We start from the raw sequence: 144,179 nt of genomic DNA, 5'->3' as shown, positions 1-144,179 counted from the left end.
AAATCAACATCTAAGTACTAAGTATTTTTACAAATTGTTATGGCTGTATTGTTTTAAAAACGCAATAATGTTGGTGGTCCATCAGATATTGGGTGAATAACAAAAACATGAACACCACACAAGTGTTAACCTCAGGTAGGTGTGCAATCCATTGTACTTCAGGGCACACCTTTTGGCCACAGCAAGCTACTGTTTGTCCACTGTTCCCAAATGTTTTTAGCTACAAAGTGAAGAAGCTGACAGGATATTACCGATGACTGCTTTTTGTGGAGCTTTGATAAGTTAAAATTAATTCAACTATCTATCGCATACTGACTGTCATTGTGTGAAAGGGGAGAAACAAAAAAAGTCCAATTTTTGAGCGGAGGGAAGGGAATGTACAGTTTTGTGTAAGGATGTACCATTTACTGAATACATTTATCAACTAACTAGAGAGAGATGTGTGTATATATAATACCTCAAATAGTGATATGTTTTGTGGCCTCATGTTCATATAATCTAGAGAGCCGTATGTTAAAATATCATATTCCTCTTACTGGTTTTAAACACTTAGCCTAACCATGGGAGGCTACGGAAATTATTGAAAGCTGGTGGTACGGGACACAATGAGATTTAAAAGAGGACCGTGAAGGAATTGGGGAGATGATCATACTCAGAAAAATGTTGGTTTAAATACTTTGATTCCTTGTATGTACATAAATCCATCATTTTAGCTGTGAGTGACCTGACCTGCAGATCGTAGGTAGGATTAAGCCCTACATGTCTGGGGGGGAAGAGCAGCCCATTGGCCCTGGAGAAACATCCATTCGCCACCCCTTTGGAATTACCCCACGGATTCTCCCCAAACCCGCACGGATTCAGACACATCTGAGAGGGGATTATTATGGGACCTGAGAACAAGGTCAAAGACTTATGGAAGAACACAGAGTAAGTTAAGTTTAACTTCCACTTTATCCCTGAGCCTCTGGAATACTTGGGAGATAGTTGAGGCCGACTCTGGTGAAAGCTCCCCCGCCGGCACGCAAGGGTTTACTTTTGATGTTAAATCCTTGAAAGCTGTTTCTTTAGCTGGGGATTAGTGCATGGAGAGCTAGGCTTACCATGCTCCAGCTAATAAAGATGACACATCTAACACAGGTGCTCTTACATACAGCCGTCTGGGAACAGTGCTTACAAAGTTCCACTAATTACGAACAACTCACTTAGCTTCAGTTGGTAGAAGAATAGGCAGACATTTGTACTTTTCTACAAATTATGTGGTAATATAATGTTGAAAAGTCCTGAGCCTTTGTATTTGTTTTGTATTATTGGGACTATACTTTTTTTTTAGCATTGAGTATGCACACACACACACACACACACACACACACACACACACACACACACACACACACACACACACACACACACACACACACACACACAATACATGCACACAAACTGATATGCTTACAAATACATCAGCCAAGCTCTCACCACATTCAGACAATACTGTGTACTCAGTTTCCCAGGCTCGGGTCCCCTCACCCTATCCCGAGAGAGTGACAGTTATGAAGTGTGTCCATTACGCTCCATAAACGTCCATTACAGTTACTGATTAGTCTCCACGCCTGCGCTCGCTCGGGGGACTGTTGTAGCTAATGATTCTATGGCAGCATGCATACAAAACTGACACCACGATTCATCTGCACGGCCAAATCCCAAAGGTTAATAGGTAATTCAAGAGAACACTCGCCCCTCTGAATGTCTGAAATGATTCCCTCCCCTCTCTGATTCCACTGAATGAATAGCTTAAGGAATAAACTGTTCAAGCTAGTCACTACACCCTTCCAACCATAGAGAACAATAAATATGTATTTTTTTATTACTTATTGGCAGACGCCCTCGCCAAAATGTAATACCAGTATATTTCACTTTGGATACCACATATTTGTGAACAATGCGATCATTATCAGCGCAATAAGTGATATTTCAACCGAAGACAATTCCAACCAACCTCGCTGGTTAACTTTCTTAGACTTTTATCCAATAACACAGTCACATAAATTCTTTAGTACAAGAACACTGCTTTGAGCTCATTGGTCAAATGGAGGGTAAGTGGTTCAAATGGGGAGAACCCTCAACGATCTCGGGACACCCTATCCCCTCTCCCAAAACAATAGCTGAAGACCTCAGGCCAGCAGAGTAATCAATTTCCTGCTGAAGCATACTCGATGTTAACAAACGGAGCAACAGACATAGCTTACGGTAACAGCAGTGAGCCAACTGTACACAACTGAGGATGTACCATTTCATAAAAAAAGAGCGTTCATATCAGTCTGAGCCTTTACAGGTGGATAACGGTATGGTCATCATGACTATGGAGAAGGTTGTCACCCAGTCACACCCAGTGGGAAATAAAGGAACAGTGAGGTTAGGCCAGTCTACTTACATGTCACATCAGTGTTACGTCATAGGGCAACAGGGAGTAACAGGGATTGCCTGCCATACCTAGATTACATCATGGTGATGGTGGTTGTACCTCCTCGGATATAATAGGTTAATACAGCAGAGTGTGGCTGTCATGGTGATTGGTGGTTGTAAATCATCAGATGTAATAGATTAATACAGCAGATTGTGGTTGTCATGGTGATTGGTGGTTGTAAATCATCAGATGTAATAGATTAATACAGCAGAGTGTGGTTGTCATGGTGATTGGTGGTTGTAAATCATCAGATGTAATAGATTAATACAGCAGATTGTGGTTGTCATGGTGATTGGTGGTTGTAAATCATCAGATGTAATAGATTAATACAGCAGAGTGTGGCTGTCATGGTGATTGGTGGTTGTAAATCATCAGATGTAATAGATTAATACAGCAGATTGTGGTTGTCATGGTGATGGTGGTTGTAAATCATCAGATGTAATAGATTAATACAGCAGATTGTGGTTGTCATGGTGATTGGTGGTTGTATATCATCAGATGTAATAGATTAATACAGCAGATGGTGGTTGTCATGGTGATGGTGGTTGTAAATCATCAGATGTAATTGATTAATACAGCAGATTGTGGTTGTCATGGTGATTGGTGGTTGTAAATCATCAGATGTAATAGATTAATACAGCAGATTGTGGTTGTCATGGTGATTGGTGGTTGTAAATCATCAGATGTAATAGATTAATACAGCAAATTGTGGTTGTCATGGTGATGGTGGTTGTAAATCATCAGATGTAATAGATTAATACAGCAGATTGTGGTTGTCATGGTGATGGTGGTTGTAAATCATCAGATGTAATAGATTAATACAGCAGATTGTGGTTGTCATGGTGATTGGTGGTTGTAAATCATCAGATGTAATAGATTAATACAGCAGATTGTGGTTGTCATGGTGATTGGTGGTTGTAAATCATCAGATGTAATAGATTAATACAGCAGATTGTGGTTGTCATGGTGATGGTGGTTGTAAATCATCAGATGTAATAGATTAATACAGCAGATTGTGTTTGTCATGGTGATGATGGTTGTAAATCATCAGATGTAATAGATTAATACAGCAGATTGTGGTTGTCATGGTGATTGGTGGTTTTAAATCATCAGATGTAATAGATTAATACAGCAGATTGTGGTTGTCATGGTGATTGGTGGTTGTATATCATCAGATGTAATATATTAATACAGCAGATTGTGGTTGTCATTGTGATTGGTGGTTGTAAATCATCAGATGTAATACATTAATACAGCAGATTGTGGTTGTCAGCACCAGAGATTAAAATCACCACATCACTATTGCAAAATCCTTTAGAGTATTGGATATGATACACAGCAGCTGATTTATCGTACAGGAGCTAAATACCAAAACACGATCTAACAAAGTGCTGTATGTAAGCTTGGCGGGGGTTTTGAATTCCTCCACTTGAAGAATTTTACAAATGTTTAGAGGATGTACTTGTGGTGTTCTGCCTCAGACTGAGAGCAATCCAACTGCAAGTGCTTGTCGATAAGACATGTATTCAGGAAATTTGAAGTTAAGGTTACAGTTGTTTTGGTCAACAGGTAGGCCTATTTACTGAGAAATGTGGTCCCCAAAACATGAGTACCAACCATACCAGCACAAGTGTTGGCTCAGGGGAAAGTGGACTGGGAAATAAAAAAATATCCTATGGGTTCAATTCATTAAAAGCTGACTTGAGACAGAAGCCGTTGGAATCTACTATTAAACAGTACACAGTCTTGACATAGCATTTTAGTAGTCTTCTTTTGATTATTCTATTTTTAAGAGAATAACTCTAAATTGCAATGTATTGCATCACATCATGAGACTGGGTTTCGAAAAAACAAAAAACAAGGCAGTGTGTTGGGTTACGTGGCGATGTCATCAGACATAGAAACAGGGCTGCTAGGGAAGGGAGCCGAGAGGCAATACGCCATAGGGATGAACTGATCTTGTGTTACTGAGACATGTCATCAGCAGACAGGCGGTAGGGATCCACTAACCAGGTTCTGTCTCGCTGCTGGGGGTCTGTGTGTGCCTCTGGCGCCACCGTAGCTGATACAACAGTTCCAATCTGTACCAACAAAACAGCCTTAATGAGAGCCTCACACACACAAGGTCGGTCATAACGAGACAACCAGAAAATACAACCTCTGAGATGAGCTGTTGCGGGAGGGGTGTGGAGGTGTAGTCATGCTGTGTGTGTGTGTCTGTGTGTCTGTGTGTGTTGAGGGGGGGCGCACATGGACACATGTGCATGAGGCAGAGAGGAGGGAAAACATTGTACAGTAGTATTCTGTGAACCACAAACAAAGCTGTTTGATTATGCCTTTGTTCAGAGAGAGGACATGAGTTTGGCATTTCAGCACACAATCTACCTTTGCACTATAGAAAAGGAGGATGGATTTTCTACATGACAAATGTCTGATTGTCTTTTGCAATGTGTGTTAATAATCAAATGAAATTGTATTTGTCACATGCGTTGAATACAACAGGTGTAGGAGACCTTACAGTGAAATGCTTACTTGCAAGCCCTAACCAACAATGCTATTTAACAAAAAAAATACCTACAGGAAAAAATAAGAATAAGAAATAAAAGTAACAAATAATTAAAGAGCAGCAGTAAAATAACAATAGCGAGGCTATATACAGGGGATACCGGTCTAGAGTCGATGTGCGGGGGCACTGGTTAGACGAGGTAATATGAACATCTAGGTAGAGTTATTAAAGTGACTATGCATAGATAATAACAGAGAGTAGCAGCAGTGTAAACGAGGGGGGGGCAATGCAAATAGTCTGGGTAGTCATTTGATTAGATGTTCAGGAGTCTCATTGCTTGGGGGTAGAAGCTGTTTAGAAGCCTTTTGGACCTAGACTTGGCGCTCCAGTACTGCTTGCCATGCAGTAGCAGAGAGAACAGTCTATGACTAGGGTGGCTCGAGTCTTTGACAATTTTCAGGGCCTTCCTCTGACACCGTCTGGTACAGAGGTCCTGGATGGCTGGAAGCTTGGCCCCAGTGATGTACTGGGCCGTACGCACTACCATCTGTAGTGCCTTGCGGTCGGAGGCTGAGCTGTCGCCATACCAGGCAGTGATGCAACCAGTCTGGATGCTCACGAAGGTGCAGAACCTTTTGAGGATCTGAGGACCCATGCCAAATCTTTTCAGTCTCCTGAGGGGGAACAAGTTTTGTCATGACCTCTTCACGACTGTCTTGGTTTGTTTGACCATGTTAGTTTGTTGGTGATGTGGACACCAAGGAACTTGAAGTTCGCATCCTGCTCCACTGCAGCCCCGTCGATGAGAATGGGGGCGTGCTCGGTCCTCCTTTTCCTGTAGTTCACAATCATCTCCTTTGTCTTGATCTCGTTGAGGGAGAGGCTGTTGTCCTTGCACCACACGACCAGGTCTCTGACCTCCTCCCTATAGGCTGTCTCATCTTTGTCAGTGATCAGCCCCACCACTGATGTGTCATCGGCAAACTTAATGATGGTGTTGGAGTCATACCTGGCCGTACAGTCATGAGTGAACAGGGAGTACAGGAGGAGACTTAGCACAACACCGTGAGGGGCCCCCGTGTTGAGGATCAACGTGGCGGATGTGTTGTTACCTACCCTTACCACCTGGAGGTGGCCCGTCAGAATGTCCAGGATCCAGTTGCAGAGGGAGGTGTTTAGTCCCAGGGTCCTTAGCTTAGTGATGAGCTTCGAAGGAACTATGTTGTTGAACGCTGAGCTGTAGTCAATGAATAGCATTCTCACATAGGTGCTCCTTTTGTCCAGGTGGGAATGGCAGTGTGGAGTGCAAGAGAGATTGCATAATCTGTGGATCTGTTGGTGCGGTAGGCAAATTGGAGGGGTTCTAGGGTTTCTGGGATGATGGTGTTGATGTGAGCCATGAACAGCCTTTCAAAGCACTTCATGGCTACAGAGTGAGTGCTACGGGTCGGTAGTCATTTAGGCAGGTTACCTTATTTTTCTTGGGAAAAGGGACTATGGGGGTCTGCTTGAAACATATTGGTATTACAGACCCAAAGAGGGAGAGGTTGAACATGTCAGTGAAGACACTTGCCAGTTGGTCAGCGCATTCTCGCAGTACACGTCCTGGTAATCCATCTGGCCCTGCGGCCTTGTGAATGTTGACCTGTTAAAGGTCTTACTCACATCAACTGCGGAGAGTGTGATCACACAGTCGTCCAGAACCGCTGATGCTCTCATGCATGTTTCAGTGTTACTTGCCTCGAAGCGAGCATAGAAGTTATTTTGCTCATTTAGTAGGCTTGTGTCACTGGGCAGCTCTCGGCTGTGCTTCCCTTTGTAGTCTGTAATAGTTTGCAAGCCCAACCGCATCCGACGAGCGTCGGAGCCGGTGTAGTAAGATTCTATCTTAGTCCTGTATTGACGCTTTGCCTGTTTGATGGTTCGTCGGAGGGCATAGCAAGATTTCTTATAAGCTTCCTGGTTAGAGTCCCACTCCTTGAAAGCGGCAGCTCTACCCTTTAGCTCATTGCGGATGTTGCCTGTAATTCATGGCTTCTGGTTGGGGTATGTACGTACAGTCACTGTGGGGAAAACATCATCAATGCACTTATTGATGAAGCCACTGACTGATGTGGTGTACTCCTCAATGCCATCGGAAGAATCCCGGAACATATTCCAGTCTGTGCTAGCAAAGCAGTCCTGCAGCTTAGCACCTGCTTCATCTGACCACTTTTTTATTGACCAAGTCACTGGTGCTTCCTGCTTTAATTTTTGCTTGTAAGCAGGAATCAGGAGGATAGAATTATGGTCAGATTTGCCAAATAGAGGGCGAGGGAGAGCTTTGTACGTATCTCTGTGTGTGGAGTAAAGATGGTCTAGAGTTTTTTTTCCCTCCGGTTGCACATTTAACATGCGGATGGAAATTTGGTCAAACGGATTTAAGTTTCCCTACATTAAATTCCCAGGCCACTAGGAGCGCCGCCTCTAGATGAGCATTTTCCTGTTTGCTTATGGCAGTATACAGCTCATTGAGTGCGGTCTTAGTGCCAGCATCGGTGTGTGTTGGTATGTAGACAGATACAAAAAATACAGATGAAAACTCTAGGTAGATGGTATGGTCTACATCTTATCATGAGATACTCTACCTCAGGCGAGCAAAACCTTGAGACTTCTTTAGATATTGTGCACCAGCTTTTGTTTACAAATATACATAGACTGCCACCCCTTGTCTTAACAGAGGCCGCTGTTCTAACCTGCCGATACAGTGTAAAACCCGCCAGCTTATGTTGTTCATGTCGTCGTTCAGCCACGACTCGGTGAAACATAAGATATTACAGTTTTTAATGTCCCGTTGGTAGTTTAATCTTGCTCTTCAGTCATCGATTTTATTTTCCAATGATTGCATGTTTGCCAATAGAATGGAGGGCAGTGGGGGTTTATTCACTCACCTATGAATTCTCAAAAGGCAGGTCAACCTCTGCCCCTTTTTCTCCGTCTTCTCTTTACGCAAATGACGGGGATTTGGGCCTGTTCCCGGGAAAGCCGTATATCCCTCACGTCGGACTCGTCAGACTTGTTAAAGGAAAAAGCTTCTACCAGTTCATGGTGAGTAATTGCTGTTCTGATGTCCAGAAGTCATTTTCGGTCATAAGAGACGGTAGCAGCAACATTATGTGCAAAATAATTAAAAACAAACTACAAACAACGCAAAAAAAAACAGTTGGTTAGGAGCATGTAAAACATCAGCCATCCTCTCCGGTGTCATTCTACAAAGGGCTATTTCATACAAAAGTGCTTTGTCGATTTCTTTAAAATGTACAATTCAACAATTTGAAGGGAATTCAAGAGTTTGTGTTTATGCTTCATTTTACAGTTTGCTACAACTTTCTGATATTGATACAGATCATTACATTGTAAAATGTTAACTACATCATAGTTACCTAATAATGGCTAATGTGTTTATTTGTTTCTGCTCTCTCAAACCTAGTGTGCGGGACATTCTGGGAATGTGTGCGTGTGCATTCAACTAGAGGAATGAGAAGGGTTTCATATATTTCTGCATATTAGTATTTATGTGTATATAGGTGTATGCATGTGATTGGAAACCTTATATAATTACATTTTTTGGACTGACTCAGGGTCTCCGGTTGCCATTTAATTAGCTTATAAATCAATAGCAGCGTGTAGTGAACTCCTGTTGGAGTGCTTCCACACAAAGTGAGTAAGACTTATTTATTACGGAAGAACCTGGTCTTGAACTGTTGAGATAACTAGCACTGCATCAATTGTCGGTTCATTGTCGAATCCTTCAAAAGTGGGAGACATAAAATGCCACCAGGCTCCCACAAGGCTTCCTGAAAACATCTAAATGTATTTTATGCCAAATAACTGGTAAGTTACTGTGCAAAGTCATTTCAGAAACTTTGTGATTCAGTTGTTACTTAAGAAATTTAATTTGCACTTGTATTTTAACTCGACAATTTATTTTCTGGGATGACACATTTGTCATGATTATGGAGCTGCTGTCTCTTAGAGGTGGTAATGGTGTGGCCAGAATTAACAGATTGTATCACACACTTCATTTAAGATATTCATTATCTCAATACTAAAATACAGTTAGACAAATAAATGCTAAGTAATGTCTATGTCAGGGTTATAAACATATATTCTATGAAATGGCATAATAGCATCACTGGTATTTCACGAGCTGAATCCCTATTGACAGTAATCCAAAAGTTATCTAAGGTATTCTTCATATAAAGACATGAACAATATAGTTGCCATTCCACCTAAATGAACAGATTGACACCAAAGGCGGCTGGTGGTACCTAAATTGGGTAGGTCAAGCTCTTGGTAATGGCTGGAACGGGATCAATGAAATGGTATCAAACCCATCAAACAGATGTTTTCCATGTGTTTGATACCACTCCATTTACACCATTCCAGACGTTATTGTGAGCCGTCCTCAACTCAGCCTCCTGTGCTTGACATTATGATTCCTCTGACAGCTAGTATTGTGCTCAGAAAGAGTCACAGTTTACCTTTTAGAACTATTCTGAATGAAAACTGTTGGAGCATAATGCCATAGTGCCCTCTATTGACAACCTGAGGTAAAATGTCATTACGGTTCCAGGAAGCTAAGCATCAGTATGTTATCAAATTTAGCATGAATTCAACATTCTCATGGCCTCAATATCCATTACTTCAGTCACCAGCCTCATTTATTCAGTCACCACCCTCATCAATTGGTCTAAAACCATCTAACTCAATCCTCACAATGTCTCCCTCCTGACCACCCCCATTAATTTCCTGATCACCCGCTCACACACCACCTTAAACTGGGCCATGACAAGTCAGTCAACCTCTCTCAACTTTTCTGATGTTCCTTGCCTCATGGGGCTCAACAGTCCTCCACCCCTCCTCTCACCACTCATTGTCCGTGTCTGAATACCCATACTAACATACTACATTCTTAAACTGCCTAATATGTACTCATCGTTGCATACTATTTAGCACATACTGTTTTAGAAAATGTAGCATCCCACGGCCGCAAGGCAGTAGCAGCTCCTTACTGGCTGAGTAGGTGGGGCGGGGTTCAGTGATGATGGATTTTTCCAAATTCAACAGACATGCATCGCATTAACCAAACAGATAATAGCTCACATCCAATTTGATTCATTTCTGTAAACTCAGAATAGAATAGGAATGGAGTAATAAGCCTACGCAGGATGGTTATAGGCAGAATAACTAATTGGACCTATACTGGAGCCCATATAGTCCACCTATCCTATTTAAAAAGGAAGGAAGAAACAGAATTTTGGTTCTATTTCAACATATTTGTTAGTAAAACCAAAGTGCTGTAACATACAGTACCAGTCAAAAGTTTGGACACACCTACTCATTCAGGGGTTTTTCTTTATTTGTACTATTTTCTACATTGTAGAATAATAGTGAAGACATCAAAACTATGAAATAACACATACTGTATGTGACCGACCGCCTTGATTCTGTCTTATGTAGCAACATTTTTATTATGTTTTTTTTACAGTGGATAAAAGCAGAGACAGAGCTACAAAATGGGATATCATACACTACATTTGAGGAACAATGGGAAAGTAATTATGCTTTGAAAGTTGATAAACTTGTAACCTCCCTTTTGAGAAAATGACCTTGGAATGTTTTGCTACCTACTGGAGAGCTCTTTTTTATCTACACCCATTAATAAGCATTGTTGACACCCTCTTAAGCTTTAGCCCCCACCCAAACTCTGACCATTTTACTCGCACTAGCAGAGCTGGTTAGGCTGTTTTCATGTTATCCAGAGCGTTGGTGACTGTAACTGTGCTGCTGCCAACAATTTAATAGCATTGCCATATTCAACGGGTGTTGAGCGTTCCTAAATTCATCAGTTATTCTGCGCTCTGGCACACTCAGACGAGAATGCTCTGAAATTGGAGTAGATGCCCAGACTTAATTTACGAATGCACCCGAAATGGTTACATGCATAGTGGAGACTTTTGTTAAGGCTAGCTAGCTAGTTAAACAATGAACCATAATCCAAATTCATGACGTTACTACCCTGCAGGTAGCTAACAAACCAGGTTCAATACTAGCTAGCTAACATTAGGCTATAACTAGCCAAGCAAATGACTGAGATACAAATAATAAGATCATACATGTAACGTTAGCTAGCGAGACAGCCAGCCAACATCAGCTAGCTAACAGTACACTTTAACTTGAAAGGGAACCACTTTCTGTCAAAATTAGAAACATGTAATATCTGAAAATGTAGCTTGCTAGACAATCTTACCTGTGTACATCATATATGGATGCATCCCCTGTCACGGACGCCATGGTTGCCCTAAGTTTGAAAATGTAATCCGGAGACAGGTGTTTTCTCCATCTCTTTAGCTATCATACTTGAATTACACTGATTTCAAAACTCGGTCCTCCAGAAAGTGGAGAGCAACACTTGTGCAGTTTACTACGCGATACATTTTTTAAAAAGCCGGGTTAGACAGGACACATACTGACCAGCTCAAATAGACAGAAGCGGGATTTATGGCAGACCAATGCAAACTCATCTCTCGGCATGTCCAGCCCACTCATTATGTCAGCCAATCATGGCTAGCGGGAAGGTTTCTTTCTTTTTCTGTGGCTAAACAAACTAGGCTCAAAATGTTACCTTTTTTTCGTATTTACACATCGCATATAAGTTTATTATTAAGGCACATGAAAATTCATATGCTCGAGAAGGCATTTCTGTAAAAAAAAACGCATTTTGATAAAAAAAAAAGTTTAAATGGCTCTCCTGTGAAGTAGTGACCGGCGACAAACGGCTAGTTTCCTGAAACGGTTCACACATGGAGGTGTGTTGGGTCATTGTCCTGTTGAAAAACAAATGATAGTTCCACTAAGCGCAAGCCAAATGGGATGGCGTACCGCTGCAGAATGTTGTGGTAGCCATGCTGGTTAAGTGTGCCTTGAATTCTAAATAAATCACTGACAGTGTCACCAGCAAAGCACCCCAACACCATCACACCTCCTCCTCTATGCTTCACGGTGGGAACCACACATGCAGAGATTATCCGTTTACCTACTCTGTGTCTCACAAAGACATGGTGGTTGGAACCAAAAATCTCAAATTTGGACTCATCACACCAAAGGACAGATTTCCACCAGTTGAATGTCCATTGCTCGTGTTTCTTGGCCCAAGCAAGTCTCTTCTTCTTATTGGTGTCTTTTAGAATTGGTTTCTTTGCAGCAATCGACCATGAAAGCCTGATTCATGTAGTCTCCTCTAAACAGTTGATGTTAAGATGTGTCTGTTACTTGAACTATGTGAAGCATTTATTTGGGCTGCAATTTCTGAGGCTGGTAACTCTAATGAACTTATCCTCTGCAGCAGATGTAACTCTGGTTCTTCCTTTCCTGTGGCGGTCCTCATGAGAGCCAGTTTTGTCATAGCACTTGATGGTTTTTGCAACTGCACTTGAATAAACTTTAAAAGTTCTTGAAATGTTCTGCCTTAAAGAAATGATGGACTGTCGTTTCTCTTTGCTTATTTGAGCTGTTCTTGCCATAATATGGACTTGGTCTTTTACCAATCAAGGCTATCTTCTGTGTACCACCCCTACCTTGTCACAACACATCTGATTGGCTCAAATGCATAAATTAAGAAGGAAAACAATTCCACAAATAAACTTCGAAGAAGGCACACCTGTTAATTGAAACACATTCCAGGTGACTACCTCATGAAGCTGGTTGTCATCAAGCTGTCATCAAAGCAAAGGGTGGCTACTTTGAAGATTCTCAAATATAAAATATATTTTGATTTGTTTAACTTTTTTGCTTACTACATGATTCCCTATGCGTTGTTTTGATGTGTTGTGATGTCTTCACTATTATTATACAATGTAAAAGGAGTCAAAATAAAGGAAAATCCTTGAATGAGTAGGTGTGTCCAAACTTTTGACTGGTACTGTATATACAGTTGAAGTCGGAAGTTTACATACACTTAGGTTGGAGTCATTAAAACTTGTTTTTCAACCACTCCACAAATTTCTTGTTAACAAACTATAGTTTCGGCAAGTCGGTTAGGACATCTACTTTGTGCATGACACAAGTAATTTTTCCAACAATTGTTTACAGACAGATTATTTGACTTATAATTCACTGTATCACAATTCCAGTGGCTCAGAAGTTTACATACACTAAGTTGACTGTGCCTTTTAACAGCTTGGAACATTCCAGAAAATGATGTCATGGATTTAGAAGCTTCTGATAGGCTAATTGACATCATTTGAGTCAATTGGAGGTGTACCTGTGGATGTATTTCGAGGCCTACCTTCAAACTCAGTGCGTCTTTGCTTGACATTATGGGAACATCAAAAGAAATCAGCCAAGACCTCAGAAGAAAAATTGTAGACCTCCACACGTCTGGTTCATCCTTGGGAGAAATTTCCAAACGCCTGAAGATACCACGTTCATCTGTACAAACAATAGTATGCAAGTATAAACACCATGGGACGATGCAGCCATCATACCGCTCAGGAAGGAGATACGTTCTGTCTCCTAGAGATGAACATACTTTGGTGCAAAAAGTGCAAATCAATCCCAGAACAACAGCAAAGGACCTTGTGAAGATGCTGGAGGAAACAGGTATAAAAGTATCTATATCCACAGTAAAACGAGTCCTATATCAACATAACCTGAAAGACCGCTCAGCAAGAAAGAAGCCACTCCTCCAAAACCGCCATAAAAAGCCAGACTATGGTTTGCAACTGCACATGGGGACAAAGATTGTACTTTTTGGAGAAATGTCCTCTGGTCTGACAAAAATAGAAATGTTTGGCCATAATGACCATCGTTTTATTTGGAGGAAAAAGGGGGAGGCTTGCAAGCCGAAGAACACCATCCCAACCGTGAAGCACAGGGGTGGCAGCATCATATTGTGGGGGTGCTTTTCTCCAGGAGGGACTGGTGCACTTCACAAAATAGATGGCATCATGAGGATGGAAAATTATGTGGATATATTGAAGCAACATCTCAAAACATCAATCAGGAAGTTAAAGCTTGGTCGCAAATGGGTCTTCCAAATGGACAATGACCCCAAGCATACTTTCAAAGTTGTGGCAAAATGGCTTAAGGACAACAAAGTCAAGGTATTGGAGTGGCCATCACAAAGCCCTGACCTCAATCCTATAGAAAATGTTTGAGCAGAACTGAAAAATCGTGTGCGAGCAAGGAAGCCTACAAACCTGACTCAGTTACACCAGCTCTGTCAGGAGGAATGGGCTAAAATTCACCCAACTTATTGTGGGAAGCTTGTGGAAGGCTACCCATAACGTTTGACACAAATTAAACAATTTAAAGGCAATGCTACCAAATACTAATTGAGTGTATGTAAACTTCTGATCAACTGGGAATGTGATGAAAGAAATAAAAGCTGAAATAAATCATTCTCTCTACTATTATTCTGACATTTCACATTCTTAAAATAAAGTGGTGATCCTAACTGACCCAAGACAGGGAATTTTTACTAGGATTAAATGTCAGAAATTGTGAAAAACTGAGTTTAAATGTATTTGGCTAAGGTGTATGTAAACTTCCGACTTCGATTGTACATTAAATCAGATAACCTAGTACACACATCAAAACTTTTCAAATGTTCAAATCAAAAGGCTATTGCACAGAACAACATGGACAGTCAGGTGCAATTCAGAACCAACCAACATAATAAACCAAAGCACTGATCATTTAGAACTATATCAGAATGACTGCTAAGGCTTGATCCATAAATTAAATAGGTAGCCTAGCCTACAAATCTGAAACAATCCACATGTTCAAATCAAAAGGCCTGATTAACATGACATCAATAACGCAGCCACATTCCGAGTCCCCGGTGCCAACACATTCAGAAATCAAAAGATGGTTTAATATTTAATTTAAAAGCTCTGAAAATGACTTATTTTTCAAAGATGAAGCCTACAATGCAATACTCATGATCGTTTTAAGGAGAACAAAAAACTTTTTGCCTACATTTAAACACCACTGCAGAAGCCTCGCTATATGGCATCTTCCCAATTAATTAAGTAGCATAGTTTTGTTGTTTGGCTAGTTGAAGAGAACTAGGACCTAAACTCTTCCAATGCATTGTGGAAAAGTGTGCATCTAATTCTACTACATGATGAGCCGAAATGAGTATATCATCTTGGCATTTAAACCTACTAGATTATTTGTAATTCACATACTATATTTTCGCATACTGATAATGCATCATGCGCGATTGGGTTGTTTCAGTAGCTCATCCTCGTATATAACTGATCAACTGTTGGCAAAGCCGAAAATAGTATGACATCCCAGCACTTAAAGTATACTCGATTTTCGAAACTTTGCTTACTATTTAACTTTTTTTTTTCACATACTCAAACGGCCCACTATTTAGGACACAAGTATGGGTATTTGGACACGGACCAAAGGTTTCCTGCTACCCACATTTCACTTGGCAACTCATCCATTGGTTGTCTCACGTGGCAATCATTACCTGATCCTGGGTGCTCCATAAGGCTGATCCTATATCGTCAAACCAACCCCCACAGACTGCTGTGTATAAGTACTGCATAAGTACTGTATAGTGTAGCCGTATAAACGCTATCACATAATCCCCTCTCTAAGAGCCCAGTTTCCCACTGGCAGATCTGAAAATTCCCTCTATAGGTGTCCAGTGTAATGCCTAGAAATTCCACAGCCCTTGAATAGCTTCATAGGATCTTATTTATAAACCCCCTCATTTGGTAAATCAATGTTCAATTAAATTGCATGGCATAATGAGTATGATGGTCCTGTTTAAAGCCACCTACTGAGTAGGAAAGAGGAGTGAGAAAGAAAGCCTGATTGAAAGAGCAATACAAGGAAGAATCAAGGAGAAAGATGTAGCCTTTAAAAATACACCAGACTGGCACAAAGCAGCTTTTAAAGACATAGAAATATGTTCTGACTAAAAAGGATAGCCTCGAACCCTCAAACATAATGACGGTCCAGACTCATGAAAGCAGGAGCAGTGTCGTTGCAGACGATTGGATCTACCCACTCCCACAGTTATAAAGTCAGCCACAAAGTCAACAAACACCCCCAGTCAAATTTGAAGTGTGGTTTTCACCATGCAAAAATACGAATGAATAGATTGCAACAACATAGCCATAAAATGTTTTATTATTTTTAAAGGTCTAAAAGCTATTTAAAAATGTCACAATTATCTTGTCAAATACATGGATTCTATTGTGTAAAACCTTGAAAATGTTTCTTATTAATAAACATGGGTGATGATTCACCAGTGGTAGAAATATGGTAGAAATATAAAACATTATAAAAAGATAGCTTGCTGTAGGTTGGATGGGGAATGATATGAGTTCCTACACTCCCAGTCGATATTCACATCATAAGAAGGAATTCCCCTGGACCACGCCCATCACAACCTACAGTTTGCAATGTTCCCATGTAAGAAAATAGAGCCTGTTAGGAGAGCTCTGTGGCTTCAGGCTATTTGGCATTGGAGAGTGGGAAAATGTGGGGACCCGGTGTCCAAGTACACATAGCTATCCCACTGGGCAAAAACTGGTTTAATTTTCACGGCCGGATGAAAAACGTACCCAAATTAAACTGCCTGCTACTCGGGCCCAGGAGGTAGGATATGCATATTACTCGTAGATTTGGATAGAAAACACTCTGAAAAACTGGGCAGTTTCTAGAACTGTTTGAATGATGTCTGTGAGTATAAAATAACTCATATGGCAGGCAAAAACCTGAGAAAAATCCAACCAGGAAGTGGGAAATCTGAGGGTTGTAGTTTTTCAAACCATTGTCTATTCAATTTGTAGTGTTAAAGTCGTCATGTTGCACTTCCTAAGGTTTCCACTAAATGTCAACAGTCTTTAGAACCTTGTTTGAGGATTCTATGGTGAATTTGAAGGGAATAACAGCCCAAGGAAGTAGGTGTCCCATTATAAGGCATGGGTTCAGTCACGCGCAGAGACTTGGGAGCGAGCTGAGTTCATATTCATACCTAAAGAGAACGGATAGGTCCGGTTGGAATTTTTATTGAAGATATATGTTAAAAACAACCTAAAGATTGATTTTATACATCGTTTGACATGTTTCTACAAACTGTAGTATAACTTTTTTGACTTTTCATCTGGACTAAGTAAGCACGCGCGTTGTGGATTTGGATAGTGAACCTAACGCGTGAACAAAATGGATGTATTTGGACATAAAGATAAACTTTATCGAACATTTATTGTGGAGCTGGGATTCCTGGGAGTGCATTCTGATGAAGATAATCAAAGGTGAGTGAATATCTATAATGTCATTTCTTAGTTTTATTGACTCCAAGATGGCGGGATTCTGTTTGCTTGTTGTTGGTGTCTTCTGGGCTGTACTCAGATTATTGCAAATTGTGCTTTCGCCGTGAACCTTTTTTGAAATCTGACAAAGCGGTTGCATTTAGGAGAAGTGTATTTATAATTCTGTGCATAACACTTGTATATTGATCAAAGTTTATGATGAGTATTTCTGTAATATGTGTGCTCATTGTGCTCATTCACCGAAGGGTTTGGAGGGAAAACATTTCTGAGCATTACGCGCCAATGTAAAATGGGGTTTTTGGATGTAAATATGAACTTTATCGAGCAAAACATACATGTATTGTGTAACATGAAGTCCTATGAGTGCCATCTGATGAAGATCATCAAAGGTTAGTGCTTAATTTTAGCTGTATTTCTGGTTTTTGTGACGTCTCTACTTGCTAGGAAAATGGCTGCGTGGCTTTTTCTTGTTTAGGTGGTGTCCTAACATAATCTAATGTTTTGCTTTCACCGTAAAGCCTTTTTGAAATCGGACAATGTGGTTAGATTAAGGAGAATCTTATCATTAAAATGGTGTATAATACTTGTATGTGTGAGAAATCTTAATTATGAGATTTTTGCTGTTTTGAATTTGGCGCTCTGCTATTTCACTGGCTGTTGTCAAATCGATCCCGCTAACGGGATCCGTCTGTTAAGGGGTCACTAAGAGGTTTTAATCATCATTGTTTCCATGTCATTTCCACACAAAAATGTATTAATTTATATGTGATGACATTGAATCAGCATGGAAAACTGCTTGGATTTACAAAAAGTCCTCAACGTAAGGGAATTTAGTATTTTTTTAACACAACTTTTACGATTGAATTGTTTAATTAGGCCTAATTTGTTATGTAGCTTGTCAGACCGTGTAATGATTGCTGCAGCCATTCATTCACCGATGCCATCCATTGATATGATTGACAGTTCTTTGATAGCCTAAAGCAGGGCTGATTTTGAATGCCAGAGCATGTCAATGGGCGAGTGTGGAGCTAGGAACAGAGCATCAATTGAGAAGATTTAAAAAAATATCTGGTACTGCTCAGCCGAAAGCTCTGGGCATGCTCTGCCTAGAATTTTTTGTTTCCTTTATCACTGTTCTTTTAATTAGGCATATTTGTTTGTAATTATTTAGCTTACCCCACCCACAGCAGCCAGAAGCAAATTAACATTTGCTTTGTTAATTCTCAGCAATTTGATAAAATCTGATTTGGTACACCCTGTACAATTCAAAGAAAGATACTTGTCCTCGTGTACAATTGATGCCACTTTCAGTTTATTTGTTAAGCTTTCGGTCTAGCAGACCTCCATTAGAACATACAGCCAACGTACAGCCTGCACTGCCAGTTTTCAATCTAAAATAAATCGCTTAGACCGCACTTACCAGTAGGAATAGGTATCTCCCATGCTCTGACAGACAACTAGGCTAGAGCTGCCTCTTTCAAGCAGCGGGACACTAATCCGCACAATTATAAGAAATCCCGAACACCCTCCGACTAACCATCAAACAGGCAAAGGGTCAATACAGAACTAAGATCGAATCCTACTACACTGGCTCTGACACTTGTCGGGTGTGGCAGGGCTTGCAAACTACAGAGATTCTGGAGCAGTGGAAACGCGTTCTCTGGAGTGATGAATCACGCTTAACCATCTGGCAGCCCGACGGACAATTCTGGGTTTGGCGGATGCCTGGAGAACGCTACCTGCCCGAATGCATAGTGCCAACTGTAAAGTTGGTGGAGGAGGAATAATGGTCTGTTTCTCATGGTTCGGGCTAGGCCACTTGGTTCGGGCTAGGCCACTTAGTTCCAGTGAAGGGAAATCTTAACGCTACAGCATACGAGGATATTCTAGACAATTCTGTGCTTCCAACTTTGTGGCAACAGTTTGGAGAAGGCCCTTTCCTGTTTCAGCATGACAATGCCCCCAGGCACAAAGCGAGGTCAATACAGAATCTTTTTTGGGAGATCGGTTTGAATGAACTTGACTGGCCTGCACACAGCCCTGACCTCAACCCCATCGAACACCTTTGGATGAATTGAAACTCTGACTGCGAGCCAGGCCTAATCCCACCACATCAATGTCCGACCTCACTAATGCTCGTGGCTGAATGGAAGGAAGTCCCTGCAGCAATGTTCCAACATCTAGTGGAAAGCTTTCTCAGAAGAGTGGAGGCTGTTATAGCAGCAAAGAGGGGACCAACTCTATTTTAATGACCATGATTTGGGAATGAGATGTTCGACGAGCAGTTGTCCACATACTTTTGTAATGTCGTGTATCATACGAAATGGATGATGGCGATCTACAAATTAATACACACCATACGAAAAGTAACATATCATACTACTTGGAGTGTCCCGGATTTCTGTTTACATCTACCCCTGAGTCCAGGTTGGCAGAGCATGCATGCCCAGAGCCTGTGACTGAGCAGTGGCATTCAAAATCAGCCCTGCTTTAGCCTATCAAAGTACTGTCAATGAATAATCATATCAATGGATGGAATCAGTGAATGAATGGCTGCAGTAATCATTACACGGTCTGATAAGCTACATAACAAATTCAGCCTCATTAGACAAAATAACAATTAAGTCATTCAAAACAGATAATAAGTTGTTCAAATGGCTTAGTATCTCGTTTGAATGACTTAGTATCTCATTACTAAGTCCTTCGAACGAGATACTAAGTCGTTCAAATGAGATAGAATTATGTCGTTTGAAAGACACTAAGATTCTAATTTAAAAAAAAAAATGTGCCTTGGTCTTCAGGGCTTCCATATAAATCCAATGACAAGGTGACATTTCATGTTGAATTCACGTTAGTTGACAACTCAACCAAATGTAAATCAAAACTAGATGTTGAACTGATGTCTGTTCCCAGTGCGATGTGTTTGGAAAACATTTAATCACAGGCAATACATTTACTTTGTTTAGTATAGTCCGTTAGTAACTCCACTCAGTGCTTGTAACTACGACTCACTAGTAGAGTTTGTTTGTGTTGTTGGTAATGGATAGCTTAATGATCTGGTCGATAGCTAGCTAGCACTCACTCTCTCACGTGGATAGCACTGTCATCTAAAGGGGCATGAGGGAAGCCCTACAATATTATGTTTTTCTAAAGTAGCGAGAACGCTCAGGAGAAGGCAATGTTGAAAAGTAATCTTTAGACATGTTATACTTTTCTTAAATGTAGTTTTGTAAATGACTAAAATAAGCAGACAAAAAAATTGCATTTGAAAAATGTTAATTTTTTTTCTGTGAGCCAATGGAGTAACCAAGTGTTGTTTTCCCGCAAGGCAGGCTGGGCTGCGAAGTTCTATCTAATATCTACAAGGAGTATAGGTTCCAGAACTACTGGGTTTTACTTAAAGAAAATGAATTCGCATTAACAGTGAAATAATTCTAGACATGGCTTTAAAGAACATGAGGTTGGAGAGCGACTTGGTAACAAACTTCTAACCTCAACTTTCTTAGCCATTGTCATGTTTTTTAAGTTCTTTTCATGAAATTCCAAACCAAGGTCAACTTTCCAACTTTCACTATTACCTCTGTAAAATGAGTGTTGATGAAGGAGCTAAGAGTTCATCCTGCTCCTCTGTTTCTCTAGAAGGTGGCTAGATGAGTTCCTTTATTGCTGGTTTAATATTAAACTATTCATTTGCCGTAATAATGTACTCCTCATTGTAGTCATTCTTATTGAGGAATGGGATAGTTAAAACAAATTACTGGTGCATTAGTAATATCTAAGCTTGAATTATTAATTGCACACCGTCCTGCCGAGGGTTTTTATGAGAGTTGCTAGACAGAAAAGTAATAGCACTTTTGACTCAGTGAGATATGTCAGAACAGTGTCTGGTTGGTCTGGGAGCATGTTAATGTGAACTATGATAGCATCGAAGGCAACATCCAGCAAGCATCAAACCCGCTGACCTCTGATGTTGCAAGCACCACGCTCCAACCAACTGAGCCATCAGAACCAGGGTGTGAGTGTGTGCCTGTCTACACTATTCTGAGTGTTTGTGGGAATGTACAATGCCTGTATCAGGGCCACAATGGGCATAGATGCATTGATTTCACAGAGATCTCTTTCTCTCTCTGAAAAAGGAGCAAATACCCTGAATAAGAGCAAGGGAGATGAGTGGCAAAGTGAGTGGAATTGAGCTAGCCATGTAACTGGCTTTCACACGGTCATCTCTGTAATAGAGCCCAATCATGATAAGTGCTTTGGATTGATTCAACGTTCCCCCCTCCAACCCCCCATCCCAACTCATCTGATTTGCCCCTCTAGGTCAATGGTCTAGGTGAGCCTATTATCAGCTTGGTTTTTACTGATACCCATCATTCAGGCTGTATACAGGTTGAATCTATCGTCCATGGTGTATAGATAAATGTGTTTGCGCTATGCCTGTTTGCATGTGTGTGTGTGTGTGTGTGTGTAAGAGAGAGAGTGAAATAGAGAGAGAAGAGAGAGAGAAAGAATACCACTATGACTAGAAGATAGCTACTGGCTTTACACAGACTGAGAAACAGATGTAGATAAAGTTAAGGTATGAGGAAAAGGTGTTTCTCCTCTCCACATTCTGTACATTTCATTGGGTTCAGTTATGAGGTAATAATAACAGCGAACACCCCATTCTCTCTCTCCCTCTCTCGCTCTCTCCTTCAATCTCTCTCGGAGTCTGACATTTAAGCTCTAACAGTGATTTATGAGTTGTTCCCAACTGTCTCTGATATTTGGTATTTAAAACTTGAAATCCTACAAACGACATTCTTAGCATTCTCCGAGAGCGTTATCTGAAAAGAGGCTGGTAAGAGGAGCCTTAATCATAATCTCTTATGAGTGTCACCAGCGCCCATAGACAACCCACCATATGTCACTCCAAGATAAATCACAGTTTCAATTCTGAGCCTCTACCAAACGACAGTAGCCTATATTTCATTCATCCTCCTAAGAACACTGAGAGGGGGCTATTTCTGTGCACTCAGAATGAGGAAGTTGGAATGCGGTTGGATATCTTGTCAAATCCACGATTTCTCCCAATAATATGTAAATCAGTTCATCTCGTGTGAAATATTGTTCCATTGTCTGCTGGCTTAGATTTTTGAGAAGCATCTGCCAAATATGGCAGTTACTTGTGAATTGTTATGTTTTATTAAAGATTTAAAAAACTGATACTTTCACCACTACTATCTGTTGAAGGTTTGTAGATGCTGTTTTTCTGTCTTTGCTTACTGCAATTTGAAAAAGTTAATCCAAAACAATGAGTTTATTTTGCACTAATCTACCAATGCAAGACCTCCCAGATGTATTGCTGAAAGACAAGGCAGATACTGACCTCTAGTGGTGTGATGGCTATACAGCCTACTTCTCGAGTGAGGTTGTGATGCAGATTTTTATTACAAGGACAGAGACACCTGCATTTACCACTAAAAAGGACAACAAACTGCATAGACCTTATACCAGTGTAACTACCAGTTGAATACCTAGCAATACTTTACATTGCCTTACCAATAGAAATATAATTAATTTCTATGGGGTTACCGTAAGTTCATTTAGGTATCTGTAAAGCGTTTTTGCTCTCTTTTTTTGTTTCACTGGACAAATACCACAGTGGTAAGTACAGTCTAATTGTCTGTTCTACTTTGTACAAGGTAATTACCTTGGTTATTCACTTATAGTTATCCTTTGAATAACAGTGGTTTGTATTTTTCCCGTGTGGGAATTGTGCACCTGCGACTTCCCCACGGGGACAATGTGATATGAAGAACACATTCAGAGCCAATTCAGAGCCAGAGCAGATAGCAGCTTCATATTTCTCACAGACATGCACACCTGAACTCAGCTGGCCTTTTCTAGTAACATTCTCATGGTCAGATGTCTTCAGTTTTACCCTTGAGAGAAAAAAATACAATACATGTTTAACTGGAGCATGAAGAGGGTGAAAGGTATTACTAGCCATTCCAAGCTAATTGCTCTGTAGTAGACCTCGAGATGAGGGCTGTTGTCGTGTGGCTGGTGTTGGTGATCTCTCTATGTGGAGCACAGGGACAGATAAAGGTCAATGAAGATGAGACTAAAATAAATGAAGCTGGTGCCACTGCTGAGAAACAGACAACCAACCAAGCTGACATCTGGACTGAGCTGAGAGAGATGAGAGCAGTAGTGAAGAAACTAGGGGCCGTGTCGATGGAGCACAAAATGGAGTTGACAACCGCTAGGTCACAAGTGACGGACATGGAGGCTAGACTGAGAGCTAGGAAGAGTTAGGTGCAGTCAGAAGAGCATGATGGTAGAGCAGGCAGTGAGGCTGAGCGTCACCCACTCTGAGCTGGGCAATGAAGGCCAAGTTTGAGACAGGCGGGAGAGTGCTACAGGAGCACACCAACAGTATGGTTAAGTTAGAAATGAAACTGAGCATTGCACAGATGCAACTGCAAACTGAGAAGAAGTACATTGAGGACCTCAGGAATGACAACTCAGGCATTATTTTTATTATTATCTTTATCACTGTTGTAATTGTGGCTATCATCATCATTATCCATCATCATCTGTTGTTTGATCTACCATGTTCATGTCCAGTGTATTTTAGAGAAACACCATTCCATTCATAAATTGACTGAATTGTATCATTTAGTTCAGGGTACCAAAAATAAGTAAAAAAATAAGAAGGGAATATTTTACATTTTAGTCATTTAGCAGACGCTCTAATCCAGAGCGATTTACAGTAGTGAATGCATACATTTCATTTCATGCATTTATTTATAAAAATAGAAAAAAATTGTACTGGCCCCCCGTGGGAATCAAACCCACAACCCTGCCGTTGCATACATCATGCTGGCGTTGCAAACACCATGCTCTACCAACTGAGCCACAGGGAAGGCTGAATATTTTGAAATGCAATTGTTTTGTCGTACAATTTCAACCTTGGAAGCAAAGGTAACAGCCAATGGGAGACAGGTGAATGAAATGAGGAAGGTGACTGAAAGTAATGTAAGAGAATAGAGAAGAATACATTGCAGCAAAGAGTACAAGGTTACCTCCCAAACTGAATCAATAATTATATTTTTAGCCAACTTGGCTGAACTGAGGCACTTGCAGGGCAGACTGAAGGTCAGTGAGACTGCGGTGGAGGAGGTGAAGAAGGAGAACAGAGGTAATCAACTATGTTTAAAGACATGAACTGATGGGGAGATTATATCATCGTTACCTGTATAAAGAGCACACCATTTTTGACAGTGATTTCAGCTCATAGAGTGGTACTGGAGTCACTTAATGCTAGGTCCAACAGCACTGAGACCCAGGTGGGAGAACAGGGGGTGGATTTGACTGAGCTGAAAGCTGAGGTGGAGGAGCTGAAGAGAGACAGTGAAGGTATGTTGTTCATAATAACCAACATTCATTAAATTGTACATAGAGGTTGATTAAAGGTGAGGATGTTGTGGTCTGAAAAAATTATAATATTGTCACACTCTGACCTAAGAGAGCTGTTTTTTCTCTGTTTAGGTAGGTCAGGGTGTGATAGGGGGTGGGCATTCTATGTTGGTATTTCTATGTTTTGGCCGGGTATGGTTTCCAATCAGAGGCAGCTGTCTATCGTTGTCTCTGATTGGAAGCCATACTTAGGCAGCCTTTTTCCACCTGGTTTGTGTGGGTAGTTATTTTCTGTTTAGTCTCTGTACCTGACAGAACTGTGATCTGATCGTTTCCGTTTGTTATTTTGTCTTTAGTGTTTTTGAGTTAATAAATACCATAATGAGCACTCAACACGTTGCGCTTTGGTCCCCTCTCTACGGCAGCCGTTACAAATATCATGGGGCCACATTTATTAAACTGCCTCAAAGCTATCCAATTTCTGTTTCTACTCACTGTGGCTGCTTTCTAAAGCTCAATCAGATTATCTGGAGGCCCTGACCATGAGGTCAAATGCCACCGAGACTCAACTGGAGGAACAGAAGATGAAGATGGTGAAGCTGACAATTGAAGTACTCAATCAGAGCGCGCAACAGAACATTGTACTGTCTACACTCGGTTTGTTGTTTATATTAAAAATATATAATTACATTTTAATCAGAACTAAAGTTTTGTTGCTAAAGATTCCACTACGCGGTTAGCCTTTACGGCTGGGACTGCAAGTTTGTGTTCCATTTTTTTGCGTGGATTCCGTGAGTGCTAGCTGGCTGTACTACAGACACCTGTCGTCATCGTGGGAAAGACTCATTGTTACGTTTTCGTAAAACAACTGGTTGCAGTAAAGAGCCAACCTGGATACTAAGGAGATCCAGACGGAAATCGACAAGTACCAACAGCTTTACGCTATAGAGGAACAACATACTCCATCATGGAAAGATCTGACTACCTCACAAAAGAACTTTAACCTGACAAAAAAAGAGAAAAACAGATTAATCTACAGACACGGGCGATTTACTTACAAGCTGTTGATTTTGGCGTCAAACTGGTGGCTGTTGTGAAAAAAGTCAATAATTGGACGAATTGCAGAAGTAATAGAAAATAACACCATTGTTGATTTAGATATTTTTTTCATGAATTAGGCTATTTTCTCTTGAACAATATGGTATATCAACTAGAAACTCAAGGACAATATGAACACAGATACCAAAACAATTATTACTGGTGTATGATAAAACAATGTAACAGTTATTCAAGTATAAATTACCAAAGAGACGATAGATTGCCATAGATTTTCTGTTAATTACCAAAATTACTGAATATTCCAGTAACTTTGGCAAATGACCAGTAGCTTCGCAAACCTGATCTTGAGCCTCCACACATATGAGCTTCAGAAACACTGAACTTTCAGTTACAGCACATGAACATATAGTACAGTAACCCACATTGTTGGATTAAGGATGGTGGTTATGTCTCCTCTGATACAGGTAAATTCACTGCACCAGTGAGAGGAGCCTACTACAGATTCACTGTTGCCAGGTATGACAGTAAATATGGCAGGGGAGCAGCTCTTTTTAAGAATAAAGATCTGATCATGTATGTTTTTGACCAAGAGAGGGCCACAGACCATGACCATTTCTCCAGTGGGGTCACACTACAGCTGGAGAAAGGGGCCACAGTCTACTTACGCATGGTTAGCAACATCTATGAAGTCTATGATGATACTCATAACCATAACTCGTTCAGTGGCTTCCTGCTCTTCGCCATGTCAGAACTGAGTGTATTTGTATGAGGAGAACAGCTGAAACTTTTTGGAATGTCAAATAAATAAATATTGTTTGATCAAACATTGCTTGTGTTTAGTTACATTTCTGAGTAGGACATATAGATTTGCATTGACACGGTTATAGTCGTGCTGTTTGGCACAACTATAGAATGCATTGGTTGAAGCGCAATGTTAAATTCAAATCTCCCCACCATCGTATTCAAGCCAATATGACACCAATGTCGATTAAAATTTGCTAATCAACATGATTGGAGGTACACAACACATACAGTTGAAGTCAGAAGTTTACGTACACTTAGGTTGGAGTCATTAAAACTCTTTTCAACCACTCCACAAATTTCTTGTTAACAAACTATAGTTTTGGCAAGTCGGTTAGGACATCTACTTTGTGCATGACACAAGTCATTTTTCCAACAATTGTTTACAGACAATTGTTACAGATTATTTAACTTAGAATTCACTGTATCACAATTCCAGTGGGTCAGAAGTTTACATACACTAAGTTGACTGTGCCTTTAAACAGGTTGGAAAATTCCCGTAAATTATGTCATGGCTTTAGAAGCTTCTGATAGGCGAATTGACATCATTTGAGTTAATTGGAGGTGTACCTGTGGATGCATTTCAAAGCCTACCTTCAAACTCAGTGCCTATTTGATTGACATCATGGGAAAATCAAAAGAAATCAGCCAAGACCTCAGAAAAAAGAATTGTAGACCTCCACAAGTCTGGTTCATCCTTGATAGCAATTTCCAAATGCCTGAAGGTGCCACGTTCATCTGTACAAACAATAGTACGCAAGTATAAAGACCGTGGGACCACGCAGCTGTCATACCGTCAAAACTGTTCGCTGCTCTGGCACCCCAATGGTGGAACAAGCTCCCTCACGACGCCAGGACAGCGGAGTCAATCACCACCTTCCGGAGACACCTGAAACCCCACCTCTTTAAGGAATACCTGGGATAGGATAAAGTAATCCTTCTACCCCCCCCCCCCCCCCCTTAAAAGATTTAGATGCACTATTGTAAAGTGGTTCTTCCACTGGATATTATAAGGTGAATGCACCAATTTGTAAGTCGCTCTGGATAAGAGCGTCTGCTAAATGACTTAAATGTAAATGTAAATACCGCTCAGGAAGGAGATGCGTTCTGTCTCCTAGAGATGAATGTACTTTGGTGAAAAAAATCAATCCCAGAACAACAGCAAAGGACTTTGTGAAGATGCTGGAGGAAACAGGTACAAAAGTATCTATATCCAAAGTAAAACGAGTCTTATATCGACAACCTGAAAGGCCACTCAGAAAGGAAGAAGCCACTGCTCCAAAACCGCCATAAAAAGCCAGACTATGGTTTGCAACTACATATGGGGACAAAGATCGTACTTTTTGGAGAAATGTCCTCTGGTCTGATGAAACAAAAATAGAACTGTTTGGCCATAATGACCATCGTTATGTTTGGAGGAAAAAGGGGGAGGCTTGCAAGCCGAAGAACACCATCCCAACCGTGAAGCACGAGGGTGGCAGCATCATGTGGTGGGGGGGGGGGGAGGTTTGTGTAGGCAGGTTACTTTGTATTCAAACTAGTCCTCTTCAGGGGGATAATAGACTTTACAGTGTCCTGCTATTAAAATATAAATGCAACTTCTATCAATTTACAGTTCATATAAGGAATTTAACCAATTGAAATAAATAAATTAGGCCCTAATCTATGGATTTCACATGACTGGGCAGGGGTGCAGCCATGGGTGGGCCTGGGAGGGCATAGGCTAACCCACTGGGGAGCCAGGCCCAACCAATCAGAATAAGATTTTCCCCACAAAGGGGCTTTATTACAGACAGAAATACTCCTCCGTTTCATACAGCTGTCCAGGTGGCTAGTCTCAGATGATCCCGCAGGTGAAAAAGCCGAATGTGGAGCTTTTTTGAGTATTGGAACATTTCTGATCTTTTATTTCAGCTCATGAAACATGGGACTTTACATCTTGAGTTTATATTTTTGTTCACCATATATATATATCTGCCCCACCTGCCCTGAATGATGGGTCGCCACTGCATATACTGCATTGACCTGTTTTTTTTTGCACTGACTCTATGCACACACACTGGACTCATTTCTTTCTCGGCTTTAGACCAATGCCTACTTCTCACTTAAAATGTCGTTTTTTGTTTTTAATTATACTAAGTGCCTGAAATCAGTTGCCTGGATATAGCACAAAATGTTGACAAATAATCCATGAAACTGGCACAGAGGTTTTTCTAATACTATAGGAACTAGCTAACCAACTACTAGCTAGTACCAACCTAGCTACAGTCATTGGTACAAACATTGAATGTAGTTAATGAGGACAAAACCACATTTGGTTTATATCATTTAAGACATTTAGAGTGCTCTGCAAATGTAACTATTACAGATATATTGGCAACCACAAACTTAGATTGGATCAATTTAATCTGTATAGTGAAACTTTACTGAATGCAAAAACAGGCTTCTTACCACTCAAAATTACACTCGCCTGATTTCCCGCCATTATCTTTTTTCCTCCACAAGCCGGGCTCTAAATCAAGTATGGTAATATTTTTACATTTTTTATTATTGCTCAAAACACCAGTATACATACAGGAAGTCTACAAACAAACAGGAATAACATATATTCTATATGCTATTCTAGGGGGTACAACAAACTACAGTTTATACAAAGGCCTTAATAATCCACACGTATGGACTGTTTTTACAGCTTTCTAATTCAAAGAATGTAGAATGATCTTAACTCCTTACAAAAAACAAGTTAGAGAGTTTTTTATTAGTCAATTTACATTTATGAATATGACATTTTTCCATTACCACAATTACATTTGAGGTAAAAATGAGTTTCTTTAAACAGAGCAGTACATTCTTCCATAAGAAATGAAAGAAAATAAAGAATATTATAAAGTATAAATGCACAAATATCTTGCCATGATCTCTTTACATGTAGACAAAATAAATAAATGCAAATGTAACGTCTGCTTCCAACTCACACCCTCAAACACGTAGGTCCCCTGAATGCAGCTCACTTTCCAGGCCACTTTCCAGCTCACACTCTCAAATACCTAGATCCCCTGAACGCAGCTCCCTCTCCAGATCGAAATCACCTGAATTCTAATCACCTGTTCACACACCTGCATGTCATTATCACACACTATTTAGTTCAGTTCTTTGCACCCAATCACTGTGAGGTATTGTTGGACTGCGCGATCGACCTCCTCCTGGGGCACCGCCAAGGGTCGGATCTACCCCTTGTCCATCCCAGAGAATGAGGCTATGGACACATTTATAGAAGATGCTCTCAACATGGAATTCATACGTCCATCCATATCTCCAGCTGTATCCAGTTTCTTTTTTGTAAAATAAAAAGGATGGTAGTCTCCATCCCTGCATAGATTACCGACCCCTCAATGACCTTACCATCAAGAATCACTTCACTCTTCCTCTGATTCTGGCCACACTAGAATAAGTTGGACAGGCTACCATCTACTCCAAACTGGACCTACGCAGTGCTTACAACCTGGTCCGTATCCGAAGTGGGGATGAGTGGAAGACAGTGTTCATCACCACTAGGGGTCACTATGAATAACCTGGTGGTGCCATACAGTCTCACCAACGCTCCTACAGTCCTTCATGAATGAATGGGGGGGGGGGGGGGGGGGGGTACTGTAACGTCTGCTTCCAACTCCCTCTCAAACACCTAGATCCCCTGACTGCAGCTCACTCTCCAGATCCCCATCACCTGAATGCCAATCACCTTTTCACACACCTGTATGTCATTATCACACACTATTTAGTTCAGTTCTTTGCACCCCATCACTGAAGTATTGTTTGTTTTGTGACACGTCTTTCGGAGCTCTGTTTTTTTCCCGTGATTTACTCCTCCCGTGTAAGTTTTTGCCTGCCTCACTAATCACGCCTTTTGCCTATTCCCTGCCTGTACTTTCCCTGCCTGTACTTTAGCCTATTTGATTTCCTGATATATACCTATTGCCTGATCTCCTGGACTATGTTTTCCCTGCCTTTACTGTTGCCCTTTTGGACCCCCTGTGTATGACCATCCTTCTGCCTGGACCCAGCTACCTGCCTCCTCCTGTGGTCCTTTGCAATAAACACATGCTGCACCCTGTGCTTGAAACCAGCTCTCTGTCTCCCATCGTGTTCATTACAGCAAAACTGTTTCTGGATGCTCATCACAAAAGGTACACTTAATGTTAGTCTTTTTTTTGTTTCTTCAGGTAATGATTCACAGGGTAATACTTATGGATCATTCTGAGACCTCTGACCTCTCAAGAAGGTGAGGTCTGGTTACATCTATAAACCGCATGAGAGTTTCAGATGAAATAGCATCAGACTATGGTGAACTTTCTAGGTGTAACAGAGATTGTAAAGTGATTAAAACAATTTTAATAATAACATTGAGTAACAACCCTTCTGCATTTAATAAGTTGACTTACCAGTAGGATATGATTATCAAACCAGTTGTTAAAAACTAAAATTTGTTTCTGTACAAAATGTCCTTAATGACCACGCTAAGATCCCTTGTCTATGAAAAGCAGATACCTTTGTAAGAATCTCAATGTTATAGTTATAAAATTGAAGCCACCAAAATGGATGAAAAGTATGGTAATGTACTATGATCATTTGAAAGAGTTTTGTTTGAGAATAAACCCAAGCATATCATCCCCTATCTGGGTTAAGTAAAATGATAATCAGGCAAGACCTAAATATAATTTCTCTATTTGTGAAAAACTTCTATTTCATCATAACAATATATGGCATTGAGATGGACTGGGAGGGAGTATAAAATATTTTTTCTATGAGGAGTTCAGAGAATGTCCAGTAGAGAGCAGCAAACAGAGTACAGCCTCATCAGAGGAACATCAAGACTGCTTTCATTTTACATTTTCCATATGCTCTTATCCAGAGCAATTAGTGTTAAGTGCCTTGCTCAAGGGCACATTGAAAGATTTGTCACCTAGTCGGCTAAGGGTTTTGAACCAGCAACCTTTCAGTTACTGGCCCAACACTCTTAACTGAGGATCAAAAAAGAAACTAGGCATCAAGAAAGTAATAGTGAAGCGAATGCAAATATGCTCAATGTCCATATAATTCCCATTTATCTCTAAGAACAGAGAACATCATGTCAGTGTGGTTTTAGTGAGGTGAGATTTTGTTCTACAGAAACATTGCCCCATTTCTTGCTGGTTGGCATTTATTGTCTTGAATCTTTCCCTGGAGACAGAACTGCAGAGTGGTTACTAGCTGTCACTGCCATAAAATCAGATTTAAAACCTTAACCAGACTTCTAACCCTAATGCCTAACCTTAAATTACGCACATTTATGTTTTCATACATTTTTACGATATAGCCATTTTTTTGCTTTACAGCTGGCCCACAGAGGAAATCACTCAGTTATGCCTCCAGAGCAAGATTCATGACAAATGTCAACCTTTCCCTTTTCCAGGCCTATGATAAGCAGTGAGGAGCTGTAGGCTACCTGGTACTCTTCCAGTTGTCTGCAGGGCTTAGAGCCACAGAGCGCAGCATCCACAGGGTCATCAATATGGAACCCTGCGGCTATGGAACCCTGACCTGTTCACCGGACGTGCTACCTGTCCCAGACCTGCTGTTTTCAACTCTCTAGAGACAGCAGGAGCGGTAGAGATACTCTCAATGATTGGCTATGAAAAGCCAACTGACATTTACTCTTGAGGTGCTGACTTGTTGCACCCTCGACAACTACTGTGATTATTATTATTTGACCATGCTGGTCATTTATGAACATTTGAACATCTTGGCCATGTTCTGTTATAATCTCCACCCGGCACAGCCAGAAGAGGACTGGCCACCCCTCATAGCCTGGTTCCTCTCTAGGTTTCTTCCTAGGTTTTGGCCTTTCTAGGGAGTTTTTCCTAGCCACTGTGCTTCTACACCTGCATTGCTTGCTGTTTGGGGTTTTAGGCTGGGTTTCTGTACAGCACTTTGAGATATCAGCTGATGTAAGAAGGGCTATATAAATACATTTGATTTGATTCAATACTCGCTTCTCATCTGGAAGTTGGAAACTAGCTACAGATATAATCAAAGGTTTTTGGTTACAGGAAAGGTATCGTTTGGCTGAACACAGAATTTTTTTAACCAACCTTGACGATACTATCTTTGTTCTTTATTCGCCCAAACATGTATCAAACAATATCTGTGTCCAGTTGCAGGTGATTAATTTGAATTTAGAAAATGCTCCTTTATTTAAAAATATATTTGTTTTGCTCTATGAAGTAATCCAACAGTGTGGTTATATCACATTACCTGGTGTACAATCTGTAGCTACAGGAGCCTGGGGCACAGAAGACGTTCAAATCAATTGCATCATAACATTGGCTTTTTGTCAGTCAAGGTCACATTCAGAAGGGGGATGAGGGCTAAGTTCAGTAGGGAAATACTGTGGAATGTTGCAGATAAAAATAGAACTGGTGTGATTCCTTATTTTGTAAGTCAGAGGATGTGTTTGTTCGACATACTATATTTCCCCATCTACTTTCCACAACGTTTGGCCTTGCCGAACGCATCCAAAGTTTTACATACACTCATCTGCCTCCCATAACACAGAAAGCAACAGAGGTTTGCTGACCACAACCAGTAGTTTGGCCTGTTGTTCTGGACCCATGGCTCCTGGAGTGGTCTCCACTGCACTCTTTAAGAGGCCTCGGAGCTCAGAACCAAACGCCTCAATATGTCGCCGTACTCCCGTCACAATGCCTGAAAGAACTGTATGCAAAATAAGGTCACCACTACTGTCTGTCAATAATTGCAGATTAACTTCATGATATATTCAAATGCATTTTTAAAACCGAACAAACAAAGTATCATGGATGACTCTCTACTACATGATCTGTATTGTTACACTGATAACATTGCAGTAGTGCATTCAGAAGAAGAGCCTGCTGATCATTTTCACTTTACCTGAGGTAGCAGATTTTCCAGAATTACAGCAGGTAAAAGGAGATACTTTAACACAACTCATCATGATGGATTACTCCAAGTTGTTCTGTTTAACATCACATTCACTTCATATACTGATTTACCAAGTTAATACTTGTCTATACGTTATAAACGGCAAGTTAATACTTGGTAAATCAATCCCATCCCCACCCTGACCTTACACACCTTAATTAGGCACAGGCAGTAGAGCTGACACAACATTGGCAGTACAGTACAGCGTTTCTCAACCATTTCAGGACCAGTGACTGGCGAGACATGGTCCTCTTTTTTTCTTTTTTTTTTAAAACCAGCTCATGTTTAAAGCAAATACAATATGTAAAACACTGGAAATACAACTCACTACTTTAACTGTTCCTCTGCTATAGCCATTTTGTTTGCATCTCTGCATCTTCTCTGCTGTCACTCTGTGCTTTTTCTTGTTCTCTGTCTAACTGTCTGCTTAAGCCTTATACGTTATAAACGTCAAGCTAACGACTTAGGCTATATTGCAAATTAGTGCCAGTCATACGTGTTCCCCTGAATCAACACCTACCCTAAGTGTTCATTATTGTTACAGGGCTCCAGACTAACATTTTCTCCTGGTGTCACTGGTGCCACTAACTTTTACAATCATCTTCTAAAGTATTTTATGGTGCTTTATTAAGAAGCATGATTAACAGACTGAGGTATTCAATAAAAAAAGTTGTTTCATCTAATGCATCCAAGCAGGAATGCATGATTCAAGATATTTTCATGTAAAACCTAAAGTACTGCATTCTTATACTTGAGTAAAAGTAAAGATGCCTTAATAGAAAATGACTCAAGTGAAAGTCACCCAGTAAAACACTACCTGAGTAAAAGTCTAAAAGCATTTGGTTTTAAATATACTTAAGTATGAAAAAGTAAATGTAGTTGCTAAAATATACTTAAGTATTAAAATATAATAAAATAAAATCCTTTATATTAGGCAAACCAGACTGCACAATGTTCTTGTTTTTATTTTATTTATGGATAGCCAGGGTCACACTCCAACACTCAGACTTAATTTACAAACTGTGTTTAGTGACTAGGTAAGACCTTACACTAGGTAAGACCTGGGCGGAGCATCCCCTGTATTTTGGTTAGTGCGCCAGGTGGTGCTGGGTAGGTAGTTAAGTTAGAGGGGGCTTTGACATTTACTTTCTTCGGTTCCTTTCAGCCCCTTTTCCCTAAATTTACCATGTGAAGGAATAAATTCCTTGTAAACGGTAAATTCTCTGCCTTTGTCATCCTTACTTGCACCTACAGTCCCATACCCCTTTCACTCCACCTACAGTCCCATACCCCTTTCACTCCACGGGGAGTTGAGTTGTAGCAGGGTGTTGCATTTCCTCTTCCTCTTCCTAAGTCACTAGTTCCAGTACAAAATAAGATTAATTACAACATTTTCATTGATTGTAAACAGTTCTATATTAATTTCTGTTTTAGTCACCTTGAAGAAAATGTGTCCCTCTAAGAGTGATGGATGATGTCACAGCTAGCACAAGCTATTTGTTTCCTCATGAAGGTGTCAATATTTTCATCAATGTGCAGCATTTTTTTGCACTCGTTTTTATGCTAGCTAGCGAGCTAAGGATCTACTGTTTGCCACAATTTGCATGTCAGCTGACTAGCTAGCTAAGTTGTAGTCACTGTTATAGCAGATGAGAAATGTTTATCGTGTTATTGCTAAACATACTGTATGTGCCTTATTAAAGGCAAGTCAACACAGTTTTCATGATTTCTGGTAGATCATCGAAATAAATCAATCACATGTTTTTGGAGTTTATCAGTTTATACCTAATCAAATTCCTAAAGGAAATGAAAGTTGAAAGTTCCATTTATATTCCTAAAACATAAGTTTAAAATGATGCTGCCACTGCTTCCTGTTGACAATAACTTTTAATAAATAGCCCAATGTCAAAACACTGTTTTGAAGTGTCCAAATCAATAAACAGTGTGACATATTGAAAAAATAAAATGAACTACCTACACATACAGCTGAAGTCGGAAGTGTTCATACACTTGGGTTGGAGTCATTAACTTGTGATTCAACCACTCCACACATTTGTTGTTAACAAGCTAAAGTTTTGGCAAGTTGGTTAGGACATCTACTTTGTGCATGACACAAGTCGTTTCCAGACAGATTATTTCACTTATAATTCACTGTATCACAATTCCAGTGGGTCAAAAGTTTACATATACAAAGTTGACTGTGCCTTTAAACAGCTTAGAAAATTCCAGAAAATGATGTCATGGCTTTAGAAGCTTCTGATAGGCTAATTGACATAATTTGAGTCAACTGGAGGTGTACCTGTGGATGTATTTCAAGGCCTACCTTCAAACTCACTGCCTCTTTGCTTGACATCTTGGGAAAATCTAAAGAAATCAGCCAAGACCTCAGAAAATAAATTGTAGACCTCCACAAGTCTGGTTCATCCTTGGGAGCAATTTCCAAACGCACAGAGGTGGCAGCATCATGTTGTGGGGGTGCTTTGCTGCAGGAGGGACTGGTGCACTTCACAAAATAGATGGCTTCATGAGGGAGGAAAATTATGTGGATATATTGAAGCAACATCTCAAGACATCAGTCAGGAAGTTGAAGCTTGGTTGCAAATGGGTCTTCCAAATGGACAATGACGCCAAGAATACTTGCAAAATGGCTTAAGGACAACAAAGTCAAGGTATTGGCGTGGCCATCACAACGCCCTGACCTCAATCCCATAGAAAATGTGTGGGCAGAACTGAAAAAGCGTGTGCTAGCAAGGAGGCCCACAAACCTGACTCAGTTACACCAGCTCTGTCAGGAGGAATAGGCCATAATTCACCCAACCTATTGTGGGGAGCTTGTGGAAGGCTACCTGAAATGTTTGACCCAAGTTAAACAATTTAAAGGCAATGCTACCAAATACTAATTGAGTGTATGTAAACTTCTGACGCACTGGGAATGTGATGAAAGAAATAAAAGCTCTAACAAATCATTCTCTCTACTATTATTCTGACATTTCACATTCTTAATGGTGATCCTAACTGACCTAAGACAGGGAATTTTTACCTGGATTATGTCAGGAATTGTGAAACTGAGTTTAAATGTATTTGGCTAAGGTGTATGTAAACTTCAACTGTATGTAAAAACATTATGCTGGATTTCAAGCAGATGCCTCAGGAGCAGCTGAACATCAGTTTGATCATGACAACATGCCTCCCACAGCTTTACAAGTATTCCCTGTGTCACGGCTGTAGAAAGGATCGGACCAAAGTGCAGCGTGTGTTTCGTTCCACATATTTATTTAATCCGTGAAAACTATGCAATACATCAAAAAACTGAAATCTACAAAATAACAAACCGTGACGCAAAGGACAAAAAAACACTAATCAAAAATAATCACCCACAAAAACAGGTGGGACAAACATCAACTTAAATATGACCTCCAATTAGAGAAGACGACCCGCTGCCTCTAATTGGAGATCATACCAAACAAAACCAACATAGAAATACAAAACATAGACAAACACCCCCTGTCACGCCCTGACCTACTCTACCATAGAAAATAACCACTTACTATGGTCAGGACGTGACACCCTGATATTACTGTATGTTTCTTTGGATTGGCAATTTCATCATGACCACCTCTCCCATCTGCTGATCACCAGTTCACTTAGCTACAGATTGGTTAAATCACATATCTGGTGTAACAAAGATGTTTGGTATCCATCCGGGAGTTACAAGATAGGTACTGTTTGGCACAGAGAATTTTCGACCAACCTTAGCGATGCTGTCTTTGTCCTTGATTCGAGGAAACGGGATTCTCATGAAATGTCCATGTCCAGTTTTAATGGGTCAGTTTGAATATAGAAAATGCTCCTTAATTAAAATGTTTTTTCCTCATAAGGTAATCCAACAATATGTGTGCCGCCAACATACCCATTTCAAGTCTTCTCACTCATTGATCGAGACAGGTCTCTGTCATCGTGACATGCAGCACTTTGGGGTGGACACCGACCTGTCTTGATCAATGAGAGAAGACTTGGATTTAGAAAATATACAAGATGTCGGCAGAAATCTTTGGGTAAATCACATCATCTGGTGTAACAATCTGTAGATAAAGTTCTCTGCACTTGTGTGTCTCTACACCTGAGACACACTGAACTACACTGTTCATGCTATTTTTCTATATAGCATTCTTGTTGAATACCCAGTTCTCTTGAGTTAGCATTAAATAGTGTACACTCCCCTGTATTTTAGAATTTGACAAATAAACAAACATTCTTTGGTTATGTGAATGTCTATCATCTGTTTGATGCTACAGAGCCCAGAACAACTGAAATATATTCTGTGAATCTATAAGGGCAGACAAATTTCAAAGATTGATATTTATTTTATGGTGGTCCTAAATCAGGGTTCTCCAACCCTGTTCCTGGAGAGCTACCATCCACTAGGTTTTCACCCTATTCTAGCACACCTGATTCAAATAATTAGCTGGTTGATAAACTGAACCAGGTTAGTTACAACTGGGGTTGGAGCAAAACCTACAGGAGGGTAACTCCAGGAACAGGGTTGGAGACCTCTGTTCTACCACAGGAGGTTGGTGGCACCATAATTGGGGAGGACGGGCTGGTAGTAATGGCTGGATCGGAATAAATGGAATGGTATCAAATACATAAAACACGTGGTTTACATGTGTTTGATGCCATTCCATTAACTCAGTTCATTCTCCTGAGTGGTGGCGCGGTCTAAGGCACTGCATCTCACTGAAATAGGCGTCACTATAGTACTTGGTTCGAATCCAGGCTGTATCACATCCGGGCGTGATTGGGAGTCCCATAGGGCGGTGCACAATTGGCCCAGTGTCGCCGGAGTAGGCTGTCATTGTAAATAAGAATTTGTTCTTAACTGACTTGCCTTGTTAAAGAGAGGCTAAATTTAAAAAATATATGTTTTTACAAATACAATATTATGAGCCGTCCTCCCCTCAGCAGCCTCCTGTGTGTTCTGCATGGTCTTATGCTGAGCCACACTGGCTGAGTTTACACAGTCAGCCCAATTCTGATATTTTTTCCACTAATTGGTCTTAATCACATATCTTTTTCAGAACTGATCTAGCATCAGTAAATTGGCAGCAAGATTGCTAGCCAGCTGAGACTGGCTGAGAACCAACCATAGGTGATTTATACACATTCATCATTGCTACCAACACACAAACAGAGTTAACCATATCGACAATTCCATTTTTAGTAAGAGAGTGATTTCCAGACAAGAGTGGAATAGATGGCAACCAAATTGAGATACCATATAAGAGTAAAATTAGCAAGCTTACGTTAGCTAACATCAGTTAAAGATAGAACGAACAAACAAACGTTTACTCTGCTGAAGGTAGCTACCAGTCTAGCAGTGACTACCATGGCATAAGCTAAATTTATTAGCCGTGTGTACATTTAAATGTGTAATTTAGCAGACGCTCTTATCCAGAGCAACTTACAGTAGTGAGTGGATACATTTGAGTACTTTTTCCTCGTGGGTATCAAACCCACAACCCTGGCGTTGCAAGCGCCATGCTCTACCAACTGACCCACATGGGATGCCAAAAGATAGCTACATGATTTAGCTGATGGCTAGTTCAATACAGCACTGTAACCTTAACTAGCTAACTTACCCAGCTAGGCTAGCAAGCTAGCAAACGTTAGGTTACCTCTAATGGAGAATCTTCCGTTTTGTGAAGGATATATATATTTTTTTATCTGTGGTATCGCATTACTTCTCAGCTGTCGTCGAAATGGATTCCCCATCAGTTCAGCCTGAAAATCCCTCTGATCATCTTTGGTCACCACATAATTCTTGTTAGCTGCAAACCATGACTGATGGCTGTCTTCAACAAATTCTCTTCTTAACAGTGATATACAAATTGTTCTCAGATTCCCTGTGGCCTAGGAATCGTTAGTTTAAACAGTGCATACACGTTTGGCCCTGCTCTATTGAGATATGAGTGATTAACAAAATAGTGTTGCATTTACCTTTCTGCGTTGCCGACCAACTTGAAACAAAATGCAACAATCCAAACGCAGCTTGCTGTCTTCTACAAGTTTTCCTCTAACCAGTGATATACATATTATTCCCAGATTCCATGTTTTTTTTTAGTAAGGTCAGTTTGAACAGGACGTGTCCGACTCTCCCATTCTATGGATTTCAACGTGATATCAATATGAGTGATCGACAAATAAGTGTTGCGTTTCTCTTTCCGTTTTGGTGACCCCAAATCAAAATGCATCACTCAAATGTAGCTGGTTGTCTTCAGAAACCTTCCAGGCATTGCTGGCTATCAATGATCCCGGTCAACAATTCTCCCAGCTCATCTGTCTCTGGTCTTATCAGTCTTGAAATTTTATGTTTTTCCACAGAACCTTAGAAAGACAATATATATTCTAATCGATGGGGCTGTAGTGGAGCAGATTGAGAGCTTCAAGTTCCTTGGTGTCCACGCCAACAACAAACTAACATGGTCCAAACACACCAAGACAATCGTGAAGAGAGCATAACAATGCCTTTTCCCCACAGGAGACTGAAAAGATTTGGCATGGGTCCTCAGATCCTCAAAGTTCTACAACTGAACCATCAAGAGCATCCTTACTGGTTGCATCACCGCCTGGTATGGCAACTGCACGGCATCTGACCGCAAGGCACTACAGAGGGTAATGCATACGGCCCAGTACATCACTGTGGCCAAGTTTCCTGCCATCCAGGACCTCTATACCAGGCGATGTCAGAGGAAGGCCCTAAAAATTGCTAAGGACTCCAGCCACCCTAGTCATCGACTGTTCTCTCTGCTACCGCACGCCAAGCGGTACCGGTGCACCACGTCTAGATCAAAAAGGCTTCTTAACAGCTTCTACCCCCAAGCCATGAGACTCCTAAACAGTTAATCAAATGGCTACCCAGACTATTTGCATCCTCCCCACCCCCCATTTTTACGCTGCTGCTACTCTCTGTTTGTTATTCATGCATAGTCACTTTCCATTACCTACATTGACATATTATCCCAATTACCTCAGATAACCGGTGCCCCCGCACATTGACTCTGTACTGCAACCCCCTGTATATAGCCTAGTTACTGTTATTTTATTGTTGCTCCTTAATTTTTTTGTTATATATAGCAATGGATCCTCGTAACATTATTTAAAATGTACTCATTCCAATTACAGGGCCAACAGAGAGTCCTGTTTTGTTCTTTTTAGGATACCTCCACAAGTCAGCAGTGGGTAATTTGCGTGCCTGCTGCCTTAATCCTTGGGAATGGTAGCTGTTTCCTAGGCTCCCATTCCGGGATCAAACCCTGAATCCCCATTACCAGTGTTAGGCACAGAAAGCACCATCAAAAGTAGATAGGACATACATTCGAATGAGACATCACCGCCAAGAAGGGCGTGGGACGGCTCGAGGTTATCTAGAGTCAAAACAAGTGTCCGGGGGAAATATCTACACCACATGGGTTTTGGGCCTGATAAATGCACAGATACCCAAAGGTTAACTCATTGGCATGTATTAACTCTAGAATTGCCACAGTTATCCAAGTAACATTGGAGCGATCAAGGAACCATAACTGATGAGCCATTCGCAGTTTCACTGTACGGGTAATGTGTACTTTGACTTCAAAACATATTTTAGTGGTCACAAACACATGTTTAGCAGATGTTATTGCGGGTGTAGCGAAATGCCTGTGCTTCTAGTACAGACAGTGCAGCAATATCTAACAAGTAATATCTAACAATTTCACAACATATACCCAATAAACACAAATCTAAGGAATGGAATTAAGCATATATAAATATATGGACGCGCAATGTCAGAGCGACAAAGACTAAAATACAGTAGAATAGTATAGAATACAGTATATACATATCAGTAATGCAAGATATGTAAACATTATTAAAGTGTCTAGTGTTCCATTTATTAAAGTGTCCAATGATTTCAAGTCTGTGTATATAGGCAGCAGCCTTTCTGTGCAAGTGATGGCTATTTAACAGTCTGATTGCCTTGAGATAGAAGCTGTTTTTCAGTCTCAGCTTTGATGCACCTGTACTGACCTCGCCTTCTGGATGATAGCTGGGTGAACAGGCAGTGGCTCGGGTGGTTGTTGTCCTTGATGATCTTTTTGACCTTCCTGTGACATGGGGTGCTGTAGGTGTCCTAGATGGCAGGTAGTTTGCCGCCCGGTGACGCGTTGGGCAGACCGCACCACCCTCTGGAGAGCCCTGCGGTTGTGGGTGGTGCAGTTGCCGTACCAGGCAGTGATACAGCCCGACAGGATGCTCTCAGTTGTGCATGGCTTAATCTTTGAGACAAGCATATGCTACTACGAGGCTTAACCAGTTATCCCCAACAACATTACATTTAACTTGGGCGCACAGCGAGGCGCAGGAGCACAGTCCTTTCATTTTATTTCATCACAACATGTTTTTATTGCTTGTTATACTTCAATTGTACTTTATGTTCACGATTTTCATTTTTAATGTCACATATGGTGTCGCAACAAAGGACTAAAAAACAGACTCCTTTTATGTTTAGACCATGTGCTCCAGCAATGTCTTTTGTACTTCCTCATTGCAAGAGGACCATCCCCTGTGCAATGGTGCCCGAATGCATACCCGTTTTTTAATCACAGTATCGTGTCACACCAAGTAGACATTGGTTTTGGTGACAAAATGTAATCAATGACAACTATTTGGAAATATCATGCATTGACATGGAGACTTTTATTTCTTGAAATAGACTTGTGTTATGATTAAAAGAGGAAGAGAGCGATACCAGCCCCCCGCAGGTGCCGTGCTAGAGTGGGCATCCAGCCAGGGAGAAGTATGCCTGCGCAATACATCTGGCCACCAGTGCGTCTCCTGGGCCCAGGCTACCCTGCGCCTGCTCTACGCACGGCAGCCATCTTGCCTCAGCACAGCCCAGTTCGCCCTGTGCCAGTACTCCGCCCGTGCCGGGCTACAGAAAAAAATCCAGCCAGGACAGGTTGTGCAGGATGTGCGCTCCAGACCTCCAGTGCGTAGTCAAGGCCCCGTGTATCCAGTTCCTGCTCCTCGCACTAGCTCTGTGGTGCACGTCCCTAGTCTGGCACCTCCAAAGCCAGCACAACGCACCAGGCCTTTAGTGCACCTGCCCAGTCCAGTACGTCCTGTTCCTGCTCCTCGCACTAGCCCTGTGGTGCGTGTCACTAGTCTGGCACCTCCAAAGCCAGTCCCACGCATCAGGCCTTCAGTGCGCAGTCCCCGTCTAGAGCTTCCGGTGACAGTTCCCAGTCCGGCGCAGCCAGAGTCGGCCCGCCAGTCCGGCGCAGCCAGAGTCGGCCCGCCAGTCCGGCGCAGCCAGAGTCGGCCCGCCAGTCCGGCGCAGCCAGAGTCGGCCCCTCAGCCCAGAGCCTTCAGCGGTGGGCTACAGCCCTGAGCCTTCAGCAGGGGTGGACAGGTTAGAGTGGGGATTAAGCCTGGAGCCAGAGCCACCTCCGTGGGGGGAGGTTTGGGAAGGGGGGGGGGGTGTAGCACAGGAACCATCGGTGATGGTGGCCACCCTCCCTTCCCTCCCTTTATTTCGGGGTTATTGTTTTGTTAGTTTTTTGTTTCAGGTGCATCCGGGGTCTGCACCTTTGGGGGGGGGGGGGGGTACTGTCACGTCCTGACCAGTAAAAGGGGTTATTTGTTATTGTAGTTTGGTCAGGGCGTGGCAGGGGGTGTTTTGTGTGTTTCGGGTTTTTGGTTTATGTTCTATGTTTTCTGTTTCTATGTGGGTTTTCTAGTTTTTCTATTTCTATGTTAGTTTTGGGAACGACCTCCAATTAGAAGCAGCTGGTTGTCGTTGCTTCTAATTGGAGGCCATATTTAAGTGGGTTTATTTTCTCTTGTGTTTGTGGGTGGTTGTTCCATGTATAGTCTATGTACCTTACAGGACTGTTTTTCGTCATTCTTTTGTTCAGTGTTCATTTCTTTAATAAATCAAGAAGATGATTCACATCCCCGCTGCAGTTTGGTCCGATCATTACGACGCATATGACATATAGATTCAAAGAAATCGTTAGGCGCTGACAATCTGGATCCATATTTACTCAAGTGTGCGGCACCTATTATTGCTGGTGTAGTGACGCATATTTTTAATCAAACATTTGTCGTAGGAAAGATTCCTAAATCTTGGAAAACAGCTTTTGTTTTACCACTCCTCAAGGGAGGTGATGGTAGTGAATTGGATAATTATCGGCCCATCTCTAAGCTCTCCTGTTTGGCAAAAATTCTAGATTCACTGATGAATAGGCAACTACAATCTTTTTTAACTGTTAACAATATTCTTTCTAGTAATCAATCTGGCTTTAGACCTAAACACAGTACTATTACGGCCACTGTACGTGTTGTAAATTATATTACTAATGCCCTACATAATAGAAAGTACTGTGCCGCCTTGTTCATAGATTTATCTTAATCTCTTAAAGGTCACTCAACAGACCTCCTACCCTGACCTAATCCTCTTCCTTATTATCTACCTCTTCACCTCGTTGCCAACATCGGCCTCATAGTACTGATCTCCATGGAGAGGAGCCTGCATCATCTCATGTACATCCTTTTCTGAAACGTGTCTCTTAATAACATAGTCGGGGCTAGAGCGATGATACCTCGTCTGTTAGGGGACATTTTGACCGCAGCTTCTGAGCGATAAATCACTTACATAGTGTGTCATTCAGGCTTTCTGTGCTCATGTTTACGCTACGACATCACACACCGTTCTCATGATCATGGCCTTTGACATGTATGTGGCCATCTGCAAACCCCTGCCGTACACTACCATCATAAAAATGGTAATCAGGTTGTCTGTGTCTGCCTGGGGGGTGGCCATAGTCTTAGTGGGGATTCTGCTAGGCATCACCATCCGCATATCACGCTGTAGGTCTAACATATTTAACACGTACTGCGACAGCGCCTCCTTATTCAAGCCCTCCTGCGAGAGTGTGTTTATAAATAACCTATGTCTTAACATTTACTGTTATGCTGTTTGTCTCATCGATAGGCAGCATCAGTCTCACCTATCTGAAGATTGCCATTGTTTGTCTGAGTAGAAGAAACAGCAAGGCCCTGACAACCTGTTGCACACGCTTACTGGTCTACCATATTGTGCTGGGATGTGGGTTTACCATTACCATCCTCCATCGCTTCCTAGCCTATGCAGACCTGCGCAAACTGAATAGTGTGCTGGGTAGTGTGGTCCCTACCTGTGTCAACCACATAATATATGGTTTACAGACTAAAGAGATTAAACAGAGGATATTTAGTGTTCACAGAGCCAAGGTAGCCGCAGGATTTTGTGTTAAATCTGATGGTAAAATAAATAATCTATAATATAATGAGAACTGCAGTGTATGTGTGTGGCGTTCATAAAACAAGGGTGGAGTTTCTTCTCAACCACCACCTGAGGGATCTGTAAGGGTTCTGTTGAATTGGACCCTAACATTAGTTGAGAGCCATTATTTCATTGACGGTAAGCATATTCAAAGCATGTTGTAACAATTAAAACATACAGCTGCCCCGGTTTGGGTTAGTACTGATGGAAAAAAATCCTAAATCCTGCAAATCTACTGTAAAATACATAACTAGGAAGAACACTACTGTATGTTTTCAAACTGACATTTATTTTAGGTGGTGAAAAGTTTTGGGGGGGTGTTCCATGAATCATTTATAGATTTAATTTCCACATGCAAACCATCATAGAATATTTTGTTGTGCAAAGTTTTATTTTAATTTGTGACGCCTACAGAGAAGGCAGAGGCACAAAACCCAAATCTGTTGGTACACTTTATTTGACAGTGTGTTATTTCCCTGATATTTAGAAATAATATTGCGAGATTGTACCGTAATTTCCGGACTATTAAGCTCACCTGAATATAAGCCGCACCCACAGATTTTTTTAAAAAGTATTATTTTGAACGTAAATAAGCCGCACATGTCTATTAGCCGCAGGTGCCTACCGGTACATTGAAACAAATTAACTTTACACAGGCTTTAACGAAACACGGCTTGTAACAAAAATAAATAGGCTTTAACGAAACGCGGCTTGTAACAAAAATAAATAGGCTTTAACGAAGCACGGCTTGTAACAAAAATAAATAGGCTTTAACGAAACACGGCTTGTAACAAAAAATACAAAATTAGCAGTAAACAGTAGCCTACCAACGATCCAATATCGGATGAAGCAATTCTGAGGCTATTCAACTCCGACACCGCAGGAGATGGTTTCAGTGCACAGGAGAAGGGCTCAGCGGGGGATTTGCCTCCGGATGAAAGTGACGAGAGCGACAATGTGCACTGAAACCATCTCCTGCGGTGTCGGAGTTGAATAGCCTCAGAATTGCTTCATCCGATATTGGATCGTTTTCATTGTCGCTCTCGTCACTTTCATCCGGAGGCAAATCCCCCGCTGTGCCCTCTTCAACACGCAGCAGTCCAGCCTTTTGAAACCCGTTGATGATAGTGGATTTTTTGACAATGCTCCACGCTGTCTGGACCCACTGACAGACTTGACCATAAGTTGCTCTTCGCATGCGGCCCGTTTTAGTGAAGGATTTCTCCCCGCTTGTCATCCAAGCCTCCCGCTGAACACGGAGCGCCACCTTAAATGCACGATTTACACTGATGTCGAGTGGCTGCAAATACTTTGTTGTGCCCCAAGGAATCAGGGTGACAAAATGACTACCGTAATCAGAATGATGAAGTTTGAGAGCGCTCGATTTAATCTAAACAGTAAACAAAAATAGTTGTTTGACCTTAACCCGTTCGGCAATTTCATTGGTCTAATGAAAGCTTCATGCCGCCAAAAAACTGAGCACGTCACAGAATGTGTTTTTTTTTTGTTGATGTGAATGCGGGAAAAATCCATATATTAGCCGCGTCATTGTTTAAGCCGCGACGTTCAAAGCCTGGGAAAAAAGTTGCGGCTTATAGTCCGGAAATTACGGTACTTACACAATAATCACCTAACAATTACTGTTGTTTCTTTGGTATTGATTAAAAACAAGTATAATCACATACCATTTAGTACTGCATCTGGTAGTTTGTACAATGCGATTGAACAGGACTGTATAGTTATTTCATTTTGTGGTTCTTATCAATAAACTTAAAACTATTAAATCAGATTTATACAGTTGTGCAACCTACACCATGAACCAAATGGCAAACACAAATATTGTTCGGTTTCGTTTATAAGTGCATGATAATGAAACATTGAGCTATTCTGCCTTACAAACAATAATTGGAAACAGTGAATTGGCATTATTTTGTAATCTCTGAGAGAGAGAGCTGTAAGAAATGGACACAACCGTCAGGTGGGCGGCACAGGTGCTAAACGCCTTCAGTCGCTGTGCAGCGCCCATTTTAGCTATCTTCACACCGATGAGGATGTAGGAAGTGAGGATGAGCACACCCGTGGTGAGCAGTGCTACGAGGGCAGAAGACAGTGACACGATGCTGTCCACCTGAGTGTCCCCACACACCAGCAGCAACACTGAGGACGGGTCGCACCAGCAGTGGCGCACCACGTTGGGTCCACAGCATGAACGCTGCAATGCCCTGCTAGTGTTTGGGAAGGTGCAGATGGCGCCGAAGGTCCACGCCCCAATGATGAGTAGCAGGCAGACGGGGCGGGTCATCACAGCGGCATAGCAGAGAAGATTACAGATTGCCACATAGCGGTCGTAGGCCATAGCGGTCAGCAGGGCGCGGCCGGTAACAGACATGTGGATGAAACAGTACATCTGGAGGAGCAGCCGGGGACGGGCACAGTCTTGATCTCAGTCAGGAAGCCTGACAACATGTTGGGGATGGTGACCGTTGTGTAAATCATGTCCACGATGGACAGGTTGTGGAGGAAGAAGTACATGGGGGAGCCCAGCTTCGGGTCGGTCCGGACCTTTAGGACGAGATAAAGAAAGCGGTTAGACAGTGATGTCATAGATATGCCCAGCGGAGAGTTTTTCCTGACAACATGTCTTGACCAGGGGAAACTCTGGGCCCAAGCCATAAATCTCAAGAGTTCAAGACTCCTGACTCCTGAGGAGTATAGTGTAGTCTACGGGCCCTTAGAGCAAATTCTAAGTGAGAGGACCTGAACGAAAGCTTTTGATTACTTACACTAACTACAACTCATGGTCTCTCTTATAACATAATCTCTATCTAATGTTATTGTGATCTGGTTCTGGCTGTGCGTGTACAATGTACAGTACCAGGTAGATGATCATGATGTTTCCTCCGAGGATGATGGTGTAGGCCAGCAGGAAGATGATAAACAGGACCATCTTCTTCTCCCCCAGACTAACCAGGCCCTGGATGATGAAGAAGGCAACAGGGCTGTACTGGGTGCTGTTCATACCTCTGGGCCAGTGGGCCTGATAGGATCTTAGACAAACCTGGTGCAGACAGAGAGATACATTGAGACCTTGTAGCCTACAGATAGAAGAAGCTCATTCTTAACAAACATGGCTTAGTACAGTTATATTCTTGTTGCGAAAGTATCTACATTAACATGGTGTACTAAAATTTCTATGAAAAGTGTTGCCTATAGAAGCAAAAAATATAACTCTTATTATTTCAGATTCTCAACCTTGGTGGTGTCAGTGGGGAAATCTATGATATATTCAATGTGATATAACACAAACATGTATAATAATTCATAGCAAGTGGTTCTCAATTATGTTTAGTTACAGGCCCAATGCAGTCAAAGTTCTGTTTTCCTGTGTTTTGTTTCATATTGTACAACAGCTGATAAAACGCAGACTGTAAAAGTGTGAAGAAATTTGATCAGTGTTATTTCCTGATAGTTGCTAGTTGAAAATACAACCTACACAGGACCTTTTAATCGGGAGGTTTTGCATGGGTGGAGTTTTGTATGGATCGAGGCAGTATAATGCCTCGATCCATACAACTGGGAACTTGGAACTCCAACTTCCGTCTTCAGTGTATTCAAGACAACTGGGAACTCGGGGAAAATTAGCTCAGACTGGGAATCATTGTTTTGAAGAGTTATCCAACTTGGAATTCCAAGTTGGAAACTGGCATCTTTCTAGCCCTCTGACTTTGCCACCTGGAGATCACTGACATCATGATTTTACCTTGTTTTTTTCCGAGTTCCCAGTTGTCCTGAAAGTAACATTATTAAAGGTCAGCTTTAATATTGCAGATAGATTGTAACTTCCATCAGTGTAATTGTCTGCCTAATTTATAATCCCCCAAATATATTATTTTGTAAATATACAGTGGGGGGAAAAAGTATTTGATCCCCTGCTGATTTTGTACGTTTGCCCACTTACAAAGAAATGATCAGTCTATAATTTTAATGGTAGGTTTAAATGAACAGTGAGAGACAGAATAACAACAAAACAATCCAGAAAAACGCATGTCAAAAATGTTATAAATTGATTTGCATTTTAATGAGGGAAATAAGTATTTGACCCCCTCTCAATCAGAAAGATTTCTGGCTCCCAGGTGTCTTTTATACAGGTAACGAGCTGAGATTAGGAGCACACTCAGCTTGTTACCTGTATAAAAGACACCTGTCCACAGAAGCAATCAATCAATCAGATTCCAAACTCTCCACCATGGCCAAGACCAAATAGCTCTCCAAGGATGTCAGGTACGAGATTGTAGACCTACACAAGGCTGGAATGGGCTACAAGACCATCGCCAAGCAGCTTGGTGAGAAGGTGACAACATTTGGTGCGATTATTCGCAAATGGAAGAAACACAAAAGAACTGTCAATATCCCTCGGCCTGGGGCTCCATGCAAGATCTCACTACTCCCTCTGACCAGCAGAGGGAGTAGTTGTTTAGTATTTTGGTCAGGATGTGGCAGAGGGATGTTTGTTTTGTATGGTGGGAGATTGTTTCTTGTTTTGTGTGTGTGAGCCTGACAAGACTTTTGTTGTTCGTGAGTTCTTTGTTTGTTATTTTGGTGTTCTCTTGGTTGAAAATAAATACAAGATGAGCATCCACCACATTCCTGCTGCGTTTTGGTCCTCCATTCCCGACGACAACCGTTACACATTTCTTTGTCAGTGGGCAAACGTACAAAATCAGCAGGGGATCAAATACTTTTTTCCCCCACTGTATATGTATAGACCAATAACAAACAGTTCCAAACCTTTTTGCCAATAACAGATTACCGTTCAGATTACATATTCATCCCCCTCCCCACTCAGACCACTCCCAGACAGTCCTAGAAAAATTATTTATTGAGAAATAGTTTTTTGCTGAAAAGTTATTTTTGTTTATTTTTGACAATTTTTATGGAAAAATATTACAGTAAGGTACTTATTTGTTAGACAGAAATTATTTGATATTGAAATAAAAATGCCTGCATTCGGCCTTTAAGCTTTTGACACTGTAGACCATGCGATACTTTTGGGTAAGCTGTCATCAATAGGACTGGGACTGGATGCCTGTCGTTGGTTTCATGACTATCTAAAGGATAGAAGTCAGGCTGTTAGAGTCGACGGCATCCAGTCAGAGCCATTGGAGTTGGTTAAAGGGGTCCCACAAGGTTCTATACTTGGTCCATTACTGTTCACTCTCTACATAAACAATATCGGTGATGAGATAATAAAGTGTCAAATTCATTTATATGCTGATGACACTGTCATGTACTCTATTGCTTCAATGGCTGACCAAGCATTATCACTATTGGAGACAGATTTTAAGATATTACAAGGGTCTTTTATACAGCTGAAACTTGTTTTAAATGGAAAGAAAACATTTAATGATTTTTAATAGGTACAAAAAGTTGGTTGAAAATACACTTGCACTTACGAGCTTAGATGGTTCTCGAATTAATCAGGTCTCTGCATAGAAATACTTAGGGATATGGTAGGATGATAAACTTTCTTTTAAAAGGCATATTGATGAACTTTGTAAATGACTAAAAATCAAGCTAGGCTTCCTCTATAGAAACAGGACATGCTTGTGCTCTACAAATTGAAGACAAATTGTGCAAGCTACTTTTATGTCTGTTATAGATTATGGGGATATTATTTACATGCATGCTACGGCATCAACACTTAAATCGTTGGATGCTACTTATCATTGCGCACTTAGGTTTATTACAGGTGCTAGCTACAGAACTCACCACTGTGTTTTATATCAAAATGTGGGTTGGACTTCGCTGTCCGTGAGACGAGAACAACATGCTCTCGTGTTTGTCTATAAAGCACTTCTGAATAAGCTACCTTCTTATTTATCATTACTCATCAATATTAGAATTAGAATTCCTAAAACCAGGTCTCAAGCATGGATTACACTTGAGGCCCATGCGATTTCCACAGAGTTGGGTATGGCTGCCTTTTCCTGTTACGCTCCTTGCCTATGGAATAGCCTGTAGACTAAACTTAAACTTCAGACTCTTGTCCCCCTTGCTCATTTTAAATATTTATTGGAGCATTTTTATTTTTGTATTGCTTCTAACTGTTTCGGGTAATGCAAGTTCCTGTGCTGTTAGTAGAATAACCTATGTGTAAATGAAATCTGTTGCTGTATTTTTTATATTTTTTAAATGTTTTATTATTATTTATTTTTGTGTGTTATCTGTGATCGTTTTGTTTGTCTTGCTTAGTTTTTTTAATCATTGTACCTAAACTATATGTGTAAACATGTATACGCAGGGCCCAGCTGTAAAAGAGACTTTGGTCTCAGTCTGTGTTCCTTGTTGAAATAAAGGTATAATAATAATTCACAGGTGAATGGTATTTTCCTATTACAGTTTTTGGCAATTACTTACACATGATTTCTGAAACTGTGGCTCCTTTTCTCTAGACTCTACACACAAAACCCCAAAATACACACACAACATGTCCTCCTCCTCGTCCCCCTCTTACTCGCACTCCTCTTCCTCTAACCCTCTCTCCAAAATTGGCCTCCATTGTTGTCCAAACCAAGAAAGCCAACCTGAAGCCTATTTATAGTGCTCAAGCTCTGATTTCTAAGTGAAGAAAGTAGCTACAGTATAAATGTTTTCACACGTCAGCATTGGTTGTAGGTAATCGGTAAATGAGTGTGGCATTTGGAATGCCAGTGTTTTCCAAACCAAACACAAGACCTGTTAGTTTGGAATGATGTGTCTAATGTAGGGACCTGTGTTTTTGCAAAAAGTGTGTAAAGCAGATAATATGCTTGCAGTTTTGCAGACTTGGTCTGAAGATTCGGTACATGAGTTAATTGTTTCACTGAGTGTGCCTCAAGTATCACTTTTAGTGTGCAAGAGATTGTAAAAAACTGTAAGACTGACTGCAGATAACTTCTTTGTTGAGGAAAAATGTACTTACTATGACTGATATGTGGTTGTCTCACCAAGCTATCTTAAGATGGATGCACTAACTGTAAGTCGCTCTGGATAAGAGTGTTTTCTAATGACTAAAATGTAACTCCGATTAAATGACTCGGCTGCATCTGTAATGTCGCATCACCTCCACAGTAACATGATGCTAATCCTGTGGTGATTATTTTGGGACAGCTTAACCAATATCAAAATGATAAATGGATTTGAACTTTTTCATTTCTAAACCCTGTGTGTGTGGTGTGTGCGGTGTGTGTGTGTGGTGTGCGTGTGTGTGTGTGTGTGAGCCCTGTTTCTCTCACTCAGACAGGCAGAAACAGCATTATGAACAGTGATGGGATTATTGGTCCTTGTGAAGCTGGAATACTGGGCTTTTTGTGGGGCCACCCTACCTATATGTACAAAATAACTTGACTAACCTGTACCCCAGCACATTGACTCGGTACCGGTACCCCGTGTATATAGCCTCGTTATTGTTGTTTTTATTTTACTATATTTACTTTTGTTTATTTTGTAAATATTTTCTTAACTCTTTCATGAACTGCATTGTTGTTAATGGCTTGTAAGTAAGCATTTCACTGTAAGGTCTAACCCTGTTGAATGTGGAGCATGTGACTAATACAATTTGATTTGATGTCTTGTGATAAATTACATAAAATCCTTGAAAGTTACCAAAATTCTGGCAATTTACTGGTTCCCTTTACAACCCTACCTATACCACCACTACACATTATACATTTTCACATGACCCAGAGATCTAATGTACAGTATGTTAAGTAGTCTTCATTTATGTTATGATACTCTTTGTCTCATTAAAACATATCATTTTCACTCTAATTTTGTGGAACTTGATTTCCTGGAACAGCACTGTCTGTGACAGAGGTGTTCCTCCAGTAATCAAAGGCATTAATCCTGACATCTAATTGGTCATGGAAGGCCATTGATTAGGCTAAACCAGAGGGAACCCATAATAACCTGAACTCTGCTGTTGACCAGTTTTTCCCAGCACATTCTGTACTTTTCATATTTTCTTTGTCATCTTAAATGCTTTTTATTTATTACAGCTGCATATGCAACCCATATAGGCAAAAAAAATTGTATTCTAATCTAATCCAGTGAAAATAATTAGATGAATGGGTGCAAGCAAGATTGCATACACATTATGATTTGTTATGAATTCTCACAAAATCAGGGCCCAACCACACATCATTCACATAAAAAATCCTTGAAATAAAACCTTCAGCAACGAAATATCTCTCAATCCTCAATGCAGAAAGGAGGATGCTGAGGGCCAAATAAAATTGAATCATACTACACCGGCTCCGACGCTCGTCGGATGTGGCAGGGCTTGCAAACTATTACAGACTACAAAGGGAAGCACAGCCGCGAGCTGCCCAGTGACACGAGCCTACCAGACGAGCTAAATCACTTCTATGCTCGCTTCGAGGCAAGCAACACTGAGGCATGCATGAGAGCATCAGCTGTTCCGGACGACTGTGTGATCAGGCTCTCCGTAGCCGACGTGAGTAAGACCTTTAAACAGGTCAACATTCACAAGGCTGCGGGGCTAGATGGATTACCAGGACGTGTGCTCCAGGCATGTGCTGACCAACTGGCAGGTGTCTTCACTGATATTTTCAACATGTCCCTGATTGAGTCTGTCATACCAACATGCTTCAAGCAGACCACCATAGTCCCTGTGCCCAAGAACACAAAGGCAACCTGCCTAAATGACTACAGACCCGTAGCACTCACATCCGTAGCCATGAAGTGCTTTGAAAGGCTGGTAACGACTCACATCAACACCATTATCCTAGAAACCCTAGACCCACTCCAATTTGCATACCGCCCAAACAGATCCACAGATGATGCAATCTCTATTGCACTCCACACTGCCCTTTCCCACCTGGACAAAAGGAACACCTATGTGAGAATGCTATTCATTGACTACAGCTCAGCGTTCAACACCATAGTACCCTCAAAGCTCATCACTAAGCTAAGGAACCTGGGACTAAACACCTCCCTCTGCAACCGGATCCTGGACTTCCTGACGGGCCGCCCCCAGGTGGTGAGGGTAGGTAGCAACACATCTGCCACGCTGATCCTCAACAATGGTGCTCCCCAGGAGTGCGTGCTCAGTCCCCTCCTGTACTCCCTGTTCACCCACGACTGCATGGCCAGGCACGACTCCAACACCATCATTAAGTTTGCTGACGACACAACAGTGATCACCGACAATGACGAGACAGCCTATAGGGAGGAGGTCAGAGACCTGGTGGGGTGGTGCCAGAATAACAACCTATCCCTCAACGTAACCAAGACTAAGGAGATGATTATGGACTACAGGAAAAGGAGCTCCGAGCACGTCCCCATTCTCATCAACGGGGCTGTAGTGGAGCAGGTTGAGTGCTTCAAATTCCTTGGTGTCCACATCAACAATAAATTAGAATGGTCCAAACACACCAAGACAGTCGTGAAGAGGGCACGATAAAGCCTATTCCCCCTCAGGAAACTAAAAAGATTTGGCATGGGTCCTGAGATCCTCAAAAGGTTCTACAGCTGCAACATCGAGAGTATCCTGACCGGTTGCATCACTGCCTGGTATGGCAATTGCTCAGCCTCTGACCGCAAGGCACTTCAGAGGGTAGTGCGTATGGCCCAGCACGTCAAAGACCCCAGACACCCCAGTCATAGACTGTTCTCTCTACTACCGCATGGCAAGCGGTACCGGAGTGCCAAGTCTAGGACAAAAAGGCTTCTCAACAGCTTTTACCCCAAAGCCATAAGACTCCTGAACAGGTAACCAAATGGTTACCTGGACTATTTCTATTGTGTGCCCTCCCCCTGCCCCCCCCCCCCCCCCGCTACTCTCTGTTTATCTTATATGTATAGTCACTTTAACTATACATTCATGTACATACTACTGCAATTGTCCCGACCAACCAGTGCTCCCGCACATTGGCTAACCGGGCTATCTGCATTGTGTCCCACCACCCGCCAACCCCTCTTTTTTACGCTACTGCTACTCTCTGTTCATCATATATGCATAGTCACTTTAACCATACCCACATGTACATACTACCTCAATATGTCTGACTAACCAGTGTCTGTATATAGCCTTGCTACTCTTATTTTCAAATGTCTTTTTACAGTTGTTTTATTTCTTTACTTACCTACACACACACACACACATACCTTTTTTTTCTCGCACAATTGGTTAGAGCCTGTAAGCAAGCATTTCACTGTAAGGTCTACCTACACCAGTTGTATTCGGCGCACGTGACAAATAAACTTTGATTTGATTTGATGTTTTCTGGCAAAGACAAAATTGTTTTAGCTTGGATGGTGTGCAGTCACATTAGATTAGCATAATGTGCAACCTGCTGCACTACAGAACAGCCCTGTTTGCGCCTTTGAAGTGGATCAAAGCCCCACAACAGGATGTTGGGATTTAATAGACAGCCCTAATTCATCAGAGAAGATTTGGCAGTTCACAGATGGCAATTAGTGCACCTGACATGTTATATATGGGTACCTACTCCACTACAGATCACACAGGAGTTGAGATTATGTCAAGCCTTTCAGAGAAGAGTTGAAGAAAAATGAAAACCCGTTTTGATTAGGCTACCACTGGTTGACAGACAAAAAGGTCCCAATTGAATTGGATTACAGCCTACTCCATATTTAGGCGTATATCAATTGCAGAGAGAGAGAGAGAGATTTTCTCTGTCATTTTATTGCGACTGCTCAAGAGTGTTTTATGGGTAACTATTTGGTCAATCTTTCTACTCAGAACCACTAGAACTGTTGGAACTGGACGAGAGGTAAAAGACACCTGGAGCCATACACTCGTGATGAGGGCAGCAGCGCATTCCTCCCCACCTAATAGAGACTGTCATGAGAGCGCATCTGAGCAGTGGGAGGTTGATCCTCATCCATTACCATCCACTGTCGTCGATGACACCCAGTTTTTTAATCCCCCAATTTTAACCCGATGTATGACTCTGCCGGATGCTTTGTACAGACGACGACAGAATCCGAGAGGAGAGTGGTATGATAACACGGTGTACAGTGACGCCGACCATCACGAACAACAAATCGTCTCGATGACTACATATGAGGACCACAACGGTGCATATCAGTCTCAAGTAAAAGAAATCCCTTGGAATTCAGATGTCGGGCTGCACGATTTCAACAGCCAGTGGGATCATTCTGAGTACGATCACAGCAACTCACCTCAGAAAACGTAAGTGCGACACTTGTTGGGCGATACCGTAAAAAACCATCATAATAATATTAGGAAGTGTTATCATATTACCGAGAGTGGGTAATGTTGAGGCGGTTTTTACATTCAACATCACTACATCAAGGTAGTGGTGCCTGGTGAAGTGGGTATACTCACATTTTGCCGAAAATGCCCCAAACGGCCCGCTCAGCGAAGGAAATGAGCCCTGTGTGAAAAATGATATGACAAACAGTGACATGCTCTCTGAATTACCTAAAATGATAATTCCCATATTGGTCGTTCATAGTCAGGCCAACCCAAGCTGTACTGTGCAAATAGGATAATAGTAGGCCAACCCAAGCTGTACTGTTCAGTAGGATAATTGTAGGTCTACTACTGAATGATAAATAAGGCCCTCACCTGAGTCAGAAATTCAAAGGTTTCTAATTTTTCTTTATTATTCAGGTTTTTGCTCAAATCTCTTAAGGATCCGCCCCTTTTTTTTCCAATTTTCGCCTAAAATGACATACCCAAATCTAACTGCCTGTAGCTCAGGACCTGAAGCAAGGATATGCATTTTCTTGATACCATTTGAAAGGAAACACTTTGAAGTTTGTGGAAATGGGAAAGGAATGTAGGAGAATATAACACACTAGATCTGGTAAAAGATAATACAAAAAAATGTAAGAGAAAGGCCATAGTGTATTATTCAAGCCCAGGGGGAATCTAGACTTTGGCAACGAGATGGCAGCAGTATGTGCAACGTTTTAGACTGATGCAATGAACCATTGCATTTCTGTTCAAACTTTTGTATAAAGACTGCCCAAATGTGCCTAATTTGTTTATTAATAGCTGTTCAAAATTGTGCACAGTGTTATTTCACTGTAATAGCTACTGTCAATTGTACAGTGCAGTTAGATTAACAAGAATTTAAATTTTCTGCCAATATCAGATATGTCTATGTCCTGGGAAATTCTCTTGTTACTTACAACCTCATGCTAATACGTTAGCTCAACTGTCCCGTGGACGGTACACTGATCCCAAAGAAGTTTTAATGTCACACTTTTTAAAACAACATTTGTCCATAACAATGCTTAAACCACAATGCACAATGCTTCCTCAGTGCTTCCTCAGAAGATTACTCTTGATGTCTGGAAAAAATCTAAGACATTTAGATTTTTCAGTGTAGTTAATCTTTAATTCAAGTGCACAGGCACCTAGCACTGTTGTCAGTTAGCAGTGTTTCTGTCGCACAGGAGATGGAGTTTGCAAAACAGATGGCAAATGGATTGACGTAAATAATCATGATATCATTCTGCCTGGTAGGCATAGAGTATCATTAGCATGGCTATATTTTTCCTGTTCCTTAATTGTTTGAAACCTGGAAGTTTTACTTCATATTATGAGGCATGTCTTATCTTGCTTCAAAGTTGCCTATAGCCAAAATCCCACCATAGAAACGTGTCGGCAATATTTTATAAAGTCTTCCTCATACATTCACATAAAGACTTCTTATACCTTCTCCTGTTCTATTGGTTTTCTTTCAACTTTCTTTCATTGTCATTTCATAGTCATATTAGCAACCCATGATAGTGGTTGCATCTTTAGATCTTCCCTCTTTCAAAATTTGTAACAGATATTTCAATCTCTGTCCTTGAAACCGCTTGCATGTGCAGTGTGCATTTTATAACGTTTTTCCTGCAAATTGGATTTTGGAACATTCGTACATAGCCCTGCCTCCATTGCTGCTCCTAAAATGTGATGAAATAGTAGTTTATCAACATTTTAAGCTAAATAGTCTGATCTGTTCCATCAGCCTTATTAATTGATATGGCGTATACCTCCACTACACTACTTTGATACGCATCAGTGGGGATTATTAAGAAATTAGTATGCCCACTGAAACAATAAGTGGGTATACCTGCGTATACCCTCCACTACACCACAGCATCAAGGGAAGTATAATATTATTTCTAACAAACATATCTACATATATTTCATGATGTTGTGTATCCCTGGAAATAATCAGAATGAATGGAAACATAACAGTATTGAAAACATAGCTTGTCCAAAAAAAGTTGTCTCTTGGTACAACTTACCCGGTGTCAGGGATTCTTGAAAGATGGGGAAAATCTAAACTTTTTTAGTACACATTTTTCTTAATATTGACAACATTTAAAATATATATTTTCATAGACCAAAGTATCAGATCATCTAAAGCAACAACCTCCTAATTATTTTAAGTTTTTCTTCAAATGCAACTTAATAACTGGATTTATGTAAACTCCGTAAAACACCTTAAATGGTGTATTGAGACATATTTTTCAAGTCAGACAGGGCTATTCCAAGAAACTACATTATTCACTATCACCCGTTTTTGGAATTTTAAACAGTTTTTGAGAGTTTGAAATTGACAAGGGCATTCTCTGGACAAGGGCATTGATGGGCATAGAGCCGCCATCTTGTCTATTTCAAATCTTCTCTCATTGATTGAGAAAGGTGGGTGTCCACCGCAAAGTGCCGAATTACATGATGACACTCGTCTCGATCAATGAGAAGATTTGTACACATTATTTTATTACTTCATGGAGCAAAACATTTATTTAATTACAGAGCATTTTCTAAATTCAAATTAACCCCTTGCAACTAGACATTGAAGTTTAGAAGATGGTTGTCTTCCAAGTCGGGAATTGAGGAAGTATGACCAAGTAAAGGTTGGTTGAAAATTCTCTGTGCTCTGCTTTACACTACCTACTGTGTAACTATCAGAACTCAGGATAATACCCAGATGCAGATAGTTTGAATCATAGAAGTTTATTTACAATGCAGGGGGCAGACAAACATCAGGTTAAGGGCAGGCAGAGGTCGGTAATCCAGGGCAGAGACTGGTTAGGCCACTCCAGGACCTTAATGTGCTTCTTCTTGAGCCACTCCTTTGTTGCCTTGGCCGTGTGTTTTGGGTCATTGTCATGCTGGAATACCCATCCACGACCCATTTTCAATGACCTGGCTGAGGGAAGGAGGTTCTCACCCAAGATTTGACGGTACATGGCCCCATCCATCATCCCTTTGATGCGGTGAAGTTGTTCTGTCCCCTTAGCAGAAAAACACACCCAAAGCATAATGTTTCCACCTCCATGTTTGACGGTGGGGATGGGGTTCTTGGGGTCATAGGCAGCATTCCTCCTCCTCCAAACACGGCGAGTTGAGTTGATGCCAAAGAGCTCCATTTTGGTCTCATTTGACCACAACACTTTCACCCAGTTGTCCTCTGAATCATTCAGATGTTCATTGGCAAACTTCAGACGGGCATGTATATGTGCTTTCTTGAGCAGGGGGACCTTGCTGGCGCTGCAGGATTTCAGTCCTTCATGGCGTAGTGTGTTAACAATTATTTTCTTGGTGACTATGGTCCCAGCTGCCTTGAGATCATTGACAAGATCCTCCAGTGTAGTTCTGGGCTGATTCCTCACCGTTCTCATGATCATTGCAACTCCACGAGGTGAGATCTTGCGTGGAGCCCAAGGCAGAGGGAGATTGACAGTTCTTTTGTGTTTCTTCCATTTGCGAATAATCGCACCAACTGTTGCCACCTTCGCACCAAGCTGCTTGGCGATGGTCTTGTAGCCCATTCCAGCCTTGTGTAGGTCTACAATCTTGTCCCTGACATCCTTGGAGAGCTCTTTGGTCTTGCCCATGGTGGAGAGTTTGGAATCTGATTGATTGCTTCTGTGGACAGGTAGCTTGTTACCTGTATAAAAGACGAGATTAGGAGCACTCCCTTTAAGAGTGTGCTCCTAATCTCAGCTCGTTACCTGTATAAAAGACACCTGGCAGCCAGAAATCTTTCTGATTGAGAGGGTGTCAAATACTTATTTCCCTCATTAAAATGCAAATCAATTTATAACATTTTTGACATGCGTTTTTCTGGATTTTTTGTTGTTATTCTGTCTCTCACTGTTCAAATAAACCTACCATTAAAATTATAGACTGATCATTTCTTTGTCAGTGGGCAAATGTACGAAATCAGCAGGGGATCAAATACTTTTTTCCCTCACTGTATAGACTATATGGATAGAATGTGCAGTATATCTGAAGAATAGTATATGTACAGCAATAGTTAAATAGGATAGTCCTTGACTGGAATACAGAATATACATATGAGGTGGGTAAAACAATATGGAAACATCATTATAGTGACCGGTGTTCTATCTCTATGTACTGTACATAGGACAGCGGCCTCTGAGCTGTATGGTAGAGTAACTGGGTGGTAGCCGGCTAATGACAGTGACTAAATTTCAGGGCAGGGTACTGGGCGGAGGCTGGCTGGCTATTTAACAGTCTGATGGCCTAGATAGAAGTTGTTTTTCAGTCTCTCAGTCCCAGCTTTGATTCACCTGTACTGACCTCGTCTTCTGGATGGTAGCGGGGTGAACAGGCCGTGGCTCGGGTGGCTGAGGTCCTAGATGATATTCTTGGCCTTCCTGTAACACCGGGTGCTGTAGATGTCCTGCAGGGCAGGCAGTATGCCCCGGTGATGCATTGGGCAGACCTCACCACCCTCTGGATAGCCCTGCGGTTGCGGTCGGTGCAGTTGCCGTACCAGGCGGTGATACAGCCCAACAGGATGCTCTCATTGGTGCATCTGTAAACGTTTGTCAGGGTCTTAGGGGCTAAACCTAATTTCTTCAGCCTCCTGAGGTTGAAGAGGTGCTGTTGTACCTTCTTCACCACACTGTCTGTGTGGGTTGACCATGGTATAGCCATAGATTCCTGAATAATCATTTATAAATCCGTCTTAAGTTTAGTACAACTGTCTTCCTACACCTGTCTTACGACATTATTTATGAGATACTACATTATTTATGGGTAGGCCTGCTATGATATGATATTCCTATTATGTCTAGCACTCCCATTTTGAGTATTTGTAAACAAACATAATATAACCACATGTGTAAAAGTGCTGTATCCTGTTGAGCTCATGGACGTTGCATCCATAGCCCCCTATATGAATTTTAGAGTGGTAACATTTCCCCAGGCCCATCCTTCTGCTTCATATACCAAGTAGCTGCAGTAGCTGTCATTTGACTGAAACCGATTCTACAGATTTCTGAGTGTAGGCTAGTTGAAGAACATCTTGAGCCTGCATTTATTTAACTGGGCATACAAACCCTATATGACTGGATTGAAACAGAAGTCACCATCAGTAACTTCAGTATATATCTTGCTTAGCTAGTAATGTAGGCCCACACACAGCAAACCTCTGGCTGTCAATCAAAGCCATCAGAATTCAACAGATGCAGATCACACCTATCTCCATAGAGACGAACACCTGTCATCCAATGGCTTAGTAAAACAATCTCGGTAGACCAAGAATGTTGTGTATTATACATGCTGAAATTACATAATCATGCCATTGTAGTTAACAAAAAGTATTAAAGCACTCCTGACTATCACTTGGAAAAGTGTAAATAAACATCTGCACTGAATGATGTTTTCTTCAGCTTACTCTTCTCTTCAGTTCATGTGAACTTCCTTGTAGTCTAAATAGTGTTTTTTGTCACCATCTTTCTCCATCCAGAGTTGAGACCATGCACCGTAGAAAAACGACTGTGCGAGAGAAGGGCCGTCGGCAGGCTATCCGTGGGCCTGCTTACATGTTCAGTGAACGGGGCACCAGTCTCACTTCAGAGGAGGAGCGCTTCCTAGATGCTGCTGAGTACGGGAACATCCCAGTGGTGCGTAAGATGCTGGAGGAGTCCAAGACCCTCAACGTCAACTGTGTGGACTACATGGGCCAGAATGCACTGCAGTTGGCCGTGGGTAATGAGCACTTGGAGGTGACAGAGCTGCTGCTGAAGAAGGAGGGGCTGGCGCGTGTGGGTGATGGTCTACTCTTTGCCATCAGTAAGGGCTATGTGCGCATCGTAGAGGCTATCCTGGCCCACCCTGCATTTGGAGGTGGGCTGCGCCTAACCCTAAGCCCCCTGGAGCAGGAGCTAAGAGATGATGACTTTTATGCTTACGATGAAGACGGTACACGTTTTTCCCATGACGTGACCCCGGTCATCTTGGCTGCACACTGCCAGGAATATGAGATAGTGCACACTCTGTTGATGAAGGGAGCACGCATCGAGAAACCCCATGATTACTTTTGTAAATGTAATGAGTGTCATGACAAGCAATGCCGTGACTCGTTCAGCCACTCCCGCTCCAGAATGAATGCCTATAAAGGGTTAGCCAGCGCTGCCTACCTCTCCCTGTCTAGTGAGGACCCTGTATTCACCGCTCTGGAGCTCAGCAACGAGCTGGCTCGCCTCGCCAACATCGAGACTGAGTTCAAGGTGAGGAAAAACACAAAGACCAAGCTTGAGGATGAAGGAAAGGCTTTACTTTTCACCTATGTAATGTATTGGCTTGCTTTCTCTCACACATGCTCTCCCCCCCTCTTACTCATTTTGCAATATTTAAAAGCTTTGTGCAGATATTTTTGTAAAAGCCCTAGAGCTGATTTTTGTCTTTTGATTACTCACATAGATGATTAATTGGGAAGAGATCAAGTCAGTTAGTCCATGTACAGCATACTTCACCAAATGACACACTCTAATATTATTGGAACCCGCTGTGAGGAAATGAAGATTGGTCCCATTCTCAAATCGGTCATTGACTGGTTAGAAATTATCGCAATTTCTGAGTGTACAGTATGTCAGACTGTGCCCCATATTATACACCAACATGCATACAGCATATAAAGCATATTTATGTAGCGCTTGTGGCCATGTTTTTTGCAATGCAAGGTAACTTTTCACTGGTATTTACATTCAATTTGCTCTCCCATGCAGATAAGGCACCTCGACTCAAAGATGAATTAAATTCTGACAATCAGTCCCACAGGGCAGCACACAATTGGCCCAGCGTCATCCGGGTTAGGGGAGGGTTTGGCTGGGGTAGGCCGTCATTGTAAATAAGAATTTGTTCTTAACCGACTTGCTTAGTTAAATAAAGGAAAAACATAAATAAAAAAGAGAACAAGTCTAATCAAGGATTTTTATATCCAGTCTGACTCCTGGAACTGTTTATAAAAACATTATCCACAGTTCTGTCTAATCTTTCTGTTATTTTATACTGATTACAGACCTCTCCAAAGAGTTTGGGTCAAGGTTTAACATAGACGGGTATAAACACACACACACACACACACACACACACACACACACACAAGGACACATACTGTATCTCCTCTGTCTGAGGAACACCCACAGAAAGACATACAAATGCAAATGCATGCTCACACAGTTTATGCACATTATAAAGAACCATGTGTGACCAACACAAACATTGGCATGCAAACTCACACCCTGCCTGAATGCGATAAGAAAATATACACAGTATTTGTCAGTGCAGAAACGGTCTGTGGTTTTCCGGGTTTCTATTGGAATATTTTACATGTAGAGCAAAAAGTGAGAGACTGACATTAACAATTCACCAAAAGGTGAGACCCCTGGGGTTTGCCTCGTTTTAAATAATTCTCACACATCTCTTTTCTTCTCCTTTTCTTTCTCTCCCTATCCTTCTCGCTCTCTCTTCTCTCTGTGTAGAATGACTACAGGAAGCTGTCCATGCAGTGTAAGGACTTTGTGGTGGGAGTGCTTGACTTATGCAGAGACACGGAGGAGGTGGAGGCCATTTTGAATGGGGATGTGGACCAAGCTCTGCCCGGTGATCACAGTCGACCCTGCCTCATCCGGGTCAAACTGGCCATTAAGTACGAGGTCAAAAAGGTTGGCTGAACCACTCAACCTTAATCTGAAATCAAACATGCTATTTTAAATATTTCCTAACTCCGGTGTTTGTCTTTGTACATCTCTGTTATTGTGTCTAGCATGATTTTAATAGTCTTACATTTGAATAGCAATCAATCTCAAGAGCACAATGAGAAAGACACTTTTGATTACATTCTCCCAATCGTCACATTCCCTATAAAGGGTTTATTTAAGAGGTAAACTGGAATGGGATATAAATGAAATACGTGTTTTACAGCTGTTTCACACCCAACAATGGATTCTACAACACAATAATATGCAAGGTATGACAAAGCAGTCACCCTTTGCCTATGGTTATCAATGTTGTAGTATGTCATAGTTATCTTTCATAATGTCTCTGTAGTTTGTGGCCCATCCTAACTGCCAGCAGCAGCTTCTGACCCTGTGGTATGAGAACCTAGCTGGCCTTAGGCAGCAGTCTGTTGGGGTCAAATGCTGGACAGTCCTGGGAGTGGCGATCGGCCTTCCTTTCCTCGCCATCGCATACTGGATCATGCCCTGCAGTAAGGTACACACAATCCCCTTTCTATTGTGTTCTTAGAATCACTCATTAACACGTTTGTATTATCAAAATAGTGATATGTTTATATCATGAGGTTGATGGTTGCCATTTATGTTGTTGATTTCGTCTATATCAGCTGGGTCAGATTCTCCGCAGTCCCTTCATGAAGTTTGTGGCCCATGCTGTGTCATTCACGATCTTCCTTGGACTACTGGTAATCAATGCATCGGACCGCTTCGAAGGGGTCAAGAACCTTCCCAATGAGACAATAACAGACCACCCTCATCAGGTGTTCAGGGTCAAAACCAGTCAATTCTCCTGGACTGAGATGCTCATCATGAATTGGGTGCTTGGTAATTTATTCTGGTTTTCAAACAACTGCTTTTGTGGGAGAGACTTTATTATCTAGTCTATTCATATGTCTTTGTTCCTGTCTCTTCACCATGAATAAAATCTTAAAGTATTCAAATCATACCACTCGTATGCTCAAAACAGAGAGCTTTTGCACCTACTGAAAAGCACTCTCTTTATTAGGGATGATCTGGTCGGAGTGTAAGGAGATCTGGGCTGATGGGCCAAGGGAGTACATCATGCACCTGTGGAACGTGCTAGACTTTGGCATGCTGTCCATCTTTGTGGCATCCTTCACGGCTCGGCTCATGGCCTTCCTGAGGGCCTCTGAGGCCCAGCTGTATGTGGACATGTATGTGCCCAACATGCCCAACATAGACCTGAGCAACGCCTCACTGCCACCAAATGTAGCATACTACACCCATGGTCAGTGACACTTAAAGAATGATAATAACATTGCTTTATCTCTGGCCATTCTTTTGAAAAAGCGGTGATAAAAAAAAAGTCATGTAAAAAGAGGACCGGAACCTATGATATGAAAAATCAACGACTTGGGTCTATGAGGTTCTATCTGCAAAATGTTTTGAAATTAGTATTTTTCAAGTCCCAGATCTCAGAACTGTTTTGTGATGTCTTCCTCTTTCATGCCTAAATAAGTATATCACCTTACATACAATTATTTTTGACTGACATACGCAGTACTGTGATCAGATTGCAGGTAGAACCTTATATTGCGCCAAGATTAAAAGGTGTTTGCACAGATGTTTCTAGAGTCTCACATGAAAAGTACCACCTAATGAGCAATTCCATGTGAATAACAATTTTTTTATCAAACATGTCATAGAACCTGATAGTCAGTCCCCAGGTCACAAAGTGACATTTAACAGCAACCTCTCTCTCTCTCAGCCAGGAACAGGTGGTTACCCTCTGACCCTCAGCTGATCTCCGAGGGTTTGTACTCCATTGCAGTGGTGCTCAGTTTCTCCCGCATTGCCTACATCTTGCCTGCCAATGAGAGCTTCGGCCCACTTCAAATCTCCCTCGGCCGGACGGTCAAGGACATCTTCAAGTTCATGGTCATCTTCATAATGGTCTTCCTGGCTTTCATGATTGGCATGTTCAATCTATATTCCTATTACCTTGGTGCCAAGTACAACCCCGCCTTCACCACGTAAGTGCCCTCCTGCCTGTTCCTGTAAATGAAGTGCTTTAAGTAGAGATGTATGTATGTATGTCTATGTATTCATTTGTGTGTTATTTATTAATGTCTGTGTGTGTGTGCGTCTGCACGCGTGTGTGTTTTGTTTGATTATGTGTGTTCACAGGGTGGAGGAGAGCTTTAAGACTCTATTTTGGTCCATCTTCGGCTTGTCCGAGGTTATCTCTGTGGTCTTGAAGTATGACCATAAGTTCATAGAGAACATTGGTTATGTTCTCTTTGGCGTCTACAATGTAACCATGGTAATCGTACTGCTCAACATGCTGATTGCAATGATCAATCACTCCTATCAGGAGATTGAGGTGAGACTAGGAACCAATAGGCCTAAACACCACTAGGGAATTCACAGATATATAGTCGATAATCAATGCTTTGAGGTCAGAGGGGAATTATGTCAATTTACAGTATGGGTGAGTTATTATACTGTTATGTTCATGTTGTATTCATGTACCATTTTGTGAGTACACTGTTGTGAGCAGTTATGATAAACTTATCAGACTATATTAGATTAATTGTATTATTGTGCTCCAAACTGAGTCATTGCCCCTCACCTATCACTACTCTCCATTTATATCATGGTCTGTCTCAATCTCAACAGGAGGATGCTGATGTGGAGTGGAAGTTTGCCCGTGCCAAACTCTGGCTATCCTACTTTGACGAGGGGCGTACTCTGCCCCCACCATTTAACCTGGTTCCCAGCCCCAAGTCCTTCTACTACCTAGCCCTGCGCACAAGGGCTTGTCTGGTGAGGCTGTGCAAGGCCAAAGCTCGTCACCATGACAACCAGCGTGAGACAGCCATGATCAATTTGCGATTTAAGGTCAGAAGTTGGCTTTTAGGGAGAGGCTGTAGCCAGTTCTATATCTGCCTTTTTAATTAATGAAATTTTAATGGGTGTGTGGTTTCTGTTCCATTTCAGCTTAATCAGTACAGACCTCAAACCAGGACACCTGGGCAGGATGACTTCACCATTAGAAAACCCATCAAACATCCTACTCGATACCAGGTACTTCCTTCATACCAGTCAATTTGATGAATTTGCTAATTAATTATTAATTAGATCAGACGATATTCAGACATGCTGCATTCTGAACTGTTGTCTCTAAAGTTCCGATTCTCTCTATTTTCTTGAAAGAAACTGATGAAGCGGCTTATTAAGAGATATGTGCTAAAGGCTCAGGTTGACAGTGAAAATGACGAAATCAACGAAGGTGAGAATGATTCATATCCATTATGTAAGATCACAAAGCGGTTGTGGAATACTCATCATTCTTACAGCTGCAAGGCTGTGACGTGGAGTTGTAGTGGATTGAGTGATCAATAACCTGTGGTGCATGCCTTGCAGGTGAGCTGAAGGAGATCAAGCAGGACATCTCCAGCCTTCGCTATGAGCTCCTGGAGGAGAAGTCTCAGGCCACAGAGGAACTCGCTGACTTGATCCAACAGCTTGGTGACAAGCTTAGCAAGAATGCCAAGAAACCCTGATGGGAATTGAGGGGTGCTCTCTGTATAAGAGCTTTGTATAAAAGCTTCAAACTTAGATTCATAGTGTGCTGTTCAATTCTGGGATTGCACTCCACTTTGAGGTGTAGTGTAGGCTAGCTGTAGTTGTGTTCAACTATATTAAAAAATATATATATTCACATTAAATCATTCTGCCCGTAAAGCAGTAGGATACCCTAGGCGGAATGCTGATGAATGTGTGTAGACAAGAGTATTTTACATTTGTAAAAAAAAAATGTTTGTATTGAAATATTTAGACATTTTTAAATAAAATTATTATTATTATTGAGTAGGCCTCCCTGTATTATTGATGCTATTGCAGCACACTCCTCAGCCTGAAATGTCCCCACTTGCGCCACCGAATAGCTAGCTTTTTCGTTTAGCGCCGACTGGTAAGATGCTTTAGGAGGGCGGCTACATGTGCTAGCAAGACAGAGGTCATAGGTTCGCGCATCGGTGTGCGTCGAATCAGGAGTAAGTGATACTTGCTATAAAATAAGCGGCATGATGTCCTTTATCAATAAACATGAAATAGGAAATTCAAATGAATGATGAACAAGGCAAGCTAATATATCTTCCAGCAGCCCAAACTGACCATTGCAAACAATACACACATTTACCTACAATCTCCCAAGAGAAATGTCATCCTGAACATAACTTTATTAAAGGAGCAATAGTACTGTATTCAACTTGTCATACTCCAGCTCTAGTAAATCTGGCTTCAACAATACATTAGTATAATAAGACAAAACACAAGTGAGGATCAACATGTAGATCCTGATCGCCAGCTTATAGTCCTAAAAACCTGAAAGAAGTTACATCTAGTTTGTTCAGCAATTCCTTAGGGGAAAATGAATGGGGACTGAATAAGGTTTTGAGGTAAATGCCAGAAATAAGGTCTGAGGTTAACACAGGCTTAGGAGATCTTCTACATATTATTCTATGAGATATCAGTCAGTTCAGTTAACACAACCTTTATGAATTATGAAGACTTGTGCTTTTCTTTGATTACATAAACGCTTAAAAATGCACAAAGTGACATTAGCTGATGAAGATAATTTCATAGAACAAAACGTGTAAGATCTAAGCCGGTATTTACCACAGACCTTATTTACGGCATTTATCAACAAAAAAAACATTAATTTCCCCATAAGCTCCATGACGGAGTTAGTACCTTAAAAAAAGACCATTACTATTCCTCTCAATAGCTATGTTTACATCCAATTGGTGACAGATTGTCATACGATTATTGTAAAGTCTGCATAAAAACAATATGCACCAGAGATGTGTTTCCATCAAATTCTATAAAAAGCTGTATGTGATGACAGAGCACATAAGAATACCTTGTGTTATTACATTTCCATGTACTGAATAAAAAAAATACAAGTTAAATGGGTTTGCATCGCATTTTCAACTCTACTGATAGTTTTCTCACAAAAATTGCTTAGCGTTATATAGCGAGTGCGCCCACTCTGGTATTGGAACGTACACTCTAGCCAACATCTTGCCGCTACAGTGCAGGTGTACAGTGCTGTGAATAAGTATTTGCCCCCTTCCTGATTTTTTATTTTTTTGCACATTTGTCACACTTATGTTTCAGATCAAACAAATGTTAATATTACACAAAGATAACCCAAGTAAACACTAAATGCAGTTTAAGTGATCGTTTTATTTACTAAGGGAAAAAAGCTATCCAAACCTTCATGGCCCTATGTGACAAAGTAATTGCCCCCCCTTGTTAAATCATTAATTTACTGTGGTTAATCACATTTTTTGGAAAGCTGAGTTCAATTTCACTAGCCACACCCAGGCCTGAATACTGCCAGACCTGTTGAATCAAGAAATCACTTAAAAAGAACCTGTCTGACAAAGTGAAGTAGGCCAAAAGATCTCAAAAAGCAAGACATCATGCTGCAATCCAAAGAAATTCAGGAACAGATGAGAAACAAAGTAATTGACATTATCAGTCTGGAAAGGGTTACAAAGCTATTTCTAAAGCTTTGGGACTCCAGCGAACCATGGTGAGAGCCATTATCCACAAATGGAGAAAATTTGGAACCGTGGTGAACCTTCCCAGGAGTGGCCGGCCTACCAAAATTACCCCAAGAGCGCAGCGACGACTCATCCAAGAGGTCACAAAAGAACCCACAACAACATCTAAAGAACTGCAGGTCTCACTTGCCTCAGTTAAGGTCAGTGTTCATGACTCAACCATAAGAAAGAGACTGGGCAAAAATGGCATCCATGGCAGAGTTCAAAGGCGAAATCCACTGTTGACCAAAAACAACAAAGGCTCGTCTCACTTTTGGCAAAAAACATCGTGATGATCCCCAAGACTTTTGGGAAAATATTCTGTGGACTGACGAGACAAAAGTTTAACTTTTTGGAAGGTGTGCGTCCCGTTACATCTGGCGTAAACGTAACACAGCATTTCAGAAAAAGAGCATTATACCAACAGTCAAATATGGTGGTGGTAGTGTGATGGTCTGGGGCTGCTTCAGGACCTGGATGACTTGCTGTGATTGATGGAACCATGAATTCTGCTCTCTACCAAAAAATCCTGAAGGAGAATGTCCGGCCATCAGTTCATGACCTCAAGCTGAAGTGCACTTGGGTTCTGCAGCAGGACAATGATCCAAAACACACCAGCAAGTCCACCTCTGAATGGCTTAAAAAAGACAAAATTAAGGTTTTGGAGTGGCCTAGTCAAAGTCTGGACTTGAATCCGATTGAGATGCTGTGACGTGACCTTAAAAAGGCAGTTCATGCTTGAAAACCCTCCAATGTGGCTGAATTAAAACAATTCTGCAAAGAAGAGCGGGCCAGAATTACTCCACAGCGATGTGAAAGACTCATTGCCAGTTATCACAAATGCTTGATTGCAGTTGTTGCTGCTGAGGGTGGCACAACCAGTTATTAGGTTTAGGGGGCAATTACTTTTTCACATAGGGCCATGAAGGTTCAGATGGCTTTTTTTCCCTTAATAAATATAATCATCACTTAACTGCATTTTGTGTTTACTTGGGATACCTTTGTGTAATATTTAAATTTGTTTGATCTGAAACATTTAAGTGTGACGAATGTGCAAAAAAATAAGAAATCAGGAAGGGGGCAAATACTTTTTCACAGCACTGTATATATGTACTTCACCAACAGATCAGAGCAGAGACCAGGCTTTGTGGAATCTAGCTCCGACTGCATTGATTCACCCCAAGGTCAATAATTCAAAAATATAAATCATTAAACACCTACCTTGTACCCATTTTTGTCCTCTGCAGATGCATGCCTTTCGTCATTTGCAGAAATCCATACTTTCTAAATAAACGCTAAATAAATACAACCAACTTTTGGCTTGTTTGAGTTTCTCAAAGACGACAAATTGAATCTCCGATCACATAGCCCCAGGGCTCCAAATACTAATTGTAAAAATAAAAAAAAATCATTCAATCTACAGATCCAACCAATTTTAATTTTCACATGCTTCGTAAATAACAGGTGTAAAATATCAGTGAAATGCTTTCTTATGGGCCCTTCCCAACGATGCAAAATAAAAAATAACAATACAAACAAATACACAATGAGCAATGATAGCTTGGCTATATACATGGGGTACCAACCGATGTACAAGGAAATTGAGGTAGATATGTACAGTACCAGTCAATAGTTTGGACACCTACTCATTCAAGGGTTTTTCTTAGTTTTTTTTACTATTTTCTACATTGTAGAATAATAGTGAAGACATCAAAACTATGAAATATCTCATATGGAATCATGTAGTAACCAAAAAAGTGTTAAACAAGCCAAAATATATTTAGATTGTAGATCCTTCAAAGTAGCCACACTTTGCCTTGATGACAGCTTTGGCATTCTCTCAACCAGTTTCACCTGGAATGCTTTTCCAACAGTCTTGAAGGAGTTCCCACATATTCTGAGCACTTTCCTTCACTCTGCAGTCCAACTCATCCCAAACCATCTCAATTGGGATGAGGATGGGTGATTGTAAGGCCAGGTCATCTGATGCAGATCTCCATCCCTCTCCTTCTTGGTCAAATAGCCCTTACACTGCCTGGGGGTGTGTTGGGTCATTGTCCTGTTGTAAAACAAATGATAGTGGAACTAATTGCAAACCAGATGGATGACGTATCGCTGCAGAATGCTGTGGTAGTCATACTGTTTAAGTGTGCCTTGAATTCTAAATAAATCACAGACAGTGTCACCTGCAAAGCACACCCACACCATCAAACCTCCTCTTCCATGCTTTACGGTGGGAACCTCACGGTGGGAACTACACATGTGGAGATCATCCGTTCACCTACTCTGCGTCTTACAAAGACACGGCGGTTGGAACCAAAAATTTCACATTTGGACTCATCAGACTAAAGGACCGTTTTCCACCGGTCTAGTCCATTGCTTGTTTCTTGGCCCAAGCAAGTCTCTTCTTCCTATTGGTGTCCTTTGGTAGTGGTTTCTTTGCAGCAATTCGACCATGAAGGCCTGATTCACGCAGTCTCCTCTGAACAGTTGATGTTGAGATGTGTCTGTTACTTGGAAATCTGTGAAGCACTTTTTTTGGACTGCAGTTTCTTAGGCTGGTAACTCTAATGAACTTGTCCTCTGCAGCAGAGGTAACTCTGGGTCTTCCTGTGGCGGTCCTCATGAGAGCCAGTTTCATCATCGCTCTTGATGGTTTTTGCAACTGCACTTGAATAAACTTTCGTAGTTCTTGAAATGTTACGGATTGACTGACCTTCATGTCTTGAAGTAATTATGGACTGTCATTTCTCTTTGCTTATTTGAGCTGTTCTTGCCATAATATGGACTTGGTCTTTTGCCAAATAAGGCTATCTTCTGTATACCACCCCTACCTTGTCACAACAAGACTGATTAGCTCAAACACATTAAGAAGGAAAGAAATTCCACAAATTAACCTCTATGGGCTAGGTGGGACGCTTGCGTCCCACCTACGTAACAGCCACTGCCAGCCTGTGGCGCGATTTTCAAAACCTTAAAAATCCTATTACTTCAATTTCTCAAACATATGACTATTTTACAGCCATTTAAAGACAAGACTCTCGTTAATCTAACCACACTGTCCGATTTCAAAAAGGCTTTACAACGAAAGCAAAACATTAGATTATGTCAGCAGAGTACCAAGCCAGAAATAATCAGACACCCATTTTTCAAGCCAGCATATAATGTCACCAAAACCCAGAAGACAGCTAAATGCAGCACTCACCTTTGATGATCTTCATCAGATGACAACCCTAGGACATTATGTTATACAATACATGCATGTTTTGTTCAATCAAGTTCATATTTATATCAAAAACCAGCTTTTTACATTAGCATGTGACGTTCAGAACTAGCATACCCCCCGCAAACTTCCGGGGAATTCGCTAACATTTTACTAAATTACTCACGATAAACGTTCACAAAAAGCATAACAATTATTTTAAGAATTATAGATACAGACCTCCTCTATGCACTCGATATGTCCGATTTTAAAATAGCTTTTTGGTGAAAGCACATTTTGCAATATTCTAAGTACATAGCCCAGGCATCACGGGCTCGCTATTTAGACACCCGGCAAGTTTAGCACTCACCATAATCATATTTACTATTATAAAAGTTTGATTACCTTTTGTTGTCTTCGTCAGAATGCACACCCAGGACTGCTACTTCAATAACAAATGTTGGTTTGGTCCAAAATAATCCATCGTTATATCCGAATAGCGGCGTTTTGTTCGTGCGTTCCAGACACTATCCGAAATAGTAAAGAAGTGTCGCGTGCATGGCGCAATTCGTGACAATAAAATTCTAAATATTCCATTACCGTACTTCGAAGCATGTCAACCGCTGTTTAAAATCAATTTTTACGACATTTTTCTCGTAGAAAAGCGATAATATTCCGACAGGGAATCTCCTTTTCGGCAAACAGAGGAAAAAATCCCAAAGGCGGGGGCGGTCGGGGTCACGCGCATAAGGCCAGTGTCCCTTGATCGGCCACTTGAGAAAGGCGATAATGTGTTTCAGCCTGGGGCTGGAATGACGACATTCTGTTTTTTCCCGGGCTCTGAGCGCCTATGGACGACGTGGGAAGTGTCACGTTAGAGCAGAGATCCTTAGTAAATGATAGAGATGGAAAAGAAGTTCAAGAAATGGTCAGACAGGCCACTTCCTGTAAAGGAATCTCTCAGGTTTTGACCTGCCATTTGAGTTCTGTTATACTCACAGACACCATTCAAACAGTTTTAGAAAATTTAGGGTGTTTTCTATCCATATGTAATAAGTATATGCATATTCTAGTTACTGGGTAGGAGTGGTAACCAGATTAAATCGGGTATGTTTTTTATCCAGCCGTGTCAATACTGCCCCCTAGCCCTAACAGGTTAACAAGGCACATCTGTTAATTGAAATGCATTCCAAATGCACCTCATGAAGCTGGTTGAGAGAATGCCAACAGTGTGCAAAGCTGTCATCAAGGCAAAGGGTGGCAACATTGAAGAATCTCAAATATAAAATATATTATGATTTGTTTTACACTTTTTTGGTTACTACATGATTCCATGTGTTATTTCATAGTTTGTCTTCACTATTATTCTACAATGTAGAAAAAAGTACAAATAAAGAAAAACCCTGGAATGAGTAGGTGTGTCCAAACTTTTGATTGGTACTGTACACCTACTTAGCAGATATTTACAGATAGCCAGGGGCACACTCCAATACTCAGACATAATTAGCAAACAAAGCATTTGTGTTTAGTGTGTCCGCCAGATCAGCGGCATTGGGATGACCAGGGATATTCTCTTGAAAAAAGTGTGTAAATTAGAACATTTTCTGTCCTGCTAAGCATTCAAAATGTAACAAGTACTTTTGGGTGTCAGGGAAAATGTATTATTTTCTTTGGGAATGTAGCAAAGTAAAAGTTATCAAAAATATAAATAGTAAAGTACATATACCCCACAAAACTACTTAAGTAGTACTTTAAAGTATTTTTACTTAAGTACTTTACACCACTGGTAAAACGTTTTTGGTTGTATTTGATTAAACGTTTATTGAAAAAGTATGGATTTCAGCAAACAAAGAAAGGCACGCAACTACAGAGGACAAACAACATAAGCATTTCATGGTTTACATTTTTTTAAGTGTTGACCTTGGTCGAATCTGTAGTCGGAGCTATATTCCACCAAGTCTGGTGTCTGCTTCACTCTGTTGGAGAAGTTAAATCATAAACTTCCTTCACCATGGAGTGGAGTTTAGTCCGCTAGCCTACATGTAGCTTTGGGACACAATATCGGGAGTCTGTTTATTGGTTGGACTCCGAGTTGTGAATCATTCTGGTGACTGGCCACAGAAAATAACCCTACCACAATATAGCTGGCTTCCCCCCCAAAAAATGTTTTCCTGTCAACAAAGACATACAGTATGTATACTCGCTAGGAACTCTACTTACCAGATGTAAAGTGTCCCTCGCTATCAATATTCCTGTTGAGTTACACCATGCCCAAAAAAGACGGGTGCGTGCGCCATCGTGCTTAAATTGATTTTGTCCCCCCCACACCGATCACGACATGCAGGTTGAAATATCAAAACAAACTCTGAACCAATTATATTAATTTGGGGACAGGTGTGTTGGCTAATTTCTCCATTACCAAATGAGGAGAGTAACAAACTTCACACACCAGTCAGAGTTATACTTAAACTACATCTTTAATAATAACAGCTTTGCAAAAGCACTTGACTTTCAATGATGAGCTATCTCTAATGAACCATTGAAAGTGACAACACAAAAGTACAAAGATCTTTTATAGCCAAGATACACCCCTCTCAACGCACATGACGAACCACAGATCTTAGGAACAGTTCACAAAGGGACTTTATATTTGAGAAAGGAGTATCCCTTAGCCAGATAACATTCGCTATAAATTATCGTTCAGTTTGGTCCCTATGACGAGGTTCTAATCTCGTTCCTGGTACTTCATAGTACAAAAACACCAACTCATCCAATGGCATATATCAATTGTCAACTCTAGATACTCCCATCTCAAGTAAACCCCCTCTTGATCCCACTCCTGGACAAGCTCACTGAGGGGAGTGACTTGCGCACAGACATTGTGGAGACAAATAATTGGTTCCCCATTAATCACGCCATCCCTTCACATGGTATAAGAATAGGTAAAGACACATTCACATATGAAGATAATGTTCCATTCTGTCCTCTTCCCTTTCTGATATTCTGCATAGCACCAGGGACATGTGAAAGACAAGTCTGACCTCTCCCCTCTCTGGGCCCCGAGTGACTGAGCCCTAGCTAAGGGAAAAGTGCCACTGCCAACACCAGAGTCCAAAGGGATACATTATAATGACAAGTATCTCACATAAGCATATTATGCAAATAAAACATCTTAATTATCTATGTTACCCAACTAATTCTGATTCATCCGCCACACAGGTCTAAAAGAATTATACATTTATGGCAATTTAGCTAGCTAGCTTGCTGTTGCTAGCTAATTTTTCCTGGGATATAAACCTTGAGTTGTTATTTTACCTGAAATGTAGAAGGTCCTCTACTCCGAAAATGTATCCACACATAAAACGGTCAACCGAATCGTTTCTAGTCATCTCTCCTCCTTCCAGGCTTTTTTCTTCTTCTTTGGACTTGATATGCATTTGGCAACTAACTTTCATAATAAGGTGCATTATCACAACCAACCTCAGTTAATCTTTCAATCACCCACATGGGTATACAGTGGCAAGAAAAGGGATGTGAACCCTTTGGAATTACCTGGATTTCTACATAAATTTGTCATAAAATTTGATCTGATCTTCATCTTAGTCACAACAACAGACAAACACAGTGTGCTTAAACCAATAACACACACATTATTGTATTTTTCTTGTCTATATTGAATACATCCTTTAAACAATCACAGTGTAGGTTGGAAAAAGTATGTTAACCCCTAGGCTAATGACTTTTCCAAAAGCTAATTGGAGTCAGGAGTCAGCTAACCTGGAGTCCAATCAATGAGACGAGATTGGAGATGTTGGTTAGAGCTGCCCTGCCCTATAAAAAACAGTCACAAAATTTGAGTTTGCTATTCATAAGAAGCATTGCCTGATGTGAACCATGCCTCAAACAAAAGAGATTTCAGAAGACCTGAGGTTAAGAATTGTTGACTTGCATAAAGCTGGAAAGGGTTACAAAACTATCTTTAAAAGCCTTGATGTTTGTCAGTCCATGGTAAGACAAATTGTCTATAAATGGAGAAAGTTCAGCACGGTTGCTACTCTCCCTGGGAGTGGCCATCCTGCAAAGATGACTGCAAGAACACAGTGCAGAATGCTCAATGAGGTTAAGAAGAATCCTAGAGTGTCCGCTAAAGACTTACAGAAATCTCTGGAACATGCTAACATCTGACGATCTGACGAGTCTACGATACGTAAAACACTAAACAAAAATGGTGTTCATGGAAGGATACCACGGAATAAGCCACTGTCATCCAAAGTTCCCAAAAGAGCAACTGGATGTTCCACAGCGCTTCTGGCATAATATTCTGTGGACAGATTAAACTAAAGTTGAGTTGTTTGGAAGGAAGGAACACACAACACTATGTGGAGAAAAAAAAGAGTACAGCACACCAACATCAAAACCTCATCCCAACTATAAAGTATGGTGGAGGAGCATTGTGGTTTGGGGCTGGTGTGCTGCCTCAGGGCCTGGACAGCTTGCTATCATTGACGGAAAAATGTATTCCGACGTTTTATCAAGACATTTTGCAGGATAATGGATATTTTGCAGGATATGTCCGCCAATTGAAGCTCAACAGAAGTTGGGTGATGCAACAGGACAACGACCCCAAACACAGAAGTAAATCAACAACAGAAGAAAATATGCCTTCTGGAGTGGCCCAGTCCTGACCTCAACCGATTTAAAATGCTGTGGCATGACCTTGAGAGCGGTTCACACCAGATATCCTAAGAATATTGCTGAACTGAGACAGTTTTGTAAAGCTTAATGGTCCAAAATTCCTCCTGACCGTTGTGCAGATCTGATCCGCAACTACAGAAAACGTTTGGTTGAGTTGCTGCCAAAGGAGGGTCAACCAGTTATTAAAAACTTCTTAGGAATAGGCGTCCTGCTTGTGGTGAAACTAGACGGAGCGTAATTCGAATACATTCGAATAAATATTATGGATTTAACATTTAGGTACATATAAAGTGTCATATTGGCTGAAAGCTTACATTTTTGTTAATCTAACTGCACTGTCCGATTTACAGTAGCTATTACAGCGAAAGCATGCCATGCGACTGTTTGAGGACGGCGCCCCACATCAATATAAAAAAAAATCCACCGGCACACATTCACACATAAAGATTAAATATTCACTTTTTTAAAATCTTCCTCTGATTTGTCATCCAAAGGCTCCCAGCTATAACATGTAGTGTTGTTTTGTTAGATAAAATCATTTTTTTATATCCCAAAAAGTCTGTTTAGTTGGCGCCATCGATATGAGAAATCCACTCGTTCAACTTGCAAAGAAAGGAATCTGAAAATCTACCCCAAACTTTGTTTCAACAAGTCAAAGTACGTTTGTATTTACTACTCAGACACCCTAAAATGTAATCAAACTATAATATTTCTTTCTGAAAGAAGTATGTTCAATAGGAAACCGATTTTATCAGCTCGCTAAGTAATTATATGCATATTGTGCGCAACTTTGTCGTTACACGCAATGACACAGATTTTGAGGTCTTTGTCCACATAGAAAAACACTAGTTTCTTATTCGTTTTTGAAGTTACAAGCCTGAAACGTTGAACATAGACTGCTGACACCCTGTGGAAGCCATATGAATTGCATCAATATGGCAATATACAATATGACCTTTCTCTTGCATTTCTAAGAGGATGGTCTCTCCAAAGAAAAAACAATCCTGGTTAGTTTTCTTTGGATTTTCTCCTACCATATCTATTTTGTTATACTCTTACACTATTTTGACATTTCTACAAAATTCTACGTGTTTTCTTTCCAATGGTAACAATTATATGCATAAACTGGCTTCAGGGCCTGAGCTACAGGCAGTTTACTTTGGGCACGTCATTCAGGCAGAAAGTGGATAAAAAAGGGGGCCTATCCGTAATTAAAGGGTTCACATACTTTTCCCACCCAACACTGTGAATGTTTACACGGTGTGTTCAATAAATACATGAGCACTATACTTGTTTGTGTGTTATTAGTTTAAGCAGACTGTTTGTTTATTGTTGTGACTTAGATGAAGATCAGATCAAATTGTATGACTAATTTATGCAGAAATACAGGTAATTCCAAAAGGTTCACATACTTTTTCTTACCACTGTATGTTTCTAAAAACCAATGAGAAGATGGCACGTGGGTATATGCTTCTAAAAATAAATTAGGAGATGGGAGAGGCAAGACTTGCAGCGAGTTCTGCTTCATAAATAGAATCAACTTTTATTTTAGCGCCCGCCAACACACGAGCAGTGTGGGTACAATGATTGAATAACGTGTGTGTACATTTATTTTTGCAACGCTCGCGACCGGTGCATGTTACAGCGAGCTGCCATTAGACCACGCACTTACTGTCTACACAGCAGGAATATGGACCGTTGGGACTGAAGTTGGATTCAGACATTTATTTATTATTTTACCACTTTATATCTGGTAAATATAGGTCTTAGAAATTACACAGACACCCGATGTTTGTGTCCCAAAACTATCCTACATGATAAGATTATTATGGACAAAAGAGCGAGATTATAAAAAATGTTCTACCGGCAGTCATCGATGATCATGTCACCATAATAAGACCCTCTATATTTATTGTAAAGGGGCATCAAGCTCATCACCTTGCGCTTTCACCACCCTGTGAAGTTGTGAAACCGAAAACTGTGACCATCAGGCCTGTCGTGACATTTGTTTTTTATCGGATATGTACTTTACTCGCATAAAAAGCTTGGATGGAAACCTGGTTTATTAGCCTACAGAAGCGTTTCCCAAACTCGGTCCTTGGTTTTGCCACAACATTTCAAATATGATTCAAATCTTGTTATTTGAATCAGCTGTGTAGTACTAGGACAAAAAACAAAACGTGCACCGAGTTTGGGAAACCCTGGCCTACAGCAAAGATATTGGAATACACTGAACTGACTTCCTCTCTGATTACAGGTACGTTTTCAGGTATCTTTTCGCAGGTCCACCCACCCACTCTTTAGCCCAATGAAACATGTCAGAGTGAACCGTATCTATGTCGTTTCCAGGAAGTGATCCTCAACCGGAATTCTTCCAACCGCCTCCAAAACAACTTGTCAGTAGTTACCAAAGTTATGTCGTAAAAAGTAATGAAAACAAAACATCGCTTTTTTGGTCTTAATTTAAAATGTGGCATAGGGTTAGCACTGTGGTTAGAGTTAAGGTTAGGTTTAAAATCAGACTGTAAAACAATACATTGTCGAAATGGGCGGTGGTTAAGCCTAAATTGAAGATGACAATATATGTTCGACCTAGGGTTTACCATAATTATGAATTTGTGGCTGTGGTAACTAGTGACGACACCATGCGTAGCAACAAACCGGCTTGAGTGGAGCTCGAGCTCAACAACGTCAGGGCTGACGACAAATTAAATAGGTGTGATTTGAGAGATAAAGTGAAGACAGAACGGCACTTGGGGCAAGTAACATTGCATGTTTTTGAGCGATCATTGTTAGGAATTGGCGTTTGATCCATATGCATAATTATGTTTCTAATAACGTTGACATTCCGCAATACTTGAGCTAGTGGGGTGGACTCTAGGGCCTGGGCAGGATTTAAAAGCCAGGGCATTTCCCAGCCGAGACCGGTAGCTACTAGGACCCGGTTGCTGACAAGATCAGCTGGGCAAATATTATCGTCCTTGCTGGTGTGTTGGGGAAATAGTATAATATATCCATTTAATGTTGCTATATTTTTCTTGAGGCGTACAACAAACGTCTGTGTTGTTAACTTGATATCGCCGTCCATAGTTTGATGCTGCTGCTAACGTTACTACATACCCTCACACTAGGTCCTAAATAGACACCGCGGAAAAAAATGGCGGACGACCCCAACGCAGCAGACAGGAACGTGGAGATATGGAAGATAAAGAAGTTGATCAAAAGTCTGGAAGCTGCTCGGGGGTACGTGTGGACATGACAAGTGGAAGACATGGCAAATGCATGGTTTTGTTAGTGACTTTCTTCATCATATTGAGCCACTAACTGGTACCAGGCCCATATATGAGCTAGCTAACAATTATTTTAGTGTACGTTTTAGCTAGCTTACTAACTAGCAAGTGGTGTTAGTTTGAATATTTATTTGAACGCATAGCTAGTTGGCTAGCTGACCAGCTAAGTCACATGTTAGTGGCATTGATCTATGTTTCGAAAGTGTGAGTAGTCATGTAGCTAGCTAATGTTACCACAGCTAACGTTTGCTAGGCAGTTATTCGTTTTGTAACTTCAAGGGCTTCTTTACATTCACAGCTAGCTAGCTGACAGTACTAGTATCTGAAATTCACCGCTAGTTAACCTACTAGTATTATCAGCTATCTGACAATCTGAACCTACACATTGTTTTAGTATAGTAAACACAGCTGATGCCCAACCATATCTAGGTAATCTTTACATTCAAATTGTTTGAGTGACACTGGACAAGTTCTGCTTTAAATTGTAATTTCATGGCAGTTTTCACTAAGCCAAAACTGTCAGTGCCACATCACGTTTTGACTGGCTGGCAATAGACCTGTCAGCCGGAGTAGTTGATTTTAGATCAAAAGGTCAAGTAATTCCTATGCCTTTCATTGACCTGTTTGTCCCTACATCAAACTATCTGGAACTTAGCTTATCTACATTCCACACCTGTCCTGTGCAATGAGCACTCTCCCAAGTGGTTGTCTATATAGTGCAGTGGGTCAAGTTGTTTTATGAGTTCACTCTGTGAACAAACTACTGTGACCTTCACCCCCTTGACTAGGGGCAGCAGCAAACTTGTGGCCCACACCTGTCAACATGATGGTCAAAACAAAAATGTGGAAATATGAAGACCACTACTGTAGTAATGTCCTCATCTGACAACCTGTCATAAGAGTTTTCCTTAGAGCAGTCAGGTTTAATACTATATGTGTATGAAAAGGCCTGGCTTGCTTAGGTAAACAGGATCTGTAGGACAGGTTTAGCGATCCATAATTTATGGTTCTTGTTTTTACAAAGTTGTTTCAATAAATAGCTTGCGGACATAATTTCGCTTGAGTTACTGTGCAACTTACTTTCTACTCAAAGGATGTGTTTTAACGTGGGTTCAATGCAATCCTCTCAGGAATGGTACGAGTATGATCTCCTTGATCATCCCTCCAAAGGATCAGATCTCCAGAGTGGCCAAGATGTTGGCTGATGAGTTTGGCACTGCATCCAATATTAAAAGCAGAGTTAACAGGCTCTCTGTGCTCGGAGCCATCACCTCTGTACAGCAGAGACTCAAACTCTACAATAAAGGTGTGTATGTGTGAAGTCAGTAGTGAAACCCTCTCTCTCTGTATGAAGTAATTTGAGGTGGTCCTGGCTTGGTTACGGGCATTTCTTATTTCAATCAATTGATCTCTGAGAGCTAACTTATTTTATTTTTTACCCTGCAGTGCCTCCCAATGGCTTGGTTGTATACTGTGGCACCATTGTGACTGACGAGGGCAAAGAGAAAAAAGTCAATATTGACTTTGAGCCTTTTAAACCCATCAACACTTCTCTGTATCTCTGTGACAACAAGTTCCACACAGAGGTAAGGTTGTTCAACACTCCGGGTTCATTATTTTCCCACCTTACCATCTTTCCTATGGGCCTATTGGCTTATTGTGACTAACTGGGAAATAAGGAGTTTTGGATTGCACAAAATGGCATCTTCTGATATAAAAAAATCTGTGTTGCCTGTTTTGGTGAAACAAGTTGGTGTTGTGTGTAGCCTGAAGTTATGCACAGCTGACAGTCAATATTGACCACCTTTCTATTGAAATGAGAAATGACATCTTACCTAATGTATTTTCTGTCTCTTAGGCTCTTACAGCCTTGCTCTCAGATGACAGCAAGTTTGGTTTCATTGTGATTGATGGAAGTGGCGCCCTCTTCGGAACCCTGCAGGGCAACACCAGGGAGGTGCTGCACAAGTTCACAGTGGACCTACCCAAGAAGCATGGTTAAAAACCCCTACATTCACGTGCAACATACACTCATGAACAGAATTACAGCCAGCCTGTCCACACACAACCATGTATAACAAACGGTCCTCTTTCAGGCAGAGGAGGGCAGTCTGCCTTGCGTTTTGCTCGTTTGAGGATGGAGAAGAGACACAACTACGTCCGAAAGGTGGCGGAGACGGCAGTCACGCTTTTTGTTTCCAACGACAAGGTCAACGTAGCAGGCATGGTCTTGGCTGGTTCAGCTGACTTCAAGACGGAGCTCAGCCAGTCAGATATGTTTGACCCGGTCAGTATCTCCAGACCCACGATTCCAGGGTTTTCTGGTGCCATTGTCAGCATTGCCATTGTAGCATTATATGTCTGATATGTGATCTGTTTGACTGATGAATTCCTGACTCATGTCCATGCAGAGGCTACAAGCAAAGATCCTGAAGCTGGTTGACATATCATATGGTGGGGAGAATGGGTTCAACCAGGCCATTGAGCTGTCCGCAGAAGTGCTTTCCAATGTTAAATTCATTCAGGAGAAGAAACTTATAGGTACTTGGATACAGCTGATTTGTTCATTTGTGTGAATGTCTACTATGATATCTATCATGAGTGCTTGAGTGTCTCTCTGGCACGGACATGATCCATCCTGTTGTCATATTGATAATATAGAGGACCTCTTCTCCCAGGACGATACTTTGATGAGATCAGCCAGGATACAGGGAAGTACTGCTTTGGGGTGGAAGACACACTGAAAGCCCTGGAAATGGGTGCTGTTGAGATTCTGATTGTCTACGAGAACCTGGATACCATGAGATACATCCTACGATGCCACGGAGCAGAGGGACTTGCTATGGTGGAGAAGGGTACAGGTATGTAAATGATGTGCGCCATATACAAAATGCATTCAGTTGAGGGATTCTGGTCTTAACATGTCTCTCTTTCTTGCCCCATGTCTGTTCTGTTCAACCTCTTCTTCCACTGATCCAGATGAGAAAACGTTGTATTTGACACCAGAGCAGGAGAAAGACAAGTCTCACTTCACAGACAAAGAGGTCAGTGAGAAGTTCTTTCCATAACCTACACAAGTGTATGAAGGAAGTTCTGTTGTGGTTCTAGAGGCTCTTTTTTAAAATGTGACGTCATTTTGTCTCTTAAATTTCACCTAATGTCTACTTCCTGTGTTTGAATCCACCACTTTTATAAGGCGAATTCTCATAAAAGGATCACAGTTTTCCCTGATCCACTTTTTTGGGTGTGGGTGTATTTCAACAGACTGGGCAGGAGCATGAGCTGATCGAGAGCATGCCGTTACTTGAATGGTTCGCCAATAGCTATAAGAAGTTTGGAGCCTGTCTGGAGATTGTCACTGACAAGAGCCAAGAAGGATCCCAGTTTGTCAAAGGCTTTGGTGGAATTGGTGGTAAGAGTTTGATTATACATTCATAACTAAAGGCTTTTACTATTATTCTGGGGTCATGTGAATACATAAACAAATATTGTCACTGTAATGCACCTCTGCAGAGTTACCTAAGACTATGATTCTTCCTCTACTTCACCTCCACAGGGATCTTGCGGTACAGGGTGGATTTCCAGGCCATAGAGTACCAAGGAGAAGACGATGAGTTATTTGATTTGGATGACTACTAGGTAGTTGAGACTGAAACAAGAAATTAATCAATTGAAAGGCTTTCCCTGATTTGACCGAAATACTGGTGGAAGGAAAGCAAGTAGTCAGGAGGGAGACCCAGACCTTCAAATAAAAGACATGGATGTGATGCCGTATATCAACGTTTCCCTGACTTGAAGCAGTGACTCATCACCTGGTTGGATGGAGCTCGTCTTGGTTTGTTCCGCGTTAATGACTGATTCAAAGTGACTGACAGCAAGGCCACACTCCTGCCTGCCTGCTTGGCCTTCTCTAGGCCACACTGATAGGTTATACAAATCTATTTTTGTCATCACTCCCCACTTTCTTCTTCCAACTCAATTTCCCTTTATTTTTTAACATTTTTACTGGTACCTGCTTCTGTGTTTTGAGATTCTGATTTTGTTTTCCTTTTTTAAATCAAATTTATGTAGAGAGCAAGGAAATAATGATTAAATTGGAGCTGCTTTACTATCCCATACCCTGTCCCTGCCTCCCGTCTCATCCAATCTTTATTTCAGCACCTGCTTTATTTTGTCCCAGCTCCCCCCTGGTCATTTATTCACTGTCAGAGGTGCTGTACTTTGAGCCCGTACTGTTTTCTTGTATGTTTTTTTCATTTCGAGGACCCTTGCCCTTTATGACTCATACAGAGTTCCCAGAGCTGAGATTTAGGTTTGTATGTCGTCTTCTTTTATATTGCCTTGTGTACACACCACTCTATTAAGCATAATGAACCATGCCCTCAGTGCTGTGACCATTCATACTTTCATTCCCCCCCGTTCCACAGAGACATCTGTGTTCAATGTTTACTGTGATTGATTGGTCAGTTTGTCACTGTGCAATTCAGACAATGAGAGTCAGTGTGCTTGTTGCCAGGCAGTTTTGTATGTCTTCTCTTCCAGGCATGTTACTGGGTCGTGTTCAATACTGAATGACCAGTTGAAGAGCGTGATTATGATGTCCCAGGGGGCAGTTACCATATGGTGTGCAGTATGAGTTCTGTGATTTTTAGATGGTCACACCCATGTTGATCAGGCCACCACCAAAGCGGTGTGTAGTGTTTTTGGGGAAACGTGTCGTTCAATACAAACCGTTGCGCAATGTTGCAAATGTTGAAGTGTACTGAATGCACCCCTGGTATGAGCACTCTATACGCATGAAGGTTGCCCATCAGGGATTGGGGGGGGGGGGGGGATTGGTGTCACACTTTGTCCCCATCCATAGCAAACAGCTGATTTTAAACTAATTGCATTCTAAACTGTAGAGCTTGATTATTGGCATCACATGCTTTGTTAACAACAGGTGTAGACTAACAGTGAAATGCTTACTTACTGGTCTTCCCAACAATGCACATTTTCTTTTTTTAAAGACAAATAATAGAAAAATAACATGGAATAAATACACAATGGTTAATGATAACTTGGCTATATACACACAGGGTACTACAGTAGCACTGAGCAGGGGTACGAGATAATTGAGGTAGATATGTACATATAGGTAGGGATAAAGTCACCAGACAACAGGATAGATTAACAGCAGTGTATGTGATGAGTCCGACTTAGTGCAAAAAGGGTCAATGCAGATAGTTAAGCAATAGCTACCCGGACTATGTAATTAGCTATTTAGCAGTCGTGGCTTGGGGGTAGAAGTTGTTCGGGGTTGTGTTGTTTCCAGTCAGGTGTTTCAGCTGGGGTTGGGGGAAATGTGTGACAACAATCAGGCCCCTGAGGACTGGAGTTGCCCATCCTGATCTATATCAATAGAAATCTGTATAGTTATTATTTTTGAGTATGATGGTACTGGATGTGATTAATGGCTCTGACTGTCTCCAGTCTTTCCCCTACCATTATATACAGGTAACTGCCAAAATATAGTAAACGCAAGTAAATGAGGGATACAAAATATATTGAAAGCAGGTGGTTCCACGCAGGTGTGGCTCCTAAGAATTCTTATGCTTATGGTCATGTATGAAAATGCTGGGCAGGCCCAGTTGCCCATTATGATGGCTATGGCCCCATCCACAAGGCATGAGTGGTCACTAAATGGTTCGATGAGCATGAAAACAATGTAAACCATAGGCCGTGGCCGTCTCAGTCACCAGATCTCAACCCAATTGAACACTTGTGGGAGATTCTGGAGCGGCGCCCGAGATGGCGTTTTCCACCACCATGTCCAACAAAGCAAAATGATTGCATTTCTCGTGTAATAATGGTGTCACATCCCTCCAGTAGACTTCCAGACCCATGTAGAATCTATGCCAATGCGCATTGAAGATGTTGTGGCCCGACGACCTATTAAGATGCTTTAGGTTAGTGTTCCCTTTATTTTGGCAGTTACCTGTAGGTTTGACACAGCCCTGCCTAGCTTTGTTTCTCCCTGCCGAAAGGATTTATTCACGGAACATTTTGGTCAGAGGCACTGGATGTTGGTTTGGGGGCTTTTGTGGCCTGCAGTGTCTAAAAAAATATATTTTGTCAGCCTGAATGTGAGCTATGGGGGACTATTGTCTGGATCTGGCACGTAAGAATGGTATGGTGGGATGGTTCTATGTAGCCCCTTTTGGGGCACAGTGAGCTATTTTATCAAGTTATGAATGTGATGTGTGCTGACTTTTCAACATCAAAAGCCCATGTTATGATACTTGCTGGATTTGATCTACTCATGTCACCATTTTGTATGAGATGTATTAAATGACCTCATTGTTTGCAAATCAGGTGTCAAGACTTGGTTGGCCCAGTGGATTTCCTATTAGAAAAGGTTCATAAAATTAAGATTATGGGATATATATACACTCCTGCATATGACTTTCGTGTGACTGCAGGCGTGTGCAGTTTGATTCAGGGCTTATTTAGTATACACAAAGTAAATATTACCCTTTGCATTTTTTTCAACAGGAATTTTAGTGTATTGAATGTCTTGGTACATCCAGTGAAAAGTACACTATTCTCTTCGCTGTTAAAAGGGAAAGTTACGTGTCATATTTATATCCAGCCCTTGCCAATATAACAGTGATTAGCGAGTCGGATGCATAAAGGGAAGACCATTTATAATATAACTTTCAATATAATTTTAATGATCATCTTCCCAATTCTAGACACGGTGTAGAATCGCTAATCTTTACATCATGAACTGTTGTAATCAGTCTTTTGCAAGTGGATGGGATTTGTAGATCAGGTCGTCTGAGCAGCACCTGGCGGAAGTTGACCCTCGGAACAAGCACAGCCTCTTTCCCTTAGCAGCAGAAAAGAGCCAACCACAGAATGACGATTCCTTCTTTATAATTTCTCGACCAACCAAGTAAGTCTATGCTTCAGTGAACCCTCCCTCCCAGTTGGGTTCTGTGACGTCATATCATCTGCGGCCCGTCGCCGACTCAGGGCTGGGTTTCCATTTTCGCAGCGAGCGAGTTTCGGGGAGCAACAATATGGAGCCGGAGATGGAGGACAAAACGTTGGAGCTGATGGTGAGTTTTGGATTAGATGATTACTTTCTGCACCATAATATCGATGTCAGTGTGTGTCGGAGTGCGTAATATGTTATTAACACTCGAGTAGAACCGATCGAAACGATTTTGAACACACGGGAAAGCCGAGATGACATAGAAAATAGAATATGCCTAGCTAACATTAGCTAGTAGTACTGTTAGCTACCTAGCGAGTAGAGGGAGGGCCCAATGTCTGATCTAACATTTAACCCGTGGTTCATGTTTGTAATTATTCTAGGTAACACCATAATGATTTTGGAAATGATTGGGAAGTGAATGATTGTCATCCGAATGGTAGAGGTCGACTGGACGAGGAGTGAGTCTGCTAGTATGAGAAAGGGCCGGGAAGTGGCCCCGTCGTTAAATACTTACATGCTAACCAGTTAACTAGCAAAGGAAACTAGCTAGGCGATTGGATCTCACTGCGTCGCCGCTGCGCCATTTGTCCGACTCCAAGTTAGCCACAAGCTTTCCAGGTTAAACATAAAGTTAGGTTTCCGATAAATGTGTACTGTTTCTTGAGCGCCAACCATTGGCTAACGATTTCTTGTTAGCCGACTAGGTACATAACTACCCTGATTGTCAACCTCGCACATATATATATATTTATAACTAACGTTAGCTAAAAGAGGCACTCCCCACCCTGTTCAATACCGAACACTAGAGTTTCGTTTGTGTCATTGTGAATCAGTGGCTTTTCAAGATGCGTAGAAGGAAGTGGTTAGCTGACATTAGCTTGCGTAATAAACAAGTAATTATGTTTGATATGTTCGAAGCTAACAGCCGGAGTTTTGTCTACATTTTCTGAGTAGGTCACGTTAGCTAACAAGTCAGTATGACAATCTCGTCAGGCAAAAAGGCCAGGTAGTTAGGTTAGCTATTCAGAAATTAACGTAATCGTCGGTAATGTTAGATACAATTATGATGGCTAACTATTATCGTGACGCTATTTTTGATTTAGCCATCCGTAGATTGTCACCCGATTATCTTGTTAACGTAGCTCCTACATGGGTGCATTTTGTTCCAGACAGTGTTCTCTTCTGTGTTGTCACCTTAGCCAGTGACATATGGGCAAAGATTTGCTATCACACAGTATGTCACTGGCTATCTTGCAAAGTAACGTTAGCAGCCTAGTCCTGTGCTTCTGTATTGGACAAAGCGTGCCAGTCTAGGCTTGTGGCATATGACACGATCACTTAATGTCGATACAGGCAGGAGTAATGTCAGCTAAATAAAAATGACTGCATGCGTTTAGGTTCAGTTGTAGATAATCTGTTGCCCCAAACAAACATACCCACATGCTCCTAGGAGGACACAAAGGCTGAAAACATTTAGACACAGCCAGGACTGTTTTTAAATGGAATTATCATACCATCTGGTGTTGCCTCTCGCAGCCAACCCTATAAGGTCTGATTTTCTTTATCAGATTTCATGTCAATCTTCTGAATACATGTCAGATTGACATGGCTTTGCAGGTCTGAATAAGGGGCAGCTGTTGACAAGCCATGGATTCCTCCCTCCCTCTTCAAATCCAACAACCCTCTGCTGATACCTAATGCACATCAACGTTGAACCCAGTCCCCCATGCTTAAACAATTAGCTTACTTTGACTGACTGTTTCTTCAGATGAGAAATGATGACAAGCCTGCTATTCTGGTATTGTAATTGGTCCCCCATGGTACATTGGATGTTGTACAGTTTGGACCGGAAGGTTTGGGCTGTCTGTGTGTTATGTTAATGAATAATGTCTCTTGATTTACTAATGGCCTCTCCCCCTCAGAACACCACTTTCATGGACTCCCAGACAGATGACCTCTCATCAAAGAAGATCACAGTGTTCAAGGTGAGGCAACAGACCATGGGTCCACGGCCAGCCGGTCACCGACACATATTAGCCTAGTCCACCTCCAAAGAACACATTTATAACCCGTTAGCGTATCTCCCATTTTTATGTCTTCTTAATTATCTTTAAAGTGTGCCTTGTGCCATCAATATTGACAATCTAGTTGTGGTTTCCAGTGGTCAGTGAACAGTGTGTGTACTAATGCCAGACTACAGTGTCATCAAAAACCTTTCTCTGTGCACAACGTCGTCATGGCAATATGAAGAGGCAATCCACACACACCAAAACCAGATTCAATATATAAAGCCAGTTTCCCAGACATACAGTTGAAGTCAGAAGTTTACATACACTTAGGTTGGAGTCATTTAAAACTCATTTTTCAACCACTCCACAAATTTCTTGTTAACAAACTATATTTTTGGCAAGTCGGTTAGGACATCTACTTTGTGCATGACACAAGTAATTTTTCCAGCAATTGTTTACAGACAGATTATTTCACTTATAAATTCACTGTATCACAATTCCAGTGGGTCAAATGTTTACATACACTAAGTTGACTGTGTCTTTAAACAGCTTAGAAAATTCCAGAAAATGATGTCATGGCCTGGTCTGACAGGCTAATTGACATTATTTGAGTCAATTGGAGGTGTACCTGTGGATGTATTTCAAAGCCTACCTTCAAACTCAGTGCCTCTTTGCTTGACATCATGGGAAAATCAAAAGAAATCAGCTAAGACCTCCAAGTCTGGTTCATCCTTGGGAGCAATTTCCAAACGCCTGAACGTACCACGTTCATCTGTACAAACGATAGTACGCAAGTATAAACACCATGGGACCACGCAGCCATCATACCGCTCAGGAAGGAGACTTGTTCTGTCTCCTAGAGATGAACGTACTTTTGTACGAAAAGTGCAAATTAATCCCAGAACAACAGCAAAGGACCTTGTGAAGATGCTGGAGGAAACGGGTACAAGAGTATCTATATCCACAGTACAACGAGTCCTACATCGACATAACCTGCTCAGCAAGGAAGAAGCCACCGCTCCAATACCGTCATATAGGCAGACTACGGTTTGCAACTGCACATGGGGACAAATCAAATGTATTTATATAGCCCTTCTTACATCAGCTGATATATCAAAGTGCTGTACAGAAAATATTGTACTTTTTGGAGAGATGTCCTCTGGTCTGATGAAACAAAAATAGAACTGTTTGGCCATAATGACCATCATTATATTTAGAGGAAAAAGGGGGAGGATTGCATGCCAAAGAACACCATCCCAACCGTGAAGCACGGGGGTGGCAGCATCATGTTGTGGGGGTGCTTTGCTGCAGGAGGGACTGGTGCACCTCACAAAATAGATGGCATCATGAGGCAGGAAAATTTTGTGGATATATTGAAGCAACATCTCAAGACATCAGGAAGTTAAAGCTTGGTCGCAAATGGGTCTTCCAAATGGGCAATGACCCCAAGCAGACTTCCAAAGTTGTGGCAAAATGGCTTAAGGACAACAAAGTCAAGGTATTGGAGTGGCAATCACAACGCCCTGACCTCAATCCCATTAGAAAATTTGTGGGTAGAACAGAAAAAGCGTGTGCGAGCAAGGAGGCCGACAAACCTGACTCAGTTCCACCAGCTCTGTCAGGAGGAATGGGCCAAAAATCACCCAACTTATTGTGGGAAGCTTGTGGAAGGCTACCCAAAACATTTGGCCCAAGTTAAACAATTTAAAGGCAATGCTACCAAATACTACTTTAGTGTATGTAAACTTCTGACCCACTGGGAATGTGATGTAAGAAATAAAAGCTGAAATAAATAATTCTCTCTACTATTATTCTGACATTTCACATTCTTAAAATAAAGTGGTGATCCTAACTGACCTAAGACAGGGAATTTCTACTAGGATTAAATATCAGGAATTGTGAAACTGAGTTTAAATGTATTTGGCTACGGTGTATGTAAACGTCCGACTTCAACTGTACATTCATTCTAGTACTGGACTTAAAAGAATGCTCAATAGAGATTGTCCGGGATACCGGCCCGTAGAGTTCTGTACACTGACTAGCTTTATCAAGGCCCAAAGCCCGTCCCTCATTTGACAAGAGAGCCATGTCGACTGAAGCTCTGACGAGTCCATACATTTTACAGTACACACCACTGTAGACTGACTGATGGTTTATAACCGTTCCATTTCTGTGTTTAGACGATCACTAACGGTCCGACGACGGGCTCAAGGAAGCGGCCATCGGAAGGGAACTATGAGAAGGAGAAGGACGTGTGCGTCCAGCTGTTTGACCAGTGGTCTGAGGCTGACCAAGTGGAGTTTGTGGAACACCTGATTTCACGCATGTGCCACTACCAACACGGCCACATCAACTCCTACCTCAAACCAATGCTCCAAAGGGACTTCATCACTGCACTGCCAGGTATGGTACACACTGCAGTTTGATATTACTTGTTAGCATGGCCACGTCATGTATTATATTAGGGGGGTGAATGCGAAAATGTTTAAACAAAATTGGAATCCTTAATATTAAGAAAAATCCCAAATGGAAAAATTATGTATTTTAATATTCTTTTCAGACATTTTAAATCACAGTGCAGCTGGCTCACCTGCTCTTTCTCTTTGCTAATGATGCGGTTGTGTGTTAAGGCTTCAGTCTGTTGCGTGTATAATATCCTTGTCTATTCATTGATCATATGCCCTGCAAGCCAAGAAACGACAAAATAGAGCATTCCATTGCGAGATACAGCTTTTGATTCCTGATAGATAGGCCTAGTGCTCTGTTCTGACTCTGCCTGCCAAGTGGCCGACCTGCCTATACTGTGCCCCTCCCCTCTCTCCGTCCCTTGCTACCTCGCTATGAAAGATGCGAGTGTTTTTGTTCTCGGAAGAACGGCAACTATATCAGTCTCAGTTTAGCGGAAGATGTTTTCTTTCTACTAAACGCCTTGGTAACTCACGGTATTTTAACAAACTTTAGAGTACTTTTTTTAGGAGTCAGTGGTCTGCGCGCAGACAGCTCGAGGTTATTTGATTGACAGTTATGGTCGCCTAGTGATGGACGTGAGTCCTGCTTCAGAAGCGTCATTCCTTTACAGAGAAATACCTGTTCAGGGGCACTTCGAAACTATCTTTAGAGAAGGTTTCATGTCGGCATTTAAAGAGCCATAGTGTACCCTTAGATAACCAAATATGTCGTAGCCGAGGCGCTTTCAACGATATGACCGCGGTAGATATAACTTCATTGCCCGGCCATATGTAATAAGACCATTATTCTGCATTGTGAATTTAAGTGGAATTTGGGCATTTTCTCTTATCGTTTTAAGGTAAACTGATACAAAAATGTCTGTTTTAAACACAAAACTGTCCATTTGTCACATCCCTAAAATGAGTGCGCTTATACAGAATATACCACAACCAATATAACTCCTACCTCGCCACCACTAAATGCTCCAAAAGAAACCACTTTAGAGGGGTGTATATTGACTAGGAACCAAACTGAAGCTATTGAAACCGGTAGGGACCTACCTGGATTTGTCCAAAACTCATTTACGTGGGCAAAACCTTTTCATTAGACTAAACATTTTGCAATTGTTTGCTGCGGTATCTGACTAATGAATACACCCCAGGCTCAGTTCATCCACACATTCACAATTACATGAGTACTTCTACTCCTTGTGGTTATAGCTCAGGGTCTCGACCACATAGCGGAGAACATCCTGTCCTTCCTGGACTCGCGCTCGCTGTGCTCGGCAGAGCTGGTCTGTAAGGAGTGGCAGAGGGTCATCTCGGAGGGAATGCTGTGGAAGAAACTCATAGAACGCATGGTCCGTACAGACCCCCTCTGGAAAGGCCTGTCAGAGAGGCACCAGTGGTGAGTACGGACTGGGATCGCTGGCTGGAACACCCTGAATCACAATGAGTTTCATTCAGATCACCAGTAGAATGGATCAATATCTGTTCTCAAGAATCAACGTAATAGAATGTATCCAAGCAACTTCACCTTAGGAGAAGACAATTGGTGTTGTGGAGATGAATATGTTTGGGCATTTTGTTTAAATAGTGAATGTGTTCTCTCTTCTAGGGAAAAGTACCTGTTCAAGAATCGAACCACAGAAGTCCCACCAAACTCCTACTACCGCTCCCTGTACCCCAAAATCATCCAGGACATAGAGGTGAGTGTTTCTGCTGCTCCCCTTGTCCCCTTCAACCTCACTCTCTTCTCACTGATCTTTCCTATGTTTCCCATTCACTAACCCCCCCCCCCCCTCCCCCCGCTCTCTTTAGACGATCGAGGCTAACTGGAGGTGTGGTCGGCACAATCTGCAGCGGATCCAGTGTCGCTCGGAGAACAGTAAGGGGGTTTACTGTCTGCAGTATGACGACGACAAGATCATCAGCGGCCTCAGAGACAACTCCATCAAGGTCGGTGTTCTTGTTTGATGTTGATTGAAGGGGGGGGCGGGGGGGGGGGGTGTAATCTAATGTCTACTGGGTATTTTCAATACAAGATTTCTAAATATAGATATTGTATAACAAGAAAGCTTCTTACAATGTGTCAATGCAACGTCTAGTACATTTTTTTTGATAAATAATATTTTGTATGAATTTCTCACCCTCTGTTTCTGTGTAGATCTGGGACAAGCAGTCTCTGGAGTGTCTGAAGATCCTGACGGGTCATACAGGCTCAGTGTTGTGTCTGCAGTATGATGAGAGGGTCATTGTCACCGGGTCCTCAGACTCCACCGTCAGGTCAGCAACTCCTCTGCGCTCTTACCCATGCTCCAGGAAGCTCCAAAGCTTATTTCATTCAAGAGGCATCTGCATGTGGTATATTGTGTTTGACGGATATTGATCTCTCTCGGTGTCTCAGGGTGTGGGATGTGAACACTGGGGAGGTGCTGAACACTCTGATCCACCACAACGAGGCGGTTCTCCACTTGCGGTTCTGTAACGGTCTGATGGTGACGTGCTCGAAGGACCGTTCCATCGCCGTGTGGGACATGGCCTCGCCCACAGACATCAGTCTGCGCCGCGTGCTGGTCGGCCACAGAGCAGCGGTCAACGTGGTGGACTTTGACGACAAGTACATCGTGTCAGCGTCCGGTGACCGTACCATCAAGGCAAGTTTGCCCCGATGACCTAAGGTCAACTCACTAGAGCCTCAAGCATGGCAACATCTCAACAAGCATATGTTCTAGTACTTTTGCAGTGGCACAAGACTTACTAACGTAGTCTTCTTCGGCCCTAGTGGGATCTAAGCCCGCAACAATCTCTGCCACTGCAGTCTTTTTGCTGTAGCTTGGGTCCTGTCCCATGAGAGATCCAGCTCAGCCACCAGTCTGTCGCCATGTTATCTTTGGCCTGCCTTCCTTGTATTTTCCAGAGAGCAACTTTTTAGGGATCCTTTCTTGAGACATTCTTAGCATGTGTCCAACCCATTGGATCCTGTGCATCTTGATCTTAAGTCTTTATTATAAAAAAAAATGGTTGCCTTATTTGCTGTAGAGATCTTATTCTGCCTGTTGTCTTTGCAAGATCTGCAACATCAACCATTTGGCATCAACTCGGTTCATGTCTGTCTGCGTGATCCTCCAGCACTCTGAACCATACAAAAGGAGTGACTTTACATTGCTTTAGCAGAGTACTGAATGCACAACCAGTGTTATTCAGCCAGGCTTTGATTTCTTGGCTAGTGTGTGTGGTTTTTAACTTCCTGTGAGTTAGAATGATAAATGAGTGGCTTCAGTTCTCTCCCCCTGCTCTGTATGACCATAGTGGTTTTAATCAAAAGCTAGTTATCTTCCCCATCACTGCTTGTCATTGTTCATTCACAGAAGATACTTGAAATGCAAAATACAAGCCAGCCACACCTATCAAGTGTCCCCTACCAAAACCTTCCAAATCCTCTCATTCTGGTTGAGTTCAGTTGTGCAATGTGTCCAGTAGAGGGCAGCATAGAGCTTGAGTTAGCCCAGAGTGTGAGGGCTGCTGTGGCAAGCACTGACTGAACCCAGAGTCCAGAGCTGATGTCTGTCTCTTCCTGGGGCTAAACTGTGGACCTGCCTGTCTGTCTCGTCTCAGCCCTAACCCCAGTCTCATCCCCAGCTCCCCAGTACCTCCCCGTATTCCAGACGGTGGATTTGTGGGCAGCCAGGATTCCAGGAACAAAGAGACCCTGGCTAGCCCACCCATCGCCCTGGGAGACGGGCCAAGGCATTCCGTACCGAGCCGTCTCCCGCACACTACGCCCCAGCTCTCTGAAAACATTCCCCAAGTAATAAGGGAGGGACGGCAGACTGCAATATGTGTATTTGGGAGAGGGAGTGTTACTCGACACCCCTAAATGTGTATTACTGTTATACCTTTGTGTTTACATTCATGTTTTCATGCAGCTGCACAGTGTCGCTCTCTGACACGTGTGTGTGTGTGTATGTGTGTGTGTGTGTGAAGACAGAGAGGTGTACAGCTGGATTATAGCTCTGGCTGCAGACTGTTCTCAGCAGCTTCATCATCCGGTCCAGACAGTGATTAGTACAGATGCATTCTAATGAAGGAAAACAGGAAGGATGAGATTTCAAAAGTGAAAACTGTTATTGTTGACATGAAGGATTATGTAGGCGAAATGTCTCTGCCTTTTTTTGTGTTGACCTCTGGGTGGTGTGTGTTTTTGCCTTGACGCCCCTGCAGGTGTGGAGCACCAGCACGTGCGAGTTTGTACGTACGCTGAACGGCCATAAGCGAGGCATCGCCTGTCTGCAGTACAGAGACAGACTAGTGGTCAGCGGCTCCTCGGACAACACTATCCGGTGAGTGTGTGTTTGAGGGTGGAATATTCTCCTGGGTGTTTCTCACTGGTCTATATTTATAGAATCTGTAACCTGGAGATGAACATGCTTTGTCATGACTGTTCTGTCAAATGTTGCTAAAGTAACAGGGATTCTCTCCTCAGGTTGTGGGATATTGAGTGCGGGGCATGTTTGCGGGTATTGGAAGGCCATGAAGAGTTGGTCCGCTGTATTCGATTCGACAACAAAAGGATCGTTAGCGGAGCCTACGATGGGTAAGGGAGGCTTTATCCCTTTGTGGCAGGCGTTAGCCTGAGCTGATGTCTCACTACGAATGGCTTTATTCCCTCACTCTGATCCTGCACTTGGCCTCTGTTAATCCTTGTTATTCTCTCACTGCTGATCTCAGACTCCTGATTTCCCCCAATCCCGGTCTCGGCCTGTTAATCAGAGTGAATTTGTTAGGCTGTCAGTCAAACTTTTATAGGCCGGAGTATGAGGTCCTCCAGCTTATCCACTGACAAGACTTGAATACTATTTTGTTTACATTTTGATGTTAAGAGGGTGTGCGTGCCTGTGCTGTTCCTTTGTAGTAAAATCAAAGTATGGGACCTACAAGCTGCTCTGGATCCTCGCGCCCCTGCCAGCACCCTCTGTCTGCGCACACTGGTGGTGAGTTTAGCTTGGATCTAGAGCATGATGGTGGAGATGATGGTTATTGTAGAGGATACTGATGAATATGATGATGTCTTTCAGGAGCACTCTGGGCGTGTATTCAGGCTACAGTTTGATGAATTCCAGATCATCAGCAGTTCCCATGACGACACTATCCTCATCTGGGACTTCCTGAACGTGTCGACCAATGGACAGACTGAGGGCAGGTCGCCCTCTCGCACGTATACATACATCTCCAGATAGCAGGTACACACGACTCTCGCACACTGTCAGGAGTATGCGCCTGCATACACTCACCACAACTTACACACACGAGGAATGAATACAACAAACTAAAGTGATATTTTTAATGAAAAAGATGCTCTCATTCAAATTGTGTGGCTTTTCGATAGTTAAGATAAGTAAGCAAGCACACATCTTTCTATATTTTGCAGGCCAGATTCATACAAATATTTGATTCATCAGCCCTAGCAGCCATCAATTGATTTGTTCCCTAACCCACACACGAAACACGTTTTCCGTACAGGATCACTAGTGGAAGTAGGTTTGTGATTGCGATGCAAGACTCTGCGCTCTGTGCATATGGGTGGGCTTCAGTTGACCTGATATTGCTGTTTACTTTCTGCATTGCTGTCTCAATCTTTAAGCCTCCCACCCTTTTTCTTCTATTAACTCTACCAAAAAAAAGGTTTTGTTGGGGGGTGGTAAGCACTGCAGCTCATAAACCACTAACTTCATTCTTTACTTGGAGGTGGGACTCCTGACCTAAATTGGACACACCTACAGGATTACTTGCATAGTGTGCTGAGTGTCTCTCTCTCTCTCTCTCTCTCTCCCGCAGGGCAGGCCCGGTGGAATGTGATGTGTGTGCGGGGACAGTCCTAATGGCCAAGTCAATGTGCCAGGGTCAGAGGTCACTTCCCACTCCATCATCCTCTTTGCATCATCTCTGTCCTCCTCCTGGTGTTCATGTGGAGGGGTTGTCCCACCCTCATCGGGCCTTCAGTGCTCAAACACATTGCCCCTTACACCCCCCCCCCCAACCAAAACGCACACAAACATACACACCAAGCGGAGTCTACTAGGTAACACTCTAAGGCCCAACTCCCCTTACTCTGGTCACCCAAGACCGAGTAACAGACATGGACATGAAGGAATCTGAACTGAATGGCTGGAGGAATGGAGAAAGAGGGCTGGAGACGGCCTGTTAAAGATACCCTGGGGAAGAAAGGAAGGAGGCAGGGCCGGGGCTCAACTCTTCGCATCCAGACTGAGTGACAGATGCCTCAGGCCCGCCCATTTGGGCACCAAGGACATATCAATCTTGTTATTTTCTCATTTTGTTTGGTAAAAAAAAAATTGGAAGAGAGCTGATGTTTTTTTCCCCTGAAGACTGTACTGCATGGATAAGTGATGGGACAACAGTGTGCTAGTGACCTATTTAAGTTTTTCTATATTTTTTATTTTTGACCTAATTAATTTAGTTTTAGTGTACTAAGATTTTTTTTTTTTCTCTCTCCAAACCACTCTCAAATTCACCCCCTCTCATCCATAGTTCCCTACCCTGCGTTCGTCTTTCACTTACTCTCCCTCTGTCCTGTTCTGTCCCCCTCTTGCTGCCTGTCTAGGTTCTGAATGACCCCTTACTGAGCTGAAATTAGTTGTAAACAGAATTGTCTTGTCTAAAATGGTGTTGTATATTGAAAAGATTTTTTTAAAGGGAAAAAAAAAACATTAATAAGAATAAAGTACTTGAATGTGAAGGAGTGTACACCAGTGTGTATGAGTAATGTACTTGTTCAGTATCATGCATCTATGCCATCGGTACTGCATGTACAGACCAAACCACCACTCAGTTGAAGTCAACCTCCCATTGCTCGTCTATTAAATATAATCCTGATATAGAGAGGGAGGCCTGATCTGAAAATGACAAGCAGGACGTGTTGTGTGTTTTACATTTTTTGGTTTAATGAGTGTGGCTCTGGAAATTGGCAAGAAACTAGAGAATTTCGGATATATTATTAACTCTGAATTGGTGTTTGGAAAGAGTGTGTGTGTGTGTGTAGTGTATCGAGGGGAGGATCAAAGTTAGTCTGCAGACGGAATGCTGGTACCCAGAAAGGGTGATCAGGAATGCAGTAATGCACTGGAACCCACATTCCTCTCCACACACACGTCCAGCCCATTCTCTTCCTCACACATTCTCTCAAGAAAATGTTTCATGGTGTTGGGCAGTGAGAAACTACCTCCTGCCCCACCCTCCTCAGTACTACAGTGCCCACATGTCTGAGCTGTACAGGCTGCCTGCCTGGGAAAGACATCCCAGCTGCAGGAAATGACATGGTCATGAGTGTGGCTGTTGAGGCCTTCATCCAGTTGTGAAAGGGCTGCACTGCTCACAACTAGATACATCTCTAACACATTCAGATCTATTCGTGTAGGATTATGCTTGTTTTTTTAGCTCATTTTCCATTCAGTTTTCAACTGGAGATGTGTATTAGCCTGATCAGAATTTGATTCTATGTATTGGCTGCTGCATTCCATTGAGAAGGTCACTAGGCTCAGCTCGTTTTCCAAGGGATAAATCAGTGGACTGTGGTTTGGCACATATTCTGTGGTCTGTGCAGATGCTCCCATTTCCAGTGACCACTAGATGGCACATCAATGACCCAGTGCCTACAATGTCACGGTTAGGTTATGAGTCTTTTCCTGTATGGTCCACAATCACGGAGTATTTACATTTCTTTTTAGAGAAAAACATTTGTGGATTAGCATATTGATAATGAGTATCACACAATATAGCAAACCAGTAACATTTAGGACCATATGTTTTGTATTCTATTTGGCAATGCCATTGGTCTAAAACAGCTATCATCCCATCAAGTTAAATAAATAATTGTAATAATAACAATGGTAATAAAATGCATATAGTTTCAACAATTCTCCTTAAATATTTCCATATGAGACAGACTGAAGATAGTGTACTTACTATGTTACAGCAGCTTTCTGTATTGAGTGAATAGGCAGGAACAGTAGCTCCTAAGTCATATGAAGACAAACATACAAATAATGCATTAAGAAATCTTGACTGTCCCTCTTGGGTACACGTTACAGTCGCCTTTGGTGGTTCAGGTGTTTGGTACTGAACAGTTGACCAGTTGTCTTTGGGATGTTGAAAACACGAATATTTGGTATTGAACGCTATGGTTCAGTTGTCTTTGGTAGCGCAACTTTAGTGCCTCTGGAAACAAACACTGAGTTTAGCTGTCTTTGTGGCCTAACTAGAATGGTTGGCACTGTACATTGTAATTCGACAGTCTTTGAGACAACACTGTCTCTGGAATGGGGAAGAAAAGGGCAAGGAAAACATCTTCCCTGATGTGGTCAGATTGTTTAGCTCCAAGTCTTTTGATGCACATACTCTACTATGCACCACTTAGTTAGGTCTTTACCTGGGTTCAGCCCAGCAAACTCCTTACATTCAATTCACCCAGGGAAGGACAGTTGTCGAGTCATTTGGGTATGTTGTGTGGCATTGACTATGTAGGTGCTGTAGTGGCTGTGGGTCGGGTCCCTCTCACTTTCTTGCTTCTCTTGCTGACCGTGGTGAAGCGGAAGGGCTGCAGGTCGGGTTGCTCCCCGGGGGGCAGGCGCTTCATGAAGTGAACGTCCTGCTGGTTGGGCAGTGTCTGAGGGCCTCTCCTGGGGCGCCCCCTCTTGGTGAAGCCCACGTACCAGCCCGTATAGCGTGCTGACATCAGAGCTGTGTAGTGGTTCTCCAACACCATCTCAACGAAGACACAGTCTGCACTGCGATTACTAGCCTTCTGGAATACACACACATATATGATAATTTCCAGTGTCTGACTTGGACTGAAATAGGTGCCGGTACTCATTTTGGCTGCCAATACTGTTTCTATTTAGGTGCAGAGGTTCAGCAATACTTTTGAGATAATATTCTATAAAAGGAACAGGAGCTCAAGCAGTAGACATGTTGATGTGCCGGTACTCCGCTCCAGCGAGCTCCTGCCCAAGTCAAGCACTGGTAGTGTCAATATGAGATGCAAAGTGAATAACTCCAGGTTGTTTAAATGTATACATTAACAGGAACGTGTAGCGAGAGTCAGAATAAGAATCGTGTTTGTCTCACCTTCCCCACAAGCTTGCCTCGACGGTTCATGCACAGGTAGAAGTTGGTCTCTTTACCACGGATTCTCACCTGACTTCCAAAAGTATCAGCCTCCACAACAAGCTGGGCTTGGAAAGAGACAGATGCACAAAAATACAGATTGTAAGAGCCCACATGAAAAAAATGCTATAGTATGGTATAAATACTAAGTATTATAAGTATAAGTATTACTATATTTATGTACTGTAGTATTCACTGAACTACTGTAGTATTTACTGTAGTATGCACATTAGAGTGTGCTTGTTATATCGTCTTTAACACAGAAGTGGGGGCTTTCTTGAGGAAACTTGCTAGATAAATACTAAAATAGTAATACACTGTAGGTAAGACTGGAGTATGAATGGATGGTTCAAAGCTTCTGCTCTTTTCTATAACCTGTAGGGAACACAATATATGGTATATACTTGGCATGTAGGTGTCTCACTCATGAGTGGCACAAATTGGGATATGGGGGAGGGGAATGGGTGGGGTATATGCAAATTAAAAACTGTAGTATTACTATAGTTAAAAAAACTGTAGTATTTTTGCAGACACTAGTGTTTTTGCGGACATTACTGTAGTATTTACTACAATGTTTTTTTTGTGGATAATACTGCAGTATTTACTATAGTATTCTACAGTATACTACACAATTCTATACTAGTATTACACGGGTCATTCCACGAAATGGGTGCCTTTTGGATACATGCAAACTTTTAAGAAATGAACTTTAAAATATATTTTATGTTTAGCTTACGGAAAAACACTTTTTCCCATCTCAGGCATTAAAATCCTAGTTAAATCAAAGTTAAATCAAATTCTAGTTTTCCTAACATGAATTGAGCTTACAGTGTTGATGTGTTAAGCTCGAACACCTCAGTCAAAGATGAATAAACAATTATAAATAGACCAAAAAGTGAGAGAAGACTTCCTTACTTTTCCACCATGCTGTTCAGAAGACCCAAATGATGTCACCTGCTGTGAATAATTTAACTTGGTGGAATGGTCCATTATTTTAAAGGGGTAAATTGTTTGCATAACAGGGTTGGCCTTAACATGAGGGACAGATGTAAATGCATCACTAATATCATAAATATAAATAATAATCTTCAGAAATGACTTTGTCAAAGCAGAAAAATAACTAGGCCTTTACAATGATGGTGAAACGTGGATACATTTTGGGGATTAAGTCGGTTGAAATCGTCCTCGAAGTGGCACAGGGTTGACGAAGGGACGTGTCAAAATACTGAATTTTGGCACTTTAGAAAGCCTTTATTCATATTTAAGATGTACTTGATTCTCTATTTGGTCTATATTAAAGTGCACTTTATTTAATATAACAGGCTTTTCAAAATTCAATATGGGTGCATAATTTCTACTTCCACGAAAAGGCACCCTTTTCGTGGAATGACCCACACATGATTGAGGGATACTTCAGTGTGTAGTATAGTATTTTACATTATACTACAGAATTATATAGTAAGCACTACATAATCGAGGGCTACTACAGTGTGTAGTATAGCATTCTACAGTATACTACAACATTATATAGTAAGTACTATATGTGATTGAGGGATATTACAGTGTGAAATATAGTATTCTACAGTATACTACAAAATTACATAGTAAGTACTACACATGATCAAGGGATACTACAGTGTGGAGTATAGGATTCTACAGTATAGTACAGCTTACTACAGAATTATACATAAAGTACTGTAGTATTATATAGTAAACTGTAGTATTTTGTCATGTGGGAAAGGGCATAGAAATTGAGCACATAGGATGGGATGGGGGGATTGTTAAATGCAATTAGTTCATAGATGTAGCCACAATACAGAGGTCAAACCAAATCAATAACATTAGTCTCCCTCCATCCCCCTACAACAAAGCAACATAGCGGGGTAAATGGGAAATCGATGACCTTATCGATATCGGGACTGAGTCTACCACACAGAAACCGCTGCTCCATCTTTCTATTTCTCTCTGTGTGTCATAGGCTCGTCTGTCCGGTTGCTACTTCATGATTTTGAGGGCCATGTACTGTAGGCGTGATAACATAGAGGAAATGATTGCTTGGTTCTTGTTGATTCTGATTTTGTATTGGAGTGTTCTGTATATTGTAGGAAGTAGTAGTACTATATCTTACCATATTTATCCCCATCGTCTCCCTTGGCACTGATTCTCCTCCCCATCACCTGCACGTGTTTGCCACTTGTCCTGCTGTACAGCTGGTACACTCTGTGCTGCCGGCGACTCATGGCGTCTCGACCCCGTGTCTGATTCTCCACGTATACGCTGAAATTAACATGGTCATCAGCTAAGACCTATACCACCACAAAACAGACAGCCATGTGGTTAGAACGAGAGCCTTTATTCAGAATGGCATGTTAGAAACATAATGGATACAATTGTATACACACATTTACCTGCAGGGGGCTGCAGACCACCAGTAAAGCCTGGACAGATCTGAGAGAAGGGGAGAATGGATCTGCTTTGAGATTACATATGGTATGTTTGCATCCCAAAATAATACAAAAGCAGTCTGTCTGCCACACTCCTGCCTCTTTTCTGTCTCCACCACCAATTTTAAACCAGTCTCTATGCCTCCAAAAATGGTCATTTCTAGATAAAACCATCACGGCAACAGACAGTGGCCATGCTGTCTCTCTCTAGGGACAGCTGCTGAGCTCAGCTCATATCTATGATGAGCTAACAGGATATCAATATTCACTAATCCATCCAGCCATCTATCTAAGCACTTCAATCTCTTATCCCTCCCTGTATAAATACAGCACACACAGCACATGCATAGATACATGGATTACGGCACACAAATAAGGCTGAACTCCATCTTAAATAAAGAGGGGGAAGAGCAGGAGAAACGTTAGCAGACACGTTAGCAGTAGAGAGTGTTCTTTCATATCTTCCCGTACCCCCTGGCCTTGTGCTCATTAGGGGACCCAATACCCCCTGTGCTGTCCAGATGTAGGGATGCCTGGAACGCTGCCTACAGCTGGCCCAAAGCACACACAGATGTCTGGGCTCCAATTCTACTCTGAGGACTACTTTTGTTCTACTTCTGTGTTACCTCAGATGAAACCTCTGTAAAAATCTGACCAAGTGGAGAGTAAGTTTGAGAGATACAAGGTCATAATGGGGGTGACAGGGACACTTTAAAGTGGGAAACAGGTCAATTCGTCATTGTAAATGTAAGATTCGTTAACGCGTCTGACAGAATTGCTTTAGGTTTGGTTAAAGTGGATGGATGCCCTAATTTGGGGAAGAGCTAATTGCTGATAATCCCCTTCACGAATCACATGATCCTGTTAAACACAGACACCCATCAAAGACACTAATAAGGCACAGTCATACTGTACATCCACTCATTCATTCATAACCCATTAGCAGACATTCTGTCAGTGACAAATTTCTGGTCTTTCAGTCTGGGGAGAGTGAAAAGAGGTGTCTGGGTCATGGGACATGGTTGAGTGGCCAGAGGAGCAATATGCTACAGCAATATGCTACCATGTGGAACAGCCTCAGAGGAATTGTACAGATCAAAAAAAAATACAAGATTCCACCACCACTTGGTATTGGAAAAACAGATGGCTTTTCTATTTCACAGTTAGCTGTTCAGAAAATAGTTTTTCATTATTACAATGGGTAAAGGAGAACATGCACCCTATATGACGGTGTACGAAACACCACACCTGCTGCGCTGGACTGATGGTCAGAGCATGCATGAAGAGAAACATGTGCGCTGACACACACACACACACACACACACACACACATACCTCCATTCATTTCTCTCCAGAAAACCTTAGGTTGCGCATCAAGGGTTACTGCACATTTAACTTACAACATGACTAGTGTAGAGAGGAGGGAACTCATCTCTCGTCCCGCGCAGCTACCCGGCCAGCAAAAGTCAGGCACCGTTACCGAGGATCTCTAGCTGGTACTGTCTGTAATCCGTTCGTTTGAGAAGGGTTTGGGGAACGGCAACAACTCCTGCGATAATTCCTGCGGGCATCAGCAGAGCATGCCGAGCACACCGGTTAGAATGCTGGCGGAGGGGAATGGTTTGCTCTGCAAAAATTGTATCATGTAGCCAAAACGAGCGAATGCGCGCTGGGTATGTCCAGTTTGTTCAATTCTCTGAAATCATGACAGGTGTTTGGCAAAATAGGATTTTTGCAGGTTTGCCTCTTTTTTTTTATTACTTAGTATGTTTCTACAGCTATGCCTACAATGCTTCTATGAGAAAATTGTAAAATAGGCTTATTTTACACGCAGAACTCAGTTGAACTTGTATTGCCATTGTCCATTAGTTCCCATTGTCTTCGTTCCTTTCTTCTGTATATCACTTTTCTTTGTCCGAGAATCTATGTTAATTTGTCACGTATAGTAGTTCAGAAAAACAGCAATTCCTAGTATCACGGAAAGTCTATTCGGGGAGTGAGATCGGGGCATGAGAGGAGTAGTGGCGGGGAAGGGGAGGCGGCACGCGGCCGGTGTAATCCCAGTGATGATATAGGTGTGTCCCGCGGGAGACGAGACCATTTGGCAGGACAGAGGCGAAGGCGGAGTAGAAAGGGGAACAGATTACAGAAAGCGTCAGTCAGAGCAATACCTAGTAAATCGAGCAATGGCAATGCGACTTTAAGAGAACTCAGTGAGTTAGCAGACACCGAGGAAATGAAAAGTGGTTTAGACATCCAGACTGGTCACATAGACTAGACATAACATAGTGAACGTAAATCTGGGACACTGGAAATAGTATAATATGTTAAATTTGGTATGGTTATATAAAAGAGAAGGTTACTTAAGGCAAAATCAAAAGGAGCGTTTTTAACGCGAAGGTCTAGTAACCCAAAGGCTGCGTTTTCGAATCTCATCACAGACAACTTTACAATTTTAGCTAGCCACTTTGCAATTACCTACACATTTGTAGCTACTTTGCAACTACTTAGCATGTTAGCTAACCCTAACCTTAACCCTTGTGACTAACCCTTTCCCTAACCTTAACCCTTTCACCTAACTCCTAACCTTAACCCCCCCTAACCATAGCTAGGACCCCCTTGTGGCCCCCCTAAATGTGGAGTATGAAAAAAAAATTACATAACTAATTTTTGCGATTACATCCGTTATTAGACAGTGGCAACGCAGAACACTAATGATTATGAACATGGTCTTTTGCCTGCAAATGCCTGCAATGCAGTGAAGAAAACGATATGACAACAATAACGTAATGTAACTGGCCCCTCTAACAGTACAACTGGCCCCAGCTTGGCCCCCCCAGTTGAAATGGTCTAGAACCACCACTGGGTTAGGGTTAGGAGTTAGGTTAAATGGTTAAGGTTAGGATTAGGGGAAGGATTAGGTTAAAGGGTTAAGGTTAGGGGAAGGGTTAGCTAACATGCCAAGTAGTTCCAAAATAGCTTTAAAAAAAGTAGTAAGTAGTTACAAAGTTGTTAATTAGCTAAAATGCTAAAGTTGTCTGTGATGAGATTTGAACATGCAACCTTTGGGTTGCTAGACATTCGCATTGTATATCCACCCATCCACTCTGACAAATTTGATCATCCTGGATTTTCGTTTACTATGTTACGTCTAGTCTGTGTGTCAAGTGAGTAGGCTACCATTGCATTTGCACTACACAAACATGATGGGTACATTGAAGAACTGCTCATGGTTTGAGAGGAGGACACATAGTAGTAGCCTATAGTCCTGCCATGTTATTTTGTTTTAAGTTCCGTTAAGGTTATGAAATACATAATGGAAAAGGAAAGGGAATGAGAAAGTTGGAAATGAGGGGGAGGGTGGGTGTGCATAAGGTATGTAAGCAAAGAGTAGAATCCAAAATGAACATTTCTTAGGGGTTTAACAACACCGGGAGATCCTCACTCCCCTCCACCACAGAACCGCAGACATATGGTCAGCCAACCATACTAACCCCTACTACCCCCCTCTCTCCCTCCCTCTCTCTCCCTTCCTCTCTCTCTCTCACTCTCTCACTCTCTCACACACACAGACAGATATCCACTGTTTTCTTTTCTCACTTTAAGGATGATGAACTACCTTAGCTGGCACCTGAGGTAGAGGTCAAATCAGGGTCAGTAGAGTTGATGTTACACATTTCATTCTTTCCAGGGCGTTTGAGTGTGAAATGAGTGAGTGCGTCATGCACTGCCAGATCCAGAATGTTCAAAGTGGTCCCATTAGTGTAATTACACAGACTAAAATAGGCCTATGCCTACTGCATATTGTCTGTAGGTGTCATTTCAATTATCCTTGTAATACCCAGTGCCATGGTCTCATTTGGTACGAATCTTAGGATTATTGGGTCCATGGGAGAAACCATCTTGCTCTGCTGCAATAGTGCAGCCTATGCAGAGAACTTTAGGTAAGCAGTACCTCACATTCAAGTTGTCAGACATGAGCATTTGCCCCATAGGGCTAGGCTACCTACCGTATAGGCCTAGAGTCTGCCCTTGAAAAAACTAGGCTACAATATGGCATCAAATTACTGTTCGTTGGGGTAGGCCTAGCTGTCAGATAACATTTACTTTGTTGAGATGTTAGGCCTCAGGCATTTGTTTGCTAGTTAGTTTGGATGCAGTAGGGATGATTCATGTGGATCAGATGTTCTTCTGACACCCCCAGATGAAACACATCGTTTTATGATTAACAGGGTTTGGTGGCATTGAGCCTACTAGCCACCACTAGCCTCCATCACCACTAGCCTCCATCACCACTAGCCTCCATCACCACTAGCCTCCATCATCACTAGCCTCCATCACCACTAGCCACCACTAGCCACCACCACTACTAGCCACCACTAGCCTCCATCACCACTAGCCACCACCACCACTAGCCTCCATCACCACTAGCCACCACCACCACTAGCCACCACCACCACTAGCCTCCATCACCACTAGCCTCCATCACCACTAGCCACCACCACCACTAGCCTCCATCACCACTAGCCTCCATCACCACTAGCCTCCATCATCACTAGCCTCCATCACCACTAGCCACCACCACCACCACTAGCCTTCATCACCACTAGCCACCATCACCACTAGCCACCACCATCCTCCATTACCACTAGCCTCCATCACCACTAGCCACCATCACCACTAGCCACCATCACCACTAGCCACCACCACCACTAGCTTCCATCACCACTAGCCTCCATCACCACTAGCCACCACCACCACTAGCCTCCATCACCACTAGCCTCAATCACCACTAGCCTCCATCATCAGTAGCCTCCATCACCACTAGCCACCACTAGCCACCACCACCACTAGCCACCACCACCACTAGCCTTCATCACCACTAGCCACCATCACCACTAGCCTCCATCATCACTAGCCTCCATCACCACTAGCCACCACCACCACTAGCCACCACCACCACTAGCCTTCATCACCACTAGCCCACCCACGCCCACCCACTAGCCCTCCCCTGCCCCATCACCACTAGCCCACCCCTGCCCATCACCACTAGCCACCAGCACCCGCTAGCCACCATCAAATCAAACTGTATTTGTCACATGCTCCGAATACAAGTGTAGACCTTACCGTGAAATGCTTACTTACAAGCCCTTAACCAATAGTGCAGTTCAAGAGGAGTTAAGAAAAATATTTACCAACTAAACTAAAGTAAAAAATAGTAAGAAGTAACACAATAACATAACAATAATGAGGCTATATACAGGGGGTACCAAAACCGAGTCAGTGTGCGGGGGTACAGGTTAGAGGTAATTTGTACATGTAGGTAGGGGTGAAGTGACTGCATAGATAATAAACAGCAGGTAGCAGCAGTGTACAAAACAAATAGGGGGGGGGGGGGGGGGTGTCAATGTAATAGTCCGGTGGCCATTTGATTAATTGTTCAGCAGTCTTGTGGTTTGGGGGTAGAAGCTGTTGAGAAGCCTTTTGGTCCTAGACTTGGCACTCCGGTACCGCTTGCTGTGCGGTAGCAGAGAAAACAGTCTATGACTTGGGTGACTGGAGTCTCTGACAATTTTATGGGCTTTCCTCTGACACTGCCTATTATATAGGTCCTGGATTGCTGGAAGCTTGGCCCCAGTGATGTACTGGGCCGTAGGCACTACCCTCTGTAGCGCCTTACGGTCAGATGCCGAGCAGTTTCCATACCAGGGGGTGATGCAACCAGTCAGGATGCTCTCGATGGTGCAGCTGTAGAACTTTTTGAGGATCTGGGGACCAATGCCAAATCTTTTCAGTCTCCTGAGGGGAAAAGGTTTTGTCGTTCCCGCTTCACGACTGTCTTGGTGTGTTTGGACCATGATAGTTCGTTGGTGATGTGGACACCAAGGAACTTGAAACTCTGCACCTGCTCCACTACAGCCCCATTGATGTTAATGGAGACTTGTTCGGCCTGCCTTTTCCTGTAGTCCACGATCCGCTCCTTTGTCTTGCTCACATTGAGGGAGAGGTTGTGGTTCTGGCACCACACTGCCAGTTCTCTGACCTCCTTCCTATAGGCTGTCTCATTGTTGTCGGTGATCAGTCCTACCACTGCTGTGTCGTTAGCAAACTTGATGATGGTGTTGGAGTCGTGCTTGGCCACGCAGTCGTGGGTGAACAGGGAGTACAGGAGGGGACTAAGTACACACCCCTGAGTGGCCCCAGTGTTGAGGATCAGCGTGGCAGACGTGTTGTTGCCTAGCCTTACCACCTGGGGGCGGCCCATCAGGAAGTACAGGATCCAGTTGTAGAGGGAGGTGTTTAGTCCCTGAGTCCTTAGCTTAGTGATGAGCTTCGTAGGCACTATGGTGTTGAACGCTGAGCTGTAGTCAATGAACAGCATTCTCACATAGGTGTTCCTTTTGTCGAGGTGGGAAAGGGCAGTGTGGAGTGCGATTGAGATTGCGTCATCTGTGGATCACCACTAGCCTCCTTCACCACTAGCCTCTATCACCACTAGCCTCCATCACCACTAGCCACCATCACCACCAACCTCCATCACCACTAGCCACCATCACCACCAACCTCCATCACCACTAGCCACCATCACCACTAGCCACCATCACCACTGGCCTCTATCACCACTAGCCTCCATCACCACTAGCCTCAATCACCACCAACCTCCATCACCACTAGCCACCATCACCACCAACCTCCATCACCACTAGCCACCATCACCACTAGCCTCCATCACCACTAGCCTCCATCTCCACTTGCCTCCATCACCACTAGCCTACATCTCCACTAGCCTCCATCTCCACTAGTCACCATCACCACTAGCCTCCATCACCACTAGCCTCCATCTCCACTAGCCTCCATCTCCACTAGTCACCATCACCACTAGCCTCCATCTCCACTAGCCTCCATGACCACTAGCCTCCATCTCCACTAGCCTCCATCACCACTAGCCTCCATCTCCACTAGCCTCCATCTCCACTAGCCTCCATCACCACTAGCCTCCATCTCCACTAGTCACCATCACCACTAGCCAAAATGTGCCAATGAACTAAGTGCAGCAATGTAAGAGTGCTGTGAGAGACTCATGGTCTCGTTAACAGGTTCCATATGAGGCTGCTTGGCCTAGCTGGGCCTGGGTCGGGCTGAACCTATTCACAGTTTTGGGCCTGGCACCACCAACACACTTTCTGTCTTCTCTCATTTGGGCTGTCATGCTTTACCTGACACCTGTACTGTGATTGGATAACCTTTTGTCTCGACAAACAAATGATACTTTTTTCTCTTGTCTCGCCCTCTCTATGTCTGTCTCTTTGTCTATTCAGTAGAGGTGCCACACCCCAGACACTGTTATTTCTGAAATGTTGAAATACGGAAGAAAAAAAAAACAATGGAAAACTGGACCCATTTTAAACAGGCTTCATCTCCACGGTACAAAGAAAGATGAATACTCGTTTTTTTCTGTTACAGAGTGTAAGCCATTGTTTTCCACTGTGTTACCTCAGACTAATGTACATGATGCATATATGTCAGACTGAGTAGTATCTTTCTTGTAGTAGTTTTATGTTTTGCTTGTGTCTGTAGGTGTCTTGTAAGATGTCCATATCAGTAGCTGCATATGTTCAATATCAATCTACACTGAGTGTACAAAACATTTCCATGACATACACTGACCAGGTGAATCCAGGTGAAAGCTATGATCCCTTATTGATGTCACCTGTTAAATCCACTTCAACCAGTGTAGATTAAGGGGAGGAGACAGGTTAAAGAAGGATTTTCAAATATTGCGACAATCGAGACATGGATTGTATATATGTGCCATTCAGAAGGGGAATGGGCAAAACAAAATATTTTAGTGCCTTTGAACGGGGTATGGTAGTAGGTGCCAGGCACCCCAGATCGAGTGTGTCAAGAACTGCAACGCTGCTGGGTTTTTCACAGTCAACAGTTTCCTGTGTGTATCAAGAATGGTCCAACAACCAAAGGACATCCAGCCAGCTTGACACAACTGTGGGAAGAATTGGAGTCAACATGGGCCAGCATTCCTGTGGAACGCTTTCAACACCTTGTAGAATCTATGCCCCGACGAATTGAGGCTGTTCTGAGAGCAAAAGGGGGTGCAACTCAATATTAGGAAGGTGTTCCTAATGTTTTCTACACTCAGTGTATATCAGCATGCTCAGTATATCAGGGTGCCCTCTTCCCCTCCGCTCGTTCTCTCTCTCTCTCAGACATGCGCACAAGCAGTTGGTCTTGGCTCACCCTCTGTCTTTCCAGACTTTGAAGGGAGTTCAGACGTCTAATATAAGACAGGTCCCACCACAACAAAAGATCTCACTTTGAGTTAGGATAAACAATATCTCTCTCTCCCACCCTTTCTGTCTGTGCCCCACTCTCATTTTCCCTTCTTGGTGTTATTTCGCTCTTGGCAAGAGGAGAAGTATGTGCACTTGTTATGCGTTTTCCATGGTAGCCTTTCCTCTGGAATAGATTAGCAGCAGCGAGTGAAAGGGTGAGCTGAACAAGTGAGATAGAGATAATGAGGTATAAGGAGACAGGGGAGACATTGGGCTGAAAGAGATGGACTTAATTTGCCTGATTAATCTGGTGCGATACACGTCTGTATTACCTGCCTAGTTTCAAACACTCCTTGCTTGTGCTTAAATACATCTATTTATTGGCTTGACCAACTTTTTCATTCTGACTGATTGAATCAGTCTAACTGGTTGAATCACACACGCACACACACGCACACACACACACTCACTCACTCACTCACTCACACTCTGGCACTCCTGGACTAGAGGAGCAGCAGTAGATGAAGGATAAATTGGTTATTGCGAGAGAATTTAAACCCCCGTGGTAGGAGATATGTTATGAAATCAAAGTGCGGAATCGTGCGTTTGCCTCTGCATGACCATGACAAGAGAAATAAACCGGACTGATCTAAACCAACCTATTACAGGTTCACAACTCAATGTAATGGAAAGATTTGACTTGCTTTTTGCTATTTATCTGTTGGAGTGACTTCAAACGAAAAGGAGACGGAAAAGATGCATGAATTGCTAATAAATGGTAGAGTTTCTTTTAGCTTTGTGGAAAATGTGTTTAACATTCAGACAGGGACGTCTATCCAGCTTGAATTCCCTGACCCTGTTGGGTCTTGGCATAAAGAGGCCTCCTGTCAGTCATATCTTATTAGAGCCACAACGTGATTGGCTAAGGGCCGCTGGCACCCGCCCAGTAGAGGAAGTAGTGCAGTGCTGCTGGGCTGTGGAGCAGTGGAAACTGCACCGTGCTCTGGGATTGTGTTGAAGGCCTGTGTTGTTGCAGAAGGTTGCCCTGTGTGTTCAGGAGGTGGTGTGGGTTTGGTCTACTGGGAAATAGTACCGTACTCTTCTGCTGTGGGGTTGGCCTCTAGTGTTGTACTGTGCTCTGGGAGTTGTGTTGCTGGACTGTGTTGGGATGTTTTGCTGCCAGGGCTGTGATCTTTGGTAGAAGAGACGCTTTTATAGGCCAACCCACGCAATGAACATAGCAACACAGACCGACACACAGAGATACTGTGTCGTTAAAGGGATGAATGAGAAAGAAATTGTTGTGTATAGTCGATGCAAAAAGTTTCAGATTTCCCCAGAAACAAGCCTAACATTGAAAATGATCCCACTTGGAGCGGTTTAGCGGTATATAATATTGAAAAAAAGTTGAATGAGTGAGTGATTGGTACATGTAAATAACACTCACCTCTTATATACACAGCATGATGTATTAGAAGAATGACTGAGTGCTACATAGATGTTCAACATAACCACCTGAGGTAATGTGCAACAAAATACACTGTACGAAAGTAAGAATGACTGTGTGTATATTTTCTGTATCTAAGGTCGACCAGGTTAAATCGATTTCACAGATACATAACAGTCAGTACTTTAGAGGAACACACACCCAAACACACACACACGCACTCAGCATGCCAAGGTCACATTTCATCTTGCTCTCCCTCCCCTCTTCTTTCATTGGCTCTGAGCAGTATATTGTTTATGATCCCTCAACCTGGGTAAGCACTCATCCCTCTCTCCAGGAAGGCTCTGTAACCTCCTGTCCCCAACACACACACACTTACCATAGTTTTTCAGGATATATTCACAAAACTTGAATTGAATTTGTGTCAAAGGTAATGTCTAGGTTCTCACAGCAGATATTCTTACCAGAAATGAGCTCAAAATAGAACAAGGAAAAGGGAAGATGGGTTGACAGGATGGAGGAGATTAAAGGAGTGGAGAGAAGAAGGATAGACAGAATACAATATGGGCATATAAAAGAAAATACAACGTCTTTAATGTATCCGGTAATTTATTCACTGTTGTGTCCAACTACAGCATGTGTAGGCCTAATAACTATGTTATAGCTGTGTAAACACAGTTGATATATCAGCCTAGTTGTGAAGGATGGTAGTTGAGCTTTTCGGGTAAAAAAAATAACAAAAACAGAGTTGAGACTGGAAACACACTCAGACATTGGATGGGCAATTGTACGTAGCCCTTGTTTGAACACAGGACTTACAGACTTCTTCCATGTACATAGATAGAGCATTGTCCTCCTATGCACCATGGGTGTTATTCAAGTAATATTTCACAATTCCCATTTTTCACACAAACATAGGCTTCTGGGGGTATTATTCAATCAACATTTCACAATTCCCAGCTGGGGGGTAGAAAGTGAGGAGGAAACATGCACATAGCAATAGGGGAGAGGACACCAGGTGACAGGTGAGAATGTGTCCTTGGATAATAATCTGTGGCCTTGAACAGTGTTCATGTGAATATAATAGTGTCAAAGAGTACATTGTCATTACACTGTACTTGCGTTGGAGTGCCAGGACGTTGTATTAACATGAGCTAATAAACAGTCAATGCTGACAGCCAGGAAAGTCTGATGTAGGCATCAGTGCTGCCGCTTTGAGGGACGCAGTGGAACTGCACATTATGTAGCCTACCATCCACAATGACTGTAGTGCTGCAAGTCACACCAGTCTGTACAGGATATGCCGGTCCTTTAGAAGTATGTCACACACACAAATTAATCTGGTGCGATACACGTCTCTGTATTATCTGCCTAGTTTCAAACACTCCTTGTTTGTGCTTAAACCCATACAGTATCTTTCCTTTTTCTGTGGGAATCCTACAGTTTACACAGCTGAGTAACAGGTGCTGTGGCTGCCCCCATCGTCCGCTACCCTCTTTCCCCTCCTTTCATTCTCTCTCTCCTTCCTATAATCTTTCCCTTTGGTCTTTATCTTCCCCACTCCTGTTGCCATCACCCACTGTCCTTCTCTTCCCCTCTGCCTCTCCCTCTCTCCTAAACAAGGGCTCTCCTTTAAGTTATTCACTTTTCAGAGTTATTCTCATCAGCCACAGTCTCTTGGCATGACAGCACAGGATGAATGTAAAAAGATAAGGACCTGCAGTCGATCGCTCTCTTTACCCACTGTCATTATGTCAGGCACGTCTCAATAAGAGACATTTGTATAGGTATACATTTGATTGACAGTTGGTGTAGACCTACCTGTATGCCTGATCCCATAAATGTTTGGACGTGTGTTGTTCGTGTGAGAGAGAGAGAGAGAGAGAGAGAGAGAGGGTGAGGGTAGTGCCCACATTCCTTTGGGATTCCTGACATTCCCTGTCTGTGGCACCATGCTCCATCTCTGCACCCTGAGAGAGAGAGATAGAGAGAGAGAGAGAGAGAGAGAGAGAGAGAGAGAGGGGGGGCCTCCCATTGACTCAGACTAATGGCGCTAATCTAAAGTATATGTCTCCCTCTACTGGCGTTCACAGGCACCCTAACGAAATATCCCCCGCTTGCATCTTCTCCTGTAAATTCCTCTGAGCGCCACCGCCTTCATCAAAGGTATACTGCTTTTTGACTGATACGCCAGATGTCGCCGAGACGATCTTTACCTCCACGCATTTATCATGATCCCTTGTCATCTCCTAGCACGTAACACGCTACCAGACAGCAAAACGTTGGAAGCGTTTTTGAAAAATTCTATAAATAAAAAAGATTAGATTCATAGAAATCGGGTGCGTTTCATGATATTGGTGGGCCATTAGTGTAGGTAGGCCTATATCTTAATCTAACATACATCCTCGGAGTTATACTGGAGGATTTAGAAAATAAAGGATTAGTTCGAACACTGATGGTAAACGCATCTAAAATACCGTTTACTGTATTTACCACATCTGCAGCTTTACAGATTTGCTGTAATTAAGACCAAGACCAGATGTATTGCTAGATACCCTACTTTACTTTTAGTATTTGTTTTATAATGGTGTGTGCGTGTTCGTGCGTGCGTGTGGTAATCCCTTTGTCTTTTTATCCGTAAATGTGTTTGTCACGATACCAACCGCCGCGTAGCAGTTAAATTCTGTTTCCGCTGTGGGTAAATGACGTTAAACATGCACTTAAGGCATGTGGAAAACAGGTCAATGCAACTGCACCAGAGAAAACCGCTGTGCGTCCCACGGATAGCCCCGGGTTTATTTCTCACAAAACATTTTAATTCCTCTGTTCGCTAATGATCCCGGAACACTTCCCTCTAATCCCCACTCCATTAATTAAAAAGAGCACGAGCCCACGGAAAACCTCGCCATCTGCTGTGGCTTCATTCCGGTAGACAGATTGTGTTTTCATCTTATTTAAAACAAGGGGATTGGAGAGTTTTTAGAGCAGGCGTGTGATGGAGTGATGAGAGAGAGGATGGCCTCTCACTGGTGAGGAGACACTGAGCTCCATCACGTCCTCTACTCACACGCACAGCTGGAATAGCCTAGCCTATAGCCTACTGAAAACGGTTTATTTTATGATTTAAACTATACATTTTGGTCGTTTATTTTAGTGAGATGTTACTTATTTGCTCTTAAAAATAGAAATTGTTTAGGTTTTATTCAAATATTTGCCTATGCGTTGTAAGGCTATAGATTTGATTGTAGCCTCGCCTATTACTTTCTTCTTCTGAAATTGGTTATTTTGAATGAAACTACTGCAGTAGATCTATTTGACAAACGGAGGATCAAATAAACAACCATTTGTAACCCCAAAATGGGTAAGACACTTTTTGAAATATTAAAGCATGCGATATGTCGCATGAACCAGGCATTAATGCTATTTTGTAACCTTCAAGAGAGAGAAATTAGTTTAATTCAACTAAACTATGATAGCCTATCATTTTAGCCCCCCGTCCCGTAGAAATTGGGCTAAATAACACGGTCGCTGCATTTGATTAGTGCGAAAGATTAGCCTATGGTGTTGTGCTCAAACTGGAATCAGAGCAGATGTCGCTTTTCCCTATCGGAATACTGGGATTGAGCCAATAAACACACGCCACTGGGGGGGGGGGGGGGGGGGCAGTGCCCCTGTGACAACAATTTTGGACCCCCTTGTGGCCCCCCTAAATGTGGAGTATGAAATAATTTTACATAACAAATTTTTGCTATCGTTCTTTTTTTTACATCCATTATTAGACAGTGGCAACGATGATGATTATGAACATGGTATTTTGGCAGCTAATGCCTGCAATGCAGTGAAGAAAACGATATGACAACAATAACGTCTAATGTAACTGGCCCCTCTAACAGTACAACTGGCCCCAGCTTGGCCCCCCCAGTTGAAATGGTCTAGAACCGCCACTGACACACGCACGCACGCACACAAAGACACACACACACACACACACACCAGAGCATCACAATGCTAATCAGAGACAGCAACCTCCTCCGCGCACCCCTCCCTCTCTCCTCTTCTTTTCTCACTCACACACACATTCAAAGACACTCGGCTGGGGCGAACGCCAAGGCTCCACTTCAAGTTGTGGATGCTATTAGCCTATATCTTTATATTCACTTTTTTTTCATTTAGAGTAAAAGAGTAAAATTCGAAAATGATTATTTACAGAATAATATATATTTAAACGTAATGATTTTCTAACTGAAACCCATGGAGTGCGCATTTTTGTAGTATAATCCGTCGCTCAGATGGACCTCCGAGGCTCGAAGAGACGGCTTGGGGGGATATGGCAGGTGACATGCCTAGCTCTCGTCGTATGTGTCCTGGATTTAGTTTGGGCTCAGATTCGTTATTCAATCCCTGAGGAACTGGAACATGGCGCTTTTGTTGGAAATATAGCCGAGGATTTGGGTTTAGACGTCGAGAGACTCTCTGCGCGCAGGTTCAGGATAGTTTCAGGCGCAAAAAAGCAATACTTGGAGGTGAATTTAGAAAATGGTATTTTATTTGTAAACGAAATAATTGATCGAGAGGAACTATGTGAACAGAGTCTGTCTTGCTCTTTCCATTTGCAAGTGGTAATCGAAAACCCATTGGAACTGTACAGGGTTGAGGTGGAGATTTTAGATGTGAACGATAACTCACCCAGTTTTCCGTGGAGTGAGTTTAATTTGGATATATCCGAGTCGGCGGTACCCGGGTCCCGCTTCCCACTAGAGAGCGCGCAGGACTTGGACGTTGGCAGCAACTCGCTCCGCTCTTATCTGCTGAGTGTGAATGAACATTTTGTCCTGGATATCCAGACGCGTAGTGATGGCAGTAAGTTTGCGGAGTTGGTCCTGGAGAGCCCCTTGGACAGAGAGCAGCAGAATACGCACCAAATGGTGCTGACGGCTGTGGATGGAGGCTCGCCAGAGAGATCCGGGACAGCGCAGATCAATATAACAGTTCTGGATGCAAATGACAATGCGCCCGTGTTCGACCAGTCTTTCTACAGAGTGAGGCTTGTGGAAAACGCACCGAAGGGCACCGTTGTGATAAAACTAAACGCATCGGATTTGGATGAGGGTCCTAATGCGGATATCACATACTCTTTCAGCGGGCATGCTCCCATAAAAGTGCGCGAGCTTTTCAGTGTGGATTCGCGCACTGGAGAGATCAGAGTGAAAGGGGTCGTAGATTATGAAAAGGCCAGGATGCATGAGATATATGTGCAAGCCAAGGACAAGGGCCCATCGGCAGTGGCCGTGCACTGTAAAGTTCTGGTCAATATCTTAGATGTGAACGACAACCTCCCGGAGGTAATCTTGACATCAGTGTCCACACCTGTCCAAGAGGACGCACCACCGGGGACTGTGATAGCTGTCATCAGCGTCATGGACAAAGACTCAGGTGAAAATGGGAATGTTGACTGTGAAATTCCACATCATGTCCCCTTCCAGCTCCACTCCTCTTTTAAGAACTATTACACTTTGGTTACTTGTGATTTTTTGGACAGAGAGACGGTGCCAGAGTACAACATCACTCTCACAGCAAGAGATATGGGTGCACCTCCCTTGTTCACAAGGAAAACTATTTTAGTTCAAGTGTCAGACATGAACGACAACACACCTCGATTCAAGCAGCCATCATACACCGTCTATTTGACAGAGAATAACGCACCAGGAGCCTCAATTTGCTCGGTTACTGCCCTGGATCCAGATTCAGACCAAAATGCCTATCTCTCTTACTCTATTCTGGAAGGTGATATACAGGGGATGCCCGTGTCCACCTACGTCTCCATAAACTCAGACAACGGGAATATTTACGCATTGCGTTCTTTTGACCATGAGCAGCTAAGAAACTTTCAGATTTTGGTCCAAGCACAAGATGCCGGGTTTCCACCCCTGAGAACCAATGTTACCGTAAATGTCTTTATTTTGGACCAAAATGACAATGCACCAGTCATAGTAGCACCTCTACCCCAAAACGGCACCGCGGCGACGGAAGTGGTGCCCAGGTCAGTTGATGCTGGCTATCTTGTGGCAAAAATTACTGCGACGGACGCAGACGCAGGTCAAAACTCGCGTCTGTTCTACCAGGTGCTCCAGGCAAACGACCCGAGCCTGTTTAGCGTCGCACTGTACACGGGCGAAATTAGGACGATTCGCCGATTTGTGGAAAAAGACCCCATAAGGCAAATGCTGGTCATTCTGGTCAAGGACAACGGTCAGCCACCCCTTTCGGCCACAGTTTCCATCATCCTGTCAGTTGTTGACAACGTGCCAGAATCGCTGCCTGATTTCGGCGACCTCACACTGAGCCCCCAGTACCGCTCGAACCTCACGCTGTACTTAATAGTGTCTCTGGGCGTTATCTCGTTCACGTTTCTGGTGGCTATTATCGTCCTGGCAGCGATAAAGGGATACAGGGACAGACATTCCATTCGGAGGTATAACTTCTCTCTGAGTGCATGCTGCAGGTTCCGATCAGAGGAGTCGACCACTGATGTGTTCAAGAAGTCCAACTTGAACGTGCATATAACCACAGGCACCAAAGGATCCACGAACTGCGTTGAGGCAAATGGCAACGGCCCCCTTTCTCAGCCATACTGCTACAAGATGTGTCTGACCCCGGAATCATCCAAGAGCGATTTCATGTTCCTAAAGTCATGCAGTCCGATGAATGCGACTCCACAGAAGAATAATGCCAAGGGCGCAGACTACCCCAAATCGGGTTGGAGCGCACAGGACTCCCGCAGCCTGATAGTGAACAACGGACCAACTATTCCGAACGAGGTAAATGGGCTAGGCCTGTACTGCTCCAAATGTAATCACATCAGACCTCCAAATAATTAGAATTTATCATTTTATTTGTATAATTTTGATGATTGTCACTCATGCTTGTTAAACAACTAAGAAACATTGCAAATGATAAATGTGTCAATGAACTGAAAGTAATTACGCACAAGTCAGGAAATCTGATTACATTGAAATCAAAGGTACCGCTAACGTTTCAAGTAAAAAATATGACTTCCAAAGTCATACTATTAAAATGATGCATGAAGACTATATGTATTGAAGTGGACTGAGGCATAATTATACTATTAGGAGCGAGTGAGCTAAGGTCAGGGGCAAACGTCACTGGTTTAATAATCCTTAAGACGGTCTGTGGTTAGTCTATCCGCCATGGGTTATATGTAATATAGTGTAATATATAATGTAACATAAATCAATTGTAGCCCAGGTGATACTGTAAAAGTGTAAAGGCTTATAGAAACGGAGAGGTCATGTGAAGTATTCCGTGTTATAAGCAAAACAACTTATTGTATTGTTATTCTGATTGCCTCAGCAATCCAACAATTTCCATTTGTCCGTTCAAGGATAAACTGACGCTGCAAGGCCTTGAACGTGAATAGAATAGAGCAAGACGTCCATAGTGTGATGGGACTCATACAGTACACACAGTCATATATCAAATCATGAATGTATCCGAATATAACTGCTTAAAAGTCATGAAATAAATAAATAAAACATGCTGAACGCATATACATATACATATGTACGATCACTCTGATGACTGGGGATGGTGGCTCACTTGCAACTTCACATAACCTGCTTCTCCCTTGGGATGCTCCATCGTGCCACAAGGGGGCGATATTTGTTTGCATGCATGGGTGCGTTAATGGACTGTAGTAGGTCTAGTGTCGAACATTAATGCAAGACGTGATACAACGGTACTGCCCATGTTCCTATTCGGTAGTTCATTTATTCATTCCTTATTGATTTATTTCAAGTGGCAATTGAAACTATCCACTGCATAGTACATCATGTAATATTTCTCACAGACTCATCTTTATTTGTGCCAATTGGATGTAATTGATGTGGGGTATCATTTCAGCTGTATTACTAACCTCTCCACGTCCTCAATTGTGCAGCTCAAGCAAGCGAAGATGGACTGGACATTGACGAAAAATCAACGAAATTCAGCACACAAAAGGTCAACAAAAATGCTGGTGGAAAAACACACACACACACACACACATTTTACATTTTAGTCAATTAGAGACGCTCAGTTAGTGCATTCATCTTAAGATAGCTAGGTAGGTGGACAACCACATATCACAGGCATAGAAAGTACATTTTTCTTCTATAACGTAGCTGTCAGTAGAATGGGGGTGGGGGTGATGAGGATTATTTAAGATACTGTTTGAAGAGGTAGGGTTTCAGATGTGTTCGGAAGATGGACAGGGACTCTGCTGTCCTAGCTTCAGGGGGAAGCTGGTTCCACCATTGGGGTGCCAGGACAGAGAAGAGCTTGGACTGGGCTGAGCGGGAGCTGCACTCCGGTAGGGGTGGGAGGGCCAAGAGACCAGAGGTGGCAGAACGGAGTGCTCGGGTGTAGGGTTTGAGCATAGCCTGAAGGTAGGAAGGGGCATGAACATACACACACACACACACACACACACAACAAGGAGTCATTCTAGTTCCTTATTTTTATGTTCTTTCTACAGCTTTAGCTCCATGGAGAGGACCTTCCCACGTAGACCCAGGCCGGACCCTGATGGTTTCTCCTGCCCGGTGGCACCACAGTACTATACCTGGGGTAGTCATATGCGTGGTACGTGGACCAGGAACCTACAGTGTCAGAAAATATTCTATACCAATACTAAAAGACAACAAAATACAGACCGGCTGTCTAGAGAAATAATTATAAAACTGACGCCATGACATTATTCCCCACTTTATAACATGTTGCTATTGCAGAAATCACACTAACTAACGAACACTTTATTATGTGACTTGTTTTGTTAGCAGAATACAAGATGTCCTCTCAGGTCGAAGGGATTGGAGGGGTAGGAAGTGTTGGAAGTGTTGGAAGGGTTCCAAACCGTTTGTGGACTCCGAGCTCCACCCAGCCTCCATCTGCACAGCCACCACCTGACTACCAGCACAACGTCTACATCCCTGGCACTCCGTCTGGGTACTGCACTCTGAAGCCTGCACCCCGGGGGGAACTGGATGTCTACAACTCATTCTCCACGTTTGGAAAGAAGAAGAGGTTCATCTCTAGCTATGACCCGAGCTTTGACCAGAGAGAGGACAACCTGATAAACAATGACCTTTTTAAATGAATATATTAGAAGAGACTGTGCATACAATTGAATACACATTTCCGTGGATGTTCATTAACTATTAATATAATCAACCCATATAGTATAAACCTCTGTGCACAAGGAACATGTAAATAGTTTAGTATGTTTGAAGCCATGCTTCGAACACATAACGTAATACTTTACAGCATAGTCTTTTCTCTCAATACAGCAGTGTCATAATTCTATCTCTTTTCATTCATATCATGTACCGTCCTAGTTGATAATGATGATGAGATTGTGCAGATACGAGGGCAATTATAGCCACTTGTGGGGATAATGGGGAAAATGATCTGAGGATATCTGTTCCCAGCAGTTATGGCAAAGTCTCCAAATGCCTTGAGGGTTGCGTTGTGAAGATTCTGCACGGCATTCTGTTAGGCAGTAATTTACAAGCATGTATATTATATTGTTGTACTTTATACCTTCATGTTTGACCCGTTTGGCTTCTTAAACATGTTTATATGTATAAAATCTGATCTTACTGCTGATTTATTTTAATCAATGTGGGTTAGGACGGGTGGACTGGAGGACACGCAGAGCCGTACGTTTGGCTACGGGACATACAATGTAGTTGTGGCCATATAAATACAATCTAGATTCAAGAATGTAGATTCTATTTCTATGGTTGGAGCCATGTCTGTGGAAGGTGGTGCTGACTTGACGTAGACAATCGCTGTGACGTTGACGTCACATTATGATTATTGCGTCAAAAGTTGAATTCTTGTCTGTCTGTTGCTCTGTTGTTGCTTTTGCAGTGCGACTTCTACAGTGAGATCGAGGCCATCTCAAGTTCTGTTTTTGAGGTGCTGCTGATTATGACAACTTGCAGGGGAGTTTTATCACAGGTATGTATAGCATAATTGAAATACCGTCTTGCACGTTTTACAGACCATTTAGTGGGGCCCGTATATGAGCCTAGCTCCGTCAACATGAAATCAAAAGAAGCAGATTAAGAGAAATGGCAATATGTGAGGAAGACTATTATTTTTTATTTATTTGTATATTTCGGCGTTTCGAATCCACACGTAGATCAAATGTGCTTTGATATTGGACACTGCGCCGCTGTTCCCTAAGAATATACTTCACCATCACACACAGTCAGAGGATGTGGCTTGATTTCGACACTAGCTCGGTTTACATCCAAAAAGCGACAGATTTTCATGAATATTCAATAATCCGCATGAAGAAAATATACGCATTTTTCAACCAGTGGTGTTTCCAGCAAATTTACTTGTTGCAGAAAAAAATCTGTGCATGATGATGTAGTCTACACAAAATGTACCTTTTCATTGACATTTTGGTGTAGGCCTACAGTATAAAAATCTAAAGTTCAATGTGTTTCCATCGAATTTTCAACTCTACAGATAGTTTTATCACGCGCTGTAGCCAAAAGCTCTCAGATACAGTGCGGGTAGGCTGTGCGGATAGGCTAGTCTACATGATGAGATCAGTATGGATAAGAGCGAGAATATAAATCATTTGTCAAACGGCAGTCAAGCATCTATCATCATGTCACCAGAATAAAACCGTCGATATTTATTAGAAAGTAACATCAATATCACCGTGGACTTTCACCACCATGTGAAGTTGATCATCATTTATTTCATCTATAGCCTAGTAAACTGCATGCTTTCCGGAGTCGTAGTGAGAGGACCACGCAACATTTATCGCGTGACTCCAAGTTGACCAACGTTTCCACCACCATTTCTCGCCTAATTAATTTAACCGACACAAAAAGATCCCACCATGTCGAACAAACAAATGATCTGTTGGCATTTATACAATAGTACCGAAACTTCCTGTTTCCATCACAGATGTGATTTTTTGTTGTTGTTGATATGGTATGACTTTACTCACATAAAAAGTGTAGATGGAAACATGTTTATTTATTATCCAATTTCTGGCAATTACAGCGCTGCTCATTCACCCAATCTTGTTTGGAGATCCAGATACTGTGTGACGCTGTTCATGTGGTTTGGTGCTGAATTTAGGTTGGCTCGGAATTTATGCAGACTATCCTTGTGACGTTGACATCACATTACGATTACTATTATTCTATTTATCTTTTGCACTGGTTTTATTTCACGAGATCAGTGTTGCTCAGAGAGGCCCTGTCGCTGTTCTCGTGCTTGTCGCTGTCGCAGGAGGACGATAAAGTGAGGGAGAGGCCAATTCATAGCTTTGAGGTGCTGATTATCACAACTTGCCGGAAGCTTTTTAACAAGTAGGAACGTGTAGAGGGCTTTCGAAAGATTACTTTTCGTCTGCAAACCTGCATTAATGTTCCATTCTAAAGAATTCAACATAGCTCACACAATGTCGCTGCTCCTTTACGACTACTCAGCAGACGTCATCACGATTGGGAGGGCAACGCACCGCAGTTGTACCGCGTGGAGGCTTGGTATGAATTCCCCGGTGCATAAGAGAAGGCTACCGATTGTTTCTCACATAAACAATAGCTTTTAGATGTAAATGTATTCGGCTTCAACGTATTGCTACAAGTACTGTCATATTTTACCATATTTGGTTTGCAATAATGGCTTTATCCATTGAAACTGTCTGGACAAGGTGCGCCACGGTTCTCTTTGTATTCAGCGGGATGTGGGGAATTGCTTTGCCCATTACTCGCTACTCTATTCCCGAGGAAATGCAAGAGGGTTCCGTTGTTGCAAACCTGGCTACAGATTTGGGACTTGACGTTCGCGCTTTGGTAACACGCAAGGCAAAGCTTGACATCATCCACACTAAGAAATATTTGGACATTAACAAAGAAACGGGAGAGCTGTTCATACTTGAAAAGATAGACAGGGAATACATATGCTCGAGTAAGACAACGTCTTGTTTTCTTAAAACGGATGTCATACTTGAAAATCCCATTCGTATGTTTTACATTGAGCTTGAAATCATGGACATAAATGACAACGCACCTGTCTTTCGAAGGGAGACAATGCACTTGGATATTTCAGAATCTACCGCTCCAGGAGAGAGATTCTCTTTGACAAACGCTGTGGATGCAGATGTCGGAGCGAATTCTATTAAGACTTACTATTTGAGCGAAAGCAAGTATTTTACAATTGAAATACAGACCGGAAGCGATGGCTCTAAATATGTAGATTTGGTTATCAACAGTAATTTAGACCGGGAGGAACAGGCGGTTCATCATTTAATATTAACCGCTGCAGATGGCGGGGTTCCTGCGCGCTCATCCACAGCCAGTATCATCCTTAGGGTTCTGGATATCAATGACAATGCCCCCTTTTTTAACCAGCCGATATATGCTATTAATGTAACCGAAAACTCCCCAATTGGAACTCTAGTAATGAAGTTGAACGCAACAGACTTGGACGAGGGCACCAACGCAGAGATGACATATTCATACACGTTATATACATCCGAGAAGACACAAGAAAAGTTCTCTCTAAATTCAAATACAGGGGAAATAAAGGTGAAGGATGTGATTGATTTTGAGGAGAGTCACAGTTTCGATATATATATTCAAGCAAGAGACCAAGGATCGAATTCGTTATCCGGAGATTGTAAAATAATGGCGTTTATTACCGATCTGAATGACAACTATCCTGAGGTTACCATTACATCTTTTAAAAGCACGGTCAAGGAAGATGTTGCCATAGGAACATTAATAGCAGTGATCAGTATAAGCGATCGGGACTCTGGGGACAACGGTGAAGTTGAACTCACTTTGAACCAACAAGCATCCCTACCATTCGTTCTCGATAAGTCTTCGGGGGATTACTTTGCTCTGCTTATTTCAGAACCACTGGACCGTGAGACAATTCCAAGATATGACATCACTTTCATAGTCACAGACAAAGGAACACCTCGCTTATTTGACAATGAGACAATCACCCTGGAAATACTGGACGTCAACGATAACGCACCAATATTCCCCCAGTCATTCTACACAATCCATGTTGTGGAGAACAACATCCCCGGGGCACTGTTGATGTCACTCAGTGCTTTTGACCCTGACCTCCACGAGAACCAGTACCTGGTGTATTTTATCATGGAGAAGGAGATCATCAACACGTCTATGTCCATGCTGTTCTCCATTAATCCAGAGAATGGCAACCTTTATGCTCTAAAGACCTTTGACTTTGAACGGGAGAGGGAGTTTCTTTTCCACATAGAGGCCAGAGACTCTGGGTTACCTCCACTCAGCAGCAATGTGACAGTTCACATCATCATTCTGGACCAGAATGACAACACCCCGCTCATAGTGTCGCCTTGGCGAGCACAAGGCTCGGTATTTGAAGAGGTGATCCCGAGGTCCGCTGATAAAGGATTCCTGGTTGTCAAAGTGATCGCCATTGACACAGACTCATTACAGAACTCACGGGTCACATATCAGCTTCTACAGACCAGTGACTCTACTCTGTTCAGTCTAGATCAGTACAACGGGGAGATCCGGACCACGAGAATGTTCAGCTACAGGGACCCCCGTCATCAGAGGCTGGTTGTTGTCGCCAAAGACAATGGAGACCCCGCTCTTTCGGCCACAATTACCATCAAGATATCGACAGTAGAACACATGGTGACGCCATTCTCAGAAACGACCGAGGTGCCTTTAGAATTTGACTTGTTCACAGACTTAAATCTCTATTTGGTCGTCGGTTTGGGTTCAGTGTCCTTCCTGCTGTTGATCACCATATTGGTGATCATTGTGCTGAAGTGTCAGAAACCGAAGCCCATGAAGATGCCTCCTGCTATAAATATGAATCTGAACAGTCTGAACAGGAACAGTGTGATCAGCAGAAGCAGTATCATCAGCCAGAGGAGCTCCACCATAGCCGATTCCACCCTCATCTCCAGTGATGCCTACTGGTACAGCCTGTTTCTAGCAGAGACCAGGAAAGGCAAGGTGGTTGTCAGACAGCCTATAGTACCCAAGGGAGCAGGCTACTTTGTGTCCAGTATACCCAGATGCACAGGTCCTACAGAGACCAGCGACTCAAGAGCATCCACACTACAGGTATGTGCTCCTCTGAGATGGAGGCCTGGAGCAGTTTTCCTCTTGCATTTCTTCATATGAAATGCACACTCCTCCTTCCTTCATGTAATCACAAATCAGACAAGGGTGGATTAATGAAAGTGGTAGCCTTGCTCTCATTGAGCCTATAATGGATTCACTGATTACATGAATGAAGGATGCATTCAAAAAATATTCAGACAGGGCCTCGTTTTGCAAAGAATATTATTTCCTTCTTTGAAAAACTAGTCTAGACCAGAGCTACCTCTACATGTTTCTATGTTCTGGCACTGCGCACCCTGCAGACTGAGTGACTGTTTGACCCACTTCACAATGTCCTATTCATTCCTCTTAGAGGAGGAGCCTACAGACCCTGTGTCGCCTCAGTGCAGCTCTCAGCCTTCTACTAACACACTCCAGTTAATGAACAGAGACTGCGGTAGTGTACTATTTAGAACTACTTCTCTGACCAGGGTTTACCAATTAGAGGATGCTTGAGGTTGGTTTGTTAAATTAACCCCTTTTATTTCTAAGGATCTATGGGATGTCTGCAGGTTTGATCGTGTTATGCTCTGCTCTAGTCCTGTGGTGTTTGAACACAGGCAGTCTATTGCTGTGTGTTTTTGTCACGAGAACTTTCAATCCCAATGGTGATAATAACAATCACTATAGCTTTGACCAATTCTCCAGAGGTTGTAAGGCCCCGGTTAATAGAAGAATTAGACAAAGTCCCAGAATTCTGCAAAAGGTTAGTTCTTTATTCAGAGAGCTTTCCCAATCATACAAGCACATAGGCTTTTATACCTTACATTTGGTCATACCATATGTCATACCCCTTATAAATGCCCCTCCTCTTCTTTAACACTGTCAATGCTTAATTACAAGTCTTCTCCAACACATACGTTCTTTATCATATCCTGCAACATGTTACATAATCTACTGCAAGCCTAATGCTTTCTCCCCTCGCTGGGTAGGGAGACCTCCTTCCTGTTGTCAGTTTCACAGTGGTCACAAGTTCCTTTTTTCCTATGCACACACTGTCTCGCCTATATTGCTAAATAGTCAAGTCTAAACTTGTCCTACGCACATACATTTAGAGAATTCTAGTCTTACGATTCAAATACATTTCACTCCATTATACAGTAACAGGGTGGAATACTTTTAGTCATTACCTTAAACATATAATTACCTTATCAGTTTTGTAGACATTAACAGAAATACTTATTTGCTTTTAATTTGCCCTGCTGCCTTTCACTCTACTGGGGTTTGGCTCCGATTGCTTACATAAGTCATTGAGCCATGCTAATTCCCAAGTCATGTTACTGTCACTTCCTTTCATTCTTTGCTTGCAGTTCATGCAATTTTAATATATATATATATATATAAAAAAAAATGGCTTTCCAAGATTGTCTGTGTGCTGTTGTCTCAGACACTACAACTCTTTGAGGTCAGGGAATTGAAAACCAGGCCTAGGGTTTGTGTAATAATAAAACTAACCCGGGGGAGAAGAATGGACTCAAGTGAACACTTTCACAGTTAAATTTCGTACAGTATAATATTCATGGGAAAGTCAGTGCAGGATAAACATTGTATGACATTGTGTTTATTCTAATGACATTTGTGTAGATGTGTGTTTGTCTTTGTGCATTTTTTTTGTTCAGGTTGCAGGCCCAATAAGATGCAGCCCTTGTCTGATTGAACTGAACTTGCATTTTCATTTCAGATTTGATTTAGGGACAAGGCAGAGTCCTCTCCATTGTACTGACATGACATGAAAACTAACGAGATGGATGAGTGGAGCATGTGTTTTTGAAAAGTGTGTGTGTATGTGTGTCTGTTTTGGACTCTGACAATTGAACCTTTTCTTTTTTCTATTCTAAAGTACTCAAAATGAAAGGAAGCCCATTCTACAGCTGGAGGTATGCTGGTTGCTGGTAACATGTAGGAGCACCGTGATTGGTGTATCTCAAACTAGGATTATGTTTCTAGGCCTGTTTTTTTGGATCAATTTTCTAATTGTCACTTTTATCACCCCAGATGTGGGGTTGATCTGTGTAGGCAGAGTTCAGTGTCCTTTTTAAAAGGGGGCATGGATTATATAATGTCAGCAAAGAGCAGACAAACATTGATTCTCAGAGAGGAGGCAGAGAAAGGACGATGAATTCCTGCACTCTTAGAAAAAAAGTGTTCCTAAAGGGTTCTTTGGCTGTCCCCATAGGAGAACCCTTTTCGGTGTCAAGTAGAACCCTTTCCGCAACGGATTCTACATGGAACCCAAGAGGATTCTACATGGAACCAAAACGGGTTCTTCAAAGGGGACAGTTGGGGACAGTTTAAGAACCCTTTAAGGTTCTAGACAGCACCTTGGTCTCTCCCTTTCTCTACTTTTCATCTGTCCCATTCCCCTGACACTCACTGCACACCCTCCTTCCCATTGACCTTCATTGTGATGCATCTGTGAGCTATGAATATTAGATTTGGAAATCTCTCTAAAGCAGGAAACCAATCACTCACTGACAGATGAGATTAGGCCCAAAGTGGCTGCCAGGTCAGAATAATAATGACAATATGTGGTTTGTTTGGCAGAGACTCACGGCAAAGCTCTAAGCATGAATAAAGTAGAGGATTAAGGTATGCACTGTCCTGGTCCTGAGCTCTCAGTGTGTACACCTGCCTCAGAGCAGTGGCTGCATCATCCAGCACCTCTGTCACATCCACACACATCCTATTTGAGCTCTGCCCCTGCTGCCCAGCAGCCACCTCTTATCACTGGCCCAATACAAGGGAAAACATTTCAATTATGATTAGCATGGTGTCAGGCAGTGGCCACAGACTAACTAACACAGACTAACTGTGGCCTCCATAGATATAGTACCAATAGCCCTACATGCACGCACACACGCACGCACGCACGCATGCACGCACGCACGCACGCACACACACACACACACACACACACACACAATTGTACTAAAATAGTTCAAACACCAGCCTGCCTATCCCCACTCTCCCAAACTGTGATGTGCATGTCTCTATTGTACATATATCCCTTTCATGTTTCCTTATTCTTGTCATTTGTTTGGTTTTATTCAAATTTCACTTGCTTGCTTTTTAATCTGGCCTAGATGCACATGATAGATCCATTCTGTAATTTGGCCTGATTTCTAATGACTGTGAGGATAATAAAATAAGGATTTGAACAAATAGCCCATGTAGACAATTTGATGGAACTCACCATGCACACCTCCCTACATAATCCAGAGCATGATAATTGTTTAAGCAACTCAGTATGTAACACCCACCCATGTTTGATTGATGGTGCAGTAACCAGTCAGGTCCCAGTTGAGGGATCTTATCAGTTGCATGAGTTGTGACTCCTTAAAGGCTGTCAGTCAAGCTGATCCCCTCCTCTCTCCACCTCCTATTGGCTGACTGTATTTTCTGTTTATTGGCAGGACCTGCCGTGATGTCCTCATTCTGGGGTAGTCAGCTGGAGAATGTTCAAAGAAGTTAAGAGCGACACCAACACCCCTCCTTCAACCACTGGGATTCAACAGTTACCTCTGGGGGGCAGCTCCTCCAACCCTCTGCCCTCCTCGAACCGACCACACCTGTAGACTGTAGACTACCTTCATAATTTTCCATCAAGCATGAATCTGCATGGCTACATCGACAGGTACTTGCATTTAGAAAATATCCTAAAGAAGAAAGGAACTTCAAACATGAGGTCTTAATGCATAGCACCCTCTGTTAGCATGGGAGCAGGCCCTCAATATCTTCCAAAATCCTACCTTACCTCTCCAGGAAAAACATGACACAAAAGGGATATTCTGTCGTGTCCTTGTGAGGGTACCTCATTGTGATGTCATAATGCGTTATTGGGGTGTGTGTGAGAGGTCACAATCAAAGAACAACAAAAAAAACATGTACAAGAGAATGATGTTGCCAATGCCTTCCCTAACTCATTTAGCTGGTGAAATAACAATCTCAGTTCATCTGTGAATGTGTAGTGTGCACACTGTAGGTAAGAACTTTTGTTTATTTTGATTAGAAATAAGACTAACATTTTTCATAATTTTGGCTTTCTAGACCTTGTTTTTGGCTCCGGACATCAGCCTATAGTATGGAATTATTCATTTCCTGATACATGGTGTTGGATGTGCATGTTGAGTTGCTACTATAAAATAGATCAATACCTGATACCTGTCATCCAATAAGCCAGGTAGGAGAGAAGTACCCCATGTTGCTCTACTTCACATTGCAGACAGAGTTAATATATTCTCACAGTTCAAATATTCATGAGCACATTTGACAGTGGCACTATATTTAGAATATTTTGATGATAGACATTTCCTTCTCAGCATATCTATATAAAGCACAGACTACAATCCATTTTTAGTGTGAGATCATGTCCAAGGAAATACTCAGGACAGTGACACACCAGGATTTAGCTCCTACCTGCCTAAACATTGCAATATGACGGTCAACCTAGAAAACACTGTATGTAGGATAGTTGTAGCACTAAATGGCTTCACTTTACAACAACTTATCATATCTCCATCTGAGTTTTGTCAACTTCCCTGTGCAGGCCTCTGCCCGGTTCCGATAACTAACACTTTCCCTGCGCTGTGAACAACCCTCAGAGAATCAGCTAAAGGAGAAATCAACGTAAAACAGGAGGCTTACGGGAGGAAACCATGTGTACTTTAAATGAGAAATGTTACTATATTCACTTAAGAAGTATGACTTTTGAAAGTATTTATCATTGTATATTCAAAATGTATTGTATGTTTGGCATGATACAATACAATACTCCGGACATGTTTTTAAAGTTTACAATGTTTTATGAATTTGTATGTTTTTTAAAAAATATTTTGACCTAACAATTCTTAATGCTACTTTTTGTGACTTATTCAAGTGCATTGTGTAGTCTACTGTATTATATTTGTAGTGCAATAATACAGCGTTCAATTATTTTATCTGATACAGTGTACAGACAGACAATCTAAATTATTTTATGACATTTGAATGGAGTACTCCACTGCTTAAGCATTTCACCAAAATGTAATTTTCAGTGTATCAAAGTGTTCATTGACATAGAGCAGCTGTTCTCCCAGCAAGACCATGAAGTGCAAAGATTTAATGCAAGGCGTTAGGTCTTAGAAATGAGAAACTAGAGCAGACAGCGGTGTGTCCACGTGACAATATGGAGGGAAAGGCCCAAATAAGGAGAGAGAGATAAGTAGAGAGAAACTGTGAAGACGAGCGTGAGACAGAAATACTATGCTACTAATACTATTCTATTCCTTTGACGTTAGTGCATGACCTTATAGGCCGAACACTCACAATCCATCCAATCTTGTTTGAAATGCAATACTGTACTTAAATACTACTGTATATATCTCCATCATATAGGTTGCATGGGAACACACTAAGCTCTTCCTATAGGCAGTTATTTGCACTGAATCCAGACCTGGCTGCACTACTCATCTACCACAAACTGCAGTGCAGCTGTAGTTCTAATCTATGTTCTAATCAATGTTCCAGTTCTCTCTTGATCTCTTTTCCCTTGTTAAAGCTCTCTGTGTGCATCACGACCTCACCTCCCCTCACACTGTGAGGTCACTGTGTGGGGGAGGTGCTACACTAATTATGGTACACATGTGGGCTCTGCCTACTCTGCCCGTAGGGAGGAACTACTGCCTGAGCATTGTATAAAGACACCTTTATTTGGGTTACAGAAAATATCCAACTATATTCAGACGTCATGTGCTCTTTATGGGTGTCATGCGTTACACCAGTACACGTGACATGAGGACAATGAGATAATGGTGCTTAATCCAGATTCAAGTCATGATTATTACCAGGGATAAAATGTCATCTGGATGAACTTAGATCCCAGGAGTTTGGAGAGAACATCCTAAGCAGCCAGTGGCTGTGTGTTGTGACCTGAGACCTCAAGCTCTACTTTGACAGAACAGATGTTCTGTGGAAACCAACGGAGGGGTTTAAAACCTGTATCGGCGTATCTACTTTGTACTTTGTGTTGTTTAAAAAAAAAATACAATATACTTTTTATATCTGCTGTAATCTCTGAACTTGGCTTGATAGCACAGGAGGGTGTTTGTGTTGCTTGCTTCAGTATCATGCAGATGTGTCTGTCTCTGTTGTGCGGCGATGCTGCTTATTCCTGCATTTTGATTCTACAGTCTACTGTATCTGCCTGCCTTTCTGCAGGACTTCCTGTGTTCTAGGTGGGTGGGTGGGTGGAGGGGGACGCACACAACCCACAATGCTGATTGGTAGATGAGAGAGTGTGTGGGAGAGAATGGCCTTGCTTACATTTTTTTAATTCAAAAACAGTTTGGATGTTGTTTCTGTTGTTCATTGTCCTGCTTGTAGATGCGTATGTGAATAAAGCTTTTAGAGCTGTGCTTCTACGGGTCAGTTTCTTTCCGAAGGCCAGTATTGAAGTTATCGGTGTTGATCGGATACTTAAATCATCAGGCATTGATGATAACCCAGTTTCTCACTCCAGTGCTCCATACTAAATCAGGGATTTTGATTATTAAACAGAGGGAGAGGTTAAGATTCAGGAAGTAGGAGGGAGAAACACAGCTTTCTCCTGGTGATGTTCTTCTTATCTTAATGACGTTAAAGACATGCCCACACTGCACAGTGAAACACTGATGGATGATCTCCATTATGACAGCATAGAGCCTCTACCCTGCAGTCCGCTGCAAACGATTGATGGGAGTGGGCTGGTTGCTAGGAACCACCCAGTACCCAAGAAGCGGTTGCCATGACAACTGCACCAGCTTCCTGTGATCACAGAGGAGGGGAGATTATCATGAACACCCTGCATTCTATTTTGTCTCCATCACTCCCTCTCACTTTTGGGTGTTCTGTCCCTGTCTCGCTCTCTGTGATTAAATGTGTCTGCGATGTGATTTCCTTTGCAGAAAATAGTTCCTAACTCATCAAATCAATTTTTATTTCTCACATGCGCCAAATACAATAGGTGTTGACCTTTCAGAGAAATGCTTACTTACAAGCCCTTAACCAACAATGCAGAAAAATAAGTGTTAGGTAAAAATAGACAAGTAAAAAAAATAATTACAAAATAAAATAACAGTACTCCTGAGGTGCTGACCTGTTGCACCCTCGACAACCACTGTGATTATTATTATGTGACCCTGCTGGTCATCTATGAACATTTGAACATCTTGGCCATGTTCTTTAATAATCTCCACCCGGCACAGCCAGAAGAGGACTGGCCACCCCTCATATCCTGGTTCCTCTCTAGGTTTCTTCCTAGGTTCTGGCCTTTCTAGGGAGTTTTTCCTAGCCACCGTGCTTCTACACCTGTATTGCTTGCTGTTTGGGGTTTGAGGCTGGGTTTCTGTACAGCACTTTGTGACATCAGCTGATGTAAGAAGGGCTTTATAAATACATTTGATTGATTAAATTTGATTGATACAGCTGTAGAACCTTTTGAGGATCTATGGAGCCATGCCAAGTCTTTTCAGTATCCTGAGAGGGGATAGGCTTTGTCGTGCCCTCTTCATGACTGTCTTGGTGTGTTTGGACCATGATAGTTTGTTGGTGATGTGGACACCAAGGAACTTGAAGCTCTCAACCTGCCCCACTAAAGCCCCATCGATGAGATTGGGGGCGTGCTTCGTCATGACACAATCTCTCTGTTTGACTAGAGTGTGAATGACACTTTATTATCATCATACTGTATGCCATCTTGGGCAATGATAATGAATGAATCTTGAATGCATATTAGCTATAGTTTGGCACTCCAGTATTTCAGTAATCATATTCAAGCCTCTGCATAGTGCTCCAGTTACAACAGTTAATACCTTCTATATGCAGTGCCAACCCCAACAAACCTCTGCTCTCTTGCTCTCCATGTCACGTCCTGACCAGTAAAAAGGGTCATTTGCCATAGTAGTATGGTCAGGGCGTGGCAGGGGGGTTGTTTTGTGTGTTTTGGGTTTTTTTGGTTCAAGGGGAATTAGTTTTCATTTTCTATGCTTCGTTTTCCATGTTTGGCCGAGTATGGTTTCCAATCAGAGGCAGGTGTCTTTCGTTGTCTCTGATTGGAAGCCATACTTAGGCAGCCTGTTTTCCTTTGGGTTTTGTGGGTGGTTATTTTCCGTTTAGTTATTGAACCTGACGGAACTGTTGGTCGTTTTTGTTATTTTGTGAATGGTACTCATTAAAGATTTAAAAGATGAGCACTCAACACGCTGCGCCTTGGTCTGTTCACTACGACTCCTGTGACACTCCCTCCCTCTGTCTCAGTGTAAAGAACAATGCTAGGAGACGAGAAGCAAGTACAGGGAGTGAACATTTAATGGATAACAGACAAGAAACAAACAAGGACAGCGTCTGGACAGGTGTAAACATAACGGCATCAATGCCGACATGGGGATGAAACAGAGGAACAGACAGATATAAGGAAGGCAATCAAAACGTGAAGGAGTACAGGTGAGTCCAATGAAGCGCTGATGCGCATAGAGAAGGTGACAAGGTGTGCGTAATGATGGGCAGGGAGGTGGAGTGGGAGCAGGCGTGACACTCAGTCTTTCCCTCCCTCTATCTCCCACCATTCTCAGTCGCTCTCTCTCATAAACACCTATGCAGATGTGCACACTAGCATGTATGTGTGTGCCCACACACACACACACACTCCTCTTTTTATTGGCAGATGAGCTGTGATGCTGAGAGAGAGAGAGAGAAAGAGAGAGAGAGAGAAAATGAGAGACTGAGAGTGAGCGTGATAGAGGTCATTTATCTCTATGTCCATTAAGAGTCAGTCAGACATCATACATTAATGGCAAGGAACATATACCTACCCCAAGTTTAAAAATGTATATGGCTGGGAAATATGACATAGTCGTACACACAAGCAAATAATAGGCTAAATATTAATTAAAAAGTATATTTTTCTAGTAACTGAAGAATGAATCATTGTTTTACTACACAGGTCAAAGATGATAACATTATGACTACAGATGACTGTATTATACAGTTCTTTTGGAAAGTATTCAGACCCCTTGACTTTTTTTACATTACAGCCTTATTCTAAAATTGATTAAATAAATACAATCGTCATCAATCTACACACAATACCCAATAATGACAAAGTGAAAACAGTTATTTTGTAATGGTTGCAAGTATATTAAAACTAAAAACAGAAATATCTTATATACATAAGTATTCAGACCCTTTGCTATGATACTCAAAATTGAGCTCAGGTGCATCCTGTTTCCATTGATCATCCTTGAGATGTTTCTACAACTTGATTGGAGTCCACCTCTGGTAAATTCAATTGATTGGACATGATTTGGAAAGGCACACACCTGTTGTTATAAGGTCCCACAGTTGACAGTGTATGTCAGAGCAGAAACCAAGCCATGAGGTCGAAGGAATTGTATGTAGAGATCCGAGAAAAGATTGTGTTGAGCAAAGATCTGGGGAAGGGTCCCAAAAAATGTCTCCAGCATTGAAGGTTCCCAAGAACACAGTGGCTTCCATCATTCTTAAATGGAAGAAGATTGGAATCACCAAGACTGTTCCCTGAGGTGGTCGCCCGGCTAAACTGAGCAGTCGGGGGGAGAAGGGCCTTGGTCAGTGAGGTGACCAAGAACCCGATGATCACTCAGAGAGATCCAAAGTTCCTCTGTGGATGGGAGAACCTTCCAGAAGGACAACCATCTCTGCAACACTCCACCAATCAGGCCTTTCTGGTAGAGTAGCCAGACGGAAGCCACTCCTCAGTAAAAGGCACATGACAGCCCGCTTGGAATTTGCCAAAAGGCACCTAAAGGACTCTCAGACCATGAGAAACAAGATTCTCTGGTCTGATGAAACCAAGATTGAACTCTTTGGCCTGAATGCCAAGCATCACATCTGGAGGAAACCTGGCACCATCCCTAAGGGGAAGCATGGTGGTGGCAGCATCATGCTGTGTGGATGTTTTTCAGTGGCAGGGAATGTGAGACTACTCAGGATCGAGGGAAAGATGAACGTTGCAAAGTCCAGAGAGATGCTTGATGAAAACCTGCTCCAGAGCGCTCAGGACCTCTGAATGGGGCCAACGTTCACTTTCCAATAGGACAACAGCCCTAAGCACACAGCCAAGACAAAGCACCAGTGGCTTCGGGACAAGTCTCTGAATGTCCTTGAGTGGCCCAGCCAGAGCCCGGACTTGAACCTTATCTAACATATCTGGAGAAACCTGAAATCACTGTTGTCATGTCTGACCACGAGAATCCAAATAGGTCAGATCAGGTTTGCAATGAATAACTTCAATCAGACCCTTTTTCACCCGTAGAGCAGGAAGAAAGAACTAATGGGGATTGACACTCACGTCCTGTTGTAAATCAAAGGAGAAGTTCCAGGCCTGTGCTCTCCAAATTCACCAAAGGAATGTTATTTGTTTCAACAGAACCTTTTCCCGCTGAAATTCAAACACATTCAAAAGTAAATACTGGAACAATATTTCTAACGTAGAATGTGGGGAAAGGTCAGAGGCGATCTATAGAACACTGTCATTTTGTTTGTTAATTTGTGATGTCATTAAAAATGTTATAAAGGAAATACTGTAACTTGGAAAGTATACCCCCACTACGTAGAGGAAGTTTCCATACTATGGGTTGTGCATGTAATATGAAAAATGCTGAAAGTGTTTTTGTTGAGAGGGATGTGATTTGAGAAGTTAAGAGATAATTGTTTTCCATAACCGCCCTGTAATCACCGCCCCGAAGTGAGGAAAGGGAGCGTGCCAGCCTGCCGGAACCGCCCCTTTCATGCAAAAGGTGTAAATGATGGGTTATAAATTAACTAATTGATCCAGAGAAAGTGTGAAGTGGTGGCTAAATGTTTGAAATTGTTTGAATTTTGAATCTTAATACGAGGTGGAGACGATAAAACCATCTCCCGGACAATCACTGGTACGGCTGATTAGCTGTCCTAAGTAAGGTATCTGTTACGCTCGTCTGAAGAACTGGACCAAGGTGCAGCGTGGTAGGCGTTTTCTTTTATTAACAATGACACCGGGAAAAACAACAAAATACGAAAACGAACGTAAAGCTACATGCAGTGTAGAAAGCGACTACACACAAACAAGATCCCACAATCACAGGTGGGAAAAAGTGCTGCCTAAGTATGATCCCCAATCAGAGACAACGATAAACAGCTGCCTCTGATTGGGAACCATACTAGGCCAAAAAAGAAATAGAAACATAGATATGCCCACCCAAGTCACACCCTGACCTAACAAAATAGAGAATAAAAAAGGCTCTCTAAGGTCAGGGCGTGACAGTATCTTCGAAAGCTAATTTAAATAGGACCATCCTGTTACTCTTCTCAAACCATAGTATTACGCTACTCTCATCACCCCATTGAGGAACCATTGATATGACTGTCTAGCCTAGCTTCAAAGAAGCATCTTCAAGAGCGAATGGAAGGAAAATCAACTCTATAGTGCTAAGCAGAGCGACGCAGGGGAACCCAAGAGCAGACTCAGAAGAGGAAACAGGGATGAATGAAGCAAAATATTTATTGTTACACAGGGAGATATGGAGTGCAGATCCGGGGAAGCTCGGATGAGTTGCAGAAAAACCAGATGTGGAGACTGAGTTTGGGGTTAGCTGAGTAGAACATAATAAACAGGTCCTGAGGGGAATCCAAGGTAGTGGTGGTGAGTAAAATCCAGAGCAAGGTAGTTGGGTGGTGAGATGTGGAACGGGAGACAGGAGCCAGAGACAGAGTGGTAAACTGCAATGAGAGGATAAACGGTGCCAGGCAGGGAAACAGGCACAACAGAGTAACAGTGTCTTGGATAATCATAAATGGCTAGAATCATGAACTGACTGAGCAGAGATTACGATCTGGCAGAGTGGACGTGGCAGGACTGAGTATTTGTAGAGGTCTTGATTATGGAACAAGTTGCAGCTGGTAGGGATCTGCTCTGACTCCAGCACACCTGTCACCAACCACACAATCACACAGAGTGGGAGAGAGAGAGAGTGTACACTGGGAGTAACTGCAGGTCAAGAAGACACCGGATGAACACCAGAGGACGTAGCAGAAGCAGATGTGACATATAGTTCTGTTCAAGACTACATGACAAGTCATCGGATACCGGACAGCTACGAAGAAGGACAACAGTAGAAGAGTTGTTGGAACCATTTCGACAATCAGAGCCTTACAAGCGTGCCGCGAAAAGGCCCAACCCCCTTTCCAAGGCTGCCCCATTCACAGAGAGATACCTAGGCATTTCACATAAATACATTCATAATTTCTTGCTCAAAGTGGGTGGCGGTTTGGGTGCATAGTATATGGTTTTTATAGGTGAGACTAGTTTCTGAATGTGGCAATGTTAAGTGTCTCTGTCCCTCTCTCTCCCTCTTCATCTCTTCTTTAAAAAGCATCCATGTTGTTGTCATTCCGCTAGGGACCTGTTTTCAGCGTATTACGTCTCCAGTCAATAACCGGTGCAGAGTGCGTTTGTTTATCCTCTCTAGGGTATGTGGGACGAAATCGTCCCACCTACTCAACAGCCAGTGGAATCCCGTGGCGTGTTATTCAAATACCTTAGAAATGCTATTACTTCAATATCTCAAACATATGACTATTTTGCACCATTTTAAAGACAAGACTCTCGTTAATCTAACCACACTGTCCGATTTCAAAAAGGCTTTACAACAAAAACAAAACATTAGATTATGTCAGCAGAGTACCCAGCCAGAAATAATCAGACACCCATTTTTCAAGCTAGCATATAATGTCACATAAACCCAAACCACAGCTAAATGCAGCACTAACCTTTGATGATCTTCATCAGATGACACTCCTAGGACATTATGTTATACAATACATGCATATTTTGTTCAATCAAGTTCATATTTATATCAAAAAACAGCTTTTTACATTAGTATGTGACGTTCAGAACTAGCATATCCACCACAAACTTCCGGTGAATTTACTAAATTACTCACGATAAACATTCACAAAAAACATAACAATTATTTTAAGAATTATAGATACAGAACTCCTTTATGCAATCGCTATGTCCGATTTTAAAATAGCTTTTCGGCAAAAGCACATTTTGCAATATTCTGAGTAGATAGCTCGCCATCACGGGCTAGCTATTTTGAACCCCACCAAGTTTGGCCCTCACCAAACTCAGATTTACTATAATAAAAATTGGATAACCTTTGCTGTTCTTCGTCAGAATGCACTCCCAGGACTTCTACTTCAATAACAAATGTTGGTTTGGTTCAAAATAATCCATAGTTATGTTCAAATATCCTCTGTTTTGTTCGTGCGTTCAAGACACTATCCGAAGGGTGACGAAGGGTGACGTGCCCGACGCGTTTCGTGACAAAAAAATTCTAAATATTCCATTACCGTACTTCGAAGCATGTCAACCGCTGTTTAAAATCAATTTTTATGCGATTTTTCTCGTAAAAAAGCGATAATATTTCTGACCGGGAAACCCTGTTTTCGTTCAAAGACGAAAAAAGAAAAACATGGTGTCGCCTCGTGCACGCGCCCCCAGTCTCATTGTTCTCTGATCGACCACTATCCAAATGCGCTACTGTTTTTCAGCCAGGGCCTGCAAAGACATCATTCACCGTTTTGCCGCCTTCTGAGAGCCTATGGGAGCCGTAGGAAGTGTCACGTTACAGCAGAGATCCTCAGTTTTCAATAAAGAGAGTGTAGAAGCCCAAGAAATGGTCAGAGAGGGCACTTCCTGTAAGGAATCTTCTCAGGTTTTTGCCTGCCATATGAGTTCTGTTATACTCACAGACACCATTCAAACAGTCTTAGAAACGTTAGGGTGTTTTCTATCCAAAGCCAATAATTATATGCATATTCTAGTTTCTGGGCAGTAGTAATAACCAGATTAAATCGGGTACGTTTTTTATCCGGCCGTGCAAATACTGCCCCCTATCCCCAACAGGTTATCCTGTGTTCCCATTTAATTAGCTAGTAAATAAATAATTAAACCAATTTGTGTAGTATTGAATCATAAGTAAGGCTCTGGTTTTTGCAGATGCAAGGAGGATATGACTGTTCAGAATGGTGATATGATACGAGGTTATGATTAATAAGTTGACTGTTTATAGATGTGATAGGTGAAGACCTTTTAGAGTTTATTTCGGGAGATAATAACTCTTTAAAGAACCACTCTTGTGGTGCCCCAAATCCTAATGAGTTAATTGTTACATGATTAACTAAGTCGGGTAACAATTAAACGTAGTTAATTAGATACATAACATTCTTCAGATTAATGATAAAGTCAAGTCACGACACTGTGCAGCGACACTCCCCATCCAAGCTGACAGAGGTTGAGAGGATTTGCAGAGAAGAATTTGAGAAACTTCCTAAATACAGTTGTGACAAGCTTGTAGTGTCATACCCAAGAAGACTCAAGGATGTAATCGCTACAAAAGGTGCTTCAACATAGTACTGAATAAAGGGTCTGAATACCTATGCAAATGTAATATTTCCGTATTTTTATTTTTTTGCTTTGTCATTATTGGGTATTGTGTGTAGATTGATTAGGAGAAAAACAATATAATCAATTTTAGAATAAGGCTGTAACATAACAAAATGTGGAAAAAGACAAGGGGTCTGAATACTTTACGAACGCACTGTATATCAAACACTACATTATTACTACAGATGACTGTTTAAAATATGACTACAGATGACTGTTTAATATATGACTACCGATGACTGTTCATTCTGACTACAGATGATTGTTAATATATGACTACAGAAGATTGTTTAATATTTGACTTCAGATGACTGTTTAATATATGACTACAGATGACTGTTAATATATGACTACAGATGACTGTTCATTCTGACTACAGATGACTGTTAATATGACTACAGAAGACTGTTTAATATTTGACTACAGATGACTGTTTAATATATGACTACAGATGACTGTTTAATATATGACTACAGATGACTCTTCATTATGACTACAGAAGACTGTTTAATATTTGACTACAGATGACTGTTTAAATCAAATCAAATCAAATGTATTTATATAGCCCTTCTTACATCAGCTGATATATCAAAGTGCTGTACAGAAACCGAGCCTAATACCCCAAACAGCAAGCAATGCAGGTGTAGAAGCACGGTGGCTAGGAAAAACTCCCTAGAAAGGTCAGAACCTAGGAAGAGACCTAGAGAAGAACCAGGCTATGAGGGGTGGCCAGTCCTCTTCTGGCTGTGCCGGGTGGAGATTATTAAAGAACATGGCCAAGATGTTCAAACGTTCATAAATGACCAGCATGGTCAAATAATAGTTATCACAGTGAGCAGGTCAGGGTTCCATAGCCACAGGCAGAACAGTTGAAACTGGAGCGGCAGCACGGCCAGGTGGACTGGGGACAACAAGGAGTCATCATGCCAGGTAGTACTGAGGCATGGTCCTAGGGCTCAGGTCCTCTGAGAGAGAAAAAGAAAGAAAGAGAGAAAGAAAGAGAGAATTAGAGAGAGCATACTTAAATTCACACAGGACACCGGATAAGACAGGAGAAATACTCCAGATATAACAGACTGACCCTAGCCCCCCGACACATAAACTACTGCAGCATAAATACTGGAGGCTGAGACAGGAGGGGTCAGGAAGATACCCCCGGACAGGGCCAAACAGGCAGGATATAACCCCACCCACTTTGCCAAAACACAGCCCCCACACCACTAGAGGGACACCTTCAACCACCAACTTACCATCCTGAGACAAGGCTGAGTATAGCCCACAAAGATCTCCGCCACGACACAACCCAAGGGGGGCGCCAACCCAGACAGGAAGACCACGTCAGTGACTCAACCCACTCAAGTGACGCACCTCTCCTTGGGACGGCATGGAAGAGCACCAGTAAGCCAGTGACTCAGCCCCTGTAATAGGGTTAGAGGCAGAGAATCCCAGTGGAGAGACGGGAACCGGCCAGGTAGAGACAGCAAGGGCGGTTCGTTGCTCCAGTGCCTTTCCGTTCACCTTCACACTCCTGGGCCAGACTACACTCAATCATAGGACCTACTGAAGAGACGAGTCTTCAATAAAGACTTAAATGTTGAGACCGAATCTGCGTCTCTCACATGGGTAGGCAGACCATTCCATAAAAATGGAGCTCTATAGGAGAAAGCCCTGCCTCCAGCTGTTTGCTTAGAAATTCTAGGGACAATTAGGAGGCCTGTGTCTTGTGACCTTAGCGTACATGTAGGTATGTACGGCAGGACCAAATCGGAAAGATAGGTAGGAGCAAGCCCATGTAATGCTTTGTAGGTTAGCAGTAAAACCTTGAAATCAGCCCTTGCCTTAACAGGAAGCCAGTGTAGGGAGGCTAACACTGGAGTAATATGATCACATTTTTTGGTTCTAGTCAGGATTCTAGCAGCCGTATTTAGCACTAACTGA

General features: G+C 42.2%; 5 protein-coding genes and 2 pseudogenes across 11 annotated transcripts; 5 read left to right on the top strand and 2 right to left on the bottom strand.

The window, feature by feature from the left end:
• Window positions 1-23,338: 23,338 nt before the first annotated feature.
• LOC106603234 (olfactory receptor-like protein COR4) lies at window positions 23,339-44,935 on the top strand (annotated as a pseudogene).
• A 1,883-nt stretch (window positions 44,936-46,818) lies between these two features.
• LOC123742468 (olfactory receptor 5AN1-like) lies at window positions 46,819-47,988 on the bottom strand (annotated as a pseudogene).
• Window positions 47,989-55,528: 7,540 nt separating this feature from the next.
• Window positions 55,529-67,820, top strand: LOC106603261 (short transient receptor potential channel 7). Its single transcript, XM_014196661.3, has 12 exons — window positions 55,529-56,154; window positions 61,715-62,477; window positions 63,732-63,914; window positions 64,300-64,464; window positions 64,595-64,811; window positions 64,993-65,235; window positions 65,716-65,980; window positions 66,135-66,330; window positions 66,627-66,848; window positions 66,948-67,034; window positions 67,164-67,239; window positions 67,374-67,820. The coding sequence occupies exons 1-12, from the start codon at window positions 55,763-55,765 to the stop codon at window positions 67,511-67,513; spliced, it is 2,949 nt and encodes a 982-aa protein (XP_014052136.1). The 5' UTR covers window positions 55,529-55,762; the 3' UTR covers window positions 67,514-67,820.
• A 12,143-nt stretch (window positions 67,821-79,963) lies between these two features.
• On the top strand, window positions 79,964-84,872 carry LOC106603260 (eukaryotic peptide chain release factor subunit 1). 4 transcript variants are annotated; one of them, XM_014196656.3, is made up of 11 exons: window positions 79,964-80,217; window positions 80,591-80,702; window positions 81,880-82,055; window positions 82,196-82,335; window positions 82,608-82,746; window positions 82,846-83,036; window positions 83,161-83,290; window positions 83,428-83,610; window positions 83,729-83,793; window positions 84,014-84,161; window positions 84,306-84,872. In XM_014196656.3, the coding sequence occupies exons 2-11, from the start codon at window positions 80,617-80,619 to the stop codon at window positions 84,386-84,388; spliced, it is 1,341 nt and encodes a 446-aa protein (XP_014052131.1). In that variant the 5' UTR covers window positions 79,964-80,217; window positions 80,591-80,616; the 3' UTR covers window positions 84,389-84,872. The 4 variants fall into 4 exon arrangements, with proteins under 4 accessions (XP_014052131.1, XP_082830648.1, XP_082830650.1 ...); XM_082974522.1 differs by having other exon boundaries at window positions 80,591-80,749; XM_082974524.1 differs by lacking the exon at window positions 79,964-80,217 and adding an exon at window positions 80,428-80,446.
• A 2,859-nt stretch (window positions 84,873-87,731) lies between these two features.
• Window positions 87,732-98,955, top strand: LOC106603254 (F-box and WD repeat domain-containing 11-B). Its single transcript, XM_014196650.3, has 13 exons — window positions 87,732-87,852; window positions 89,654-89,716; window positions 91,921-92,143; window positions 93,409-93,595; window positions 93,806-93,896; window positions 94,009-94,146; window positions 94,355-94,473; window positions 94,595-94,844; window positions 96,412-96,530; window positions 96,674-96,784; window positions 97,103-97,181; window positions 97,266-97,430; window positions 98,026-98,955. The coding sequence occupies exons 1-12, from the start codon at window positions 87,814-87,816 to the stop codon at window positions 97,425-97,427; spliced, it is 1,581 nt and encodes a 526-aa protein (XP_014052125.1). The 5' UTR covers window positions 87,732-87,813; the 3' UTR covers window positions 97,428-97,430; window positions 98,026-98,955.
• Window positions 98,956-99,994: 1,039 nt separating this feature from the next.
• LOC106603257 (fibroblast growth factor 18) lies at window positions 99,995-103,975 on the bottom strand. The gene is made up of 5 exons (XM_082973812.1): window positions 103,911-103,975; window positions 103,782-103,821; window positions 103,502-103,679; window positions 101,335-101,441; window positions 99,995-101,011 (listed from the first exon to the last, which is right to left on the bottom strand). The coding sequence occupies exons 1-5, from the start codon at window positions 103,973-103,975 to the stop codon at window positions 100,724-100,726; spliced, it is 678 nt and encodes a 225-aa protein (XP_082829938.1). The 3' UTR covers window positions 99,995-100,723.
• Window positions 103,976-117,362: 13,387 nt separating this feature from the next.
• Window positions 117,363-134,151, top strand: LOC106603248 (protocadherin alpha-C2). 4 transcript variants are annotated; one of them, XM_014196626.3, is made up of 5 exons: window positions 117,363-120,373; window positions 121,513-121,574; window positions 122,089-122,195; window positions 122,390-123,575; window positions 131,173-134,151. In XM_014196626.3, exons 1-4 carry the CDS (start codon window positions 117,845-117,847, stop codon window positions 122,707-122,709), a joined length of 3,018 nt encoding a protein of 1,005 aa, XP_014052101.2. In that variant the 5' UTR covers window positions 117,363-117,844; the 3' UTR covers window positions 122,710-123,575; window positions 131,173-134,151. The 4 variants fall into 4 exon arrangements, with proteins under 4 accessions (XP_014052101.2, XP_045572968.1, XP_014052103.1 ...); XM_045717012.2 differs by having other exon boundaries at window positions 117,364-120,373; window positions 122,393-123,575; XM_014196628.3 differs by lacking the exons at window positions 117,363-120,373; window positions 121,513-121,574; window positions 122,089-122,195; window positions 122,390-123,575 and adding exons at window positions 123,595-127,720; window positions 129,600-129,636.
• Window positions 134,152-144,179: the final 10,028 nt, after the last annotated feature.

The sequence above is a fragment of the Salmo salar genome, chromosome 04 (genome assembly GCF_965601325.2).
Source record: "Salmo salar chromosome 04, fSalSal1, whole genome shotgun sequence".
In the NCBI taxonomy this organism is placed as follows: Eukaryota; Metazoa; Chordata; class Actinopteri; order Salmoniformes; family Salmonidae; genus Salmo; species Salmo salar.
The sequence above is the reverse complement of the archived record's forward strand: the minus strand, read 5'-3'. Positions and strand labels throughout refer to the sequence as shown.

Coding starts and splice junctions, on each gene's coding strand:
- LOC106603261 (XM_014196661.3), top strand. CDS start 55,763: ATGAGGGCAGCAGCGCATTCCTCCCCACCTAATAGAGACTGTCATGAG. Junction 66,331..66,626: donor ACTCCTATCAGGAGATTGAG/GTGAGACTAGGA, acceptor CAATCTCAACAG/GAGGATGCTGATGTGGAGTG. Junction 66,849..66,947: donor TGATCAATTTGCGATTTAAG/GTCAGAAGTTGG, acceptor GTTCCATTTCAG/CTTAATCAGTACAGACCTCA.
- LOC106603260 (XM_082974522.1), top strand. CDS start 80,658: ATGGAAGATAAAGAAGTTGATCAAAAGTCTGGAAGCTGCTCGGGGGTA. Junction 80,750..81,879: donor CATGGCAAATGCATGGTTTT/GTTAGTGACTTT, acceptor CAATCCTCTCAG/GAATGGTACGAGTATGATCT. Junction 84,162..84,305: donor AGGCTTTGGTGGAATTGGTG/GTAAGAGTTTGA, acceptor TCACCTCCACAG/GGATCTTGCGGTACAGGGTG.
- LOC106603254 (XM_014196650.3), top strand. CDS start 87,814: ATGGAGCCGGAGATGGAGGACAAAACGTTGGAGCTGATG. Junction 93,596..93,805: donor CTGTCAGAGAGGCACCAGTG/GTGAGTACGGAC, acceptor TCTCTCTTCTAG/GGAAAAGTACCTGTTCAAGA. Junction 94,845..96,411: donor CCGGTGACCGTACCATCAAG/GCAAGTTTGCCC, acceptor ACGCCCCTGCAG/GTGTGGAGCACCAGCACGTG.
- LOC106603257 (XM_082973812.1), bottom strand. CDS start 103,975: ATGACCATTTTTGGAGGCATAGAGACTGGTTTAAAATTGGTGGTGGAG. Junction 103,680..103,781: donor TGGTCTGCAGCCCCCTGCAG/GTAAATGTGTGT, acceptor GTGGTGGTATAG/GTCTTAGCTGATGACCATGT. Junction 101,012..101,334: donor GAGGCAAGCTTGTGGGGAAG/GTGAGACAAACA, acceptor TGTGTATTCCAG/AAGGCTAGTAATCGCAGTGC.
- LOC106603248 (XM_014196626.3), top strand. CDS start 117,845: ATGGACCTCCGAGGCTCGAAGAGACGGCTTGGGGGGATATGGCAGGTG. Junction 120,374..121,512: donor GACCAACTATTCCGAACGAG/GTAAATGGGCTA, acceptor TCAATTGTGCAG/CTCAAGCAAGCGAAGATGGA. Junction 121,575..122,088: donor CGAAATTCAGCACACAAAAG/GTCAACAAAAAT, acceptor TTCTTTCTACAG/CTTTAGCTCCATGGAGAGGA.